Source organism: Tauraco erythrolophus, chromosome 6 (assembly GCF_009769465.1).
Source record: "Tauraco erythrolophus isolate bTauEry1 chromosome 6, bTauEry1.pri, whole genome shotgun sequence".
NCBI lineage: Eukaryota > Metazoa > Chordata > Aves > Musophagiformes > Musophagidae > Tauraco > Tauraco erythrolophus.
Genome location: NC_141470.1, coordinates 64,345,633 through 64,477,546, shown reverse-complemented (window position 1 = coordinate 64,477,546; position 131,914 = coordinate 64,345,633). Strand labels below are relative to the sequence as shown.

At 43.9% G+C, this 131,914-nt stretch overlaps 2 protein-coding genes across 2 annotated transcripts; one reads left to right on the top strand and one right to left on the bottom strand.

Moving 5' to 3' along the window:
- Nucleotides 1–48,177: 48,177 nt before the first annotated feature.
- On the top strand, nucleotides 48,178–122,825 carry JAG2 (jagged canonical Notch ligand 2). Its single transcript, XM_086613219.1, has 26 exons — nucleotides 48,178–48,516; nucleotides 48,819–49,142; nucleotides 75,388–75,442; nucleotides 81,546–81,800; nucleotides 82,822–82,882; nucleotides 99,253–99,383; nucleotides 99,757–99,876; nucleotides 102,193–102,306; nucleotides 103,131–103,244; nucleotides 103,819–103,932; nucleotides 104,496–104,542; nucleotides 104,808–104,981; nucleotides 107,314–107,464; nucleotides 107,767–107,931; nucleotides 108,527–108,640; nucleotides 110,024–110,137; nucleotides 110,523–110,636; nucleotides 111,609–111,725; nucleotides 112,702–112,729; nucleotides 113,767–113,852; nucleotides 115,405–115,518; nucleotides 115,694–115,809; nucleotides 117,470–117,715; nucleotides 118,152–118,283; nucleotides 119,294–119,450; nucleotides 122,353–122,825. Exons 1-26 carry the CDS (start codon nucleotides 48,178–48,180, stop codon nucleotides 122,823–122,825), a joined length of 3,975 nt encoding a protein of 1,324 aa, XP_086469345.1.
- On the bottom strand, nucleotides 88,279–90,197 carry LOC104374023 (inositol 1,4,5-trisphosphate receptor-interacting protein-like 1). Its single transcript, XM_009980040.2, is given in 3 exon segments — nucleotides 88,279–88,282; nucleotides 88,644–88,699; nucleotides 88,701–90,197. Coding segments are annotated over 3 exon segments (1,557 nt in total).
- Nucleotides 122,826–131,914: the final 9,089 nt, after the last annotated feature.

Sequence of the window (131,914 nt, the reverse complement as noted above, 5' to 3'; positions counted from 1 at the left end):
TCCTGAGTTGTGCACAGCTTTCGGGGAGCAGCTTTTTGGGAGCAGCTTTCTCTGTGGTGCATCACTCCTGTGCAGAGAAAACACGTTCAGAAATGCAAACGAAAACCTTTATTTTGTAAGCAAACATGTCTGTAAATCCTTCGGCTAATGTGTCATTTTGACAATAGAGCAGCTGTAAGATTATGTGCTTCTGTCTGTTCCCACTATAACACTGGTGTGATGGTGATAGAGGGATGAATGATGGGGGCTTCTACAGGAACATATGCTGTTTTGTTTGTTTTATGGGTAATACTTGATTAATTGGATCAAACTTTGTCCTCTGGAGTGGGACTGAAGAGGCCAAATTCTTTTAATTTGACTCTGAGGTGACTAATACAAGTGATTTATCTGAGGTGTTCTGAGGTCTCGATTTCCTTATCGCCCACATGGGAAGAATGGGACTTACCCCTCTGATTACGCGCCTTGAAATCAAATGATTGGACGTGCTTTATTGAGAGATTTTATCATCATTTGAGCAGTTTACATTGAAGCCCGTGCAACCTGCACAGACGTACTGAGCAACACAATTTGATTTAATAAAGTGGTCTAATTAGGATGTATATTATTTGTTCTATCAGCGTAGTTTAGATGTGGACTCTTTGTCATGGGAAACTGTTAAGAGCATGAAGGAAAGAGAATCAAGTCTGGCAATTTAATTATGCACTGGTTTATGTTTTTCACTGACTTAATGTTAATTAACATACCTGCATTATATGTGCCTCTAGGATTACTGAGGAACTGAGTGTGTTTAGAAGGTGAGTACTGCGAAAATGCAGACTTCCATATAGCAACTGGAATAAATGCAGGACAGATGCCTGATGGTATCCAATGGCTGATTTAAAACCACTGCATGTCTAAATAGGTGTCTAAAGAAATAATTTTTTTAAAAAAAAGTTTTTAGAACTGGTACTTGCTTCTGCCACTGACAGAGTGGAAAGATGCTTGGAAAGCCAGTGGAGAAAGAGCAGCCTTTGCGGGAGTCAGACACCTTTTGTGAAAGTTCAGACACATTTGTGTTGAATTGTGCTTGGTCTGTGGTGAGTCATGGGCTGAGTTATCATGAAAAGCAAATAAATTCTGTCTGTCTGATATGTTCACATTGGAAGGTGTTTTAGGGTGGGGTCTCCACTGCTCTGCATCATTGCAGTGTCCGGTACAATGTGTCCTGATTGCTGCTGAGGCCTTTAAATACTACTACAATGTGTGTAATAAATAATGTCTCTTATTCCAGGCTGTGGTTACCAAAGTATCTATTTGATTCTGTCGAAATTATTGCGCAGTAGCTTGTTGATCTTTTAGTGTCAAGCTAAATGTGTGCGTATACATGTCAAAAGTCTTTTTTGCTGTATAATGCAGTAATTTGGAAAAATAAATGGGTGTAGTGGAGGGGCGTCAAGAGTTTGAAGCTTTTCAAAGCAGCATTTATGTATTTATACCGTTTGCCCCAGAATTACAAATGGACAAAACTCCACTTCTAATGAGGCTCCGTGCGATGGTGAAAGCTTTCCTCCCGTGCTGCATCCAGGACCCGGAGTCGGTGCTTCACGAGGCGCATTCCCATTGCATTAACGACCTTGGGGAAAGCCCAGGGCTTTGACCCACCCATGTGGGTGACAAGCGTTCGAGGTGTGATTCATCAGACTAAATACACATTTCACTGATTAGTCTGTCTAGAAGTGCCTTCAAATCTCAGCACCAGCACCTGGCTTCGGTTTGGACCCGTCGGTGCGCCCCTGGAGCAGGCAGGTCAGCCAGCACTGGGTCTGTTGTGTCACTGTGCAACGTGCACATCATGAACTGTGGGCTCCTGGGCTACCAGAGAGCAACGGCACTACCCAGCGAGGGGGAGGATGAAGGCCCTGAAATCTCCGTGTGCATCGCGCAGCTTGTGCCCTGACTGCAGGTTTTTGAGCTGGACAGTTTGAAACACGCGTATTCGCCCACCCAAGGTGCTGCGGCTGTCCCTCTAACATATCGGCCCTACCCAAGGAGGGGTGTGTGTGCGTCAGGGGAGCACCAAGGGCAGTGCCAGACTTGCCAGAATCTGGCCCAAACTGCTGCTGCCAGTCCGCAGAAGGCTGATCCCCATCACTCAGGAGGGTGGAGGGCTTGGAAGTTGCAGGTGCCTGAAGCCTGCCTGCTCCACAGCACAGCCCTGGGGCTGTGCAGGGTGATACCAAGGAGCCACCACCCCCAGACAGCAGCAGGGCTTTCCCAGGTGTGGGATGAGAGTGGGAAGTCACTGGGTGGGAAGGGGGACACATGGTGCAGGACATGGAGGGGTGCGTGGGCAGGGAAGCCGCAGCCCTCGCGGGCACAGGGACAGCTGCATGGCACCGCTGTGCTCCCAGGCGACCTCGCAGATGGAAGCTACAGGTTCAGACTAACCGTTTGTTAATGCAATTGCTATTTCTTTTCCAGATAATCATGACAGAAGGCAGTTGCGTGAGCCGGGCAGTCCCTCAGCACCTCCCCACAATCCAGAAGGCCGGGCGAGAAGCTGAGCAGCATTGCCCGTACCTCCCAGTCCGTCCCTCCCCAGGGGTCCACGGGGCAGACACCTACAAAAGCCCAGGAACTGCGGTGGCTCTGGAGCCTTTACACCCCAAAGGGATGCTGTGACCAGGCCCTGCGCTCTGCCTGGCCATCCCTGCAATTTGCAGTTAGCTCAAACAGAAACAAAATGGTCGAGGAATTACTTTGGTTTCCTTCCATGATTTGGGAGTTTTCCACAGAAGCAGCAGTGATGCAATGTAGTGAAAGCTGTACATAAAGCTGTGCTGTAGCTGGTGTCCAGCTTTGCAGTACTAAATGTAAATATATCTTCATCCTTCTCCTTATTCCCTGCTAATTTTGGTGGGGATTTTTATAAGGAAGATTTGAAAATGTGGGAGAAAGGGCTTGAACTTTTTTCAAAACAGTAGATGATTCATATTTATAAAAATAAACCCAGAGCAATTCAGATGCCACTTCTCTCATCAGGAGTCATTTCAAAGATTGTAATTAGAGAAATCCAATATACATCGGCCAAGCCCAGGCAGGAAAAAAAGTGCTCCTAATGGAAGCTCGAAATCACGTCTGTGTTTTAGATGCGTCCTTCGGACGTGCCACCACACATATGTCCGTGGAGAGCAGACAGTTCAGAATAAAACAGAGTCCCCATTTGCTGTTAATGAATACTGACTCCAGCCTGCAAAACTCTTATCTGATCTTATCCAACCATCTCCATGAGATCAGCGTCTTTCTATTATTGAGTACGATTGAGTGGTCCTCATTTAAAAAACAGATCTTAGCATCTCTCTCATTTTGTGGTGTGGCTTTGGGTTATAGAGATAATCTAATGAACCTGAGATTATGACTCAGGCTTCTAATGAAGCCCGAAATTATAAAATCTTGAACGTGATGTCGCTGCCTGGCTGCTGTTGGGTTTCAGAAGAGATGTCACCAGCACCTTGCGCATACATGGACCTTGTTTATTTTTGTTGTTTATTACCTTATTTGTAAAGTATCTGCAAGCCCTGAGCTACTCCCGGGTCTCATGGTGTTGAGCACTGGAGTGGTGTGATCAAAATGCCTTCTCTAAGAGGCTGACACTTGAACAAACGAGCTCAATTACACCATGGGGTCGGTGGGGGCAGGCGCAGGGATGGGGCGCAGGGTCCCGCGGCTCTCAGGGATGCTCCGTGCGCTGCTGGGATCACCCTCCCCTGGCAGGCGGCCGCTTGCCTTTTCGCCCGCTCCCTCATTACCATCCCTCCCACCAACGATAAAAGCGGCGTTCCCCGACTTCCCGCAGGGCCACGGCCGGGGCCGGGCCGAGGGCAACCGATATAATTGCTCCTGAAATACCCGTGCCGACCGAGCAGGGCGACCCGCTGGACAAACAGGAGTTTTGCTAAATTAGGACAATTGCCGAGCACGCTCCATCCCCTCGCCGGGGCTCTATACATAGATGAAAGGCACACCCAGTTGTGAAATCTGTTGAAACGGCACACCTGGCGCTGTCTGCAAGCCTATTCACAACCGTTAGCAGGTGCAACGTGGCCTTTGTGGCCATAAAAGTCTGGCCGCCCGGCTCCCGCTGTGCCCCCCGCGCCCTTGCTGCCCGGCGCGCTGCGCAGCGGAGGCCATCCCAGATTAATACGGTTGTTTGAAGCTGTTAGGAGCCACCGCCTGAAGCACGTAGCGGCTTCAGGGGGATCAGGATAAGGCCTGTGCACACGGGATGGATTTGCAGCTTCAGCCTGGGTGGCTGCACTGGGCGGAGGTAACGGGCAGGGCAACGCTACGGCATGAGCGGGGACACGGAGCTGCTGCGCGGTCCCTGCGATCCCATGGATGCTGCCCAGCAGCCTGGCCAGCAGGTACCAGCGATGTGCAATCTAGCCCCTTTTTGGGCTCAGCCTCTCCAAAAAGGATTTTGCTTGCTCTGCTTTGCTACATCTCAAAAAGCACAGCAGTAAGGTGGAGCTCCGAAAGCCCAGATCCAGATTACGATTTAATTTAAGGAAAGATGCCATGGACTTCGCAGCAGGTTTCCAACAGCAGTTTTCATTCCCACAGGTTCACACAGCATTTTGCTTGATATGAACAAAAAAAGGGATGCTCGTACAAATCCTGCACTACCGCAAGAGTTACTCCTCGATTTGTATAATCCTTCAGAGCCAGTCTCATTCTTTAATTGGGAACATATTTTTACGAGGGCTTTAATTGCTCTCCGAGTGAATCACAAGGGAGGAGAAGTCATAACGTAGCTAAATGGCCCAGATTTGTGGCGCTCGGAGCTCTCTGGCCTGCCTCAGGACCGGCTTCAGTGCATTTCTCGTAATTGGAAATACAATCAGATCGGAATTAAACCCTGCCAGCCACACGCTGTATTGCTTTGCTGCTGAAGTACTCAATATCCTGTGCTGGCTTCAGTCTCTAATAAAACATTCAAAAGCAGCAGTGCGCTGAGAAGCCCCTTTCGGACACTTGGTTACGAGGAAAACGGGCTGGGAATGGGCAATACGGGAATGGCTGTGTAGCCACCATCGTTTGTTGGTGGCTACGCTCACGCTCCAACCTCATTAAGACACAAATCCCTGGGCTCTTCTTGTGCCCACCTGTGGTTCAGTGTTCAGGGCATGGCTGCGGTGGGTAAAGCATTCGACTGTAAGATAAACATGATTTTATCGTTTTACAAGAGCAAAATGTCGATGTGATTGGTACAAACGTGCTTGTGGCAGCCGGCAGCCATCCTCGGCTCGGCCACATCCCACCTGCCGGGGATAGACCAGGTGCTGCGTGAGCCCTGAGCAGCGCACATGTGCGTCGGGACATCCTGGGGTTGAGGCCACCCGTGCGAGAGCCCGACCTCTCCGAACGATGCCATCCGAGTGCACATTCATCGCACTGCAAATGGCCTGGTTTTAACCCTGTTCCCCTTCGGACAGGGGCTTGGAAAAAAAAAAGCAGTTAATTAATGTCCCTGAAAATAAGCCTGAGAGGACAACATCCCACCTCCTGGCTCCAGGTGCAATGAAAACACGGGTGCTGAGCCTCGCCCTACGGCATCGGGGTGTCTGGCACAGCGCCGATTCCATCCCCAGCCCTTGCCAAAGTCCTCAACGGTTGTGGACTCCGGCGGGCAGAGCCGGGTGCTCGCTGTGCCCCGTGGGTGCCACAGCCCGGCCACCACCTCCGAAGCCTCCCTAGGAGCCTTGGACAGGGGCTGTGGCTGTGGGAAGCTGTGCTCCAGCCTGCTGCTCCCTTCCAGGGCTGCAGCTGCTCCCATGAGCCTGGGGATGGGTTTTGGGGCTGGAGTCACTAACAGGGTTTCTGATGAGCCTGGCCAACGGAGGTGGTGGTGAAAAACACATGGTTCCAGCTCCTGCCCGCCACACGGGTCCCTCCGGCACGCCCGCCATGTGTTTGTGGGGATGGGATGTTCAAGTAACACTTCTGCTCGTGCAGCGATTGCTAAAATAATTGGACAAGGCACAATCACGCACTTGAGAGTGCTAGAAACAATTTAAGAAATGTTCTTGGGAGAAGCGGCGGGCGCTGTGCAAACAGCTCCCCAGGGTTTGTGGAAGGGGCCCTGGCTGCCCGTCCCCGCAGGAATGCACTCGCACCGATAACCCGCTCCGCTCCTTTCATAACCTCCTTCATTTCGTCCTTCAGGCTCCCCCCGCTCCCGCCCTGGGGTTTCGGGGTGCTCCTTTTGCAATAAAATCAGGAAAACAAAACTGGAGGTATTGCAAGTCCGTGCCACGCTATCTCTAGCTCTTCTCTATTCAATATGAAGGCGAGGGACTTTGTACAGGCTTCAACACTCCCCACAGGTCTCCCAAGAGACATAACTTGGGTTTTGCCCTTTCGCAGCTTCCCGACTTCAGCAGACTGTAAGTGGAAGCTGCCTGGCCTTACCGGGTTCGTACCGCAGCCCGAGCACTGCTGACCCCGGAGCTGGTGGTGCAGCAGGGATGCGAGGGCTTGAGTTACAGCAATCCATCAGCTGCTGATCTGCTCTGCCAGCCCCTCCGCTCTGTGCTGCTATCAATCACGCGTGGAGCCCCAGGGCGGGTTGGCAGCACGTTTTTGCTCCGGTGGGTTAGAGTTGCAGCAGCACATGGGAGCCCCAAGAGCAGGGAGGCTAAATGCAGTCCCCGGAGCTGGGACCTTCCAGAGGCAACAGGAGAGGGAGGGGGGGACATCCGCGACATGTCTCGTTGGTCTTTGAGGCTGTTGTCATTATCTGTCCCGTCTCTTCCTATCGTGGTCAGGGAAGCTGGGGGACCAGCATCAGTGAACATCAGGAACAGGCAAAGTAGCTGAGGTCATGTTCAGGATTTGTGCTTAGTCATGGAAGTGCTTCAGAAAACCCCATTTGCTGTGGTGAGCAACCTCTGCCTCCGAAACTTTTGTCTGATATTTATGCAATATCTTTAAAGAGCAGCGAGGGGGGCTTGCAACAAAAAGGGACCGGAGTTTGGCCGGTGCTGTGTGCGTATGAAAATTGCACGGCCTCACGTTGGCCCTCCGAAGCAGCCGCCACCCTTCCCATCCCCGACCGGCCGATTGTGCCAGGGTGGAGGCTGTCCCACCCATGGCAGCCCCGGTTTGCAGCAGCAGCATCATGCTGAGCAGCGTCTGGGCTGCGCGCAGCTGGAGCGATGCACGGGAGGCGGCCAAGCCAGGTACCAGCTTCGTACCCAATGTTCTCGTCTGCTGCATCTTCCCAGTCATGCTGCCAGCCTCATCTTTTCAAATGGCTTTCTTTTACCTCTAATGCCTTTGTTCATTGTTTTTTATTTTTTTTGTCTTCTATTTTTTTCTTTCATTTATTGTTCTTCCACACAACCTGATCCCAGTCTCCCAGATGAGCACAGTCAGAATAACAGCAATACATCAAAATAATAAGATCTGATTCCAGGGGCTCTCACAAAGCCAAGGCACTGAGGGAAGGTTTATCGGTCACAGCAGAGCGACAGCTCTCCCTAGCACAGAATTTAGCTCCTAGATGGACACTAATGCGTAGATTTTTTTTTTCTCACTGGCAAAAGTGATGTGTGAATGTTCTGCAGTTAATGACACGGGTCTGTTCCTAGTTCGATTAACGGGGAAGCAAAAATATTGAAGTGAAGGTCTTGCCTTCTAAAGCCTCATGACTGATCCTAATGCCCTGTCCTTTTTCTGTCAATCAAGGCTGATTGGCAAAGCTTTTTAATTCAAGTCTCTAAGCAGGATGATCGGCGTTTACTTAGCTAGTGTGGATTTCCACTTGACCAGGCTGCTCTGGAGTAAGGTATCGTCTTATAGTGCAAACCCTCTTACAAGGGATAAAGAAACTGAGACCACCTCGATCCTCCTCGTTACCTCCTCAGACCTAATGATTGTCCCAAGTGGCTCTTGGCATGGGTCGGGAGACAGGGGACCCACGGCAGCCGGGCTGACACCCAGCGAGGGCCAGGCTCGGAGGGAAGGGGTGCAGAGCACATCTGGCCGCAGTCCAGCTGCAGTGGCTGGCTCGTGGCTGCCCGGCCCCGCGTCCCCCCCTGACCCCCAGCCCTCGCCCCGGGGCCCTGCGCGTGGCCCGGGCCCGAGTCCCAGTGCTGCTGCAATATAAAACAAACCTGGCACCGGGAGCACACAGCCTGTGGCACATCTCCCATGGCTATTTTTAGCTGCTTTTCCAGAGAAACAGAGCTTATGCAGCCTGCCTCTGAGTGCAGGGGCTCCGGCTGCTGCCCACCCCCCAGGACCTCTGTCTCGAGGCTGGGGTAGTTGCTCCAGAATGTTTTAACGATGCTATTGGAGATGGCAAGCCTTGAGGCTGAGACACCAGCATCCCACAGACCCGGTCCCCAAGCTCTGCCGCTTTCTCCCAGCATTTCTTCTGCCACCTGCACCTGGGCACCCACCCAGGGCTGCCCAGCAGGGAGAGAGGAGAGGTGGAAACATGGAATGCAACTAGTTTAACGTTAAATGAAGTGACTCATTTTAACGTAGCAAAGTTGTTTCCTTGTAAAACATGTTGTTCTGTTTCTAGAAAAGATCGGAGAGGGTCTCGCAGGCCGGAGCTGAGCGCGGTGGCTCGGCTTTGCAGGACTGGCACTTGCGGGGCTGGTTTTGCCTCTCTGGCTTCATAAAGCACATCCAGAACGTGCATCTAGCAGTGTGGAATTAACACAGAGCACTTGCTCTCAACGTAAAAATGAGCAACTTTTTTTCCCCTAGGGTACTATATTTAGATCTGGTATGAGGAATAAGAATTTTGGAGGTTTGGGTTTTTTTTTCAAGAAAAGTAGAGATTCTGTGCTGAGCCTCTGACGGCAGGTAAGTCTTGGGAGGGGAGCCTGGAGCGAGGCAGGACCACTCTGCACACTTCAGGGGGCTCAGGACCCACCTCTGGCTGAGAGTTCCACAGCACAAGGAAGCCCTCAGTGCTTGGGAAGGGTCCACGAGGCTATAGGGGCAGTAGGTTGGTGTCTCATGCTACGTGCCCCACTGCTACAGACATCCCTCGGCTGCAGATATCCATCCTATACGTTGCTCAAAACAGAAGTCAAGTGTTTGCCTGCAGGACAGCGATCAAATGCAGCTTGGGGTGTTTCACAGCTCCTCTCGTTTTGCCAGCAGAGCAGCACGTGTTCTGCCATGTAACACCAGACTGAGCTACAGGGATGAGACAGGAGAGTCAACGGGAGCCATCTGTGCATACTAGGAACTAACTATTTCCCTCCCTTTAACCAGTTTCAGGCCAGCTGGGTCGTTCTGGGGCACAGGTGTGCGTGCCCACCCCTTTGTGCCACCTGGGGACGTTGGATCCCATGCAGCAGCATCCGATGCAGAGCGACTCAATGGTATTCCCGGTCATTAAGTCGAGGCAGTGCTTAGCTTGCCTGCCAGCCACTCGTGTGCAGATCACGGATGCTCTAGATCAAATTAGTTGTTTTAAAATTTCTGTAATTTTCAAAATTTGTGTACGTAAGTCCAAGAAGTAAAAAATGGTCAGCGAAGCACTAAGACTTCAGGAACTGTGTTGCAGAATGAAGGCCAGGATCCCGTTTTCCTCTCTACCCATTCCTTTGGTCCATCCATTTACACTCTGCCATGGAATCTGTGTTTGAGCACTGACTTTTTGAATGTGCTCACCTCATCTTTACCAAAGTAAAACATTTAGCTGTTGCTGTTCAGTGTACCAGTGTATTCACATATTCACAACAAAGATTATAGAATCATAGAAGGGTTTGGGTTGGAAGGGACTTCAAAGATCATCTAGTCCCAACCCCCCTGCCATGGGCAGGGCCACTTTCCACTAGATCAGGTTGCTCAAAGCCTCATCCAACCTGGCCTTGAACACTTCCAGGGATGAGGTATACACAACTTCTCTGGGCAACATGTTCCAGTGTTTCACTGCCCTCATTGTAAAAAATTTCTTCCTTATATCTAATCTAAATCTCCCCTCTTTCAGTTTAAAGCCATTACCCCTTGTCCTATCACTATACATCTTTGTCAAAAGTCCCTCTCCAGCTTTCTTGTAGGCCCCTTTAGGGATCATGCATCTCAGCTTATAAAACTGTCTTAGCTTACAATAGTTTGGCATTCACATTTAAAGAAATGTAAATGCCAAACAATAAAAATATTGGACAGGTCTTCTAAGCCTGTGTGTACACTAATATTCCTATTAGGCTACAAAACACACTATTAAGCACGGAAAAGACTATTTCAGTAATGCCCCTTATAAAACCAGCCTGAGTTTGAGTACTCAGAAAGCTGCTTATCTGGTCTTTTGTACTAAGAAGACTCAAATTCTTTTCAATTATTAAAAGGGCTGAATTATGTCTTAGTCTAAATTTTAAGTCAGAAGAGCCACAGACCTCTCTGAGACCTCTGAAGGAAATAAAGTCCTTTAAACTCAAGCTCAACTTTTCAGAAAGAGCATGTGACTTCAGGAGGGATCCCTTATTTATTTGTTTGTTTGTTTGTTTTCAGCTCAACTTATTTCCAAGTGATTTGCATGAACAGGCTTTACGGGCTTGGGCTTTCCAGTCCTCCAAGGAAAGTCCCAACCTCAAGGACTGTGTTGTCCAGGTAATGGCAGATGGACATGCAGGGAGGGACTCAGTGCCCAGCCCTTTGTGTGCATGTTGGTCCGACTCCCTCCCAAAATCATGGCACCAGCCAGCCTTTTATAAGGGACGTTGTTATCACCCAAAAACTGGGAGACCGGGAAGCTCAATCTGCTTATGTAGTACAATCTAACAGAGCACTGTAATCCCGAGAGGTTTCAGCATCGAAGGCAATCGTTTCACTTACAAGCTGCTAAAGCTTTGAAAGCGGAGTATTTCTTTGTAGAACACCAGCCCTGGGTGAAGGCCAAGGTCTTGAAGGTTGCAGAACCATAGGGAAACACAGCAGACCTACAAGGATACTGGGTGTATTTTCTATTTGGAGATTTATGCGTCTGTCCCGGCATGTGCGTTTTGTCACGCATACAGCGCGAGTGCTGGATTCGACACTCTAAATCAAGGAACAAAGGACTCAAACAGTAGAGGGGACTAAATTGAATCAAATTAATTTGTTTATCCTGCAAATCAACATCTGCTCAGACCTATTTCTTTCAACTCTGAAGTTGTCATAACTGAATATTTTGCCTTCTGCTTGGGCTAATTATAGACACACGAGCCAAAAGCTCTTCATTTTGCTCACAGCCCTCAGAGCTGAGCTCTTCATTTTGCTCACATCTGAGAGCGGGCAGGGTTAAACCAAGCTCTGGTTAAAAGGCTCTTTTTCAGGAAGGTGTTTTCACCAGCAAGATGTGTGTTGGTACCTTTCTAAGGGGATGTTTTTACACTGAATTCATTGTATAGCTTATTTTCGGCACTGACGAAAATCATCATGAAAGAAGACACCAGATCCCAAAGGATCAGGTCTGCCCAGGCTGGGCTGGAAGGCGAGTGTGCGGCAGCAGACAGCTCTGTCATTGTCACACTGCAGTTCCCAGGAGCAGATAGACTTGTGCCACAGCACAAATGAAGCACCCACCACCACGGAGGGCCCCAGGAAGGCTCGTTACTCTATAAATATCCATCAAGAAAGCATTTCCTCCACCCTAATGTGGAGGTGTGGCTCCTGCAGGGTGGAGGTGCCCAGGCTGAGGCAACCATGGGGCTGGTGGCTCCACCAAGCCCAGCACAGAGATATTTGCGGGGTCAATGGCATCAGCCTGGGGAGCCTGAGCCTGGTGCGGGCTTGTCCACACACCTTTGACTGCATCCTGTATATGGCCTTAGCAACCATGACCATTAGGTTGCATTTCTGGTCATCTCAAATTATATCCTTTTCCTGCTACCCCCACAAGAAGTCCAGGTGTCCCACACTGTGATGATAAAGGACTGTGGCTTAATTCTTTCAGTTTTCATAAATTTTCTTGGAAATATGAGGCATCCCCACTTCAAGAGCTCTCCAAAAGCAGAGGGAAACTTTCGGCTGCTTGCAGTCCTGATGGAAATGATATGACTTTATTTGCAACCTCGAGGCCAAACCAGTTTGGATGCAAGTAAATACAGCTCCATTGTTGTCAGAGAAGGTCTATGTTGATTTACATTACACAGGAAGATAGCATCACATCTCTTTGCCTTGATTGGTTTGGTACGGCTCCTGAAGCAACGTGTCCGGCTTACAAGAAACTGTCAACACCAAACTCCAGATCTGCTCTTGAGGAAAAGGAGCACTCGCAGAGTTTCCAGGAATTATGACCACAGAGGCGACCAGAAAAAGGACACAGAGGTGGAAACGTGTGGAGAAATTGCTCTTCCCTCCCTCCAGAGCCATACCTGTCTCTGAGCTGGCCTTACCACCCTACAGCTGCTGCTGCTTGTCAGCAGCCCTGGCTTGAGGCTACCCTAATAATTCTCAGTTTCAATGCATGGCCATTATTTCCTCTATAGTGTTGCAGAGTTGAGTAAAACAACAAGCTTTTCCCAACGTTTGATATTCGCAGCTGTGGGTTGCAAACTAATTAACTCCTCTATCTAAAGTCATCTTCAGCACACGGACTGGGTCTTCTTTGAGTAAGGCTCATTTAAAAATGAGCATCTCGTTAGCAGTGTTGGGCCTCATACATGTAGGGTATTTTCGGAGAGGCTTGGGGAGGAGAAGAGCTTTGGTCCTTAAGTCACAGTCTTCAGATTTGAGTGCTTTTCTCTCCATTAGATACACGCCCTGGAAAACGCAGCTGCTGAAAGCAATCCCTGTGCATGGATCTGTATTGGCGTATACGCAAGGTCAGGATGGTTAACTTGTCTCCATGGATAGGTTTTACTGCCTATGGTACCTTCCTTACCTGCTGTCTCTGGATCCTCTGTCAGAGTGGTTGCCTTAAACATCTCATGGAACTCTCCCCTGGATGTGACATATGGCACTAGAACTTATGGCAAAAGTTTAATATTGCCATTTAAATGTAAAGACAATATTAAAAACCACGTCCCCTGGAAATCAGCCCACCCATTCACACTGGGTAGCTCAGTTTCTGGTTTCCAGAATCCCTGGAGACGCTCAAGTCCCTCAGTGAAGGCAAATGCAGGAGTGGTCCAGATATTCCCTCTAAAATGTGGAATAAACAGCTGGAGTGAAGTTAGCGAAGCAGTTAGCTATTGAGGCACTGCTTAGCAAATGGGCACGAGAGACCTGGGACAAAGGGACGTGGTAACCCTCCTTGTTCCTCCGAACACTGGAAAATGTCTGCGTTTCTCTGAGTGGTACCTGGCTGGTCTGTTGGATTTTAGGTTATAACAAACAATGAAGAATGGTATGAAGTAGAGCAGGAATGTGCCTGGTGAAACGCTGGCCTGCGCAAGTCAATCCACTATTTTGGTAGGGCCAGGATTTGACTCTGCAGCTGCCCTGTGTCTATAACACCTGTGTGAGGAGTGTGCCAGCAGCTGGATGTAACTGCCGTGTCCCAAACATCTGGCAGAGAGGACCTTCTCTGCCAGTGGCACAGTCTTTCTCCAATCTGAAAGGCTTGGAAAATGAATGTAGCACTTAAGCAACACTCTCTCCCAGAGACTGAGCAGGAATTTGGAGCACTTGAATAGACCATCCCCAAAGAATCTTTTCCAGGTCTGACCCTGATCCTGGTGCATGTTGAGGCAGGACTATGTGAATTCATAATCAGTGCTGTAGACATGATTTAAGACCCTATAATATGTATCTCATCATCACATCACAGTGCTTTGAATCGAGGAGCTTAAAGTGTTGTGTTTTCATGCATATAACCTGCATCTCAGATAACTCACACCACTGTAAAAGAACTGTCCTTCACAAACAAGTACTTAGCTAGTCTGAATCCTCAGATAACTCAGGGGTCATCTCAGAGTATCAGTTATGTATGTGAAACCGTGGGTATAGGTTGGCAAGCAGCCGTCCCTTCCTTCCTCTGAGCCTCCACCATCCGTTCCTGCTCCCACCTCCTTCCCACGAGAAGATACGTCTTCTGCAGTCCCTGTCTCTGTCCCCGTGTGCAGCAGGTGTGATACGGGACAACAGGGCCAACAGCATCTCATGCTGCTCTCACCTACCCTCTGGTTCAGTGATGTTTCCACGTGTAACTCCTGGTGCTGGCACTGAGCACCGGTCACTCCACGGGCTCCAGGGGACGGCCAGCACGGTGGCAGCCCGCAGCTGCCGGGAGCTGATGTGAGGAGGGTGGAAGGATGAGGGAAAATCACAGGTTTGGTCCTAAAACTATGCTGAAAACAAAGTAGCTAATTCTGTCTCTCTCTCATATGTAGCCCTCTCAGAAGTAGCTCCATCCAGATGATGTTTCTGCATCTTGTTTTCTTATTCCCAACTCAGAGTGCAGACAGCAAAGCCTCCCCGATGCAAATTTCCACTCCAGCCCACAGAAGCTTGGCAGAGAAGCTGAGCATTTACAGGGATGCTTGCTGCAGCCAAGAGCCTAAAATTAGACTTTTAATACCACAGCCAGCACCCAAGAGGTGACCTGATTTTCAGAAGTAGGGGTGAAATTTCAAAGCCTGGTCCATGTATGGCTTGATATGCCACGGAAGTGGCTGAGTCTGCAGCAGCTTTGAATCAGCTGCTTAAACCCTGTTTTGCACCAGCGGGACAGGTCTCCAACACAGAAAGACACCACGCACGTAAAACCCAACTGCCCTCTCATTAGAGGACTCACCCACAGAGGTGCTTCATCCGTGGCAAATTTATTCGCCCACCTTGCCTCCTCCAAACTCCTCACTGGCAAAAACGTCTGATCATCCCTTCCAAGTTCTGCAGCTGAGCAACTTTGCACGTGCGTTTATTCCGCTGGTGAGATAATGGCATAATGTATTTGCAAACATCAGCTCACGGACACAGAGATTTGCCAGGCTATGGGGTTTATTTAAAAGCATAAATATATTTCATGGTTTCAACATGAACCAAAGAAATAGCTAGCTTCCCAGCCAGCAGCAGCAACGCTGCTGGATGTACACAAGGCCAGCCTGATTTGGCAAGACAGTGACACATAAAACCTTTTTTATAACAAAACCTGTGAGTGTATCAATCCCTTTGCACATGCTGCACCTTGGGGCCTGTGTTTGTTTTTGGCCAAGGTCTTCAAATGAATTATATCCTCATTGCAAGGTTTGTTAGAAAGGTCTTTGAAAGCAGATGGTATTGTGAAACACTCTTTTACTACACCTAATGCATTGCAAATAGCAGTGAAAAAACTGACAGCAGGCTGGAATGCCGAGAAAATTGCTTTGATAAACTAAAGTGTTTAAAATAAACTTTAATGTTATTGATTTTAACCCATGTCGGGAAGCTGAAGCAAGAAGCATTCTTACTAGTGTAAATGAGTTCAGCTCCAAGTTTCTGTAAAATTGAAAAACCAATAACACAGGGAGCAAGAATTAGTCTGTGAAAAGTTAAAGATGTCCAAGTCATCTCAGAAGAAATAAACACAGGCTGGGCATGCCTTAAAACTTGCTCTGGTTTTCTTTTTTTCTTTCACAGAGGAATGAATATGAGCGTTCTAGCTAGTGCTGTGTGCCTTAGGTCAAGAGGGTGTTGGATGGAGGATGCAGACAGTCAAACACACCATCCCTGGCAGAGCTGTCCACCATTACCTGCGCTGAGGCTGAGCCGGGACCCTTCCTGGCAGTGTGTTTTAGGAGACATCTCATTTCATCTCCCTTACAAAGCCACCTCCATGTCTTTGGTAGCTCCTACATTGCCACACAAAGATGGCATTCCGTGGTTCAGTCTCTAAAACTGAGCTGACACAAGAATGTTCACCATCAGACAAAGACAGTGGAGAAGGGGGGACCCTGTGGTCACATCGAATTGTCTATTAATGCTGTGAAACATGACAAAGAAAACAGCACTTGCTGGAGTAATGCCTGCAGAGAGCTGCTAAGTCTCTGGCCCCGATCTCATCCCAAGCTTAGGGTCGTGGGGCTTGTCTTTGCACCACTACAGACTGGGAGGAACAACAGTGACAATCTGCTATGGGCAGATGTCCCCAGAGCCATCAAAATGCATAGAATCATCGAATATCTCGAGTTGGAAGGCACTCATAAGGACCATCAAGGCCAACTCCTTGCTTCTCACAGGACCACCTAACACTAAACCATATGACTAAGAGCATTGTCCAGATGCTCCTTGAACTCTGACAGGCTTGGTGCCGTGACCGCTTCCCTGGGGAGCCTGTTCCAGTGACCGACCACCCTCTCAGTGAAGAACCTTTTCCTAATGTCCAATCTGAACTTTCCCTGACGCAGCTTTGTTCCACTCCCTCGTGTCCTATGGCTTGCATTTCTCCTGTCCATAGAGATGGGAGTGTTTGCAGCCCAAGGCACTGCCCTCCCACACTTCCTCCACCAGAGACATCTGCTCCAGAGAATGACAGCACACAGGGCAGCCACTCCGTGGATACGCAGCTAATGGATGTGCCACACTGGCAGGGACCAGTACACCTGGAGGGTCAAGCAGGCTGGAGGGGCAGCCAGCCCCATCCTTGGGCACAGGAATATCCCTGAGCCAGCCACCTGTGTCGTCTAGATCATCCCTCCTGGCCCAGAGGCTGGCACTGATGGAAGCTGCCAGGGCTTCTCCAGCCATTGCTGTTTCTTATCAAAGCAGCTGGTCACTTGCCTTCGGAGATGAGAGCAGAACATACCACTCTCTCCCAGGAGCTTTTCTGCTTCTCCCCCTTCTCCTGATCCTGTCCCTCCCTTCTGGCTGTGCCAGTCCCATTTCTGCTCAGGGATTGTGTCATTTCCACCCATCTTTGTTCGATTGTAGTCCAAGCAGAAGACACAACCTCCCAAGAAACTGTATCAACAGCGCAGGACAGCTGGGAAATGCTACCCCCGGCCATGTCACAGAGCTGGGCTGGGCTGGGGATCTTTGAACTGACCTTGGATGTGAGGCTTTAATGCCCCATCCTGCCCCATGTCCAAATCTTCTTGCACGGGCCCTGAACTGAGCAGAGGGTCAGATTTGTAAAGGCTGCTTGCTGGCTTCTTTTTCCTGGAAATCTCCCAGCCAGCTGCTGCTGTGGCCTCGTCTTGTTTGGCTCACGAGGTCTGATAGGATCACAGCCCGAGATAGTACAACCGCAGGCCAAAACGGTCGGTGTCATCTGCTCCTCACTTGTAGGAATGAGCCCCCAAGGACCCGACGGTGTCTGTAGGGTCCCTCGTTGGGGTCTTCCTGTCAGCAGCACCCTTCTCTGCAGAGAGGGTATTGCTGAGACATCTTCTAGGTCTCTCCTTTCAAAAAAGCACAAAATAACCCTGCATTTGTCTCCAGGCACTGATAGATCCTGTTATGTAAAGCAGCTGCTTAACCCCTGAGGGCTTTGTGCTCTCCTTCTGGCTCAGAGTCTCAGGATGTGGAAGCAAGATAAAAACAAAATCTCCTGATGAAACATCTCTGCTGGACTCAGGGACTGGGGATGCATGACGAGAGCGCGGGACCACCAGATCCAGCCCCAGCCCCATCTTGCCATGGGCAGTACAGCGGTGTCATCGCCTTTGTCACTTGATCTGTCTCTGCCACAACCCACTCCACTTTCCTTACAGCAGCTGAGGCTTCCATGCTTTGCTTTTTGCACATACCAACACAACCCCTCTGGGTATTAAATGCTACCTCAGGTGCAATTCTTAAAAAATATCTATCGATACGCACCATTTCTGAAACTCTGTTGGAACTGGAAAAGCCCCTGCTGTTGGATTGCACAGATATTAGAGGGGCCAAACCCTCCAATACACTGGTTTAGGGTAATGACTGCTCCTTGGGTGGTCATTGCAGGCAGGGTCCCATGGACCACTGTCCCCCTGTCCTGCCCTGTCCCAGCGTATGCTGGTGGCCGCAGCACTACCTGCCTTTGGAACAAAGGAGCCAATAGTGGGCCAAAAATGGCAGAGCAAGGCATAAAAAAGAGGGTGTGATTTGGCTCTGAAGATGTATTTTTAGACTTTCTATTTCGGACTACTCATCTCTAGCATAACATCTGTTGGATCACTTTATAGCTGTGATTGTTTACTGGTGACCGGCTGACACGGACACTGCTGGGATTTGGTAATAGTATTTTTTCAGTGTCTCTGTAGATATATGTTACTGGAAGGTAGTGGAGACAGGTAAAAGAGCTGTATTTAAACACCATGGAAAAGGAATACATTTTTAAATCAATCATTTTCTTGCTACTTGTAGAATCACCTCGTCTGTAAAAGACAAAAGAAGCAAGCTCTAGGCTAATGTTTGCTGTTCAGAGATTACCTTGAATTTGACCCTTCTGCTCAATTTACTCTGTAGAAGCTACTGAAATGGTCTTCTTGTCCAAATGCCACAGAGTCAATTAATCTGGGCTTCGCAGTTGCAACTCTGTCCAGGGACTCCGTGGTTTCTGCACTGTCAGTTCCTGTGAGAGCCTTATCTGCAGGGCACATCAGCCAAAGGAGAGTGAGGGGTTTTTAAACGATAAAATTGTGGTTTATTCCAACAAAAAAGGAGGGAGAGGGAGGGAGCGAGGGAGGCAGAGAGGATGGGCGATTTCCATGAGAGGAGAATCAATCCAGGCAGAATTTCCAGCAAGGCACATTTAGACACGGCACGTAATGGAGATTACATTGATTTTCCTCCATTTACTGTAAGGTAACTGCGAGTGAAACTGTAACAGGAAACTTAGAAATGCTCTTCACAGAAGCTATATTTAGGCAGACACACTGACATGATACCACTGAATAAAATAAACATGCAGGAGACAACCAGTCCTGAGAGACTTTCAGCTCCATCCGCATGACATGCAGCAAGGGGAGCGCGTTATTCCCAAGTCGTCTCTGCGACCTTTACTGCAGAAACCTATAGAAAGGCAGGAGGCTGCTGGGCAACAACTGGGTAAACTGGGGGCATCTCACATAATCGCAAGGGTTTTGCCCTTCCCTGCTAAAACAGAACTGCTAGCTGGCCAGAGCACAGCTCCTCGGGCTGCCGTTCCCTTTTAAATAACAGGATAATTTATGGCTTGTTGTCAACAGAAAGAGCAACAATTTGTTTGCCGTGCAGGCTGGAAGGGATGAGTTTTCTCAGAAGTCCGAGTCGTTTCTGGAGTTCGGGGGCAGCTGCTTCTTTAAAGCCTTTGGCATCGCCTGCTGCGTGAAATTAAGCCGTGCATCAGGTCCAGCCGCCTGGTCTTGGTGATGCCACCGTGGCGTACACAAGGGCCTGATCTTCCATGAGGCACCCAAAGGTTTATCCAGTTGCCTGTGCCGAATTCCCTGTTGCTCCTTTCCCAACGGCAAGGGACACCTTTCCCCAAAATGACACCTCCCGAGTTCCCTGGGAAAAGAGAGCAGCCCTGTGCCCTGGGGCTCTGCTGGCTCTTAGGTCCTGCTAGGGTCTTTCCAGAGCAGCCATGGACAAGTCACTTAACCCCCCTGTAAGTGGGAGCAATGATGCTTTCCCTCCTCACGGTCTGCACGTGACACACGCTATGTAAATATTTAGTATTTGAGCCAACTAATGCTTGCCGGAGCGGCACAAGTGAATATCAGATCTGCAAACATTACGTCCAGGAATGCAGCAGAGAACACTGTTTATTTTTGTGAGCTAAGTGCACACCTTCTCCCCTTGGCTGCAAAGGCTGCTCTGTGATGGGAGCGGAAAGCGCCAATGTCTGAACACTGTCCCAAATCTCAGCTTATTCCGCCTTGCACAGCATCCACGTTGAAGTTAGCCTTGCAGGCATTCAGGAGGAGATGTGAAATGACCTTCCCACTTGGCTGGAAGACCTCAAGGTGCCACCACCATTTGCTGATAGCTGGGGAAGACAGGGAGTTTCAGCGTGTAGCAGTGAAAACTCTCTGCCCAGGCTCTGAAGAAATGAGTGCTGAGGCCAAATACCCTCAGAGATGAGAAAGCAAAGTCAGAGGACGGTGTGGAGCTGGCAGGGTCTGCAAAGGAGGCACAGGGAGCTACGCCAGCTGGTCTTTGCCATGATCCATGCTTGAGGATCCCTCCTGAGCAGCTGGAAAATAAAGATAATCCACACAGGCGGAGGGTATATTTCAGCATAAGAAGGTGACCCATGTAATCTGCTCTTCATTAACAAGCAAGCCCATTGTTTCCCATCTTCTGGTTTATACTAAGTGCCAAAATGATGGATTCATTTGCAGGAATCAGTCACGTGAAATCAAGCCCTTGTTCTTGCATACCTGGGGTTAAGTAGTTTCTCTGTGCATTAAAGCAGGTTTTATCTACCTGCCCACCAGAAAATAAATTCACGACTCTCAACCCAGACTGATTGCCAGGTTGGGGAGGGGGGGAGTTGCACGAGCAACGCCTCGTTCCATTTGAGGTGCACATTTAATGTTTGGTGATATTAATCACATAAAACTGATCACTAGGACATTTCTTCTGCCAGGCAGAGGCAAAACCCCCTTGCTCCACGGTTACAGACTGCAGAACACGCTCAGTGCTCAAGGCACAAGCTAAGATAAATATGTTGCATAGCTATTTCAAACATTTGCAATGGCTTGAAATCCAACTGTTTCCAGGACGAGTTTCTGTGCGAGTTTCACTTGTTACAGACAAGGGTCCGTAAGGCATCTCCAAGGCTTTTATCCTGTGCACGTGCCATCTTTCAGATGACTACTGTGGTAAATCAGCAAGAGACATCTACTGTAAAAATCTGCTGCCTGACAATTAGGTGTGTTTGCTGGTGCCACTCATCCTCGTTATATTTAGCAACACAAGCACCAGGTGGGCCAGCGTGGGCTGACCCGCTGCAAGGGAGAGCGAGGATGATCCCGTTCCTCTGCAGCCCCATGGTGCTGCAGGGGAGGAGGAGGCTAAAGCAGAGGCCAAGGCGGACAAAGGATATATGTCATTTTTCAGTTATTTGTCTCTCTTTTTTATGGTTTGGTAGAGGCCATAGGGAGGCTGCTGGCCAAGGAGAAGAGACATCTCTGCCACCTCTCTCAGGAGAACATGTCTCCACAGCATCAGTAGCCTTGGTCTGAGTGGTACCCGCTCCTCAGGAGCCTACATCAACTGGGGCAGCCAGATATCGGTAAACAGGAGAAACAGCATGGTCCGGCGGTTGCACCCCCAGGAGATGATGTGATGGGGCGCAATGGTGGGTGAGGGAGTTGAAGCCCAGGGAAGGGTGAAACGTGCGCGAGGAGTTGTGGACACAACACAAGCCGTCGAGTGCCATCTGCTGCTATCTGGAGATCATGTTAGCTCTGCGAAGGGCACGACACTTAGGGGTCTGCCTAATATGGAAGGAAAAGCAGGAATAAGCTTAGTGGCGCTGTGTCTGCTCTCCCAGGCTAAGGACAGGCAAGGAAGGGGTCTGGAAATTGTAGAGATGCACTGGCTGGCTCAGCACAGCCCCGACGCAGCCGTGCCCCTGCGCTGGGGAGGAAAGTCTTTCCCGGTTGTGTTTTTCTTGCCACCAAACGTTACTAACGCGGTGTGAGGTCCGTGCAGTCAGGCAACTGCTGCCCTTTCTCCTCCTGCTGCGGAGCTCTCTGAGGTGACGTTTTTTGCTGCTGCAGGGACGGTTGGTTCGCACAGCCCCCGCTGACACCCTGCAGGGCCTCCAGCAGTGGAGACGGCAGAGCAAGGCCAGCAAACTGCTCACAGGAGCTCAGGAGCAGCTGTAGCTCCCAAAATAGTTGGGTTGTGCCATTTCCGTCCCAGTGGGCCGAACCAAGCACCCATGCGGAGCGATCGGGAAGCTGTTTGGGCAGTGTTCGCTGCTTGCACAACCCTGCCTTGTCTTCTCGGGATGGACAGAGCGGCTGTACCGGGATGTGACCTCTGAGCCACCAAAGGAACACCACCTCAAAGAAGGTGTGTGACACACGGTTGCCTGCTCTCCTCTTCCATAGCCCACAGCACCTCAAACCATGCCTTAACCATGGCAGGGCTTTGCCAGAAGACAGAGGAGACACCCTGCAGCCGCACCGCAGCCCAAAACCCCTTGCCCATGCCTGACTCAAGGAAAAGTAACCCCTTCCCTTGAGTTCCTCCTTGACCTCTCCCTCGATGCAAAGTGAAGTCCAGCTCTGGTGCCCGTGCCTTGTCACAGTGTGTGTGTGAGCTGTACATACAGGGCTGATGCTGCAAATTATTTCACTCTTAGGCAATGCAAGACCTGCAATTTTTGAACAAGGGCTCCGGTGATGATTTCATTACAGCATCATAAGAGTTTGGCCCTTCCTGTCGTTCCCTTAAGAAAGACTGACTCAGTTAGGAGGGCAGGTTCATTTGTCAATGGTCTAACAGCTGCAGTTAAATTCGGTTCTCATCCCGGCCATGCAGCTGACCAACTTGTTCACAGACCTCCTCTGATCACCCGGCCATGATACCATAACCTGCTCCATGTAGTACTCAGCACTGAAAATGGTGATTTATTTAGAAATATAGATGCATCGCAGAAATGATGAGACAGTTTCTGGGTGGAAAATTCTTCATTTTCTGATGTCAGACTCACCTTGTGCACTGCAAAACACTTTCTTCCTCATTGAGAGGTAAAGCAAACAGTAAAATTGCTCTTTTTTTCACCTAGATGGGTCTTTGGGTGTTGTGAGCTACTTCATGGTGTCATTTCTCTGACCCCACCAGCAGCAGGACAGGTCTGGGCAGAAACTAACCCCGCGGTCGGAGATGGAGGAGCAGTGCTGGGGCTTGGTTTGGAGGCAGGGGTGGAGAAACCGGCACGTGCCGTCTCTGCCAGCAGCACCTGCTCGTGTGTGAGTCAACCACGGAGCAGGAGGCTCTTGAGGGAACATAAGAAGGAAAGCAGATATTTAAGAAATTAGTCACAAACATAATGGCTTAATCAAGAGCCCGTTGGAGGCAAGTTGGGCTCTGTTTCATGAGAGGCTGCTCCGGCCACCTGGGCCAAGACACGAGGGCGAAGGGTTTTGTTCAAGGGAAGGCTGGCTCTCCGTGTCCCTGCATCTCTCCCCACCTCATCCCTCGCCAGTGCCAGGGAAACCCTCCCACCACATACCTGCCCACATGGCATCTCCGTGAACCAACCCAGGAAACGATCCAGCTGGAAAATAATGCAGAGAAGGAGAAAACACAAACCACATTTTCCCCACAGCCAAATCTGATCTCTGCTGCTGTCCTCACTAGGTCCTGGTGCCATTCAACAAGCATGGCCAAGAGGATGGAGCAGAAGCAAGTTGCTGTGAAGGAGGGGTGGGAAGGCTTGGTTTGGCTGATAGTCAGCATGGCTGGAGCTAATGAGCCTAGAGATGGGTCGCTGGCCTGGGCTGGTGCATCCAGGTGGAGTATCACACCACCCCGTAACTTACTGGTACCTGGGCCACCACGCTGAGCCACACAGGCATCACCTTCAGGCCTTCGAAGTCTCTGATAGAGATGACACAGTGGTGGCCTTTCCTTCCTTGCCCTGCCTGATGCTCCTTTAGCTGTTGCAGTTTATTGTAACAGCAGGTCACATACGTATTTATACTGAGAACCTGGTATGGCTACAGTACAAACCAAGGGAGCAGAGGGGTGAGATGCTGAAAAGCATTTGCATGTTTACGCTGTTCACACTTGGTGACCGATTAGGTCTTCAGCGCAAAATGGACATTGAAGGCAAGCTAAGTGCATCTCCCAAATGGGAAAATAAGGATTATTGCATGAACAAAGAGGATTCAGGCTGAATCATCTGAACTTAGGAATTCAGAGGCTGAAATTACTTTGTATTAATAGTTGTCTATTTCATTTCAAATACTGACTGGAATATGTCCTGTTAACAGATAGGAACAGGGCACACTGTTATTAGTGAATGCCGTTGAAACATTTCTGCTGAAACATTTTTGCAAGCAGAAACAGAAATTTTCACATATAAAAGCCTTTCTCTATTCCATAAAAGAAATCCAGGTTTTCCTGAGGAAAGACAATATGCTTCAATGCAGCTAAAACTTCATTTTGTCAAAAAACATCTCAGTTGGAAAAGGAGAGGAAGAGATAAGGAAAGGATTTTCCTGGTCCACTCTAGCTATTAGCCACTCTGTTGCTTGATATCTTGATTTCATGGCCTCTAATAAAAAGTTAAGCTACAGGAAGGGCAATAGTCCCTGCATGATGAAGTTATTTTTTCTGTCTCTACAAAATGCCTCAATAAATGTTTGGCACAATGCAAGAAGCTCTGATAAGAGATATTGCCAATAAATCCCAGCTGCATTAGGATGTAAACGTAAAAGAAAAGCATTACCCGGGGGAAAAAAAAAAAAAGAAAACTAACAATCTATGTTAAGAGCATTCAGGATGAAGAAAGCAGTTGATATAAACAAAGCAAAAGGTTTGAATTAGGTCCTTCTTTTGGTTAGCCCACCTACTTCAATCTGGCTCAGGAACTGAAGGCAGAATCTGGCTTTTCCAGTGTACATCTACCATTTGCATATCAGGTCTACGAAAATGTGCTATCAAACTTGGATCGTTACTTCTCATCTGGTCCCTAAAGGTGAATCCTTTGCACAAAGAAGTAAGTTTACGTGGCCACATTTTCCTTACAGTAAAACAAATGAGTGCAAGGAGGGAATAAAAGCCACCAGCAAACCCCACTCCTTCTGTTTAAAATTATAGATGTAAGCAAAGAGCCCAGGGAGCAGCCCATATTAGGCAAAGTGCACTCTTTTCTTGTAAAAAGTTTGAAGAATTGAAGGTCTGCTGTCCCACTTAAAATCGTCAGCCCACTTGTGTACTGCAAATGAAAACAAGAGAAGATGCGAGGACACCAGAGCAAAAGGAGGGGCTCTGAACTCCTCGCTGCAGGGACTGAGGGGTGGAGGGGGGGATGAAACATGCACAGAGGGAAATCACGGGGTCACCCCAGCTTCGGCTCAGTCCCCACAGCCGAGCCAGGCTTGGCATCGCTGCTGCACCCTCCCAGCAACTAAGAGGGGACCTTTTGGCCAGGCTCCCTGGGAGAAGGGATGGCCCCAGGGAGAGCCACGTCCCAGGGGCTGGTCCAGCTTGCCCACCTCCGTGCTGCAGGTCGCGGCGATGGGCCACGCTCAGCCCCAGGGCCGCTGGCACTTTGCTCAGCAGCCCAGCGAAGAGCCACCCCCACGCTCCTGAAGCACCATCAGACGCGGTGTGCGCCCACGGCGCAACAGCCTGCCTGCCAGGACAAAATCAGAGGGAGTTTTAGCTCCGAGAGCCTCACCGTACATGACAGTGCTGGGTAACCTGGCGAGGACATCGCCAGTAATCAAACCTGTTTGAAGCACGACGTAATGCTATACCTGGGTCAGGATCCCAGGTATGATTTCTGCCAGCTCTGCAGCTGAAAATGTGCTTTCTGGTATCTGGTCTCTCTCAAGCTTCAGGGATCAGATTGGTTTATGAACCTGCTTATATAAAGTGCAAACAATTTATCACTGCAGATTTTCCGTGGAGTCGCCTCACTCTTGCTCCTCTGGTTTCACAGCTACCTGCCCCAAAGAGCTCGAACCTCGACCCATGGCTTCTGGGGGCTGTGCAGTCCGTGGTGTCTCCATGGGCACCTCACTCTCCTTCTGCCCCCAAGGCACACCTCAAATCTGGCATTTTTAACTTTTGTTTTTACTTTTCCTGTAATTATTCCTGCAAGGTGGCTTCGATCGCAAACATTGCATAAAAGGCGCTGGTGCGTAACAGGAGCAGGGATGGTACACTCTATCCTTTACACACAGTTTTCTTCTTTACGTGCCATGGTTTTTGGGTTGGTTACACCATGATCAATAAGGTGGTGGGCTTTTTTTTCCAGATAGACCCCACAAACCATACAGTATGTTTAAAATTGCTGCATCAACAAATCAAAGTAAACAACCTTCTCTCCTCTGTGAGATGATGAAAAACATAAATTATGTAGTCTTTAAACAAATGGTAAAGAGTTTCCTTATTAGGCTTCAGGGTCCTGTGTGTGTATATGCCCCTTGTAAAATCCTTGTCATTCCTGGGTCTGTAGGTCTGTATAATGTTCTTCACAGATTCAATTGAGTGGTCAGCATACCATGCCTGGGCTGGAGGATTTGACATAGACACACACACATGTGCAGAAATATATACATATTTATAAACTGCAGTGAAAAAGTTAAAATCTCTGCTGATTCTTTTGCAGAAATTTTCTTGAGGGTGAAAGCTTGCCTTGCTTCTGGTAGATTTCCTCTTCTGTCTCCCTTCTGTAGCATTTTCTCCATTTCTTGTCTTGCATAGAAATGTCTCCTACATTCAATCTCTTGCTTTCCCAGGTAAGAAAGACTCAGGCTGGGGACACAACCTTGACCTTCCCAGCCACACATGCTCCTGTCCACCTCCATGACCCCTAGACGATGGACTCAGCCACATTCTCACCCCTGCCCACCACCTTCTCCTGGCTGCAGCCACCAAGGCACTTGAAAACCAGGGAAGACCTTGGAAGAAAACTGAAAAAAGACACTGGAAACACTGAAGAAAAACCTATCAGCAGCTTTGCTCAGTCTCTCCACGGCAAGCTGGGCTGTAGTAGACATCTGGGTGAGCTTCCCAGGGGCAGTGGGTGGGAAGAGTCATGAGGTGCTGTGCTCTCTGCCCCAGGCTGGCAGGGCTGCCCATGGGCAGGGGACCAGGGACGCTCATCGCAGCCCTGCAGGAAATAGCTCCTTCGAAACAGGACATCATGGTGACCATCAGCTACCTGAGAGCACCTGTGAGTACGAGAGTCACAGCACTGGCCTTCTCTACCTAAATAATTTTGCTTAAACAAATAGCATCTAGTTCACCGTACTCGTTATGGGAAATATCTTGAATAAGGCAAATACTAAGGTTATCAGAGAGATATGTCTTATCTAAGTCAAATGGCAATTTTTAGGTGGGTCATCACTGTTGACTGATTAAACATGATCCTGATGGGATGTCTGGCATGTACTTATCCACAGAAACGCCTCACTTTTTCTGGGTAGCCTTTGAGAGCAAAACCCTCTCCTGGTCTCTTGCTCAATTTCTATTTCCCGTGCGATTGCCTGTTATCTCAAAGCAAATGTACAATAAAGGAGGAGAACCAACAAGAACTTTGCAAAATGGGGTGCTGAACCACAGCTAGGCCTCCAAGGATTATAGTAACACAAATAAGAAGTGTGCGTAACCGAACGTACTCGATATCTCACCATCCTGGCAGTTCTCCATCTCCTTTCTACAGCAGCTTTTCACCCCACCATGTTTCTGTGTCTAATTTGAGATGTAACTCACACTACAGATACCAAATCTTTCAAGTTACTTGAACTGAGTCAGTGAACAACCATCCTAGGATCAAGCCCTGAAACGGCAATCTCCGCAGATGATTTTTTCCTCCTCTTATTTCTCATGACAGGTAAAGAACTGGTCATACCTTTGAAATTATAAATAGGGCTGAAAAACCAAGTACGGCACAGGTAAAACAGCAGGATTAAGGATTAACTACATCATGACCTCGATTTTCTTGCCTCATTGTAAAAACTGCTCTTTGCAGTAGCTGAGCAGTTTGCCGCCATTGAGGAGTCTACCAGCATGACTCCTTGAGAGGCCTTGAGAGGCTTTACGTCTTTTTGAAAACTGGGAAAAGGAGAAACTAGGAGATTAAGGTCAAAGTTGCCATCTTCCCACTTACTAGGAATGCTCGACTTGACATTTTTCTGAATGTGCCATGTTTTATAGCATTAAGCAGACTTTGTGGTTTGAATATAAAGACTTTGCACTGGCTGTGAGCACTCAGACATCTGGAAATCTGAAATTAAGTATTAACCCAGCCCTTGTGCCCTTACATCCCTACTGAAGCACAGCCAAGCCAATGGATGTCTCCCATCTCTCCCCTCCCCTCCCTCTCCCAGTGCACACATACACCCACACTTAGCAGATCCACCAAGGGTCACGAGAGACAAGAGGGCAAATCACACAATGATCGTTGATGTCCAGGGACTTCACCTTGGCTCTCCACTTCATGTGGAAGGCACTCAGGTACTATAAAGTGTGGTGGCAATGTAACACAGTAAAATAAATGAATGTCTCACACTGGGCACCTAGAAAATGAGGAATACACTAAAAAACTGCACGCAAGTAGTTTGTCATGTATTTTGTGCAACTCACATGATGGGTAAATCACCTCTGCCATTGCCACCAGGCAGGGTTCACCCCTCATACCCTGCTCAGCTGCCCATCCCTGGACTGTGGGAAAAAACGGGGAGCACAATGGACAGGGACATCAGGTTGTCCACCATGGCATAGGGATACTGGTTGTGTGGGAGATATCCCAGCTGCGTGACAAATAAAGCTTGGCCAGATGGCATGGGGTCTTGTCTGAAACCAGTCTCTGAGTTTAGTTAAGGAGATTGTTTTCAATTAAATGGGCATTTTCTAAGGTGATGAGTAATTTGAAGGTGATTTTTGGCTTTGATGTCTTAGCACGTACTGCAGTTGGCTTCTTTAAATCACCGCTTCTTAAAACCCCTCAGGTAAGCAATATACAGTTTCTTTTCTGCTTTCAGCACTATCAGTCTTTCATTGTGCCACATTATTTTTATCTGATTACTTCTAATTTTGCTTGTTCTTCCTGCTGAGAATCCCCTGGAGTAACAGCCCTCACATCCTCACCCTTGGCTTTGAAGCAGAAAGGTTCATGATCTGAAAAAGTGGCTAAAGACTGACTTACTGGGAGAAAAAAAAGCAGCTCATGCAAGCTAGATTTAAAAATCTTAAATACCTGCCATTTTACCTGAGTTGAGGTTTTTCTGCCTTGAGGTAATTCAACACAGTTTAACATAATATTAGGGATCTGACTCCCATTTCGTTTACCTCACTGAAAAATCAGAATAAATCCGTTCTATTCAGAGGAACTAAATCTTTTTAAAAAGGATTGGAGGTTACCAGTAGGCGTATGAAATCTAGGCAAATTTACACGATGTAGGAGTCCCCAGCTTTTCAGCCACAGCGTAGCTATTAAGTGAACGATCAGCGGTTCATTGCATCAGCGTTGGCACGCAGTACGAGGTAGCAGATGACGGGGTAGCACATTTCAAATGATCGCTGCGGATCAGATTTAGCTCACGCGTTCATTGAGGGCTGCTCACCATTATCTCCTGCGGAGATCTCTTCACGCATCGGCTTCGGTGGAAAGTGCATCGAAATGCTCTCTCCCTATAGATCGATACGTATAGAGAGAGATGGAGCAGGAGGTCGATGATCTACACACCTACGCCCAGCAGGACCAAGCTGGGCACTGCCAAAAGCAGCCCCTACGTGGACTAGAAAAGCTTCAAAGCCCCATTGCAGCTTCTCCTCCTACCCAGAGTGGAAACCTCTGCCCATTCCTGCGCTCCCAGGATAGTTTGTGCTGGGGCAGGACCAACGCATAGATGTTGTTTACATCTCTGCTTCCTCACTCCAAATGTCAGGAGGATTTAGGGGTATATTTTGCTTTCAAGCGCAGAGCTCGTGAGGTGCATCCCACGTTTCCTGCACTCGGTTTTGCCCGTGCATGCACCGGTTGTACGGATACTGCCTTATCTTTATCTCAGCTAAGCTTCTTTATCTGGACTGTGCTGTTTATTGCTCAATACATCCCCATATAGTCATTTGGTGTCTGAACACGTGTCTTGTGAAAGGAAGGAAAGAAGTGGAAAGTCACTTAGGGTAGATTTAGGGAATTGTTACAGTAACCAGAAGATTGTGCCAGACACTATACAGCCAAAGCATTGAAAAGAATTTCAAAACCTATCAAAATCCAGAGATTTTGAGCTGATTTTTCTGTTATTTCTCTACCCCCTCATTACTGGCTCAAAATAGCGCTTTTCAGTGGACAGACCCGTATCAGTACCCCTTTTCCATATGGGTAAAGGAAGACCTCAAGCACAAGCACCCAAGTCTCCAGCTGAGATAAAACCTTGCAGCTCTGTGCATCCAAAGAGCTGCTTGGCAGCGAGTTGGCAGCGGCCGGATGGAGCACTCTCCTGAACGTGCAGGGAGAAGCAGCCAGGCTCATGACCCAGCAGTCTGCTAATGGCATTTCTTATTTCTTGGCAAAAGCTGCTGGTGATCGCAATTTCCATTTCTACCCGTTCCCACCTCCCATTAGACCGACTTGTCTCTCGCAGCAAATAACAGAATAAAACATTTGTGGCGCTGGTATACGCAGTCACCTTGGCAGCCAGCAAAACCAGTAGTGCAATACAACTTATTTAGAAAGCCATTGCCATGATTTAGAGACATTCTGGTGTTTTCTCTGCTTTCTCCTCACTCCTCCAAACTGTTTTCTGACCTGTCCCAGTTTGCAGACCCGCCCTTCCCAGGAGGTGCCCTGAAGGGAAACTGTCGCCTGCTGGCAACAGGGTTGCGTTGTCTATGCTACAGACCCACATCCATGGTGGTTGGTGGTGAAGAAAGTTGTGCCAGCTCAATGGATGGATGGACGGTGAGGGCATGGGAGTACCAGGGAAGCCTATGGGTTCATGAGGACTCTACGGTGACACTGTTGTTGCTTCTGCTGCACCCGATGAGTCCCAGCTGTCCAGCCATACACCGTGTTTTCTCTACTCCCCAAAAGCTAGGTGCCAAAGATGGTTCTGCGGAGGCAGCAGCACTGCTCCTTGCTGTCCTGCTCCTGGAGGGAGGGCAGGCAGCTGCGGATCGGGCCCCCTGCAGTGAGCCACGCTGCAGAGATGGGGCTTGAAGCCCCTCAAAGGGCGGCCGTGTTTGGATATAGGAGTGTCATTCAGTCTTCAGTGAAGACAGAGCCTGTCTGCAAATCTGGATTTTGCTAGGACTCAAAAATCTCCAAGTAAAGACATCCTGTGATTCGAATAGGGCATGTCTTATTTAAACATTCATTTGGGAAAGAGTTTAGCTCTTAATCCTTCTTTCTTGAGTCAGAAGGGAAGGATCAGTCCCCTCTGTTTTCCTTCTGTTGTATAGCACCCTCTGAAACATCATTAGATCCTTAGAGATGTTTATGTATAACGGTGATGGGCACATCACAAACTCCTTAGAAAAATAAATTTGCTTTGACCATTGTAAGTTCATTGAGGATTATTTTCTTTAAAGCCCGAAGCCCTACCTCTTCGATGTGTGTTCATTTGTTTGAATAGGGCTCAGAGGCCCAACGTCCAACCTGGGCTTTGAATAGGATCCCACAAAGCATTTGCTTCGTTCAGACCCCAAACATGATGGCAAGTGCCCAACAAGTGAGTCAGTGAGGTTCTGTGAATCTGTTTATCAGACAGCAACAATCATTTGTGGAAATGTCTTTTGTAGCAACAGAAGAGTCTATTTGATGGTAGCACTGACTAATGTAAATGAGGATTAATTAATGTTTTCCTGCAGTGATGTTGGCACTGATAGTGCCTTATTCATGTAATTTAATTTCTATTGACAGGCTGCTAATGGAAACGGATAGCAATGGGTGTCTCTTCCATCAGGCACACTCTGCCACAAAAATAATTCTCCTAACTGGCAGTTGGACTCGTTCGTTGCTGGAAATGTGAGGCAGTAAGAGAGGATGAGTTAGAAATGGGAAACAAAGGGACTTACTGTCTAATTCGTAGTGGTCACCTCCCAGGTGTTTGAACCAGGGTAAATTTAGGGATTTGGGTCTGGTTTGGGCTCACTTGCCCTGGTTTGGGCTCACTTGCCCCTGAAGCCCAGTTGGAGTTCAGGCCCACATCATGGATGTGTGGCTTCACAGTGGAAGGAGCTTATTTAAAGCGGACAGGGGGATGTGCAGCTTCACAGTGGAAGGAGATTATTTAAAGTGGACAGGGGGATGTGCAGGCAGCCCCATAGCTCAGGGCTTGGGAGGGGAGAGGCTCAGCTCCTGACCTCTGCCTCCCTTGCAGCTCAGCACCACAGCCGAGGAAGCAAGGGTATAGCCAGGAGAGACCAGAGTTAACATGCACCAAGTCAGGACCACAGGGCAATCCTGCATCTACAAATGCAGAGAACTCCCCACTTGGAACAGGTGCCCAGGAAAGTTGCCAGTGTTATTCTAAAGCAGTAACCAGAAAAGACTGCTGGTGTTCAGGGATGGCTGGAGTTAAGCAAAGGACTCAGGTTGTGACCCCTTTTGAACTGAGAAAATGGGCTAGTTCTCTTCCAGTGTTCAACTCCACACTTTCTGCCACTGCTCTCCTTAATGTTTTGAAGCACAGTTGGAGAACTGCAGTTCATCAGAAACAGTGGAAGTAGGAAAGCAGAAAGAAATAATCTGGTGAAAAAACCCATATTTCCTCTGCCTAGCTTACTCATGCACAAAAGTAACATACAAATATTTTTTCCTGTTTTATGTAATAAATTCTGTACATTGCTTACTTCTTGAGCAAAGATAACGCTTTCTAAGTGCTCTTTTGTCCATGGGAACTCCCAGTGAATTTCCAAGGAACCATGATTTTATCCTGTACTGGGGAAGTCCCACACAAGGTTCATTGAAAGGTCCTCTGGTTGAGTGGGCAATTACCACCCCACCAGAACCCGACACATGACATCACCCCTCTCCTTGCAGAACTGACTGGCAGGAAACCATTTTTCAGCATCTCCGCATCTTTAAGCACCACCAAATGTCTGACACTGAAGAAATTCTAGCTGTTGAAAGTCTTTCATCTGGTCACTCCAAAATAGTCAAGGCTACATTTTGGGTCATACTCCTGCTCTTATGACAGCCAGTAGAAAAATACTTTGAAATGTAAAATGTGGCTGGTCATAATAAGTGGGAAGTCTGGAACAAGAGGAACATACCAATCTGCCATGACCAGCCTGGAAGCAATGCGCAGCAGCACCTTTCTGAGAGGCAGGAGCAGCCAAAGCAAGAGCCCCGTGGCCGGCAGATGCCCCATAACTCTGCCTGTCCCCACATGTACTGGCCTGCAGCTCTCCCTCTAATCTGATCACCCATTTACATGCTCACCATTAGCATTTGCTTAATCCTCATGCCTTCACTGAACTCCATCCCTGGCCTTTCAAAGGGAGAGCAATAACCTCTCCCCTCCGGGTATGCTGCTGCCGCCATCCCAGTTCCCTTACCAAACCCGAGGCTCTAATTTGAGGCTCCTCATTGCAGCAAGAGCAAGGAGAATCCAGCACCTCTGAAAATGAAATCTTTGCCATGTAAAATCAAGCTTCCAAAACTGAAGGATACTGAGGTTGTGAGGGGCTGTGATGTCAAGCAGACTACATTGCTACCCAATAGATCAGGTTGTGGGTCTCGGTGAGATCAGCTGTGCTCAGACCTGCACCCTGGGTGGTGACAACAAAGCTGTGGTGGCCCAGCTTGCATAAACCCTCCCAGGATCCCACCAGCTGAAACCATTGCTACTGCAAATATTTATTCCCTGTTGCCTTCTGGGGTATCTGCTTGCTGGGAGGACCCCAGCTGTGGGGATCAGGCCCCTTGGTTCCCACCATGGGCACATTTTGACGAGGAGCCAAATCCACTGGAAGTCCCCCAGGAGGGCACCCATGCCTGGCTGGGATACAGAGGCGTTCTCCATCCCTCCTCCTGCTGATGCTGAAACAAAAATAACTGAGGCTCTTATTTGCCAGGAGATGAGGAGTGGAAACAACTCCCCAGCCTTGTGCTCAGGGCACCCCTAAGGAAAGCACTCTGCATTTAAAATTAAACAGATGCTGAAAGAGTTGGAGAACAGGGACAAAAGCACACAGCTTTCCTCTCCTTGCCATTAGGCAAGGCCAGGGCTGTATGGAGACATAACGACCCTCATCAGATGAGCTCACAGGGTGAGAGAAAGCAGAGAGGTTTCCAGGTCTGAAAGCCCTTCTCTGGGTTTGAAAGAGAAGCAGCAGTTCCAGTCTAGGGATATATGAGCACAATTTCTTGAATCTAATTTTTTTAATTACTTAAAGTGAAAAGAAGGGTTAGCACCTGCACAGAAGAGAGGACTATTAGCAAAGTGATAAGGTTAGGAAAAAAAAGAGCAAGAATTACCGCCTAAGGAAGGGAGAGAGGTTAGCTCAAGGTAAGACCTGAGGAAAAGTGTTATTAAAAGCCAGTGGATTCCTTGGCTTTTTGCAGTCAGCGGAGCTATGGAGGCTGATTTCCAGGCTCACCTTTGTCACGGAGGTATTTCTCCCCTCTGCCCTCCCTTCCTACAAGCACCTGCCTGCATAAAGCCCTAAGCATCCCATCTGTGACCGGACAGCTATTGTGCTCCCCTGAAAGGTGAAGGGACTGGAGCCTGGACCTGTCCCCTCTTACAGAAGTGCTCTAATTAGGTGATGGTATGGAAAGTGACTCCAGCCCACCGCCCTTCCCCTCCCTGCCTAGGGTAGGGAGATGAGCAGCGGCCCTGGACCCTTTTAACAGGGATGCCTGGTGGCATCCTGGTGTACTGGTTATGCCGTATAGTTTCTTTCTCCTTTTTCAGTGTCCCACAGTTGTGGGCTGTGGCTGCTGCCTAGATTGAGCCCCTCATTCCCGACAACATCCTAAACCTAAGCAGGGCTCAGACAGCAGACAGGCAGGGGCAAGCAGGAATTCCCACCACAGCTTGTAGGGGATGTATGGGAGAGTAGGCAACGCATTCGGGTGCTGGACAGAAACTGCAGCTGCGTGCCACGGGATGCTCGATGCTCCCAGTTTGTGCTCTGGCCATGCCTGCACTTGCCCCTTCTCTGGGGATCCAGCTGTGCTGGGGATCCATGAGCTGGTTTTACAGGGCTGCCCTGGGGCTTTGCTGCCGGGGTGCATGCATAGGCAGGTGGCACCCAGTGCACAGCACTCATGGGACAGCACAGCTCGGAGAGATTGTGCCGAGGCTGGACACCGACCTGCTCCTGCCCAAGCAGTAGTGGGTGCCCAGCAACACTCCTTGTAGGTCATGAAAGCCATCGCCCTGACAGAGGTACTGCTAAGGAGGCTGGGCAGCTCTGGAGCGGGCACAAGAGGTTTGACCTTCGGTGTTTCCTCTTATTTTTATCACCTATATTGTTTGCTGAGCGTAGCTTACAGCAGCCCCGCACCAGGTTATGGCACATTGGAAGGTTGTGGTTGCACAGAGGCTATGGCAGATGCTGCATTGCTGGAACTGAAATGAAACAGCTGCACAGATGACGGGAGGTGTTTTGTGAAAATCACTTTTGCACTGTTATGGGATTCTGCATTTTGGGCATTGAAAAACATCTTCAAAACCACTTTCATACATGCTGAGCTTCTATCTGCAAGCTTGCTTATTTTCTGCTGGGGTACCAATAATTTCTTTTTCTTTCTTTTTCTCCTATGCATTTGCTGCTTGCTAAGCCCGTGAACTGACCTCCATGAACCCCGTCACTTAGATCGTCTGTCGAGAAGATGCGACCGGTGGGACTCACTTTCTGCTGGATCCATCAAGACCACCTAGCAGCCTCCAACGAGCACGCTTGCTGATCTTCCCACAATAATACTGCGTCACCCTACATCTTCCACGCTCCTACCCCACGCAGGCTTTCCGTATCTGTTTCATTCACAGAACACAGTAATTATCTGTTTCATACGTGAAGACACTAGCGGCAGCCCAGCGTTGTTCGGCTGGCGGTGTTTTACCGCAGGTTGCAGTGCACTCCTGCAGCCCGAGAGGTAAACAAACAGCCTATTTAATAAGTACCAAATTCTGTCAGTGCTGGTAGTTGCTATGGTGAGAATTCCCAGCGCGGCGCTGCAGCCCTTGGTCACTCCAGGCAGACAAACATGGGTGTTTCGGATCATGACACTCTGTTTACTGAGGTAAGTCTGAAACGCATCGGAGGGCAGGGGTGGAGGCTGCCGGAACGGGGAGCCTGCTAAGGAAACGACCAGAAACAAACCCTCATGGATGGGAAGATTTAGGAACAATCAGAAAACCAGCTCAAGTCGGCAGCGCCAGATTCAGCGCTGGCTCAGAGCTGTTTGCTTTCTGTTGCACGGGTATTTTTCAGGGCAACCCAGAGCGCACAGGGATCCAGAGCACAAAATCCCTCAGCACAGCAGCCAGCAAAGGCACCAACGAGCAGCTGCAGATGGAGAAATATCTGTTCTTTCAGCCCTCGGGGAAGGCTGCGCAGGAGAGATGAGAAGGCTGATAGAGCGTTTCTTGATCTGCCTTGGTGCATCCTCGCTGTGCGAGGAAGATTGCAGGCTCCGGGGCTGTCAAACCATCAACTTTCACTTGGTTTGACAACAAACTTGCTTCACATATACGGTTACATTTAAAGAAAATAAGAGGAGGAAAAAAAGAAAGCTGTTGGAGCAAGTAATGTCCACAGATGCTTCCTAGAAGTAGAACGCTATTTTGCGATCTGGCACCAACGTTTTAGCAGCCTATAAAAGGTAAAGTTGGTACTACAGCCAGCCATTTGTACTCTGCAAATAAGAGCTGTGAATATATTCTGGAAGTAATGTCAAAGAGGACCAGATGGGAAATGAGCAGCATTCATTCTAATTTAACAAAGACAGCTAACCCAGAATATGCATTAACATGTAGCATTTTTCATCTGCCTCCATTCAGAGCAGATTCTCGGTATCATTTCCAAGCAAAGGAAATTGAAGGAATACTTACTCCTTGGTGAATTACTGTTCTCTCATAATTGGAAAAGTTTGGCTTCCGAAGCTAGGTGTAATATGTTTTGCCTGGAAATGTATGCGAGGACACAATACGCCCACAAAACCCTGCGTTCGGGCGTGCAGCCAGCTCCATGTGTTTTGGTCCATGCTGGATGGATCCAGGGTTTCGGAGGCCCCGGGCACATTGCTGGGCTGCTGAGGGAGATTTCACAGGGCAGAGCAGAGAGGGGAGGCTTCGCCAGCTGCACGGTGGGTCTGACACGGGAGCTGGGGAGGTGTCTCCAGATGGGGGTCAGTTTGCACATTAAAGTAGCAGCAGGTCCGGTTCCCTGGTTCCTTGTACACACACATCACGGCTTGCGCGTGACACACGCTTCGGACTCACGCTTTGAGGGCTAAAACCAAATTTGGAGGCCACCAAATCCTAGATTTACATTTTTAAAACACAAACTCAGTTTTTGGCTCTTCCAGGACTGCATTGAGTAGGGTGAGTCTGTTTGAGAGGAGAGATACCAGGGTACAATAAACTATGGGATGTCTTCATGTGCTTATTAGAACCTCTGATCCTTTTTTTTTAAACAAAGCACCATTTCCATTACCTCTTGGTTTTTTTTCTTCAATATTTAGAAGGGATTAACTACAGAAAACAAGCCACATCCTGAACTTTATTTCCAGCTTGAATTGAATCTTTTTATTCAAAATTGCTCATTACCAGAACCTCTCTCAACTTCCAAGCTCCTTTGTGTAACGTTTCTTTTTTTGAAGTCCAGAACTGCTGCTGTTCCCCCGAACCCCTCATCCCGCCGCATTACAAAGCCAAAGCTTTATAACCTTCCGCTCAGTGGAGCTCTGCATTTAAAACATGCCATTAATTTACGATAGCAGTGCAACTTCAACACACAGTTAGCGAACAGTTATCAGCTCCACTGCAGACCACTCTTCCTTCAGCCAGGAAAAAAGCACAGACACAACCGGTGCCAGGTCCCAGAGCTTTTTCTCTGCTGCTCAGCAGAGTTTTCTCAGTTTGTTACACAGCCTCAGGGCCAAACCCTGCCCAGTGAGTGGCCCTTCCTGAGCCGAATGCAGGGAGCCCTGCTGCACAGCCTCTTTTAATAACAGCAAACGGAGCAAAAGCATGAAAACCAGTTGAGGTCAGACCAGATCACCATCAAGTTTCTGTCTGACCTTGAAAAACCTGATCAAAATGCACAGCCCTGACTGCGAGTTGACACTGTACACAAAATGCTTTTTGTACGACTGAAGCATCTGGTGTAATGGATCCCTTTGGTCCCTCAGCTTTTTCTATGCAGAATCACATTTGGAGCAGCTAGGTGTAACTCCTGGCCAGGGATCTGTGCCTGCAGGGCACAAATCCTCTTTCTGTCTCTCTCAGTATCACCTACGATACATCCAACTGGTATGCAAAGAAGCCATTTTCAGAAGCAGAATGGGATCTCCAACTTTGCAGGCGAAGGCTCTGCCCCTGATCCCAGGGACAGCTGTGCCGGCTTGGCTCCGCAGGGGACCTGGTGCGCTGGGGGCAAACCAAATCCAGCAGTGGTCCCCAGCTACCGTCTGCAGCCAGTGCCAGACCCGTCTCGGCAGACTCACCCAAATCCCCGCTCCTCCCAGCTCTGGGATTCTGCCCTGTAGGTCCCTGCGCCGCTTCCTACAGAGTCACTGCACAAACATCTATGTGCTGGGTAATTCTCCGTAAGCAAGGTACGGTGGAGCCTGCTGAAAGCGGTGGCAGCCTGCTCCACGACCTGCTTCATCGCTGCTTCGTGTGCTAAGCAGGTGCCAAAACGGCTCTCGGTGAGTGAAAGGAGGCACACGCTTTGAGGCTTGCTTGTTCAGGGCTTTGAGGGTTTATAAAGCACCATGTAAGACTGCTGCTGTGTGACTATGCTAGGGATCACCACGGCCAGGAACAAAAAGGCAGGCTGGAAAAAATCTTAACCTGCAATTACATGCAGTGTAGTGCACAAAATTCTCTATGCCTCACAACCTTTTTTTTTCCCCTATGCTTTCAGCCTCTGCAAAATGAAGGTGCAGGTTGTGCCCTATTCGTTAGGGCTGGAGAAATGACTTGCAACGGCTCCTGAAAACACTACCTTTGCTAGCTAGAGCAAAGACAGCAGCATGAATCCTTATAGGCAAGAAAGACTAATAATTTCTCTCCCTTATCCCTTCCTCTAAAATCCTCCCTCACTCCTCCTCTCCCGGAACAAACACACTTTTTAAAAGGCTTTTAAATAATCTCATGTTCCTTAACAAAATTACAGCAGCAGTTTCCTCCTTTAATAGCACTCTTCTTCTTAGTAATCTTGTTTTAGCTACAGTTTTTGATGAAGAGTGCTAGTAGATGAATCATCTGTTGTCCCTCTTGGTTATTTTGCCTGGCTCCAGGAAGAAGGAATTCTGTTTTGGAGCAAGGTCTCTTGTTCAGAAGAGGAAGCTCTCATTTATGTCTGCTTTTAACTAGGAGTGGTAAAAATTTTATTTGAATGTTTAATCAGGGCATAAACAGATGAATTGTGAATGTGACTCCGATCCAGCGCAATGGATGGCATGGTCCTGGCTCTGAGTCACTTATCTCAAATGAATTGAGCTGTCTTCTGCAAGCTAGACATCTGCTTCTGCCCAGCACCTTCTTACAGAAAGCGCTGGAAGGCACTGGCTGAAAGAAGGGTCAAAGACTGACTGAGAGCCACGCGTTAATGGAAACAGGGGGCACAAGTATTTTGTATTTGTTCAAGAGCTCTGATGTGGATGATCACTTCCCTGACAACTTCAGCTATAGATAAAGCCCAAAGAGAGAATTTTTTAGAAAGAGATCTGAGTTTATTTATGAAAATGTGAGGGGCTGGAGGTGCCAGTGAGGGAGAAGAGAGATTGCATGAACACGCACATCAGATCAAATGACACATCAAGCAGCAATTCAAATAAATGCATTAGTAAGTGGAAAAAAATCTACAGGAATGTCATAGCTATTGGTCTTTTTTTTTTTTCTTTAAAACGAGTGTCACTGTGTAAGTACATTACTGGGCCTTTGTACTAGAAGAGCTTCTCAGGCGCATCTCTGCTGCTGAGGCTGCACTGGCACAATGCTTAAACTGGGATATCACCAGTGTGTTCAGCAGTGCCACATACAAACCTGCATTTCCTTAGGTTTAATTACTTTACTTTCAAGGACATTGTGTTACAGTGGTCCCTACCCAGCAGAAGACCCTAATAAAAAGCAATCCCTCCTCCTCCAACGCTAGGTAGGTTTTCCAGGTGATCAGAAACAGTAGACAGTATCAGCTGAGGACGCTGCTGTGCGAGAGCCTAATATCAGAGAGGAATGCACGAATCCTGTTCCACTGATGGTGAGTAGGATGGTTTTGAACAAAGAAGACAAAATAATAGCTTTAAACATCTCCTAATTTTTCTTCTTTCATCTGCTATACTCTCCACCTTACTCATATTTAAGTTTAACAAGCTGTGAGCTGGTCAAGCCAACCACTTCTCTAATGTGGTGAAAGGTATGTCTTTATATGATGAGAAATATACAATTATATCTATGCATACATGTCTGATATCTCAATCCATTGCACCTTAACAATTCATCACATACACACGTCTGCTTTCCTCCCTGCTCATTGAATACGTCCCTTCCACAGATGTGGATATATTATTGCATTTTCCTGAATTCTGCCACGTCCTCTTGGCAGGACAATAGCACCTCCTGGTCAACGACAGCTCCTGCTCTGCCAAGTGGTCCAGTTGCAGGAGAGGGATGTCAGGCCTCCCTCCTCTGAGAGCAGATTATGCAAGGTGTCAGTGGATTAGTCTGAATCTAGATTGGGTTTCAATTAGATACACTTCTAACTGCATCTTGGATAATTTACCTATGAATTTTCCATGGGAATTTGAGATCTGATGTGTTGGCAGTTGGCTAGAACCACCATACCCAGAAAGGTTTTTCTTAATATTGCTCAGACCAGTTCATCTATGAAAGGAGGAAGGGAAAATTCCTTCCATTAATAAAGCATTAACTATTTTGGTCACAGGTGGCATCAGCTACTCATCACTCTTTTGCTGGAAATGAATACATGGCTGTGCAGGTGGTATCACTGGGAAGATTTCAACTTGCTTGAAATTGGATGGATGCTCCAAGAAAAAGCACTGGTGATCAGAGCTAGCATTCAACTTACAAGGCAGGAGGAGCATCTCTGTACCCTGACCTGCTGAATTAATGCAATTAGGATCCTCAAGGACTGGTTTCAAAAGTGAAAGCATCAAGGACTTGGGCAGAGGTGTTATAAACCAGGGGAAATACCATTACTTATAAGAAAATCATTGGAGGGATGCTGAAGAGGGTAATGGATTGCCTGATGAAATAATGCAAACAGCATAAGGAATAAAGAAAAAGAGATTAAAACCTTTCCACATAATCAAAAAAAGAACTGAATTTGACTCTAACCAAAGAGAAAGAACCGCTTATAACATGCAAGAGGAATGCAGCTTGGGTGAGAATGACCATGAAACAACAGAGTTCACAAGTCGTAGAAAAGGAAGGAAGGAGAACAGCAAAATAAATACAATGGACTTCCAGAAACCATATTTCAAAAACCTCATAGAACTGATAATCATGAGAAACAAGTCTCAGAGAAAAGAGAATTCAGGAAAGTTGGCAGCACCTTAAAGAAACAATGGTAAGGACATCAATTCAAACAATCCCAGCAGAGAAGGAAGAGAGGCTCTTACAAGAGACAAGCAATTTGCTTAAACCATGACCACTTCATTGACCTCTAATGCAAGAAAGAGTGCATTCAGAAAATGGCAGAGAAATTCACTTGCATGTGAATTTAAACGCATAGGCTGAAGATGTAGGAACTAAACCAGAAAAGTCAAGATGTAAAAAGAAATACGACCAACAGGATATTAAGAAAACAAAAAATACATTAGCAGGGACATGAAGGCCATGGAAGAACTACCCAATAGAGAAGGAAAGCTAGCAATGCATGATGTGAAGACAGTGGAAGTATGTGCCTTTTTTACTTCAGTTTTCAATAAAAAGACCACTCACGCAATTAGTGCCATGGATGACAGAAAGAAATCAGTCTAGAAGGAAGAAAGAATAAGTGAAGAATTAGCTAGATTAAAAGCTAACAAGTGAAGACTTAGCTGGATTAAATATTGTGTGCTTACGCTGCTTATTGAAGCAATCTCATGGCTGTTGCCAGCTCTCTGAGATCCCACAGAGAATCAGCAAGGTGTCAGAAGAGTGGAAAAAGATAAAGAAATGTTCTATAAGCATCTAGAAAATAACAAAGTGCGTAACAGCTGACATGAATTAGTTAAATCACCCACATATTTTTCCTATCACTGGGGCAGCAGGGTATGCAAGAACTAGTAGATGTGACAAACCTGTCCTTTATTAGAGATTTTAACACCTGCATCACATTCTTATAACTAGAAAACATGATCTAAAGCTCCAAGAATAAAAAGCTGCTCAGTGGAGGGCAAATCAAACTGAAGCCAATAACATCATGCTGTTGCAAGAAAGAATTTTTTTTAAAAAAAAGGAACATTAAAGCAAGCATCATGCTTGCGAGCATAGCCAGGAGTGACTTCTGCCTGGTCTGTGATGTAGTCCTCCCACTTCATACAGTGCTGCTAAGACCTCACTGGAACTCTGTATCCAGTCTGGGTCACTGCATTTTAAGAAAACTAAGGAACAATGGCAGAACTACAGTAGGACCACGAGAATGACCAAGGGTCTGAAAAATATGGTCTACAGTCATATAAGACCTGAAAAATACTTTTGGGGTTTTTTTTTTCCTTCATTGTGGAAAAGACATCAGAGGGATGCACAACTGTAGCCTTCAAATACATAAAGGGCAGCAGCAGAGAGGAAGGGAACACGCTGTGCGCCACTTCGGCTGCAAATAGGTCAAGAAGTGGTATCAAAGTGCAGCAATACAGTAGCATACATTTTCTGATGGTTAACCACTAGAACAGGTTATCACAGCTATGAAATTTATCTCTGGAGATGTTTTTAAGAAGAGGCTGGATAGCCATCTGTTATTAAGAAGCAGGCAGCATTTGTTCTTCCTTGTGGAATAGGATAAACTAGATAATCTCTGGATATCCCTTCTGACCTTATTTTCTGTGATTCACACACCAGGAAAGTCATAGGTAGAGGTTTCTTCGAGGATGACTGCAACGAACCTTAAAAGCAACAGCTGACTGTGGATAGTGGATACAGCGTGGTCCAGTCCATTTTGAGAAGATTTCTCAGATGAGTTGTTTTCTGAAAATCCACAAGGAAGATAAGCCACTAGGAAAGCCAGAACTTCACTTTTAAGGGAGAGGATTGAGTCTCAGAAGTCAGATCAGCTGAGCTGGTTTTCTCATTTTTTTCCTAAATGACCAGTTAACACCTCCACCCACCCCAAGTGTTAACATTTTAGGCAGGGCTTTGAAACATGGGAGGTGATCAGCTGGGAGGAACTCTACAAGACCTTGTTCAGTAGATCTCCTTCATTTTATTAATATTGCTGGCCCTTATTACCAAGCTATACAAACTGAGACCAACTGACTTCTCAGGCCACACTTAGCGTATGCTTTTGCTGGCAGAAGACCAGGCCCCCAAAAGCAGAAAGCATGCCAGGCAGCAAAGTTGAAACGATAGGAAACCACCTTCTTTCTGCCCTGGAGCCTGCAGAGACCAGCACCAGCTCAGAGTTGGGCAACCACTGAAACAGGAAAGAGTGGTGCCAAGATCTCAGCTTCTTGCCTGGCACAAGTTCCATCAGGCATAACTTTACTTTCCTAGTAGTAGTCAGGAAGGAAAACAAATATAAGCACTACCTTATGCCTTCTCCACTTGGTCTTCTCTTGGGCTGTACTAGTAGCTCAATCCTAACTAAGAGAAACCACTCCCAGCTCTTATAATGGAAGATATTTAAAAACAACATCCTTGCAGTTCAAGTCTGCTTTCCTTCCAGGAAGAGCACACATGTGCGTGTATACACTCGTTAAAGACATTACACGAGCCATACAAATCCAATAAGACTCTTCAAAGTAAAGGGAGAAGACACATCTTTACCCTGCCAAGTCCACAGCAAAGCTCAAAATACCTTGCTCCAGCCAAGTTACACAAAGAAGAGAGAAAGAAAAATCCTTCTCCTCTGGTTACCCTCTAGCTCTCTTCCTGAGCTGCCTTCTCCATTCATACTGTTAGCCCTGGCCCACAAGGCTTCTTGTGCAGGAAAGAGAGAAATTAATTCTTCACAGCTGGTTCTGTCCTGCAATGCCTTGCTCTCAGGACAGGCAGCTGTAGCCTTTCTGGCCAGAAAGGGAGGGTTAACTCCTACCCCGCCAAGTTTCAGATGGACAACATCCAAAATGATCTTCTTGCCTTTAACTTTCCCAAGCGGATGCGTTCTGGCCTGGGTAAATGAGATATATGTCCATATCCATATCCACACGCGTACTGACAAATGACATCCCTGTACCTCTGTCTTCTCTAAGGCAAATGGATAAACCCTGCCCCTTCCTAGCTGCTATGATCCTCCAGGGATATTTTATGCAAATGATTTAATGAGCATACTTGCAAAGGATTTGCATACAGGCATAAACTCAGCACGAGCGCGCAGCCAGAGCACAATAGCAAAAAATCCTGGCCCAGAGGGCTGGCAACGAGGAGATGCAGGATGCCGGCACTCCACCCTGCCTGAGACTGGCGGTGAGCGCGTCCCTCCCCTGCCAGAGGGACCGATGTTCTCCAGTCGCGTCCCTTGTGCTGGATGAGTAACTGCTGACCACAAGCTCAAGCCCCGGCTAAAGTCAAGCACGAGTTTCCTCAGCCCTATTTCCATCCCTCTCTCATGCGCAGCCCCCCATTCCCAATCGCTACCCTGAGCAGGGGTTGCCGGAGAAAGGAGGAGGAGGAGCAGCAGGAGGAAGCGAGGGAGCAGAGACAGGAGGATATTTATGGGGTTTTTTTTAATCTAGATCTTGACAGCCCTTGTTTTGGCTGGGAGGGAGTGAAAGAAGAGCACCTCAAAGCTTGTGCTCGGCAAAGGGAAGTTTATATTGACTTCCCCCGATGAGCAGGCAGGTGCCTGCCAGTACAGGACCATACGGATGGCCCCAAAACTCAACACAAAGGCACAGGGACCCTTCTCTGGGGAAGGTGAGGGGAGGATGACCCCACAGCAGGGAGGGAAAGGTGCTGGCCTCACTCACTGGGGAAAGGACGGCTGCCGGCGCAGGGCACAGGCAGATGCAGGACGGCCGGGAAAGACAGCGGGTTGGGTGACAGCAAGCTGGGCTGCAGGTGTGGGTGTAAGAGGAGACACGTTACACTTGGCAGCCAGGGCCTCGAGCAGGCCTTGGAGAGCACAGCTGATTGGGAATGAGTTATGGAGCCGGCCACCTTCAGCGTGCTTGCTCAGAGCTGGGGAAGCCTGGTCCTGTGAGCTGTCCTGCGGCTGGTGCACGGAGCCTGGGAAATGCTGGAGCAAGAGGGGGGCAAAACCTGCAACTGCACCCCTGGATGCAGAAGAGTTCGCTGGCCTGTTGGAAGCGTCCAAGGCACCCCAAGGACTGCACAGGACCTTTTGCTTTTCATTTTATCTAACTTTATCTCCCCCAAAACGGTAGTGGGAGGCAGCCCCTGCAGGAAGGCAGGGACGACACGGGAGGCTGGACTGTCCCTCTGCAGGGCTGGTCCCACAGGGATGGTTTGACATGGGTTGTCCAAGCTGCAAGGGATGGCTCTTCTTGGCCTCAATTAGCATTCGCCTCCAGATCTGGCCACTGGACTTTTTAAAAAACTCAAAATTTCATATGATAAAGAATATTTTTGCCACGTTTTCTGAAAACTGTCACTCTCTGTGCGTAGTTGTAACGAAACAACTTTGCAGATCTGCAGAAGAAAAGAGTGAATGTCTGTGGCACTTAACAAATAATAATAACCACAGTAAGCGAACTAGGGAGTTCAGGCTGAAAATGGGGCTGCAGCACTGAGAAGAATAAAACGAAAATTTCCCTGAGCAGGGAGAATGCCTGGAAATAGCCGCACCTCCCCTCTCTGCTCCTGTGAAGTCAGGTTGCAGTGAGAAAAGGCATTTTAAAATGGCACCAGAGTTTTTTGAGTACTGTAGAATATTTACAAAGGCAAAACCAAAGCACAAAAAGAGCAGGCAGCGTGCTCCAGGTAACAAAGAAATTCTGCGATACAGCAGGTAACCGAGCTTGGCTCTGTAAAGACTGAGCATATGCTCTAACTACTGGATCATCTTTCTTCTGTATTACCTTTGCTTAGCTTGGTGATAAAAATATACGTTTTCCTCCACAGACATATTGACCGCACAATGCTGAACGTAGATGATGAGGTTTTATGTTTGTTTATGACGATACATGCAAACAAAATACCTGTCTTGCAAAATATTTTGGCTGCCATCCACCACAAAATAATCGCAGAAAGCTAGGCTAAGAAACTCCTTCCCTTCAGCCACCAGAAAAAGTAATTAAAACTAAAGAGTACTTGCCCGTCTATTTGGGAGCCAGCAAGCAGCGCAGCTGGGCAAGGGTAGGGGCCCAGCGAAGTTCCCGATTAGCAAAACGTAGTGACTTGAAAATAACACCTCAAACCAAGGTCCTGGCCCTCCCTCAGCTCCCCCTGCTTTCCCTTTGCCACCTTCTAAAGGTGGTTACACCGGAGGTTATCTTAACCAAAAAAAAAAAAAATGCTTGAAGGCAGTTATGTTGGGAGGCACGGTTTCAAAGAGAGGACACATAAAATAATTAAAAGCAATATTCACCGCTCCACTTCAGAGAGCTCCTGTTTGAGCTTAGGAGGGATGAGAGGGAAAGTAGGAGATGCTGCCTGGAGAGCAAGTAAGGTGAGTCAGGACAGCAGAGGGGTAGGCTCAGGACAGGGGGGAGGTAGGAAACCGGAGCAGATTGTGGCGAGTGGGAGACGTGGGTGGGGAAGGAGAAGCAGGTCCGTAGGTGGGGAAGCAGGAAAGCAAGAGGAGCGGGGTGGACAAGAGGATTTTGGAGAGCAGCTAGCCAGCTGGCACACATATAGCAGCTGCTGCTGTGTCAGCCTAGGAGAGTAGCTGCAGCTGCACGCTGGCCATGAATAGCAGAGGAGCAGCGTGCCGGCTGGCTGCTGGAGGGACGGGGGGCAGCCGGGGCACTGAAAAGGCAGGGGGAGGCTCTGTGAAAGGTTTTCCGCGCAGGGGAACATGACAGGCCTTTGATTTCTGAGCTGTTTGTTCTCCAATTGTCCACTCTGGTGGATGATCAGTACTAAAGAGTTAAATGGGAGAGGGGGAAGGGAAAGAAACAGAAGGAAAACTCAGGTCCTAAATGCAGATCTGGGCTTTGATAGCTTATCTGTAGCATGCAGTTGTCTGATGTATAGCTTTCATAGTTGTCAGCAGGGATCAAAATCACAGGGTGCTTAAACTACAGGAGAAATCTCCGCTTGGTTACTCTCATACTTGCTTGAGCCACCACTGGAGGAGGACATGATCCCACCACTTGGCCATCTGCTCTGTGTACCGCACATGTCACTGAGAGCACTTTGTAAGTGATCCTGTGTGAACTCTGAAGTCACTGTGGGTGCGTGCACCCTTTGTGCTTCTACGGGAGCGTGTGTGCACGCACCCCATGTGCTCCTCCACAGCCACGGGTGCATGCGCCATGTGGGCTTCTCCACAGCTGTGGGTGCACACACCCCACGTGCTCCTTCTGGGGCTGTGGGTGCTCCCACCCTCTGTGTTCCTGCTCCTCCACAGCTGTAGGTGCATGCACCACACATGCTCCTCTGCTGCTGCGGGTGATCCCACACCATGTTCTCCTCCACGGCTACGTTTGCATGCACCGTGCTCCTCCATGGCTGTGAGCACTCCCAACCAGCACAATCCTCCATGTCTGTGAGTACACCCACTCTACAGCTGTGGGTGATCCCACCCTGTGTGCTCCTCCACAGCTGTAGGTGATCCCCCCTGTGCATTCCACAGCTGTGGGTGCTCCCACCCTGTGCACTTCTCCACAGCTGTGAGTGCATCAACTATGCATGCCCCGACATTACTGGGGTGCTCCCACTCCAAGCGCTTCTCCTTGACCGCGTGTGTTCGCAGCACACGTGCTCTTCCACACCTGTAGGCGCACACACGCGAGCGTGGATGCGTGTGCCCCGTGTGCTCCTCCACGGCCACGGGCGCACCCACCCTCCACGCCGCTCTGCAGCCGGGGGCGCACAGACCCCACGGTTGTTTCTCCAGCACCGTGGGCGCGCGCGCCTCCGTAGCGGCGCGTGCACACATCCCACCCACTCACACGCGAGTGTGCCGCTCCCACCACCCCGCGCGCGTGCACGTATCCGTATCCCTATCCTACTCCCGCTCCCCCGTCCCCCACCCCCTGGGGCGGGCAGACCCCCCGCTGCCGGCGGGGCAGGGCAGGGCGGGGGCTGCCGCCGCCGCCGCCCTTTAAGAGCCGCGGCGGGAGCGGCGGTAGCCCCACCCGCCGGCCGCGGGGCCGGGCCGTCCCCCTCATTAATATGAAGGCGGTGGTAGCGGCGGTGAATGGGTAATGAAGCTGTCACTCCGGCACCTACTTGTTGGGTGTCCGCGGAGCCGAGGCGCACAGAGGGCGAGCGGAGCCCGCGGGAGGGGAGCGGCGGCGGCGGCGGAGCGCTCCGGGCGGCCCCGCCGGCAGCCCATGCCCTGCGCCCCCCGGCGCGCTGCGGGCAGCTCCCCCGCCGCCCATGCCGCGAGCGGCCGCCGGTCCGTGGCCGGTGGGCTCGGCGGGCTCCTCTGAGGCGGCCGCTCGGAGCAGCAGGCATGAGGGGCGCCGGCCGGCGGAGCCGGGCCCCCCGCGCCGCCGCGCTCGGCCTGGCGCTGCTCCTCGCCTCCTGCGTGCAGGTAGGGGGGCGCGGGGGGCTCCGCTCCCGGCCGCGGGGCGCTGCCGGCGGCGCGTCTCTCTTCTCCCTTTTCCCCACTCCGTTTCCACCTTACGTGTATCTAATATATATGCACAAAATTATACATGCGTATATATATATATGTATATATATATATATGCTGCCGCGGCGGGGTTTAACCCGCAGCCGGCGAAAGTTGGATGGGGGGGAACCGGGCAGCGTCTCTCCGCAGCCCCGCGCTCCCTGCGCTGCCTCCGGCCGCGGTAGTAACGAGGCTGTCTCCCCTTTGATTTTTATTTTTAGGTGTCCCGGTCCACGGGCTATTTCGAGCTGCAGCTTAACTCGGTGCGGAATGTAAACGGCGAGTTGTTCAATGGGGAATGCTGCGATGGCATGAAAAGCCCCCAGAACGAGGACTGTACCCGGGACGAGTGCGACACTTACGTGAAAGTCTGTCTCAAGGAATATCAGGCCAAGATCACTCCGGTCGGACCCTGCAACTACGGATTCGGATCTACCCCCGTTCTCGGTGGAAATATTTTCTATTTGAACAGCAACAAATACTCTCACCAAGGCAGAACCCCCGAGACGGGCAGGATTGTTATTCCCTTTCAGTTTGCGTGGCCGGTAGGTTGATGATCGCGCTGTTGTTATCGCTCCCTTTTTTTTTTTGTTGTTGTTCCCCTTCCCCCTCCCCCCGCCGTCGGTTCTGCATTGCCTGCCCGCTCCCCCGTTAGAAAGCCGAGCGAGCTGCCAGCGCGCTGCCCGGGCGGGGCCGGCCGCCTCCCGGGGCTGCGGGACAAGGTTGGTGGAGGGGGGTGTGGGCGGTGTGTGCAGCCCTCGCCCCGCGGAGGGGCGCGGGGGCCGCGACAGCCTTGCAAGGGGGGTGCTGGCGGGGATGGCCCCGGGGACGCCGGTGCTGGGGAGCGGCTGCGGAATGGCCGGCGGCTGCGGACTGACCGCGTCACGGGCTCCCGCACAGGCTGCAGGTGCGGTTCGCAGCAGCTTGTAAGCGAAAACGTAAAAAAAAAACCAAAAAAAACCCCAAGCTAACCAACCAACCAAAAAAAAAAAACCCAAAACCAAAAAACGCACCCGAAAACCGAAGCCCGACGGCAGCGGCGCACCCCGGGGCCGCGGCGCCCCCGCCGCTCCTGGCATCGCGGGGCTGCCCCCGGCAGGGGGCGCTGGCGGGCGGCGCACGGCGCAGGTGGGGGCGCGGCGCGGGGCGCGTGCCGCGGCTCGCGAAGGGCGCGAGCTGCCGCCTCTCCTGGGGCGCGGGCGGGGCCGCGCGGCGACCGGCGGCGCGCGGAGGGGCGGGCGGCGGCGGTGGGCGTGAGGGCGCGGGCAGGGGCCGCGGCGGGAGCCTCCCGCGTCCCGAGCGCGGCGAGCCCCCGCACGGGGGTGAGCGAGGGGCGAAGGGAGGCTGGAGCCGCCCCGCTCTGCAGGCGGCGTGCGGAGCGGAGCCCTGCCCTGAGCCCGTCACAAACCGGGTCGGTGCGGCGGCGGAAGCTGTGTGTGCGCGAGACCCTGGTGCTGCCCCCGTTCCTCCCTGCGCTCCCCTCCCGTCAGCATCTGGGGGGTTTCTGTGACTCGCGCCTCAGTCCGTTCCGTCAGGCCCCACCTCGCCGTGTGCCGCCTGACCGAGAGGGCACATCCGCAGGGGCTGCAGGGCAGCGCGCGGCCCCGTTCCGGCAGGACGGGGGACTTCCTTCTGCTTTTCGGGAGCGCTGGGTGCGGAGAGAGGCCCGGGCTGGGGAGCGGCGGGCGGGAGGGGGGGCCGGGCCTCGTGCCCGGCTGCAGGCAGGTAGGATCCTGCAGGGAGTTTCGCAGCTGTTGCTCTCGGCCCTTCCAAGTGGGCCACGGGGTGGAAGCTGGCAAGTCGCGAGGCGCTGAGGAATGGGGATGGTGCAATGCCTTAGCTCAAGAGGGAGATGAGTATCAGAAGCCCGGCTACCTGCGGATTGCGTTTGGCACCTGGTGACTAACAGATGAAACGGCCCTCACTGACCTCTCGAGTTATGTAGCTTTTGCAGGGTCTTTGTTACCTGGAAAACTGCTGCTAGGAATGGTCAGGGACAAAACTGCTTGCTTGTGTTTTGTGCTAAAGGAAACCTGTCCGTATAACTCTCTTAACTTTCTGTGCTGTCAGGAGCCCTCTAACCTGATGCTCATGTACCTCAAATTAAGAACTGACCACTGTTTGAAGGTAGGGGTTTTACTGGAGTTAGATGGCTAAAAAAAAAATGGTACTACTGATAAATTTTTCTGTGTAGAGGCACTTACGTTCTGGTTGCTAAGTTGGGGTGTTTTGCCTTTGGTCCTGTGGCCTGTTGGATTTAGAGAGGTTCTTGTTAACAGGTATAGACAATACCATAAAAAGAGTGTGTTTAGAAAGCTGCTTTTAAGTTATAAGATCAAAGGGAAAATTAAGATTCTTCCTCCTCTTTATTGACCATATAATACAGGCTTGGTGAAATAATAAACTCTTCAGAGGAGATTTCGGTAACATTAGCACTTCGAACTTTCTATGTTATCCACATGAGGAAGTAAATGTAACTTAATGCTTTTATTTTGCCAGTTTTTAGTATTGCTACTTGAAACAAGAGGAGGGTTTGATAATCCTTACAATGTAGGTCCCTAAGCCCAGCCCTCTTTGGTTTTTCTGTGTTGGAATAAGCACATTCTTACATTGCAGCTGCCGGATATTGTTGTTCTGTGCTCATCAAGTCCTAAGAAAGGCCTGCTTGACCTACCTCTTGCAGGTAAATTACCACAGTGTCTCTAGGATACGATGCCCTGTCTGCTGTTGTTGTTTCTTCTATCGTTGCCTCTGGCATTTTAAAGGATTCGGAGTCTTTGGTCTCTCTTTCCACTGATATTTTTTTTTTTTGCAGCTGTTGCAAAGCAGCCTGTAATTTCTTTAAACAGTTCCACTGTAGTTTAGTGGGTGGCTGGTTGATTTTTGGAAGGTTTACTGAATACTCTCCCTGCCCACCCTTGTTTCTAAAATTAAGCTGTGGAGTAGTTGTACTTTTAAAAACAGTGCCTGTATTGCAGTCTATGGATGCACTTACAGGAAGAAGTCCCTCGTGTATGTTGTAGTTACGTTTTTGAGCTCTGGATGTTCAGTGTTTCAGTGGGGAACGTGGCATCTTTGTCACAACTGTACATAAGCTGTATAGACTCCGCAAGGAGAGGCTTAATTTTAATGCTAGTTTAACGCAAGTTTTTTTTTGAAGTAGGTTGAGTTCCTGGATTAGGTTTCAACTCCCTGGGGTAATCTCATAATTATTCTCAAATAATATTCTCTCCACTCCAGTTTGCAACCGAGAAACAACGATACAGACATAGTCTTTTCATACGACTCTTTTTTTCACTATGCAACAGTAATGAAATTAACGTTTCTTTATTGAATATGCTGAGAAGGACAAGACTAAAGAGAATCATAAACTGCATCCTTCACTTATGGAACAAATTTGCCTTGGTGCTGGCAGTGAGCGAGGGACTGATTTCAGTAGTTCTAGTTTGGATTTTGAAGACTATGAAAGCCAGCACTGGTATACGTGGACTTCTTACTGAACCTCATCTGAATAACTCCCTTGCTTTAAGGAGACTAATATATTAATGCATGAGTCGCTCGAGGGAGGTTTGCTTGATGTCTGTTTGATATTGCAGTGTCCTGAGCTAACAGTAGCTGTAAGGCAAGTAGTATCTTGAACAGTGTTTTTTTGCCTTGGTTTTGTTATACTGTTTTTTTATTTATTTTTAATTTTACAGAGTAAAACTTTACTGTAAAATTTGGACACGTGTCTCTTCTGTAAAGCTGCAGTACCAGAATTCAGTGACTTCCACTGTTTGATACAGTGTCAGTTATCCCGTTTATTCTGATTTCCTGTCTTTTTTTTTTTAATATTGTTGGTCTGATCTCTGATTTGCAAGAGGAGCTTGGGATATTGCCAAAAAGTTCTTAAAATTGCTACCTTGGGATACATCATCCACAGAAATCTGGCAGTGGGAGAGGCTGAGGAACAGCTAGAACAATACAGCTGTCTTCTTCACCCACCTACCTCACATTTTTTTCTTTGCCTCCTGCTGTAAAACTTGAAGCTTAATGCTTGTTTGAGATTGTTAACAAACAAATGATGCAATTAAAATTTATATGTGACTTTAAAACAAAAAAGACAGAAGAGTTCAAGTAGCTTTGAAGAGTTGAATCTGATTACTTACACAGTTTAGGTTCATTAGTCTCGTTTTTTTCTACCACAAAGCTATTTGTTCAGACACTGAAGCTTCAGAAATTCCTTGCACAGCAGTATTTATCACTAATGGATTATTGGCAGAAACTTAGGTTTGGGCTCAATAAAGGAGGGATTACTTTGAAGGCTGCTTCTGAAGATGATGTTTATAGGTGTTCTATTGGATGTGGTATGTGGAACCATTTTTCATACTCTTTTGCAAGATGGCGTGAAATGGAGTTGCGTGTGTGTGGCTTTTTCCCCTCCACCCTGTTCCTTCCCTCAGGGAATTTGCAGCTTTTCCTGCACCATAAATATTGGTATGGCACCCATTGCTTCAGTTAATTAGTCATGTAGAGGAATTGTTCTGACTGGTCATGGCTGTTGAAATTGTGTATTACAGTATGCATCACTATCTGCCCTCAGCCCCTCGTTTGAGATCCTGGTGTGATTGGCAGTCAGTGGGTATACACATGAGTACACAGTATACTCTGAGCTCTGCAGGTGAACTCAGAATTCAGGGCCTTGGGGATAAATAGCAGAAACAAGCAATTTCACTTCTCTCTTTGCTTAGTGCTTAGCCAGGGCTCTGTGCACTTGTATAAAGAAGGGGCAGTAGAGGTTTAGGCAGCCCTCACAACTTGCTCAAGTAGAGGATGCCTTCCAAATTAGCATGTGGGCAACTAATCTTTTAACTTTTGTAAGCACCGATCTTACATTTTTCCTATTTAGAGTGTGATTTTTAGCAACTCTCTTTAAACCGCTCAAGTACTATTAACTTTCAGGTAGATAAAAATGTGTGAAAGTATATAAATTTAGTATCGAGGCTCTATATGAGTTTCATACATGTGCAGTCCACATGCGAGTCCCATCCAAATGCCTGGAAGGGTTCAGTCTTGATCGAAAGCATACCCAGGAGCATGAACCATTGAATATATAAAGCTGTTGAGAGGATAACTTGGCTGCAGCAGTAAACGTTGAATTTCTTGAAAAGCAACCCCTCCCCTCCCCAGCCAAACCCAGGCAGGGGTACTTGACCTTTTACTACTTTTATTACTTAATGGTGACAATATTCTGTTTGGCACTTTCAGATGGTGCCTGCTTTGGTATAGGACTCCGCATCAAGCGGTCTCAGTCCTTCTAATTTGAAAAACTGTATCTTAGGAAGGTGGTTAGGTCCTGGAAGGCATCTAGCCTTGAAGCATGTTATCTGGGATCCTTGGTGCCTGTAGGGAGCTAGATAGCCTGACTGTAGGAAATGTTCTTGTCTGTTTTTGTTTGGCTGGTAGATCTGCAGTTGGTCTACGTTCTGTCTTAACACAGCCATCACTACTCTCTGATCAGGATCTTGAGGCTTTGTAATGAAAACATCCTGGATTAGGTTACTCCACGCTCCCTGATGAGCAAACATGCATCCTGTCAGCTTGAATGACAGGACCCATCGAGACAGATATGCTTCAATTGGACAGGTGAAAGTTAGGCCATTTTGCACTGAAAAAGGAACTTGTACACAGCTCTACCCAAGGAACAGTATGTACACTTTTCTCATGGAAGAGGTCAGAATTTCACAAATGGAGCATCCTCAAGTAATGCACAGCAAGCTTTACCTCTAAATTGTTATTCTTTGCTCCCTTTAAGGAAAAAAAAAAAAGCGCCTGCAAATACACAGTCCCAAGCAAGACTTGATGGCAGGGATAAGAAGTGAGAGCAAGACCTGATAGAAAAATGTAAAATTTGCCTGGTATAGTGGATGGGTTATAACGTACATGCATCACACCTCGTTAGCAGAGGAAGTCAGCGTGGCAAAACCAATGTAGTCGATAGCTATATATCGATGAACTACGTCAGTGCTTAATGTCTTATTTGCCAGCAGCCTAACTTTTCTTTCCCCCCAGGTGGAAGGCTCTGCTGATAGCACAAAGCTTCATTTTTAATAGTTGACCACTTTCCCTAACCATCCCATCCCTCTCAAGCTTGCTGCTTGCTTACTGACTCTGCCTGATTGGCTTCTCAGTAGACTCCAGGACTGCTGTGGTAACTGCCATGCCAAACTGGTCCGTGTTTTGACAAAACACTTGCAGTCCTTGTGCTCATAAAGCCTTCCCTTGCCTGCTGCAATTTGTGGACAAGTATACTGTGAATCAGAAAACATGGATCCGTGTTTCCTCAGTCTTGGGGAAGTAGAGCAGGGAATCATCTGCTTTCACCTGCTCAGTGCTCTATTTGCCCTTGAACTTTTTTGATCAGAAATGAAAGGTTGAGGTTAGGGGACTGGTTTATCTAAGTGATATCCCTTTAGTTTTAAGTGACACAAATGCAGAGAGTAGCTTGCAGTTTTGTTATGCTCTTTCTTAAAAGAAGATAATTGGATGATGTTTTAGAGGCTGACTTTAGTAATGCTGGGGAGTGACAACTCCAGTTGATTTCAATAGCAGCTGCAGGTGTCACCTCTAAAAAAGAATCAAGGCCTTAATGGTGAGCGCTTCAGAACCACTCTTTGAAAAAGGGATTTATTATTGGCGTGCTGTGTGTGCCAGCAACTATTTGCAGCTTGCCCAGAATAGAAAGCCTAAAGACTTAAGTTTCATGTAACTATAGAAAATCTGTCTTCTAACTTTAAGCAGAAGTGTTCTTTGCGCTCTTAATCTTTCATACATTGATGTCACTAAATCTAGAATTTCTTATGTCTTTGAAATAAATATGCCTCAGAGGACAGTATTCTGCTAAGTATTTAAGCTTTTATACTTTAAAATTCGGAGGGGTTTTTGAATGTCACAGAGATGGTCAGATAGTAAAGAACACTTCTATTTATACTCCTTGAAAGCTTCCTTAAATAAACACTTGCTTATTTATTAGAAACACTGAGGCTGAACTCAAAACTTGCAGACAAATAGCCTTACCTCTCAGACACTGAGAGTGATATGCTTACACACCTCTTGTCAACTGTCTAATCTCTATTCCAGAAGGTACTCCAGCCAGCCTATCAGTGAAATGCTACACTCCCAGCCACACGGCTGGTGTGGGCATTAAATCTTTGACTGAAAATGGAAGAGGTATTAAAGTAGTCAGGATTATTCTTACACTAGAGGATGTGAGCTGGAGAAGAGGGTGAGGTAGAAACAGAGGACGTTCAATTCACCACAGTGTGATGGAGGCTTTGTAGCTCTGCCTTTGGGCTGTTTGAAGATGTTTCAAAACGATTTTCTCAAAAAAAAAAATAGTGCCTGCATATGAAAGGTCTGCTAGAGACATGACTACTTCTAGCTTTAATCTGAAATGATCAGGTTGATCTTCAACATAGATGGTTGGGGTAAAACCATAATTGGTTGTGTTGATATCAGACTTGTGATATTTAGCCCAATTGAGCTGTGTTCCCACTGCATTGTAGACTTGCCGAGCAGTTCTGTGAAGTTGAAGTTTTCTGGGAAGTCTGTTGGTGTAGATATTGAGAAGCTTTGTGTTGTAAAAGCTGCCTTCTGTATTTGATGCTACTGCTTGTATTCCTTGTGCAAGTCCAGCTCACTTTGAGTTACTATTGGAGTTCACTGTTTGTCGGCACAAAAGCTGCAAAAAAATTAAGCTTCTCTCAAACGATAAATGATGTGAAACAACTATGTTTTATGGATGTAAAAAAAATACTAAAAATGGTTTAGCACATTTTAGTCTGTTTGTCATTAATCAGTTGCAACAAAATTTTTCTTCTATGAGGATTGTGTTTGAGATAGATGTGCAAGGTAAATTTTTTTTTTAAACATTTAAAAGCACTTTTGCTTGTTCCATCCCTGTGGGCCAGCGTCTGGTCCCTCTTTTGAGCAATGCCATCAAGACACTACATGTAGGTGAGATGAGTGGAATTCATCCTTTCTGTGTAGTCTGACTCCTTCACTTTTTTTTCCTGTAGGTGTGCAAGTGGCTCTGAAATACATGCTATGAACATACTTTAGAAAGTAAAGCAGCTATGATTGCATCATATATTAGTCATCTGCAGAAGCTTTAAATTACTGTGTGCCTGAAAGCTTCCCTCCCTCCTCTTCTGAAAACAAGGCCAATGTTTTGTCAACTCTGTGTGGGTCCTATTTGCATTGCTTGCTCTAGTTCAGAGCTGCTCAGCCTACTGAAGAGACTAAAAAGGGAGGATCACTTTCCTACTAGCACACGAATTTACTTTCCCTTGGTCCTCTCCAATTGTAGCTGCTGGTAATCCTCTGATCTGGAAGGAGCTTGGAAGCAGCAGTTTGGAAGGAGAGAAGCTGCTTCAAGGAGTGAGGAATAAGGGTATGCTGGCATTGCTTCTGGCTCCTTAATGCTTAGCCAGATGCTTACCCAAAGGGTAGCTGCTACTGTTCCTTGGCAGTAGCTCCACCATTCTCTTCCTCTTCCTCACTCTGATATACCTTAGATAGCCTTCTTGCTAGAAAGCTGCTCTGGCTTCTGGTTAGTGGATGTCTAAAATTGGTCGATCTTTGGCCAGAAGTGACCACTGGCAGTACTGTCTGCCATATCCAGTTGGTGGTTTGAGCTGTTGTATGAGCAGGAGGCGGACATGCAGCCTGACAACTACCCCTGCCACTGCCCCTAGGGCTGAGGAGTGGAGCAGTATGGATGGCTAAGGCCATCTGTGTTAGGTCATGTGGGGCACCTGCTGAACTTCCTCCTCCCATGGGGTGGTGGGACCCTCTTAGAGCTGCTGCCATCCCCCTGCTGTGCACCCAGGGAGACCTATTAGGAGGGAGAGAGTGGAAGAGAGCTGTGTGATGGCTCCTGTGTAGATCGTCTTGAGTCAGGGAGGCGTGACCATCCTTCATTTAACCATAGACTTTTGGTGCCTTTGCTTACTGTTTAAGGAAAAAATACTCTATATAAAACTTGATCTTTAAGACTGCTGTTGTAAGTGGAGACTTATCATATGTCCATTGATACTATAGGCAAGCGATGACACTAGACTGGGACTGAACAGATGAGTCTATTTTTCAATTACTCAATTACTTTGGCTTTTTTTTCTGGTCTGATAGCCAGAATTTTGCTCAAAGATACTTGATTTTAGAAATCCAATGTGTGCAACATAGTAGATGTTGCATCTACTGATGATTTCAACATCACCAAAGACTTAAATGCCATTCAGTTCTGGGAGATAAATGTTTGCTGTTTCCCTGAAAACGTCTCTACTGCTGCTTTCATATTAAGTAGTTTTCTTGCAATTATATTCAAAGAATGTTTTAATGTTGTAAAATCTTATTGTTTAAGCGTTGGGCTATAGCTTATGTTCATTTATTAAACTTTATTCTCAAGGTCATTTTTTTAGAGTTGTAGTTAGCCTTTATTTTGTATAAAAAGGGGAAATTTAAAGGTTTATTTTCTTAATTGCTGTTTCAGATACTAAATAAAATGTAAAAAGCATATTTGACATGAAGATCTTCTGATAGCAAGTGCTAAGAGGAGCTCTCAGCTGACATACGTAGTTAGCATAGATTTTTGTCCATGATTGAAATGACTGTTTGCTCCTCAGTGGCGGTTAGAATGCTGTATTGGATGGCAGGGGCAAGGCATTTCAAGGCTAAATGACAATCTTAGTCTTACTTGATTAGAGCTTGCAGAGGTTGCTAAGAAACAGCCTAATAGTCCTTGAGTAACCAATTATATGCCCCTTGGACAGATGCACAGGTGCTCATTCTCTGAAGTTTTTTTTTTTAAATCTGAGATAAGAGTGAAGTATTAGTACATAAACTGCAAGCTGTTTACATCCTGCTTCAGGCTTGAAAGTCCTGATTATTTGTATGTCTTGTTCCCAGCAGGATGTGTTCTGGTGTTTTTTGTTCTGTACATTATTATTTGATTATTAGTACACTTAAGTTGTTCTTGCAATGCTGCTTCTACTTCCAGATAGTCCACCAGGTCTTTTCTGTGCTTTCTAGTACTCTGAACATACCAGCTTAAGTAGCTTTCAGCATCTGATGTTCAAACTGTTTAAATTTTACATTTCCAGATGCTCAGTGAGTGGACAATATTAATATTGATGCAGTATACTACAGTTGGTAGAAAATGCTAGTTTCAGGTAGAGCTAGCTTTCCATACTCCTTCTGAAGCAGTTCTGTATGTTGAAATCACAGTGCAATAGCATATAAGCTGCCAGTTAACCTAAAACATGGAACAGAATTCTTTCAGTCTTTTTTTTTCCTGAATATGTGTAATTCTGTTTATAGCATTGTAAAGTTGAAATGTCTACCTTAAAACACAATCTACACTTCTAATGTTAAAGGTCCAGGATTCCAACTAGAGAACTTAAGTTATAATTGGGGAGTTTGCTTGTACTTGGGAGGCTTGACTGGAGTGTGCCTTAAGCAGTAAGTTGATAAATACATAAACAGCTCAATTATTGATCTACTCAGTCAAGACTGAAGTAGAAGTTTTTCAGGGTGTGCAATTTTTGATACCATTTACTGTTCTTCCTATTGATTAAGAACGATTTTAATAGCACTAGTCTGGTAACCTATGCTGCTGCTTAGTAGATTTTAGTGCCGGTTCATTTCTTTTACACTACGTAAAAATAATTTTTGGGGGGAGTGCTTTTGATAGTTCTAATTCTTTTTATGCTATATTATAGTTTTCTTTGTATCACAACATGGAGTTTTTACTGTAAATGGCTGTATGCATGTAATCATCAAAATCTAGAAGTCAGACCATGTTTACTTGGACTGTTAAGAGCAAGTATAACCATCTGTTGCCCCTCACTAATGACTGTTTTTTGTACACAACAATGAGCTGATAACACCTCCTGTGTTGGTTATAAACTGTTGTTTAAACCATATGTTTATATATATGTTTTGGTGTTGTATGTGGCTGTTGGAGACCTTTGTAGAACAGAGTATTGTTTCCATCATTTGTCGATGCAGACCAGTGCTTTCTTCTATGAGAAAGCAAGGAAGGGAAGGAAGTAGAGAAGCTGAAATGTTTAGGCTTGCATACACGCTTAAGATGCTGGTTGTCAAATACTTAGTGCTCCTGCAGTACCTTCTGATGTTTGTTAAGCTGCGATAATGTCAGGGTGATATGGCTTATAGTGTAGTCTCTTCACCTCTCACAGAGCAAGAGGAGATGTGAAGGGTAATGTGGTTGCTCAAACCTAGCTAGTGGCAATTCTTTAGAGGCTCATTTCCAGAATTTAAATCCCTTTTTTTCTAACACTGCATATCCTGGACTTAAACTGCAGACTGTCAGAACATAATTGTTGCAGGGCTTAGAATAACAAACTGTTGCATATCAACTGATCTTGTCAAGCTTTTCATATCTATTCCTAGATCACCACAAATTTAAGTTAAATAAAATAAGCTTTAACAGGCAGGAAAAGATAGTCTTGACTTGTGCAATTTGCTATCAGTAATATTTTGTTTGTCTCTAAGCCCTTAGGATGGATTTTTCAAGATTTGGTAGTCTGTGAAACTTCAACTTGCCAAAGAATCTGGAGAAGACAGAACAGTGGAAGAGTCAGTGGCGAATGAAGTACTAAAGAAACTGAAAAGTATTCACTAGTACACATTCTTGAGTTATAAATCCAGCTTTGCACTGGCAAAATTAGTCTCCAGGGTTTTTTTTTTTTAATGTTAGCTTGCTTTACATGGCTTCATTCTGTTCTCCATTGATCCTCATTCTTATGAGGAAAGCTATAACATTGGTACCTGCCAGACAAGTAACTAAGGGTCAACAATTAAATGAAATTGAAGACTTGCTGAGATAATCTCCCTCTTAAAGCTTCCAGATGCATGACAATAGGAGAAGGGAAAAAATAGAGAAGCACTCTTAATTCGCAGTCGATCACCTCTGGTTTACCTTAACCTGAAAGATACAATTTGATATTAAAGTTCTGATGCTGCTTTGTTATGGTGGGATTGGTCAAGTCTTGGTTGTCATATATTCAAATAGGCACCTTGGAACTGTAGGCCATGTGTACTGTTGTATGTTGTGTGTGTTTGCTGCTGTAAGCGGTTAATTTTTAATAGTAATTGAATAGAGTGTAATGGTTGGTGCTGCAAACGTGATGAAGTTTTATTGTAGCCACAAAGCACTGTTCAGAAGATCCAATCCTGCTGCTGAGATATGGTACAAGCATTTTTCAGGAACATGTTTATAAACTTAGGTTTTTTTACAACTAAACTCTGGTGCTCCCATATTCAACTAAGCTTGCGGGTCTGTGTGCAGAATCCCTTTTTAATCCTTTATTCAAGTTCCTTGTGTGTGTTGATCTACATGAAAGAGCTTGCACCATCTCTTACAGCGAAGGCCTATTTTTCTGCTCAAATTATTCCTGTAAATTCAGGGAGGACAGGAAGATATGGATATAGGTTTGGCTGTGTCTGCTGTGTCCTGGTTCAGAGAGCTAAGGAGGTTGTAAGTGAAGGTGAACAGCTATCTATGAAGTTGAAGTAAGGTGTTTTCTTCCTGTTTGTTTCTCTGCCAGCTTCTTTAGCAGGTGCAGAAACTCAGAACAGAGCTGGTGTTCGGTTTGGGGCTGAAATGAAGGACAGCTTAAGTCCATTATCGACTTTTTCTGGATAAATGACATTTCTGTTACTAGCTGTAAAGAAATCTGTAATCTGTTTGATTAAGTCTCTTGTGCAAATGTGAAGTTCAAATTGACTGAAACTGTTGTACAACTCATAGCAATAGAACCTAGACATTTGTGTTCCTTGTGGTGCAAAGGCCTGTGATGATACCTGTGCTTGGTGCCAATGCTATTGGAGAAAAGGGGTACATCTTGTTTGGAGCTGTACAAATCTTTGATCAGTTGGCTGTTGCCATCACTGTGGGCCAGCAAAGCCTTTGTCTCCTGTGTCCTCTTTTAAATGTGACTGATGCTGCTTGGTTGTGTTGAGAGTTGACTCAGTTGGATGGGACTGATAAGAGTTGAAGAGGACTTGGAAAAACAGTGCCCTAATATCTGTTTTTAGGGACAGAAGTTGAATTTGGGCCTCTCTCCTTCCTAGGGCAAGACATCTCATTTGTTTGAATTGGTTTTGTGGGCGTTTGCCTTTTCAAAAACAAAGGGAAGGACTGCAGTCTTAAAAGGATTAAAACACCACTCTCTCTTCCTGGGAAATGTGCATACATAGAACTTGGGGGCATATCTGTTTTTTTCGTGTATTTGCCTACCTTCTTAGTATGCGTGCTTCCAATGCAAACGAGAGTGCATGCAGGTGTTCTGTGTTTAGAACAATAATTAAAGTATGTTATTACATAGTTAGTTTAATTCCCTTTTGACTTCAAGTTGAGATTATAATGATGCATGGCTTGAAGTGCCCAGAGGACACTAATATCCATGCCACATGGAGCGCGAAGGGGAGGGGAAGAGGAGTATTAATTACTAGTTCATCTTTGAATTCTAAATATTAGCATAAAACAAGTCTTGTGCTAACCATTAATGGGTTTTCATGGTTGTTACATACACTTCAAAAGAGGCCGTCTAGCTACATTTTCATTAACTCAATAAGAAAGTGTACATAAAATGGGCTTAATTTATCTTGGACTTCTTCCAAAACTTTAGGAAAGGAATAGGACGTGGATACTTGGTTAATATCAAGTTTGTCTGAAATGGTTCAAAGGGGTAGCAAGGCTGAAAGCTTCAGCTTAAATCTAATAAAACGATGTTAAGATGGTACCCAACTGTCTGCATGGTGTTGTACTTGTCTCTTTCTAAAAGGTTTTTTCTCTGTTCTCTAATTTCATCAATACTTTCTTCTGTTCTTTACTCTTGGATTAACTCAGTGGATTTCTGCAAACTCCTAGTGTTAGCATCAGTTGTGGTGGAGAGTACTGTATTTTCGTAGCTGTGAAGTCGTGAAAGAATCTAAGATGTAAATAGCTTGTTTGTTTCCTTTTATGTAATGTTTAGGCAGAATGTCTATTGAAACTTAATCCTGTGACCATCTGCCTGAAGTCATGTTTTCTGTTAGGTTTCTGACTTTTCTTTTTGTCCACTAAAATCAGATACTAGCAGAGAAACATCTGCTGGGATTGCTACTCTTTCTCCTGTTTATAACTTCGATTTAATCTCAATTTCTAGTCTCAATTGAAAAATAATGCCCTATGTTCTCTCTGCATAAGATGGAAGGGAAGGCTAGTACCTGAGGTTCTAGCAGGTTTGCTGGGTCGATGCATGTGGGGTTAATTTCATTTTTCCTTCTTGCTGCTTCTGCTCTAGAACTGTTAAAAAGAGAAATGAAATCTGGAGAGGTGACACTAGGTTCTCCCCTCTGAGACATAGGTACAGTACAAACTGTGGCACTTGTTTAACTACCCTCAAACTAGTAGGAAGTTCTCTTCTTTTTGTATGGTTGTAGTACAGCATACCAGATTCTATTGTTTTGGTAGCTGTTATATTTAAAATAGTTTTGTTTTGGTAATTGGCTGGCTTTTCTACTATCTGATTTCTTCTAAGGTGTAGAAGGAAAGCTTGCGATGCTGTTCTATATCCCAATTTGCTTTCTGGAAAACCTCATTGGAACAGGCACATTAATACCTGTATCAAAGGATATTTAAAGATGGGTTAACTTTTAATCAGATTGCCTAAAGGTTTAGTGTATGTAGATGTGTTAGGTAAATTAACTAGCAGAGGGAAGCTGTGGTAGTACGAAGGACTACTAGTGCTTCTTCCCAGCGCTGGTATTCACTGGTGGCATTAGCTTTTTCGTGTCCTGAGCTCATCGTTAGCTCTGATCAGCTGTTGAAACAAAGCTGAGTGACAAGCAAGATGGTTTGGTAGGACTCTGCTTTTGGGGGATTTTACTCAGCATGCCTATCATCCGTCTTTATGGCAGACATTGTTCTTCCACAGCAGTCGTGTATGAACAGAGCTTTTCAGTGCTTGGGCATCTGTGAAAGAGATGGCAGCTGGGAGAAACTGTCTTTTTGAGGCCTGTTTTCCACATGCCTAAAGCTTTTTGTGGGGCACTAGACCTGTATCCAGTGGATCTACAGATCACCTCTAGGATGCAGGCAAAATCTGTCATACTCTTTGTGGATTGGAGTATGTGTGGTGGGGTGAGCTTCCTTTATGTAGAAGAAAAGCAGTTTTACTGAGGCATTGAATGGTATTGAGTTTCTGGAGGTCTTTTCCCATGATTTGGTAGAGACCTGAAGGAGAATATCTTCTGTGGGTACTGACCAAAATGTTTAAAGCTTTTTTCCTCTACTGGACAGTGTACAGAAGTTCAAATCAAAAAGTTTTCCTGAAATAGGTTTACCTTGATAGATAAGGCTCTGAAAGGCCTGTGATGTCTTAATTCCTGCTTTCCCACCCATGTTCCTTTTGGTCAAAATTTGTTTCCTGAGGTCACTAAGGATGCTGATCTCATCTCAAATTCTGAATCTGAGCCTGTAGTGACTGTCAGGTACATGGCTACTGAGGCAGATCCAAAGGGCTAAGCAGATATCTACTGATTCCCTTTACCTAGAGTACTCCTGATACCCATGCAGAGTATTTAGGAGCATCTGTTAGAAATCTTGGCAATCAAACTGGCTTGCTCTGAAGAGACTGGATCTTGTTTCTTTAGTCTGTCTGGGACCTTGAGTAGTCGCAAGGATTCCTTGCAATATTTGAAGACAGGTTTTATGGACAGCAGTGTTGCATTTGAGGTGTTTCAGTCAGGTTAAAGAAACTTTTGCAGTAAGTCTGCCTTTTTTATTTTTTTCCCTTCCAGCTTTAAAGTTCTAACACTACTTTCTTGTTAGCTGGTATTTCCAAACTGTCACAGATGCTCTTGCCTTCACAACTTTGGTGCTGCTCATACTAACCTAATCTTCATCCTCCTTCTTCTATTCTTCCGCTAATTCCCCCTGGAGAATATAGGTGATGTGTTGAAAACTGTTTTGCTTGTTCTTAGAGAGGCTGGTTCCTGAGTGACAGAGAAGCCCGACTTTTAATGGGGAAGCTATTTCTTGCTTGTGCTTCAGCTAGTGTGGAAGAGCATGTCTGTCTGGAACTGTGATACTTGGCTCAGTGACACAGGTAGCCAGTGTGGAATCATTTTCTTAGTGGAGTAAGAGTAACTAGGAATAGCACCAGCCTTCATCTAGGTTACATGGAAGCCAGTAGGGATTGGTTTTGAGTACTGTAAGTAGAATAGCTAAGGCTTGGAGATGAATTGCCTAATTATTTCGGTTACCTTTCTTTGGTTTTCTTATAGTTAAACCAGGATTTTTATCACAAATGGTGACAAATTCTTGTGTGAAAAATTGCTATAAAATCAGTAAGCTTAGTGTTTCACTTGACACTTGTCAATCTTCAGCAAGTTAATAAATGATAAATGCTTAGTGTATTTGTGCATTTCTCTTATCTTGCCTGGGATGACAGTATGTTCTGCTTTTTGTCACCTGACTTAATTGCTCTTAAAAGACTGTCTGGATTACATTTTCCTCAGGGGAATTCAGAAGCCTGTAGTCCTCTGAACCTTTTTTCCAAACAGTAAGATCTCCCAGTTAATAATTCTAGCTTAGCTTATCTTTTTTCTGAATAGCATTTGTTGCATCTGCTGCAACATGCAATACATGCATAACAAGCCATGTACATTACATGGTATGGTGATTTTTTGCAGTTACTTTATTTCATATGACGTTTCAGTATTGCAGAAAGGAGAATCTTCTTTAGATTTTTTCAGTTATGATTGCTTCTGTCACAGGTTTTGAAGAGGAGTTCTGATGTAGAATTACAAATCTAATTCAGGTCTGGCTTTTGTTTCTCCTAGCTTACCTTTTTGGACTTCAGCATTCCTTGGTCATGATTCTGATTACTCTGAGATAGATACTAATGGCTCGGGCAGGCATGCAAGATTCTACAGTGCAAACTTTTTTATTTTTTTTTAGTAGTGTCTTGTTTCAGTGTCAGCCATCAGAAAAAGTGGAATACTTGCTTCAGAACCCATACTGAAACCAGAGTTCAGGGAACATAAGCAAATGTTTATGGAAGTCTAAGGGCAAGAATATGGAAAATTTCTTTTCATTCTCTCAAGTTTTGTTTTCAACCTGAGAACTTCCTGAACTAGTTGTGATTGATTTCTCCTGAGTATTTGTGCCAGTCTGTCCTTGACCTGCAAAGCTCTTAAAACCATTTTGCCCTTAGGCAACCTGTGTAACATTTTGCCAAGCTTTGCATGAAGTGCCATCTTTTTTCTTTTTTTCCTGACCATGGTCCCTGTTAGCTTAATTTAATGCCCTTTAGTGCTTGTCAAGAACAAGAAAACAGATGATCTAGTCCTAACCATCCCCAGGGCCTTCTGTAGCTTTGTAGACTTCTATTGCATGTTCCAGTTATCTCTCTTCCAGGCTGAGGAGTTTTGACCAGCTCTTTTGTTCCTCTGATGGAAATCACTTGGTTCTTTGTTCCTTCTTGTTTCCTTTCCCTGGACCTTTGATTTCTAACATCCCTGTCTTAGGGGTGCTGCTATTCATCCCATCTCCTGGGAGAGGGAGAACAGGAGAACCACACTGCATCCCTCCACCTTCAGTTACAGAATCAGACAATGGCATAACACTGAATGATGTTTTCCTTGTTTTTCCCCCTGTTCTCTTAGTCTCCTAGCCAGAGCGCACTTTCCAACTGACTTCTGAATATTAAGTAGTCAAGACTTGGATGAGAGTGGAAAGCAGATCTCTATCAAAGAACTTGTGTTGAGCTTGTGAAAGGAACTTGCTTAGCTAGAAACATGCTGGCTTTGATGGATTGAAGGAGTTGCTGCTCATGGAATTGGAAAGTCACGAGACATGTTTTGTGAAGCCTTGCTTATCGATACAAATTTGCACAGAAGAACAAAGTCACAGGTGTCACTAACTCAGGATTATATGAGGCTCTCCAAAAATGTGTTTTCATTCAAGCAAGGTTGGAAGTTTAAATGACAAGATCTGAAATACTGTACTGCCATTATGACAATTGTTGCAAAGAATTCTTAAAGATACCATGGAAAGAGAAATAGTCAGTAAGATTAAACATACGTTAGTCTGAGAACTGGTTTCAAGACCTCCTAGAATGCCACTATTCTAGTCACTGGAATAAAATCGTAGTTACTGATCATTCACCTAAGATTAAATGGATTATTTTTTTTCATGAGCGTTGTACTTGCTCAGCCAGTTGGCAAGAATAAGCAGAATTAGTCTGTCACTCATGATGTGTTGATTAGTTTTGTAAACCAATACTTTTGTTGAGACTTGTGGTACACAGGAGGTACTTAGAGGTGGCATAGGCAGAAGGCATTTTTAGTAAAATACTAGTTTTGTTGAAACACTTCTAAATGTAGTAGCTGTTAGCTTGGATTTATATTAAATATCAATGTTCTCCTAACTTGCCTTTGAGATTTTTCAGCAAGAAATCACAGAAGCCTTTGTATCTGAGTAGCTAAGTTTTCACTGATGATTTTTTTGTTTTGTCTAGTTCTGGAAGTATAAAGAAAATAAATTATTTGGAAGCCAATCCTATGGTATTTGTTCAAATTTAAGTGACCACAGTTGACAGCTTGGACTTCAGAGGTGAAACTTAACCTCCCTGAGTATAGCGGAGGTGTGTATATGCTGGAATCAGAGGAGGGGGAATGGAGTAGGGTGGGGTTGAATAGCAGATAGCTATAAAAAGCAGAGGCAGGAATTACTTCTATTCCATGGGTCTAGCATTGCTGCTATGCATGTAATGGCAAAAGGCACTGCTTTAAAATAGGGACCGGCTCTTCTAGAACCTTTAGTGTCCTGTGAGCTGAGAGTAGCTAGCAGATGGGCTTTTCTTCAAATAGGTCCTGACATGACCACTGCTGGGTCAGATCTTCTGCAGTTTTTCTGAATAAGAAGCTATAATGACTTGCTTCTGGCACTGTAAAAACTGTTAGTGAGGTGCATGCTTCTTATTTGCTCAGGAGTGCTGCTGCTCTGTCTGCAGCAGCTGTCTGACAGAGGGTGCTATCAAAGGTCAGGGCCAGTTCTGAGGTATTGGGAGCAAATACTCTGTGTCTAGGATGTCACTTGTTGGAAGGTTGGATCTGCTGAGATTGGCTTTGAGTTTCTGTCCAGGGTGCTAAGCGAAGGGAAGCTTGTGGAGTCTTTCTTCCAATGGTTAAGCTTCTCATATGTAGATGGATCTCCAGAGAGCTTTCTCTTTGCTCTATATGTGGTCTGGGGTGACTGCATATTAATGTTCTCCCTTAAGGAGCTCTAGTCAGGGACATGGCATTTTGGCCTCTTGTGAGCTACCTGAAAACAGGCCATTGTTTCTACAGGTATTAGCTAAAACTAGTATGTGACTTCAGATGATTTTTGGAACTCCACAGCTAAAATGTTTGCTGGCCCATGGTATATCAAGAAACTCCTGTTGTGTTCTGCCATTGTAGCAGGATCAGAGTATCTTCAAACCTTCACTTGAAATCTTCCTATTGATATATCTTCCTATAGATTATATCATCTAGTATAGGACATATCATCTGGATATAATCCTATAGATTATGTCATCTGGTATCATGATGTAGTAGTTTGATCATCTTGGAGAGAAGCACACTATGCTGCCGTTTCACAAAGAACTAGATGTTGCCAAGTAGATGTTGTAATACCCCTTTGAGTTCCTCCTTGAAGTTGTTTTATCTTTTAGATGCATGCAGCTGGTTGTTGGTAGGATTCTTCCACCCAGTTGCTGGGTAATTTTCTTTAACTGGAGATGAGTCTCTACCTGGGTGTTAAGTATGGTATATTAACTCCAAGACTGAGTCTTATTCACCTGTTGTTTTTATTTGTGCTCCTTTTGCAATGAAATGAGTCTTAATAGTCTAGACATCTAGATTCCCCCTGCCACCCCCATATACGTACACACATACATGCCCCTCCAGTTTTGACTTTGCTTAGTTTGGAGGAGGAGTGGAACGAAGTGTTCAAACTCATGTAGGTGGAGATAACAGCCTCCTGGCTGTTAACCGTGGCAAAAAAATACCCCTCTCTCCTCCCTTGGTTTTGCAGACTTCCTAAAGATTGTCAGGTGGGGCTAATTCATAAGAGTTCCCCTCAAACAACAGTAGGGTTCCAAAGTTTGTAAACATCATCCTGCTTTTGTGACAGGGCCAAGAGGAGTATAACTGCAATAATTACACTCAAATAGGTGAGCTTCAACTTGCTCAACTGCTCTCTGCTATCTGCTGCAGATGTTTGCAGTGCTCTAACCCAGCCTTCCACAGCACTCCTAACCAAATGGGATTGTTTGGCCCTGGTTTCCAAAGGAAGGCTTTTGTTTAGGTCTCGCTGTGCCAGTGGTGTTTAACTTCTCAAATGAAAAATGAAGGTTTAGAGGATGGACACCTCTATGATTTTTGTGTGGTGGAATGGCCTTTATGTTCAGCAGATGAGTTCTTGCATGCGAGTGTGGCTGAGACATCATTCAAGTTTCAAAAAATACACTCTCCACCCCGCTCCCCTCCCCCCCAATAAGGAACATTTATTCCTTAGTAAAGGTCTCCATTATGTCTTCATAATGCCTGCTTCTAAAAGATCAACCTGCAAGCTTGTTCCATCTGTCTGCCCTTAAACCTGTGTTGAAGATAAGCCCTGGACCTTCTCAAAATCATCTTTGTTTCTTCCTTACTCCCTTTGCACTTCTGGCTTTTTCATGAGGAAGTTGTAAGAACTTGCCTAGCTGCAGAGCTCCTGGGGAAGGAAAAGGAATATGCTTGCCTTCAAGTCAGCTTTTTCCATGGCAAGCAGGCTGCTTGGGGGAGGGGGAGAGGTGCTTAACAAAAAAAAAGGGAAGGGAGCCCCCAGACCTGTGCTTGCCTGATTTGTCTAGAAGTTTCTTAGGAAAGCAAATCTGAGTTACTGTGTTGATCATGACTTAGTGGACTTGGTTGCAAGAAATACTGGTCATGACTTGCTACTAGTCTAATTTTTGTAACTTCTGGAATAAGAATAATGATGTGCTGCTGGCCTCTGGCCTGTTTTTACATGTCAAATACAAATGTTACATATCCTTGATTGAGGTTTGAAAGGAGATTGTGCTGACTGGTGATGAGACCCTGCATTTACTGTGTGACTGTGGAACAGGAAGATAATGTAGACTCTGAATTTGTTTAGGAGCCACACTTTGTTCTAATTCATAGCTGATTCCTGATTTGTTCTGAGGTTTTTCCATGTAAAAACTCCAGTCAAATTCCTTTTATTCACATGAAATTGATAATTCTTCGTCTGTTAGAATAAGAGTATTTTAATACACAGTAGCTTGTTATTGATGCAGAAAATGTCAACTATTGATTTCACCTCAACCTTAACTTTTTGCATTTTTCAGACTTTGATTTGGAGAATTTAAGTTCTATGCCTAATTGAAAGTTTTGTCAGCAGATGGATTATCTTTCTTGGGATAAAAAGTCTGACATGTCTGCTTTGCAAAAAGAGACCTTTTCTGAATGTTGATTTGCAAATATGGAGGTAGTAGTGATAGTTCATGAAAAGACAGTGCCAAACCAATACTGCAGGTCTTGTTTCCCCCTCCTCAGAAAGGAGGTATCTGAGATACTATGGGGAGTGTTTTGTTTAGTGTAAACACTGGAATAATGCTTTGAAGTTGCTTTTGTCAACACCAATCCTGAGAAAAACACAACTGAAGCAGCATCACCAGGATAAACAGGCTTAATTTGTATCTTTTCAAACTACTTGGCATATCTGTTTAGTTAACTCCTACGGAGTGGTTCTCTCAAAGCTGCACTCTTTTGCAGAAGCGTACTGATGCTCCTCTTCTGACTCGTAGCCTTTTAACATCTTCTGGGTTTTGATTTGATGAGTACAAATGCTGTCTTGTGTCAAATTCTTTCTGTAAGTTAAACTTGGACACCAAAGTCAGTAGAATCAAGTGTATTTTCAGTCCTGTATGTTCACCTCCATCCCTTCCCTTTCCAATTTATGCCATGGTCACTTCTGAAATATTTTATAAATATTTTGCTAGTAGTAGTTGAACAACAAATACTAAATCACAAAGCTCTTATTATGTGTAAGAACAGACTGGCATGTGCATGTCCTGCTGTCGTGAGGTGCTGGTTGTATCAACCTACAAGAGCTCTGTGCGAGTTAGAAAAGAAGCAGGTGTGATGCAGAGTGTGTTTGTATTATGCTTAAAATACTCATGAATTTGGGGCGTTCTAAGGATATTTGCTAGAAAAGTAGAGTTTTCTGTTAAATTTATGCAGGAACTTGGACGCAATTATATCTGTATCAATCAGCCTCTGTGGAGAACTTACCTTAAATAGCTTTCAAGCTAGTCTGTTCTTGTTAATGATATGTCGAAGAGCCAGCCCACTGCTGGATGATATGAGGGGTCTAAAGATTCACAGTACGAGTAGACCTTAGATTCTGGACAAGAGCTACATTAATGCAAGTTCTGTAGTTAGTTTCTGGAAGCACAATTTAAGACAGACCTTGTCTGGTATAAGTATGTCTGCTACAGAAGAGCTGCTTGCAGCTGGTGCTAGCTGAAGATGTGCTGAGTAGTCTAGACTTTCTGTTGAAGAGTACAGACATGACTAACGCAAGCCAATGGTAGAGCTGTTGTAAAACAACTATGTCCATTACATAAGCTAAAAGTATTCTTCAGAATTCATCTCCATTAGTGTTATTCAGCCTATAGCTTTTACTCTGGTTAACAGGCAGGGTTACAGTATGGGGGAATATATGGATCTTAAAATTTCTACTAATAAATGTTTTTGATGGTCAAGCAAATGTTTCTGGAAAGTTCTCAGTGCAGCATACCATGAACATACTCAGTAATGAGGATGCTTCTTTGCAAGTTTTCAGCTGTTTGTGTTTTTTTAGTGAAGTGCAAAATTCAAAAAAATTCAAGCAGATCTAGTGCAAGACTTGAGACTTGGAAGAGGGGAAAGCAGGAGAAGGTTTATTTGTTTTGGGTTGGTTTTTTTTCTGAAACAGTAGATTAAGGGTCCCTTTCCTGTTTTGAGGTGTAGTAATTATAACATGATGATCCATCACGCTACCATGGAGAAGAATTACTCTTTAAAGTTATTGACTAGCTGGAGGTGAGGAATTGATGACAAGTTGGGTTGGTAACCTTAACTGGCTTCTCTAGAAGTAGAATAGCCACAAAAATCAGTTTCTCTTCTGATTACATTCTTTGCCTGTTAGGGGTTTTTGAAGGGTGACTGAGTAACTGTCAGTAGAAAGCAGGAAGTTGCAAAACTGACAACTGTCCCAGCTGAAACTGACTTTCCAGTAAATGTGCATTTGTCTATCATTACTGGTTACTGCCATTTGAATAACATCTCTAATCTCCTACAAGTGTGACTACCAGCCTTCCTAAAATGTTACACCCCATATGCTTCCCCATGTGTAAATGGCCAAGTGCTAGCCTGTTAGACCGTAAGTAGACACGGGGAAACTGAGGCTATGGGATGCCAGTAAGTGAAAGGATTTAATAGTGTGGGTTTTGTATTTGTTGTGTATGTTCTTTAAGCTTTTTATAGATGGGCTTATAGTTCTTGATGGTCACCAGTGGGAGGATGTTGAAAGCAAATGCTTGAGACCAGGCCCAGGCAACCTGGGGCTTGCAGAGCCACGTCCTTGCCCTGATTGCCACGAGGAGGCAGCACGAGCTGTGTGGCCTGCAGAGGTCACTTATTTGGCCAGAAATTCAGTTGTTCCACATCTTGGAAGAAGAGCCGTGTGCCAGAGTCATAGTTGCTTGTAATGTACTGTTAAGTTTCTATAAAGTCGAGAGGAATATTTTTCAACTCTAGACTATGCCAGTTTAGGTGGTCAGATATGCCACGGGAGCTATGGGACTCCTTCTTTTAGGCATCTTAAAATTGACAGAATGCCTGTTTATCCCCATTCACTCATTCCAGCATGAGCATGGAACAGTACATTTCGTGGAGCAATCTTTACCCACAAAAAGTGCCTAGCATCCTAGGCAAAAACGTAAATCTGCTTTCAAGTGGAATGACGGGAGGGTGTAGTTGACTGATATTGTTCCTAAGAAAGCAAATCCAGCTTATTTTTTTTTTCTGCCTTAGCCTGTCTGGGCAGTCAGATGCAACAGCCAATTTGCAGTAGGAGAGACCAGAACTTACATAAGATGAGTAAGTGGATGTCTGGAAGCACTTGAGCACTATTTTGTACTTCTAATACGAATCAGTTGAATACAGGGAAACTGAATGATATGTTAGAAGATCAGTTGTTAAAAGCAGGAGAGGTGGATAACCACTTAAGATCATGCACTGATTTGCAGGATTCTGCCTAGGTTGATTTTGCTTGATTTTGGTGCAAAATAGGAGACTTGCAATTTCCAGAAGATAATGTTAGAGCAATAGTATATAATTAGTACTTACTTTCTGATACTATTCACTCTATGTTTATTTTTCAGGTAGCAGTTTAGGAGAGGGGTGACAGGCAGTGCTTTCAGAATACGATAAGATCCTATCCTGCTTCCCTAAATGCTGAGGCAGGGCAGAGCAGGGAGTTGGAAAGTGAAGCTACTGAAATGCTCCACTAACATTTGTTTTCAAAAAATTTGTGGAGTTGAGTTGTACTGTGTTGTCATACCTCAGAAGTAGAGGCCTTTACTTGCTCAGCTGGTCTCTTACCAGTTGTCCTTTACCAAAGGCAATTCAAGCTCCAGTATGCCTCTGTCCAGTGTAGACACTGCTGAGCTTCCTTTTTTCCTCCTTCCTTGAGTATAATCTATCTACCACTAAACCTTTATCTATTTCAATGATGGAAAATCATCTTCAAATCTTCTTCCCTAGTATCGTAGAATCATAGAGTAGTTTGGGTTGGAAGGGACCTCAAAGATCATATAGTTCCAACCCCCCTGCCATGGGCAGGAACACCCTCCACTACACCAGGTTGCTCAAAGCCTCATCCAGCCTGGCCTTGAACACTTCCAGGGATGGGGCATCCACAACTTCTTTGGGCAACCTGTTCCCATGCCTCACCACCCTCTGAGTGAAAAATTTCTTCCTTCTATCTAATCTAAATCTGCCCTCTTTCAGGTTAAAGCCATTGCCCCTTGTCTTACCGCTATATACCCTTGTAGAAAGTCCCTCTCCAGCCTTCTTGTAGGCCCCCTTCAGGTACTGGAAGGCTGCTATATACATCTGAAGCTGAAAGTACAGTAAGAAGAAAGATGTTTTTCAAAGGCATTGTTCGTGGTTTGTGTGTTACTGTAACCAAGCGATAGAAAAATATGCCCAGTTAAGCGCATGTCTGAATAGACTGGTACTTTGCTGTAGCTGCGAAGGACCTCAGGCAAAGAGCCCTTCTGATTCGAGTCCTGCACTGATCTTTTCTTGTTGCCGCTGTTCTAAAATGGGGAGATTTCAGTGTTATGATCAACCCTTCTTGGTGGGGAGGTAAGGGGCATACAAAGCACTTAGGAGATGTCTCGAAGTACAAATATACGTCTCTTGACATCAAGAGTAAAATAGTCCAAAGCACCCTAGGAAAGATAGCTGAGTTTTTACATAACCTTCTTCCTAAGGCAGTGCTCTTAATTTTTGGCTTAACGTCCACGTGAATTCATGGATCGTTAGCCTGTGAATGCTGTGTACATTGAGGCTTGGCTCTGCTGTATTTAATGAGCTTCAGTTTTTGGTGTGGCTTGCCTCTAAGCACAAAGATGTACACATGAGGGTTTTAGGATAGTGGTGCAATAACTCTTTCTGTTCTTGGAGGATTTTTCCTTGGTTTTAAATGTACGTGAGAATCTCCCTTGGACAAATTGGAAACTGTCAAAGCTGAAGGGTTTGATAGCTAGTGTTGCTAAACTCAAAACGGGTAAACGTGAATTGTGTGCAGAAGGTAACTTTTTCCTAAATAAGTTTAGTATTTGAATGTCAACATCTATGCTATGTGTTTGATCATAAACCCAAGAAAAATGCTTGAAGCCTTGCTTTAGGGAAATAAAGCTTTCATGTTTTTTTCCAAATAATTTTAAAGCTGTCTGAAATCATGCTTTTCCCGCTTCCTCAGGGGAAAGTATGCTACCAAGTGTGCTGCTTTTAACGATTTGTTTCTGCCATGTCTTTTGCAGGTGTTTCCCTCACATTACTTCTTTCATGAGAAAGAAGTCTAAATTCTTGATAGATGCAGAGTGGATTTTTCTGTGTTTCTTCTTTAGATATGTTTTTCTAGAAAGCAGCAAACAGATTTGTTACAGACTGATCTTTCATGTGCTTCTTAAAGGATGACTCTGATTTTCTTCCTTTTTTTGGTCTTCAGTTGCTTAAGTCTTAAATATCCTAGCAGTGTCCCAATGTTCAGAACCCCTCACTTCATTCAAACCTTTTCGGGCTGCTTCTGAAAAGAATTTCTGTGGCTAAGCAAAGCTGAGAATTAGATGCAGTGGGAGGAGAATAATAACAATAATAATTTAGTCCTTGGTGTGTGGAGGCGAATGTTTTTGTTCTGCTGTTAGCATGCTTTGCCCCACAATTTTTCAAGCTCTTATTTCATGCTTTCAAGAAGATGCCTTCAAGGGCTTTCACATGACAGCAGAGGAGTGAAATCATTAACTGCTTTCAGTTGGTTTTCTTGAAGCAGCAATACCTGTTTATTGCAAATCAGTGTTTGTGTCTGGTGTGTAACAGTAGTTTTTAGTACTATCTAACCGTTATCTTGTTTCTTTTCAGAGATCGTTCACGTTAGTACTAGAAGCATGGGATTGGGATAATGATACAAAAGCTGGTGAGTATTTGTGTAAAACTTGCAGCTTTCACTTACTCTGTGCTGTATGTACACAGATTGGGGAGGGGGAAAATTATATGCTGCTGCAATTAACCATCCCTCCAAATCAGTCTGAATGCAAGCCTGCTATCTAAGTAAAGGGCAGGTACTAATCCAAGCAGTGAATATTGGAACTGTGAAAAATTATTACTGATAGGAAAAAGAGTGGACAATAGTAAGTGAAGGTTGTAATACATGACTCAATAATTAGCTTTAAAAAACATTTAAACATTGTGGTAAGCCCTTTTTTAGAAAGGAAAATTGTCTGCACTGTAGAGTAGCACTTTAAATTCTCCTCAGTTTACCCATAACAACATTGTGCAATGCTTTTCATGATCAGGTAAACAAATAAGCATCCTTGTTCGCCTTAAAGAAACCACACTTGATGTTTTTGATGGAAATGTTCTAAATCGTGGTAGGATTCCTTCTCCATTTGTTTCTCCTTAAGTATTGAAAGTTACCTTGCATTTCTGGTCTGTAAATGCTAATGCTCGGTGTCAGAGCGGGGCTACTGATCTGAAGGAAAAGCAAGATTACTGTATAAATACTTAAAAATCATATGAAGGTGCTGTTTGCCGTATTGTTGCTGAAGTAGGACTCCAGCTTGAACCTGTTCTTTGGTTTACAAACTGTCTTAAAATAGTCGATGCTTTTGGCTACAAGTGTTGAAGTGAACTTCAAACTTTCATTGTGATTAATGATGGATTATTTAATCTTGCCTGGGATCAATACAGAGGAAGATTGTTTGGACATTAAGATAGCCAAGGCCCTGGTCCTGGAGCATCTGCTGGGCGGAGCTCTTTCTGCCAGGACTGCCAAGGTTTGTTGGGCTGGTTGGGCTCTGCGCAGCTGCAGTGGAGGAAATCTGAGAGAAACAACTCTGCAGACACCAGGGTCACTGGAGCAGATTTCCTTGCAGCGTGTGATGAGGTGGCAGGCTGTCCCTCTGCAGCTCATGGAGATTAACAGTGGAGCAGTCCTTGAAACCTGAAGCTGTGGAGGACCCCGTGCTGGAGCAAGCAGCTGCTCCCGAAGAAGACTGACTCCATGGAAAAAGCCCATGCTGGAGCAGTCTGTTGGTGGAGGACTGTATCCCATAGGAGGAACCCATGCTGGAGCAGTGCGTGAAGAACTGCAGCCCATTGGAAGGACTCATGTCAGAGAAGTTTGTGGAGAGCTGTGTCCTGTGGGAAGGGACCCCATGCTAGAGCATAGGAAGAGTTGAGGAGTCCTTCCCTTGAGGAGGAAAGAGTGGCAGAGACAATACGAGATTAAACTGACCACAAACCCCATTCCCCTGCACCGCTTGCAGGAGGAAGTAGAGAAATCAGAAGCAAAGTTGAGCCTGGGAAGAAGGGAGGGAGTGGGGGAAGGTGTTTTTAAGATTTGGTTTTATTTCACATTATCCTCTCTAATAGATTACCAATCTCATCAAAACTTTTTTTTCTGCCCAAGTCTGGTTTGCCCATGACTATAATTAGTGAGTGATCCTTGCCTGTCCTTGTGTTGACCCTTGAGCCTTTCGTGATACTTTCTCCTCTCCATCCTGCTTGGGGATAGGTGGGGCAAGGAGTGAGTGAGCAGCTCCATGGTGCTTAGTTGGCAGCTGGGACTAAACCATGAAAAGATCTGTGGAAAGCTGAACTCCCTATCACATCCTGAACATTGAACTGATCAGGTTACACGTGTCTTCTGTTGCTCCTGTAAGAAAGATTAATCAGAGTACTTGCCAGTGTCTGTTTATAAGCTGATTAATTAGTTCCAAAGTCAAGTTTTGCTTTCTTTTAATGGGAATGAGTAAGACTGAAAGTTAAATGCAAGTCTTGTGTTCTAGCCTGGACTTTGAAGTGGATATTTAAAAAAAACCCCACAACCAACCAACCACTACCACAACAACAACAAAACCCCAAAAGACCCCAAGGAAAACAACAAAAAACCCCAAAACCTGGAAAGAGAGGTTTCCAGTGAACAACTTGAAGGATTTTAGAACAGTTGTTGTTCTTCCCTCCGTCTCTATGTGCCAGCATCCTATATTCTTCCTTGTGCACGTTGAAAGCAAGGCAAGGATGCTCAGAGCAGATCTGTGAAGTACCATCTCAAGAACAAGTCTGCCAGGGCAAATGTTTCCCCAGCGTGTACCTCAGAGTACAAACTCTGAGAAGCTTTCAGACCTGGATTCCTGAACTACTGCTGTGCTTTTTTCCTCCTCAGTGCTGCAGGGTTGGGAGGGAAGCTTGTGGCAGTGTAGCGTTACCACTTGTTTGCTTTGGGAGGGTGGAGGAGGGGGAGAGGAAACTGCCTTAGATACAAAGTCACTGAAAAGGGTCTGCTCTGCTCTCTGTCATCTGTCACAGCAGTTCATGCTACTTTCCAGATAGGTCGTTTGACTTGGCAAACTCCTAGTTGCGTAGCAGAGGTCTTGGCGATGCTGAGTCCAGCACTGCCATTATGAAGCAAGCTGGCATCTTCAGATGTAAAGTAACTTTTCTTTTGACTGTATGTCTGCTGCAGGGATGCAGTGGTTGCCTTCCTCTTTCATGTTAGTCTGTAGGAGACTAATCTGTCTTTATGGCTTTTTGAAACGGTTGCTTGAAAAAAGCTGAAGAGGCTGTGCTTCCTGAGATGGGCACCTCCTGTTCCTTTGGGAATGAAGTTCATGTGCTATCGTGTGTGTGTCCTTGCAAACAGCTATCAGCACCACCTTTTGTATTGCTCTGTGACTTCCTTTTGGGAATGTCTGACCTCTGCTAAAAATCACGGTGTTGATGAGCAGTGTTCTTATTTAAGTGTAGGCGTGGCTTCTGTTTGGACAGTTACAGTTAAATACTCTTCAGATGAGACTTCTTCCAAAAATCCCATGCTTTGGAAACATATGACTAAAGAAACACCTTTTAGCCATCATCTCCTTTTATGCAAACATCTGTGCCACTATGTGCTTTTCAAGAGAGGCTTGTAGAAAACTTCTTAATAATCAAGGAAGAGAAGCCCTATTGCTTCTGGGGCGGGGGGTTGTGTGGGGAGATTCAAGTACTGTATGCTGCTTTTTTGACCAATAACCAGACAAATTCAGTTATTCAGCTCATTGCCTTTACTGAGGGCTGAAAGTAATGCTTGTGAGTTCCTAAGGGGAATTTTAATGGCAAACCTGATGCTGGGAGCAAACTTGTCTCATCAAAACGGTTAAATGTGAGAGACTGAGTATCTTCAGAAACACTTTGGCATTGCGGGGGAGGAAGGAGAAACCTCAACAAGCACGTTCCTACATGCAATTACAGATCACTTTGGAAGATGCACCTTCTACTTGGGATCAGTTTTAAAATTGAAGTGAAGCAGAATTCTTATACTTTGGTACTTAAGAATTTAATATTAGAAACTAAATGACTTGGAGCTGATTTCCTGATGCCTTTTGTGGTTCAGGGTAAATTATTTGGCTTGCTTATTTAGGCTGCTAAGTCTTACTGTTACTGATATAAGATAGAGGAAAAGCTCTTAAGACTCAGAATACATTGTTTTTCAGAGGAGTTTGTGATGATAACGTTTGTTCAAAAAGACCCCAACAACCCCTAATGGGTTATTTCCCCTGTTCTTGACCCCAGGTATTAGGAGGGCTGTTCTGCATAGGTATATTTGCAATAGCTGTAATGCTTGTTCCAGTTGTTTAACTGTGTCCGAATCTGCATTAGCCTGAAGATGCTTGATAAGATTTTAATTTTATAAGCCACTCCTTTAGTCACAGGACCTGTTCTTCAGTCCATCTGATGCACTTGGAGGAAACACTTTTATAGCAGTGGCTGTTGCAGCTGTTTTTAATGAGCCTGTGTTGCTTATAGCTGGAAAATAGGTCTATAATGCATCTTTGCTAATAGTTCAAATTCCTTGATCGTCTAATGATTCAGCATTTTTCCTTTATAGTTTTTCATCAGGGTTTTCGGAATTAGAGAAGAATAAGATTATGAAAGGATGTTGCATCTGATTACGAAGCTTTTAATGGTGACTGGTGGGGTATCACAGATACCCTGTTCAGTCAAAAATAAAATGCAGGCAGCCTTTTGTAGCTTGCTGGTTTCTTCTCTGCTACTGGCCATGTGCCGCTGGATGACAGAGGAGTTCATGTATAGGAATTTGAGAGTTAAACAACAGGGCTAGACTTCAATATGTCTTGTCTAGCCATTAAATGTTTTATGCAGACTAGTCCAGGCAAGCATGAATTGTAGCCTATACATGGCAATACCACTTTTAATATTAAAGCAGAGAGATAGTTTGAGTTCTTAATAATTGGAGAACCTTTCAATGCTTAATTAAAACAGGCTTGGCTTTTTTTTACTTCAATATTCCTTAATTTTAAGAAGAAAGATTTTTATGGTAGAGGCAAGCTTGAAAAAAGATGTTAAAATAACAAAATGCATTGCAGAGCCTCCTACTTCTGTAGCTTTCCTTTTCCTTTAATGTTGGAGTGACTGAAAATTCTTTTGAGTCCTTTTGCATGCTGAGGGGGAAGTATAGCTTTGGTAAAACATGCACAGGATGCCTCTATGCTGTCAATAAACTCCCTAGGTGAGAGAGTCACTCCTTTGGTTTTATTTTCTAAACCAATTAGGTTAATGAGTTCTAGAAAGTAAGTAGGTGAAACACATTTGCTGAAAATGATAGTTTAGTGTTGCCTGCTACCAGCTTGGCATGTTTTATATTATTAATAATCTGAAGTTTAGACTATCTCACTACCATTGCAGCTTCTTGCTGTGTGCAAGTTTTTGGTTCTTCATTTCTTATAATGTGTTTTGAAGAATCTTTATTATTTAAAAAAAATGGATGCTGAATTTATGAAACAGCTATAATATTGCTAGATCAGAAATGGGTATGAAATTCATCCATACAAGGGGAGCTTCTGTAGCTTTTTTAAATAGTGCTTGGAGTTCCAGCTGCACTTGGCAGAGTCACCTAGAAGAACTCTTGCAGTAGGATGTACCAGATTTGAATAGTGAAAATGTTTGAAAACTCTTATCACTGGGGTTACTCACTGTCTACCTTTATCTGTACTGTGCTTTGCTTATTCTTCACGTTTACTGAAGCAATTGTATAATTTCAATGCACTGACTATAGTTGTGTCTTCTCTCCTAGTACTGAAGCTTCTATACCAAGAATAAAATGGATACATGCAAAATGGATATTCATAAAAATGAAAATACTCTGTATTGGCAGTTCCGTAATCTTATATCCTAGAATCCTCTTGTCCCATGTGACAGCTAATACTTTGTGCATGTTTGGTCTCAGTTAATGGAACCTGGCAGTAGCAGTGTTGCTGCTTTCTGTGAGGGCAAGGCAGGATGCTTATAGACTGTGTTGCAATAGTGATCATAGTTATCAGTAGTTCCACTGGGGATAAGGATAAGCAGTATATAGAGTTGAGAATGGCCCCTTGACAATCCTGGGTTCGCTTGTATATTTCTTCTCAAAACATCAAATACTAGCTACAGTGTTCGATGTCATGCTTGTTAAAGTTGTCTTGCCTCTACTGTAGAGATAAAATGGAAAAAATGAATAAAATGATAAAATGGAAAAAAGATAGTTTATGTACATAACACAAGCCTACTGGAGCATTTACTATTGCTTAGTAATTTTGCAGCAAATTGACTATGTGTTTTACTTAATTTTTAAAATTAAATTTGCACCAGATAACTTTAATATTTCAGCTACTAGGTTATGCAGATTTTGCAATTTTATAAGAACAAAAAGGAGGCAAAAAGAGCCTCAGATCAAGATAAAGCTGCTGGTTGTCAGCATGTGGGTGTGGTATGTTTGGCTGCCTTGAAAAATAAGCTATTTCCTATGGATTATGTTCCAGGGTTTTTTAATATTTCCTTTGGGGCACTTTTTAAAATTGGCCTTCCTGTAATGAACTTTGCAAGGCAAAGGAAAATTCAGTTATACAGTAGATCTTTATCATCTTAACATTTTCTTTACTAGGCTTTCTCCTAACCAGTTGAATACTTTTGATTTGTATTTATATGCTCTTGGGGGCTATCGGACTTGTCACCTGTTGAATTTACCTTTTTTGTTTTTAAAGGTGAAGACTTGTTAATAGAACGAGTGGCACATGCTGGCATGATCAACCCAGAAGATCGATGGAAGACACTAAAATTTAATGGTCCTGTTGCCCATTTTGAAGTACAAATAAGAGTGAAGTGTGATGAAAATTACTACAGTGCTCTGTGCAATAAATTTTGTGGCCCTCGAGATGATTTTGTTGGTCACTACACGTGTGATCAAAATGGAAACAAAGCCTGCATGGAAGGTTGGATGGGAGAAGAATGTAAACAAGGTAGTGTTGTTTGCTTCCTACTAGATTAGCTCTAGTGTGTATATATATAGTACATATAAACCTCAGTATGTATTTGTGTAGTGTAGCATATTCATTTTAACAGACTTTGTCCTTTGAATACAAATCTTTGAAAAAACATACCCTGTGATGAGTGGAGCACAGGGCAGGAGATAGTGGTGCTTGCAGTGTTTGCTATGGCGGTTACACGGCAAATTTAGGATTCGAAATAATGAAACATCCTTTTTACTAATTGACTTTATTCAATGGTGGTATTACTTCAAAGCGAAATAATGTATTGCATCTGTTAATATAAGATTTTATTGAACAGTGATGGTATCAGTAATACTGTAGACTTCAATCACATAAAAATGCCCTCATAACACTAATTTTGCAAATGAAAGTTTTAAGTGTAATGTATGCAAAGCTGAAAGCTTTTTGATAGCTCTTAACGTGAACAGAAATTCAAGTGTAGTCATCCTTTCTAGTGTACACTCAATCAAATCTCTTTGCATTTTGCCTTCGGTCTCAGTGAGTAATTAGTGCTAAAATTACTTGACATGCTCTTCTTTCTGTTGAGGACTTCTTGTTTTTGTTTTCTGCTCCTTTACAGTAAAAAGTGTGTTAATGGAAGGAGGGGGGGGTGGGAACATTTTTAGGGCTTACTCAAGGTCATGTGTATCTTTTGAAGCTTGAGATTTCCAGCAAAACACCAGTCTAATACCAGGTTTAAAAAATAACTGTATTTGATAAACGTTTCAGTGCCAAGTCTGTTGCTGCAAATTTGGTAGCAACTATTTCAAGAAGTTAACTTATTTTTCATGAACAGTTGCAATGGAGTTGTGTATTGTGAAATAGCTAGCTGGAAGCAACAACTGTTGGAACATGGCAAAAGACAGTCCGCTTTGCACAAGCGACTAATAGGCTAAATGACAGAAGCTCAAGCTGAACAGTTCCAGAGCACGGCTGTACTAATGGATACCTGGCTGCCCAGACTGATGCTAAAACCTTTTGCTATTTACAGCTGTATGTAAACAAGGATGTAATTTGCTCCATGGGGGTTGCAGTACGCCTGGGGAGTGCAAGTAAGTCTGCATGCTTTGAGTACCATTTTTTTATAAGTACTTATGTTTCTAATACTTTCTGTGTATGTTGCTACTCTTAAAAAGTCTAATTTAAAATGGAAAAAATTCTATACAAAAACATGGATGGAAATAGATCTGTAGTAGATTTCGCTGGTGTAAGAACTGCATATATGCAGTATATATGTTTTGCAATCCTATTCTATTTTTTGTGTGTATAGGACTGAACAGATTTTGCTCCATGTAATCCGAAACTATGCCTTTATCAAATGAGAATAATGTTTTTTCTTTTTTTTCCTTCCAAAATCCTTAGGAGCTTTGGTCTCTATGTACTATTTGTTCCCCTCCAATAAAAAGGGGAACTTGCTCATTGGACTGTTACAACTAGGAAATGCTCACAGTGCTAGAATGCTATGTATGCGCATGTGTGTATATATATGTATATTCGATCACCAACATCATAGAATCATAGAATGGTTAGGATTGGAGGGGACCTTAAAGATCATCTAGTTCCAACCCCCCTGCCATGGGCAGGGAAATCCTCCGCTACACCAGGTTGCCCAAAGCCTCATCCAGCCTGGCCTTGAACACTTCCAGGGATGGGGCATCCACAACTTCTCTGGGCAACCTGTTCCAGTACCTCACCACCCTCAATGTAAAGAATTTCTTTCTTATATCTAACCTAAATCTGCCCTCTTTCAGTTTAAATCCGTTGCCCCTTGTCCTATCACTACACACCCTTGTAAAAAGTCCCTCTCCAGCTTTCCTGTAGGCCCCCTTTAGGTACTGGAAAGCTGCTATAAGATCACCCCGGAGCCTTCTCTTCTCCAAGCTGAACAGCCCCAACTCTCTCAGCCTGTCTTCATAGCAGAGGTGCTCCAGCCCTCGGATCATCTTCGTGGCCCTCCTCTGGACTCGTTCCAGTAGCTCCATGTCCTTCTTGTGTTGGGGACTCCAGAGCTGAACGCAGTATTCCAGGTGGGGTCTTACGAGAGCTGAGTAGAGGGGCAGAATCACTTCCCTTGACCTGCTGGCCACGCTCCTTTCGATACAGCCCAGGATACGGTTGGCTTTCTGGGCTGCCAGCGCACATTGCCGGCTCGTGTTGAGCTTCTCATCCACCAGCACTCCCAAGTCCTTTTCCTCAGGGCTGCTCTCAATCCATTCTCCGCCCAGCCTGTACTTGTGCATGGGATTGCCCTGACCCACGTGCAGGACCTTGCACTTGGCCTTGTTGAACTTCATAAGGTTCTCACAGGCCCATCTCTCCAGCCTGTCAAGGTCCCTCTGGATGGCATCCCTTCCCTCCAGCGTGTCCACGACACCACACAACTTGGTGTCATCTGCAAACTTGCTGAGGGTGCACTCAATCCCACTGTCCATGTCTCCAACAAAGATGTTAAATAGCGCTGGTCCCAGTACCGACCCCTGAGGAACACCACTTGTGACTGGCCTCCACTTGGACATTGAACTGTTGACCGCAACTCTGAGTGCGACTATCCAGCCAATTCCTTATCCACCGAGTGGTCCATCCATCAAAACCATGTCTTTCCAGTTTAGAGATAAGGATGTCGTGTGGGACAGTATCAAATGCTTTGGATAAGTCCAGGTAGACAATGTCAGTTGCTCTTCCCCATCAATGCTGTAACCTCATCATAGAAGGCCACCAAATTAGTCAGGCAGGATTTGCCCTTAGTGAAGCCAAGCTGTCTGTCTCCAATCACCTCCTTGTTTTCTATGTGCCTTAGCATAGTCGCCAGGAGGATCTGCTCCATGATCTTGCCGGGCACAGAGGTGAGACTGACTGGCCTGTAGTTCCCTGGGTCTTCTTTTTTCCCCTTTTTAAAGATGGGGGCTATGTTTCCCCTTTTCCAGTCATTGGGAACTTCACCAGATTGCCACTACTTCTGAAATATGATGGATAGTGGCTTAGCAATTTCATCTGCCAGCTTCCTCAGGACCCGCAGATGCACCTCATCAGGTCCCATGGACTTGTCCACCTTCAGGTTCTTTAGATGGTCTCGAACCTGATCTTCTCCTACAGTGGACGGTTCTTCATTCTCCCAGTCCCTGCCTTTGCCTTCTGTGACTTGGGCCATGCCTCTAGAGCTCTTGCCAGTGAAGATTGAGGCAAAGAAGTCGTTGAGAACCTCAGCCTTCTCCATATCCTGGGTGGCCAGGTCCCCCGTTTCCTTCCAGAGAGGGCCTACATTTTCCCTAGACCTCTTTTTATCACTGACATATCTATAGAAGCCTTTCTTGTTGCCCTTGATGTCCCTGGCCAGATTTAACTCTATCAGGGCTTTGGCTTTCCTAACCTGTTCTCTGGTTACTCGGACAATTTCTCTGTATTCTTCCCAGGCTACCTGTCCTTGCTTCCACCCCCTATAGGCTTTCTTTTTGTGCCTGAGTTGGTCCGGGAGCTCCTTATTCATCCATGCGGGCCTCCTGGTGTTCCTACCTGACTTTCTCTTTGTTGGGATGCACCGCTCCTGAGCTTGGAGGAGGTGATCCTTGAATATTAACCAGATTTCTTGTGTCCCTCTTCCCTCCAGGGCCTCATCCCATTGTACTCTAGCGAGGAGATCCTTGAAGAGGCCAAAGTCTGCTTTCCTGAAATCCAGGGTAGTGATTTCAAATATACTAAACTTAGCTTTTCCAAGAAAAAAGGTTTTTTGGTAGTAATGGAAATATCAGTAGCAACCCCAACCTAAACTTTTTACCTCAAGTGAATGTGGTTTGGTCCCTAAATCTGAGAGAACAGAGTCTGAGCTGTTCCCTTAGCTTTGTGATGAAGCCTAAGTAGTCTCTCTGCTAGCAAGGGGAGTTGATTGTTTCCTTTCAAAAGCTGAGGCATCCAATGCAGCAGGTACTATTTTTACACTGATTGCTGAAGAAATTGGACGGGTCTACTTGCAAGTTTGGGATCCTGTGTAAGTTCTTGAGTTTATTTGCGATCAGTCGTATGCATCATCTGAAGAGTTGGACTTGTGCAGTGGTTCCTTTGTAAGCTGTATTGAATCTGCTCACTTGGTGTGATGTGAAACTGAACTGGCTGCCAGAACTGCTGAGAGCTGACAAATAGCATTTGTGGCAAGCTGTCATAGTGTAAGGCAATTCTGCATCCTCCTCCTCCTAGTAACTACTGCAACCATCATGGAAGTGGCAGAAATAGGATGCAGGTTGCTTAGCTTTGCTGGGCTTAGGGCTAAGCTGGGGTTGAAGTGCCAGTTTGTGAGCTGTGGCAGCTGACATGCAAACAAGTCCTGTCCTGCTGGAGAGCGTGAAGTTTCTGACAGAGGGGGTATGGCAGATAACAAAGTCAGTCCTAAGTCATTGCACCACAGGGTGGTTTCTTACCACCCTGAAACTTCCATATCAGATTCTACTGACTTGTAGAAGATTTGGTGTGTTGTAGCTCTCAAATCTGACTGAAAACTGTAAATTCCAGTATATGAAGTGTGCAGTGTTTTAGTGCATGTGCAGTATCACTTCTGAAGAGCTATAAAACCTCCCTTAAAAGATTTTTTGGAAGACAGATGTTTAAACCATGGCTTCCTTTTTGTAAGAAAGAATATTTCTGTTTAATGTTTTTTAGGATCTTTTCATATCATAAAATGTTTTCCTTTTGATTTCAAGTATTGTGTGCCCCTACTGTTGTCAGTGATTTGTTTTTAGGGTACAAGTAGAGATTGTAGTCGAGAACTGGGCCAGTATCACTTCTGCCTGAGTAAGAAGTACTCCTTCCCTTGAAACTTCCAAGAAAATGTTTTTCCCTTAGAGAACCTACTCTAATGAATTTTGATTCTTGTAAGGGTTTCTGGCGTCCTGTAGGTATCAAAGGAGTGTCCTAGGAGCTTGTGAATGTTTGCTTTTCCAGTGCAAGGAACCTTTGAATAAAGGTGAAAAAGCAACAGACTTAACCTAGTGCAAAACAGGACCCTTTTCTTGGGGAGGTGAGAGGAGGCGGTGCAGTTTCCTTTTTAGCTTTCATTTATCTGTGATACCCGCTGTATTTGGGAAGAGAGAAGTTGGACAGAAGGAGGAGGAAGGTTTAAAGAAGGGAATAAAAAGCCTTTGAAGATGGGAGGCTGGGTGGCTATGGTACCTTTTTTAAGATGTCTACCAATAGGTAGTCTCATAAGAGCAAAACCTTTCCTTACAGCATCTAATGTTGTAAGTCTAGGCGTCCCCTTCTAACCTGTGCAGCTAAATAAAGCTCACAGATAACACCAAGTCTATTGAAGGACTCTGACCAGAAATCTCACTGTTTTGTTGGATTGATTCTCTCATCTGAAAAAAAGTACTGGGGGATGGAATATGGGATTTAATGTTTTGTATGGATTTTGTACCACTTGCCTTGTTTCTTAACACCTGCCTGCTGAAGTGATAGGTCTGCGATCAGCAGGTTGAAGGAAAACAATGGCCTTTCTATGTATGGCCAGTCTATTTCCAGTATTGCAGAAGCTACCTCTTTAAATGTGATTTGGTAGCTTGAGCTTGTTCACGCAGGTACCTTTAGTTTGTATTCTATAATAGTTATTAGGCTATGTTATAAATGTTACTTCAACCCAAATGGATAATACTTTCTGTAGAAGAATGATGCTGAACTAAAAATAAGCAAGGCTTACGGACGTGACCTTTATCTTCAGCAGTACAAAGGAAGCTGTTATTTAAAAGAAACTGCTATGTTTGGTGCTATTGAATTATAATCTAGGTTCCTTCATCCTGGTTTTTGGACAGTTGCCACTGTCATTTAACAGGTGAAAACAATGTCCTTTTTTAATTCAGAAAGAAAATGAAAATGTGAGAAAAACATGGGTGTGAGATGTATGGAAATCTACTGGTGCCAATAGCTACTTGGTTGCCAAAATCTACAGTGGCATTTATAAATAGAAAAGTTGGAAAACGGTTTCCATCTTCAACGTGTATGTACATGCAGGTAACAAGCAATGGCTCTGAGGCTTCAGCTTGACTCCTATAGCAAAGATCTACCCTCCATGCTTTGATGTTCCAAACTAATTTAGACTTGTTCTTGGATTAAATGTTATACTAAAAACAGATCTCAAAAGTAGCTAAATGACTGCAGACTGTTAATAAAGGATGTGCCTTTAGCAGTAACTGTACATAATCTGTTGGGAAGTTCATGTACTCCTTGTTTTGAAGAAGTTAGTGTGTTGTGGAGTTTGCCATTTCTTTTGTTGAGCTTTCATCAAAGAAAGGGAAAATAAACAGGGGATGACCTCAAAGATCTCAAAATGACCTGATGTGGGAAGTGATTTTTGTCATATGGCTGGGTCTAGGTGATAGGTTTTTGTCATCGTTTGGAGGCAGTTCAGAAAATGTAATTTATTGAACAGTGAGCAAAATTAACATCCTTGAGGAAAGCAAAAGCAACTTTAGCTGGATCAAAGAAAAATAGAATGGTTAGGGTTGGAAGGGGCCTTAAAGATCATCTAGTTCCAACCCCCCTGCCATGGGCACAGAAATCCTCCACTACACCAGGTTGCCCAAAGCCTCATCCAACCTGGCCTTGAACACTTCCAGGGATGGGGCATCTACAACTTTTCTGGGCAACCTGTTCCAGTGCCTCACCACCCTCAATGTAAAAAATTTCTTCCTTATATCTAGTCTAAATCTTCCCTCTTTCAGTTTAAATCCGTTGCCCCTTGTCCTATCACTACACGCCCTTGTAAAAAGTCCCTCTGCAGTTTTCCTGTTAAATAAAAAGGCAGGCTTGTCCCGTTCCTCTCCGTGTCCCGGCTTTTTCCCTCCTGTATGAGAGAGTCGTCTGCTGTTAACCGAGAGCCCCACAAACACAGCTCTGTGCTTGAAGACGTCTTTCAGTGGCCTGGAACAGTAGTCTCATGAGCCGATCTTGCAGCTCCATGAATTCACACAGTGCCTCAGCGTGGGCATCTGGATCCTGTGCCAGATGCTGGAAGATGTTGAGAGGCTCGCCTATTCTCAAGGCTAGGGGCAAGATTATCCCTTTGGGTACATTTCCATTGGCAAAGAAGAAGTGGTCAAGGCGTTTGTGCTCCAGGCAGAGGCACAGATACCGCATGATATCCCACAGCCACAGCAGCAAATCCTTTGTGCACCAGCCTGACACAGGTAAATCGGTCAGGAAGTGCATCATAACAGTTTTCAAGGCAGAGGTGAAAAAGGTGTTGCCCTCCATGATGCAAGCACAGACTTGCAGGCATTTGAGGTAGCAGCTGTTGGCCAGGGCAGACTCAGCCACATACCTGAAGAACTCCACCTCTGCCACAGCGTAGCTCTCTGACCACATCGTGCTTGAGGTGAAGATGTCTGCTGTACTCTGGCTGCTCAGGAAGATGTCCGAACAACCTTCCTGCACCCCAAACATCATCTCAATGTTGAGTCTTTCTGTGTTGTTTTTTGTCACCTCGATCCTGACGGAGCGGTTGGAGGGCAGCAACGTTAGACGGTATTGAGAGGAGAGAGTCGAAACCGCCCAGGCTGCTTTCACCAATTGATGGAACCAGCGGGCAGTTTTGTGCACATCTAGGTAGGAGCCAGTGCAGAGGGTGTGTAGGAGGCTGGGCTCCTGATTTCTCCTCAGCTCCTCCTTGGGGTGGTGGAGGAAGCAAAGCGTGTTCTCTGCCAGCTGCTCATCTGTGCAGGTGCACACTTGCTCCACACGAACGTAGAAGATCCTTGCTGGCCCCGTTCCCTCATGGCTCAGCTCCAGATGGAAGGCATGCCCACGGGGGGGCTTCAGCGGCACAAGCAGGTGGTAGGTGATGTCTTTCTCACAGGGATTCCAGCCTTCGAAGGCGCTGCCCACCCCGATAGCTGGTTGCAGCTCTGGGAAGAAACTATTTGACAAGAGGTCTCTGAAGAAAAAGATGAAGGCATCTACCAGGTCCTTCACTGCTTGGCACTCTTTGTCCAGGTTCTGAACTGGCCACTGTATGTGCTCCTCTAAAAGCCTTCCCGGGTGATTTGCATCATCACCATCGTTGTCATCTTCCTCCTCTTCTACCTGATCTGTGTCAATGCTGTAGCTCTCCTCTTCACTGCTGTGTCTTGCCTCATGCCTCCTTTTTCGGAGCCACCAGCAGAGCCCAAAGAACAGGATCAGGACTCCAGTAACAGCCCAGAACTGCCACTGCTGCAAGGCAGCAAAGAGCAGGGCTCCCCAGGCAAAGCCATTCTGCCCCTGGCTCCTCTGCTTCATCTCCTCCAGCAGCTGAGCCATCTGCGTGGTCTTATGCAGCTCGTCACCAACCAGAAGTACTTTAAGGGTGATGCAGCACACAACCCAGGCGAGAAGTTTGGTGGCGAACATGGTCGCAGGAAGGAGAGAATGGAGTCAGTGGGGCTTGGAGGGAGCTGGTGGCGTGGGGAGCGTAGACAGGAGCCGCAGGGAGCTGGGAGCAGGTAGGAGAAGAGTGAGGCCAGTGCCCAGCCTCTGCGGTGGCGACACTGTGCCCTGCCCCAGGCGCTCCTGCGAGTTGCCAGACCCTCGGTGTGGGGTGAGAACCCACCCCCAGGGACCGCCGTGTTTCTGCACCGGCCCTCGTCCAGCCTGACCTCTCCAGCGTGCGCACTCACTGCTGTGCTGGATGGTCTGGGGCCATGCGGCCTGCTGGTGCCCCTGGTCATTGCTCCCATGGGGACTTGTCCCGGTGATGTCACAGAGGCCAGAGCATGTCACAGTCACGCCTGCCCCCACCCCAGCTCAGTGACTCACGGCTGCCCCAGGCAGCCACAGCCCCAACACCCGCAGGCTGCAGACCTGCCCGGCAGGATAGGGCTCGCAGGGCTCCCTTTATGAAGCAGACAGAAGCCCCCGCAAACCCTCACCAAACAGAATATCGGTGGTGTGACCTGTGGATGCTTTGCTCCTTGAGATCCCATCCCTGAGATGGAATTGGCTCCCTTGGTGCCGACCTTTGAGCTTGTGGTCGAGGGTGTGCTTTTGGTGCCTTCGTGAAACCAATGACTGGCTGGTGGTGTATATCATAGAAACATTGAATCGTAGATCGAATCATAGCATGGTTTGTGTTGGAAGGGACCTCAAAGATCATCTGGTTCTAACTCCCCTGTCATGGGCAGGGAAACCCTCCGCTACACCAGGCTGCTCAACGCCTCATCCAGCCTGGCCTTAAACACCTCCAGGGATGGGGCATCAACAACTTCTCTGGGCAACCTGTTCCAGTGCCTCACCACCTTCAGAATGAAGAAGTCCTATCACTGCATGCCCTTGTTAAAAGTTCCTCTTCAGCTTTCTTGTAGGCCTCCTTCAGGTACTGGAAGGCTGCTCTAAGATCACCTCAGAGCTTTCTCTTTTCCAGGCTGAACAGCCCCAACTCTCTCAGCCTGTCTTCATAGCAGAGGTGTTCCAGCCCTCGGATCATCTTCGTGGCCCTCCTCTGGGCCTGCTCCAGCAGTTCCATGTCCTTCTTCTGTTGGAGACTCCAGAGCTGAAATGCTTTGGACAAGTCCAGGTAGATGATGTCAGTTGCTTTTCCCTTATCCACTAATGCTGTAATGCCATCATAGAAAGCCACCAAATTAGTCGGACAGGATTTGCCCTTAGTGAAGCCATGTTGGCTGTCACCAATCACCCCCTTATTTTCCATGTGCTTTAGCATAGTCGCCAGGAGGATCTGCTCCATGATCTTGCCAGGCACAGAGGTGAGACTGACCTTGTAGTTCCCTGGGTCGTCTTTTTTTCCCTTTTTAAAGATGGGGGCTGTGTTTCCCCTTTTCCAGTCAGTAGGAAGGATTGTCACGGAAGCAATGCTGCCAAGTCATGATGATTGGTGCTTTTTGTATATCTTTGTATTATTCAAAGTACTTTGTTCAAAGCTAGAGAAGAAAGAAGTTTCATCTAGTGGCGTATAACTGGCTTAGGTTCAATCACCTTATGAATTTATTGAAGTTGATATAGAGAAACCACAAGTGGCGGTCTCCTTCCTTGATTAAAACTACTGGCTTGAGTATATTTGGTACCGCTTGTAAACTGTCAGTAGGCTCAAGTTTAATCTTTCACTTTCTTGTGATCCAAAGTGGTATGGGTTTGGCAGAAGTCCAGATGTGCCTGGTATCTGGGCTACATTGGCATATTCCTGCCAGGATGATGGCGTCTTCAGAAGGAAGTCTTTATACTTTCCTATTGCCTTTGAAAGTTTGAATTTCTCTTCTAAAGCAAAACAAAAGGGGTCAAATCCCTAACACTGTTCAGCTTCTGGAGCTATGGTAGGACCTAGGTTATGTCCTAGGTTTCCTGGGAAATGCAAGTCTTGCTTCACACAACTGTGATGCAAAAATTTCTTTAGAATCTATAGACTATTGAAATGAATTGGAAATGTAATTGTTAACACTACTTTAATGTGAACTCATGCAATGAGAACAAAGCAAGCATACAGGCTTTTAAAACTTTCTTAGTAAATTAATTGTTTAATCTGTGTGCTTTGAACTGTCTTATCTAGAATTACTTTTGAACTACACGTGACAAAATTTTGGTTCTACAATGTTCGTGTCTTTGTTTTTATTTAATCACTTACCTTATGCGTCTCCTGATGAAACAGATTTCTCAAACTTCTTGCCCAGTGCCATACCTTTTTGTAGTCCTTGTATTCCACTTCAGGCCTGCTTGCAAGGCTGATTTCTTGTGTGCAGCAGTGCCTGCTGGTGCTGTATACCTCTCCCAAATGGTTTTGCTCCCTTAATCTGTCACTATAAGGACCAGAACTTGCTCAACTATTATTCAGTGCTGTCTTTACAGAGATGCAGGAAGAAAAGACTGAGTTGCAGAACAAGCTACAACTAGCTGTGTGTTGGGGATACAATAGTGTTCTAGAGATCCGTTTTTAAGTGTTAAAGGCTTGCATAGTCTTCCGATCCTTTTCAGTAGGAGGGCTAGCAGTATCCCTAATTTCTCACTTGTGTTTTCATGACAGTTGGGTGGATAATAGGGTTAACATGAATATTTGGGAACTCTGCCTAAACTTTTTTTTTTTTTTAAAAAAAGGCAGCTTGTTTCTTGTAAACTCATTCTTGGGCACAAGGAGATCTGGTGAGGCATCACAAAGCGGGTTGTTACTGAAAGACTAGTAGAGGACTGAAAAAAGAAGGAAATACAACACCTGCTTCTGAAAACGTAGAGAAGGTTGGAGAACTTCCATACTAGCTAGATCAGATAGAAATCTCCAAAGAACACTGAAACAGGTATACAGTTTCTAAACACCTAGAAAAAGCTCACAGATGAGTTACTGGCTAACCAGAACTTGCCAAGAGCAGATCTAAATTGTATGGCTTCCTTCTACAGTTGTTTCAGAATAAAATTATGAGACATCTCATAACCTCTCAAATTAGGAGAAATCTCATAAGCTGCTCTGAACAGTAGACTAAAAAGTCTTATTTAAGCAGTGTGCTAGGTTCTGTGGCATCTGACCACTTCAGTTTCTGCCACTTGGGCTAATGATGATCCCTAAAGAGCATAGGGCTGTTGTTTGACCCTGCAGAATGCACTTGGTAGCAGTACCTGAACATAATCTCCTGTCTCCTCTTTGATGCAAGGTATTGTATCATAGCTTTGAGTTTCAAAAAACTTGCAAAATTATTACAATTGCTTTGTGTCTCATCATGTAAGTTCTCTTGCCCGTTATCATAACCAGTATGCTTTTATTACGTTTTTTTATGTCCTAGTGGTAAGCCTTCTGTGATTGTTGGCAAGTTTTTCGCAAGTAGACATAGTAAGTTAGACAAAAAAGAATCCCATGTTTTGTTTCTTTATTGGTCAAGGAACTGACACACACTCTGCACTCACTTCCTTGGATGGTTAGTGGGTAAAAGGGCACAGAATAATATATCCTGAAGGTGGATGCTGCTTCCAGGAGAATGTGAGTGGGTATACAGCAAGTGAAAACATGTAGTGTTTTAACCTGTGTCTACAGTAGTATGTCGTGCAGACAAATCAAACACAGTAAATCAAACACAGTAAATCAAAGCAGTGTTGAGCACTTGATATCCATACTAAAAATGCTTCATTATTTTTAATTTTAGACTAGCTCTAGTCTGTTCTTGTGGACTGAATGCCTGTTTGCAGCTGGAACACATTAGGTGTGCTCCTGGCATACATTTTCTTACATTACCTTAGTTTAACCTACAAAGAATCCAATTCCTTTGTTCCAAAACAGCTCTGTGATGTGAACCAACACACCATCAACAGGAATGATCAGGCAGCTCACTCAAAAAGCGTGCTCCTGATGTGAACTAATACAAAGATGTGCATAGACACACCCTTAGAGTGACTTACTGCAGGTTAACTGAGCAGCCTTCCCCCATATGCTCTGGGTAAACAGTTTTGAAGCATCTGCTCTATCAGCTTCTTTGCAAAACTCTGAATAAAGTACTGGAGTGAGAATGTTAACTTCCATGGTTTCCTTTATTAGAAGAGAAAAACCTTTGTAGGGAAAGATTTGTATCTTTTGATCTAATAAGAATGCTGGGGGTGAGAGGAAAAGATAACAAGCTTTCAGATAATTAAATTATTTGAGTTCATTAATGAGCGTCTTTTCCTTCCCTATTCACAAAACCATCATGCCTATTTCAAAAGTAGGAAAGTGGAGAAAGTGCTTCTGTGACAAATTTTAGTGAGTACCGTACTAGCTATAACATTGAATCTGGATGCTCAGAATCGTCAGAACTCCTAAGAGCTAGACTGTATTGCTGCCTGCTACGCAACAATTAGTCTCTTAAAAGCTTAAACAGACTCGTATAGTTATTTTAAGTAAATAATATAAAGCTATTGTTCTGGCCTATGCAACACCATCCTGTTCACGTCATTAGAAAATTTAGTGGTTTTCCAGTTAAGAGGGTTATTTCTCCCCCACCCCTGAATGATGCATTTTGCTTCTGCTCTTAATGTCACTGTTTTGCTTCATTTTCCTGTGTTGAGTGTTTTGGCCACAGCTTCCAGTTGAAATGTGAGTGGGAGAAGCTCCCTTCAAAAAGCCTGCCTAAACAATGACGTGTTAATATGGCACAATGATCTTGCGTGTCCTACAAAAGCTGAAGTCAAGATACCAGTAAAATATAACCTGTGGTAATTAAAGGCTTATTTCATATTGCCTATATACTCCCTAGGATTTTTTCAGTTTATTTTTAGGCCCTGTACTTCGACCTAGACTTGAGAAGTAGTTTGGTTTTGAGTTCCTTTACATTGATGGTTTAGGTGTATTTGTGCACTAATTGCTGACAAAGCTCTGTAGCCAGGTGTACAGCAGAGTTTATTTAGGGATCTTCTCATTCTCGTGTATCGTGAGCTTTTTTTGTAAGGTAAACCAGAGTAGGTTATTGATTCAGTGAGACCTGTGATACAAAATTTCTCAGGTGAACTTTCTACACAGTTCAGGACTCTCAAATAACCACAAGTGATTCAACCAGGAGAATAAACAATATGTGGAGATATTACAAAACAGCTGAATTAATATTGACCATTGAGAGCACCTAAACTTTTTGGTATGTAACAGGGATCTTCCTTCTGGATAAGGAGGAGTTAATCATGCAAGGTGCTGAGGGACTGTAAGGATCTGGGTACATCTCTTTGCCTTTCCGCATCACTTCTGTAACTGCTATTGTAGGATTTATTTTAAAATCTTGGAGTTTGGAAAGTCCCACCTTCCGCCCAAAGGAGGTCTAGTTAGACCAGATTGCTCAGGGCCTCCTCACAAATAATGTATCTGTTTATGTACAGCAACATGAGATTTTTTCAACACCTTGTGCCATCTGATTCAGAAATGCTCAGTTTAAACCTAGCTTTCACTAAATAATTATAACACAGAAATCCTCTGAGGAAAGTAAAGACCAGTATCAGCTTTTCCTTAATTATAACTGCTTGAGAAGAACATAGGGAAAGCATAGATCTGTAGAAAAATCTTTATTTTATTGAACTTGAAAAGTTCAGCTTTTTTTAATTGCCCCAGGAAAAGCAAAACCTCCAAATCTTATATTTTTCTCCTTTCTCCATGCTCCCCCCCACCCCGAGTACATAGGTATCTTTGAACTGTGAGTAATGACGGGTGCTTCTGTAAAACTCCTTGATACTAAATTTACTACTTTAAACACATTGAGATTTACTGTAGAAGGTCTTTCTTCCTTGTCCTGGAATTTAGCTCTTTGAAGCCCCACTTGCTTATTGTAACCAAGTATATGCCATGAGTTGAATTATTGTGGCTTTATCTACTTGTCAATGGCAACAGTATTTTTCCTGCACAGTTGCAGTTTCTCTAATCTCACGACTGAAATGTTGTCTAGAAACTTTGCTAATGTTAACTCCTGCCACCTCCCCTTCCTCCAGCCTTGTATATAAATTCTCATTTTTTATTGCCATGAGATTCTCATCTAATGAAAATGGAAGCTATGAAGCATATCTGTAGAATTATCAGGATCTTTTCTGCAAGTTCTTGATTTCAAGATAACTATCAATTTTTCTTCTATTTGTATTGCACTCTCTCCATGTTAATCCTGACCTGAAAGGATGCTTTGGTCTGGGAGCAGATGCCTGTACTTCAACCTTTCATCAGGAAATTACTAAACTGTAACAATCTATTTATGGTAGCTTCTTTTGTACCGCTAATAACCCAGCAAGGGTTAAGATTAAGCCATCTCTGATTTTGTTTTGCATGCATTTGGTTGTAAAGATGAGCTAGAGCCGATGAAGTCAGCAAAGGGGAAGGACAAAGGAAGCAGAATCTTGATTCCAATAAGAATTTTCTTTGTCTGTTGAACAATAGGAATGCTTATGAATTCTCTAAATTTGGCTTTTAAATTTATTCATATGTGAAAAAAATTGGATTGCAGAAACTTCCAACAAATTATTCTCAATTGTGGGGGCGGAGAAGAAGTAACTTTAGTCCATCTTTAACTGCACTAGCAGTTTCTTTTTGGTTTTTACAGGAGTGGTTGTTACTTGAAAAGGAATTCTGTGGGTTGTTTTTATAGATGATGTTGCTTTTGTATCTGCCTTTTGGGCTTCTCGTAGTGCATCATTAACCTTTTTTCATCTTTGTGTTGTGGCTTGGTATTTTTTCTCATAATTGACAACATGCCCATTTCTGAATCAATTTCGCTTTATTGATCACATCTTGCTCTAGGGGTGAGCTGAGATCCCTGTAAATGTTATCTTTTGAGAAGGAAGTGAAATTAAAGCTGCTCTAGCACCTGCTAATGTAGGATGCAACCAGACTTCCTGTTCAAGAGGAAATCCTAATTTGCTCTTCCTTGTAAACTGAAGGCTGATCAGCTTACCACATAGTAACCTTTTGACTTGTAAACACTGTGTTCCTTTGGATTGCTTCTAGCCTGTAGAAATTATTTCCCTCGGGATGGATAGTAGCTTTAACAGTAAACTTTGACTGTGCTGACTATCATGGAAGAGCAGCAACCCTTTTCTGCTGAACTAATTTAAATGCAGTCAAGCATACCTTCAAACTTGAGTAGGTGCTTAAGATGCCTTCAAATTCTGAGAAGGTGGCTGTATTTTTCTTTGCACTCTTAATCACCAGTGCAGTGTTCAACAAAGAAACTTATTAACCATTGGGTATGGAAAACAAATTGAGTTATTGTGATTATTTGCTTTTCGATGCAGACTTTCAGCCCTTGAAATGCTTGTTATATGTGGGTGGGGAGTTGGCTCTGGCTAGGATAGTCGTGGTGAATCACTAGCTGTAGTGCCAGATTTGGCATGGATGCAGATTTGGGTTGGGGCCAGTAAAGTGAGTTACAGTGCTTTTTTTTTATTGTTTATTACCAGCCCCTGAAAAGATTTTTCTGTCCTTGAGGAGGAAGGAAGAGATCAAATTTAGCAGGCGCGGTATTTGTTTCCTCTTATTGCTAATACAGCAAAAGAAAGCTGCTTCTGAAATACACGTGTGTTCTCCAGGCTTCTGACAGCCGTGCTTAGATGAGTGGTTGGAGACCTCTGGACTAGGTAGGCAGCTGAGCCTCTCCTTAGGGATCCTGCAACTGTGAGGTTTTGAATGAGGAACAGATACTAGGACTAAGAACTCAAAGTAGTTCTAGAACTTTATATCAAAAAATCATCTTGCAGAGATCTGCACCTGGATTCCTGTTGCCTCTGTAAATAGTAGAAACTGCCAGCAAAACCTGTTCTATTCCTGTGGGGATTGATACATCTTAGTGAAATGGTGGAAGTGGATTGATTGGCAAAGAACCAAGACTCCTTGTTTACACTTCTTTTCCTTGTCTTCTCTCACCACATCCCAAAGAATTAAGGATTTATTTTCTGTTCTTTTATTGTATTCAAAGCATGTTGATAATAGAATGGTGGTGCTAAATGTAAAAAAAGTACAGTTTCCTTTCTAATACTTTTTTCCCCCCTAGGCACTAGGGCTCCGCTGGCATGCATGTGCCCAGCTCCCATTCAGTGTGTTTTTTTATGCATCTCTTTGTTGCTAGTAGGGCGCTTGAATTGTTTATAAGAAATACTCTTAAAATAATGGGCAGAACTTTTTTGTTGGCCCAAAAGAGCAAGCTTACTATTTCTTTTTTGATCAAAATGTGTGTGAAATCTGTTTAGAAAAAGGAGATAGGCTAATGCCTTTTTTTTTTTTAAAGTTCAGACTTTAACATTTTTCCTGTAGCATAAACAGTCACTTTTGTTTGCAGAATTCTGTTACAGATAACATAGATACTGGTCTCTGAAGAAATCTTGTGATGAAGTTTCAACTCTTTTTAAAATAAATGAATTATTACTGGCTTTTGTTTCTGTTCTCTTTCTTTTTCCAAAGAGCACCCTTTCCATAATGTCACTAGAGAACACTGAGGATATAGTAGAATAAGTTTGTAAAAAGGGTTTTCTTAAGTCCTGAGCAAATTGACAGGACAGCTGCATCTTTGGCTGCCCTGGTCTTTCAAGACTGTAACACTCCAAAACAAACTAGCTAATATCTCAAAAACTGTCTTCCTAGAGAGAAAAAAAGCTATGGTGCTTGATTCAGTAAGCCAACAGTCTCCTTTTGAAAAGTAATTTCAAATTTTTCATACCAATCACAATTTTTATCTTAGTGTGAGATGATTACGAAAAGATGGGACTTCTTGTGAAAGAACAACTAGTTTATGTACAGTTCTCATAACACACAATGCTTGGAGTTGTTTGTTGCCATGGCGTGTAATACGGTTGAGCAAGATGAGTTCCAGTCAACAGGACTAGTGTGCCCCTTCTAAACAGGAGAAATAAAGTTTTGTTATCTGTTGCACATTGAACAGTTGACCTTGTTCTTGAGAATGGTAAGTGTAGTGTTCTAAATACCTGTATTGCTGACAATAAGGCATCATGTTGCTAACTTTTAACATGTGAACTTACGTCTTAGGTGTCATTATGGTTGGCAAGGACAGTTCTGTGATGAGTGTGTCCGCTACCCAGGCTGTGCTCATGGGAGCTGTAATGAACCATGGCAGTGTAATTGTGAAACCAACTGGGGTGGCCTGCTCTGTAACAAAGGTACTTAACCTTAATGTACAGGAAAAATAAGTAAAGTTGCATGATTAACTGATAACTCATTAACCATTTTTTTCCTGCTAGTGTGCAACTACCTGAGTATTTCCGTGCTTAATTCTTTTATGGTGCCTAAACATAATGAGTATAAGAAGTTTAAGACAAGGCTTGGAATGATCCTGACTTTTCTAACTCGCACAGTTGTCGTGCTTATCCTTCCCTTTTCTGTGGATAGTAATGAGATGACAGGCTAGCTAATAGAATATGGGGATGATGTGGGTGAATGATGTTCAAGCTAGAAAAGGCATCTGTATGTCTGACTAGGCATTAAAATGGTGAGATTTGTGTTCTCTGTTAATTGACACTTTTCTCTGTCCAGATCTGAATTACTGTGGAAATCACCATCCCTGCCTGAATGGTGGAACCTGTATGAACACTGAACCAGACGAATATCGCTGTGCTTGCCCAGATGGCTACTCTGGAAAGAACTGCGAAATTGGTACTTCTGGATATTGCATATATCTTCAGAAATCTGAAACTGCTTTAGGCGTGGCTGTTGGCCAGGTGGCATTTTTATATGCTCACTGTTGCATTTTTCATGTAGAGCGGAGGGGCTGTTTTCTCCTTTCCAAAGCTAGCTTGGTTTCTGAGAGGGGAAGTGAGAAGTGATGGCACGCAACTTATCCTTTCAACTTGATTGTTACTCTGTGTGACAGTGGGGATATGCCAGCTCAGTCTCTCTTGTCTAGTGCTTTAGGCTGGCTATTCAAAAAACCACTGAAGACAACAGAAATGCTGCAACGGCTTCCCTTGGATTTAGATAAGACTAAGAATATTTCTTCCCTTTGGCTTCTTCACTTCCTTAATCCAAGCATGCAATTGGGCTATAGTCTCATGAAAATGGGTTACAGGTACACCTTTCCCTGTTACCTTTCTCCCTGCTACCTATTTTATTGTCTTCTGACTTGCTTGCAAATGTGCGTCTTCTACAAGCTGGTGACTAAGGAAGGTAGTAATGATGGACGCTTCAGTTTCAACTGTGCTGTGGGGTTTTGGCCCAAATTTTAGCTGCCTGAATACGTTGAGTATCTCTTTGACTGAAACTTGCTTTTTAAAATCATCTTTTAATACGGAACTCCCTAATACACTTGGATTAATGATGCAGATGTTAACTACTAAGGAAATGTGCTCAAGCCCTCCTACAGTCACCTTGAGCAGTCTAAATGAAAAGTTAAGTGTATTCCCTGCTCCCATTGGCAAAATGGAGGAAAGTATTTAAACCGTATTTCTGATGAAGTATACCTTCTTGACTAGAGTTTAGCAGATCTGTGTCTATTGAACATGAAAAACTGCTTCCTATCTCAGCCACACTACAAAGATAGCGTATTGCTTTTTTCATGTATATCTCTATATGTGTCACAAAGACCAAAATTTTCATGTACTGGAGACCATTTTGGTATTTTGAGACTTTTCCTGGCTATTCTGTCTCTGGAGGTAAAGGGGCAAGTGTGCAATTCCTGGTGTGTTTTTTTTTTTTGTATTTTGCTTTAAAGGTTTGATGTTTGGAGAAAAATTAAAACTTTTGGTTCAACTTTTTCACCCGTAGTATTCAGTTTGGTTTGTTAAATCCTTTTTTTTTTCTGTTAAATGTGATATTTCCAGTCTTCTCACTTGGAATGTTGCTATTCCTTGATAGAGTTATAAGTGTAGATGGAAAGAACCCTTTTTTTTTTTCCTTTAACTTACCTGTTTGGCCTTAAGTTCACTGGACTATTATCAGCAGAAGGTTTTCACATTTATCATGATGTAGATCTTCTTTGAACTTCTGTAATTGCTGTGTGGTATTAATGATACCATCAAAACTTGAATTTTCTTTCAGCTGGTAGTATGTGATGCAAAGTTCTGACTAAAATGGATGAAATCTTGTTTTAGCTCTGCCTAAAAGTTGTAGAGAAGCACCTTGGCTCTCCAGATGAGGAGGCAGTGATAAAGGGAGCTATATATTTAATGAGTTTTACACTGATTATTAGCAGTAGATTGGTGTATGAGCTGCTTTAGATACTAATAGCTGACATCCTAGACAATGTAAATTCAGTTTGCAAACTAGATAACAACCCTGAAAGAAAGATTCCAAAATACAAATGCTAGCAACAGAAAGTCTTACCTAGCAAGGGGATTGTTTTATTTCCTAAAGCTTCCTTGGCTTCTAAAAGGGAAAATATCAAAACTGATGGCGTTTAATTTGCCCCTCCTCAATTTGATTGTCAGCTTAGTGCAGCTTCTGCAAGGTACAGCCCTACATGGAGTGACAACAAGCAGTACTGCCTGTAATTGTGAGTAGCTCTGTACTTTGCTGTTTCCAAGGCACAGTATTAGAAAGAAGTTAAACAGACCTTTGTTACTTATACTACTACTGTTCAGACTTCTGCACACAGCATCTGTTTCATCTCACTGAAGGGAAGAAAAAAGTGCTGGAGCACTCCAGAGGTGGCAGTGCGTGGCTGGAAGCAGGAGGTTAATGGGAAGCTTCTGTAGCTCTTGGGATAGTGAGATATGAGTGACTTGTCTGCCTTCAGGCTTTCTAATCAGTACATATGAAGGATGATGCACCTTCAGTAAAATCTTGCTTCAGTGTCCTACTGGGAATTTTATTCTCTGCAGCTGGGAGAGGGAGGCTACAGACTTCTGCACAGGCACCTCTACTGCTTGTGCTCTTGGTCGCTTTAGTCGGAATGCAATTTCTAACCATATAATTTCTCTTCAGTTGATATTGGAAGAGTATTTAGCAAGAATCTCTTTCCCTCTTTCTTCCCAGCGGAGCATGCTTGCGTATCTAATCCCTGTGCTAATGGTGGAATTTGTCATGAAATTTCATCAGGCTTCAAGTGTCATTGCCCATCGGGGTGGAGTGGACCAACATGTGCTATTGGTGAGTATGCATGTACTGATGAGTGACCTGTTGGGTTGGAAGGGTCGTTGCAGCTTATTTGGTAAGTCTTGCTCTGTGGGTGTGAGATTTGGTGGTAGTCTTTCACCTTACCTGTCTTTTAACAGGTATGCATTAGGAGCCCCTGAAAAGATTAATGATACTGTGCAGCCAGCAGTATCTATTTGATGCAGTTGAAATCTAGTTTATCAAAAGCATAGCCGGACCATATACAAATATATGCCCAAAGCTTGCAGGACAACTTCCGACTGTTTTAGCTGATCTAAAGGAAAATACAGAATAGGTTCGTTTTAAGAGATATAAATGTGAACATGAAAGGTTCTCCCCTGCTTGAGGTAGTAGAAGAGTAGATTCTTCACTTAAGTGCTTAAGTGACTAGTTTGAAAGACAGAGAAGTGGTTGAAATGCATTATGGACCTATGTAACTCGTTTTCATGTTACCTATGATTTGGAATACAGGATTTTTATCCATTTTTCAACAGTCACTGTCCTCAAAAAAAAGATAAAAATCCTGGCTAAACTTGTGTCATGATCTAGGAACAAGACTTTCAGTGAATGTTTTAGTCATTGACAGATTAACTGAATCATCTTACTGTTTGCAGATAGAAAATTTCAGAGTTCCTCTCTCCCCTATCTCAAAGATGTGAGAAAGGCCTAAATAAAAATTGGGTTAGGAACGTTAGTCTGTTCCTAAGCTTATTTGTTCGTACGTTTTCCCCCTTCATCTCAAAATAACTTTAAAAAAACTGCCACAGGTTAAGCCAAATTTTAAACCATGTAATGGAAGGTACACTTTGACTTTCCAGATATTGACGAATGTGCATCTAACCCTTGTGCTCAAGGAGGGACCTGTATTGATGGTGTTAATGCATTTGAGTGTATATGTCCACAACAGTGGATTGGAACAACATGTCAGCTTGGTAAGTAATTACCTTCTAAAGTTTTGAAGACCACGGGAGATTATTCCTAAATAACAAATAACTCTGTGTAAGCATGTTTCCGATATGGTTTTTATTGAAGAAAACATTGAAGATGTGTGTTGCTACTAGTATCCTAGCTCTTCTTTAGTAGATACTGAAGCCAGAAGTTTCAGGTGAACCTGTAACTATTTGAGCCCCAACTTAAGCTTACTTATAATAGTTCCTCTAGAACGCCCGATAAATTTTCTGTTTCAAAACAGCACTGGTGATGGTAGCTCCTTCTTCGTGGTGGCAGAACAGTGACTATAAGCTTATGGAGGCAAGGAAGGGATTTGCCCTAACTAACATATTACCTTTTTGAGTTTTGGCAAAGGGAAAAGTAAGATAACATGCATGTGCTACTGTAGATAAGTGTGCATTAAAAACCCGTGGTATGTAAATGGTTTTAGTGCCCTACCAGTGTATTAATATGAGCTTCTGATGCTTGAATTGCATGGAAACTTCGCTTGGTGCTGTGGTAATCTGTTTCTGGGTTTGTTCTTTATTCTTTTCTTTCTTTTATCTTCTTTCACAGATGCTAATGAGTGTGAGGGGAAACCCTGTGTTAATGCTTACTCTTGCAAAAATCTCATTGGTGGATATTACTGTGACTGCATTCCAGGATGGACAGGAGTAAATTGTCATATCAGTTAGTATTTCTTTTAGTATATATGTTGACCATAGGATGCTTTATTCCTTAAAAAAAGGTTTTACAATGAATGATTGTATACTTACTTGTACCAAAGAAAAAACCCCTATTGTCAGGATTTTCCTAACTTCCAGCAATGTAAATTAAAAATTCTATTTGAAAATTTATTTAGAGATGTAATTAGTATTAAAATGAGCTTAGATATACACTTACATAACTCTAATAAATCTCTCCCTGCTCACTGATCTCTCATCTCTGATTCTAAATATCATGTACTGATTCAATTTAAAAATACTGTTTAGCTAAAATGTTATATGTGAAATTAGCTGATAGCATTTGATTTAATTTCTATTACACTGTAATAGAAATATGTAATATGTAATTTTCTGTTACATATTCTTGAAAATAAGAATATCTTAAGACATCAGGCGTCCTTGCTTTCTATTGAAACAGCTAGAAAAATCCTTTCTGAAAATAATTTGTTCTGCATTTTTATGCTAGACCTGTAGTTTACAGCTTAGTCTACCAACATAAGTTCTAATGCCTGTGTATTTTATCCGTAGATATTAATGACTGTCATGGACAATGTCAACACGGAGGGACTTGTAAGGTAACTTTTGTTCATTACATGCTGTGTTGAAAATATGTCATGTTCTGGCTAAGTTGTGATTTCTCTAGTTTGCAGTTACAAGTTGGTTAAATATCAAAAGTGTAGTGTTGTACTTGCACGCTCTTGCACCATTTCCAAAGTAATTTTATGTGGTGCTACTGCTGTTCACAAATCCAGAATACAGAAATAACTTGAGCTCTTGTGTGCAAGTTTTATCAATAAACAAACCTTTCTACTTTTGCTCTTTCTCCCTGTCTCTGTGAAGGATGAAGTGAATGGTTACCGTTGCTTATGCCCTCGTGGTTTCACAGGAAAAAACTGTGAGACGGAAACAAACGAGTGTGAAAGCAATCCATGCCAAAATGGAGGCCGTTGCAAGGACCTGGTGAATGGATTCAGTTGCCTGTGTTCACAGGGCTTCTCGGGGGTCTTCTGTGAGGTGAGAGCAGTGGTGACATTACTGCCATACTTTTCATGGACTGAATTCTTGAAAGAAACATATCTCCAATTTTAAATGGGAGTAACCCAAGGCTAAAGCATTACTGGCTAGAGTAGCTGTTACTTGATGCTCTGAATAAGCAAATTTGTTGTGCAGTGCTGTCATAGTAGCTGTAACGCTTGATTTGCAGCCTGATAAACTACAAGTTGTTGCACGTAGGTGTTGGCTCTCCTTAATGTTTTAAGGCTGCAAGTATTCCTTAAGCTCCAAACGTTTTCCTTTGCAATTTTCAGGACCTGTGTCTTTTTGTTATGCTAGAATGTTTTAGGTCTTCGTCCTATTAACTCTGAAGTACGTAATTGAACTACTTTCAAGTAATCCTACTCCTGTTGATAGGAGTGTCTGCATAAATAAAGGCAGGCAGATACGCAATTATTGGCTTTCGGAACTTTGAGATCATTTTAAGAACATGTAGTTCTAGTGCTTAAATAAGAGCTTAGATCTGAAATACTGAAGTGCTAGTGATAATTCATAAAGTACTTCGTGATAATGAAGATCTGCCTCTTCCCAGGGAGGACATTAGACTTATCAATGTACAATTATATTGCCCTAAGTATGTACTTTGATTTTCCCTGACAGCCAAATACGTGTAAGCGTTACAGTTAGCAGGGCAGCATCAACTGGAGACATTTGATTAAAATTTGGTTGGATTTGCTCCAGGACTTTTTGTAGCGGACATAGGAGTGATTTCTCTTAAATGCTGAAGTAATTTTATTCTGTTATTTGCATTATTAAAGAAACAATGTTGCCTTATTCAAAATTAAAAAGGGTGGCGGATACCGACCAGTTTACTAAAACTGGTGCAGTACTTAATAGTTCATGTACCATTTCTACATAAGGATCATAGCTTGAGTGCTCTACTCTTGGCTGATTCATACCATACTAGATAATTAAAATTTTAGCAAATATGTTTGAAGAATAGGGGGGAGTTGGCGGCTTGCCTTGTGTGTTGCTGGAAATATCTGCCATTGGTTCCAGATGCTAAAGTACCAGCTACTGAACTTGCATTGGGAAGGGGAAATTTACACTAATGGAAGGAAACAAATGGAGACGTCTGATAGAGGAGATATGAGAATCTTTCAGACCTTGGCTATTTTTTGTAGTTTGCTTTGAATGTTCCATATGAGAGCATGAAATAGGTTGCTGAAAATCTCTCTATTGCAGCTGGAATTGTATGTGCTCCTCTGAATTAAATGCTTAACACCATTTGTATTCTTTCTGTTTTGGTTAGCTTTGAATTTTTCTCCTTTTAGCTACAGAACCACTAAAAAGAGTGACCAAATCCACTATTGTGCTTCATTTTATGTCTGTAAGGTTGAGAAAGCTATCTTTCTCACAGGAGATGTGAAGAGGGAAAATTTCATGTGAGGGGAGGAAAGGAATCCTTAAGAATAACAATTTGGAGGAAAGATACTGTGATATAACAATATTCCTTTTGGGGTCGCTTTGTGGACTTTGAGGCCAATTTAGGGCATCACCAATCAGTGATCTTGTGTGTCAGCCTAAGATGTAGAAGAAGCAGAATTGCTTTGCTACAGCAGTTTGTGTTAAGGGTTATATTATGAAAGCTAGATTTAAATTTTGCTTTTTGAATTGGGTGGTAAGAAGTGTTCAGAATACAACTAGTATTTCTGTGTGTAAATTGGCATGGTGACAGTGTTTGTGAGAAGGCCCTGAGCAGCTTGGTCTAACTAGACCTACTTTGAGCAGGAGGTGGGAGTAGCTGACCTCTAGAGGTCCCTTCCAAGCTAATACAATAAATTCTCTGTGTTAATTGAGATGGGAAGAGAAGTTGCTCTAGAGACTAGGATTTTTTTATTTTGATTTTTTTAGTTTCTGTGTATTTTAAGTGTCTTGCAGACACTAAGGTGCCAAGTGCACTGGTACTTAACTTGCATTATGGCACTTAGTATGTGGATGTGAAGGAGAGAAGTGACTTGTAATGATCCCGAATAGTCACAGTAAGATGTCTCTTAATGGCTTGTTCTTTGCTAACTAAGTTATCGCAAATGTGCTTATTCAAATGCAAATATGCTCCTGCAAAGGAGTATCTTTGTAGCAGTATCGGAAATGCTTTGTGTCAGGATTGACTAAAGTAAGCTGAAGTTTCTCTCTGTGTTGCAGGATGGAATGCAATATATATGATTCATAAACCTTCTAAAAACTTGAGGTTCCTTGTAAATCAGCTTCATCTGTGTCCTTAGCAACACAGATAATGCTGCTTACTCCTGGGAAATGAAGCAGCTGCTGCTAACTACGGTCTCTCTTACAGATGGATATTGATTTCTGTGAACCTAACCCTTGCCAGAATGGGGCTAAGTGCTATGATCTGGGAGGAGATTATTACTGTGCCTGCCCTGATGACTATGATGGAAAGAATTGCTCTCATCTCAAGGACCACTGCAAGAACAATTCATGTAAAGGTACCTGCTGTTGTCCAGAAACTTGTTTTAATGTATTTGTAGTACATTAAAAAGGAAAAGTAGTATTTTTGGAAATAGCATAATGCAGAAACATTTTTATTGTATTCATTTGGACTTTTTGAAGTAGTGAGGCAGTGAAAAGAAATGCTTGTAACAGCCCTTATTTATGAAGTGGTAGAGGGTAACGTATTGTTGACATAACTTTTAAATTGTGATTAGTCTTAATTTTTGGATTATTTTTTAAAATCTGAAAGCTCATTGGTTATGCAGATTTAGTCTGATGATACACTTCTTGTTCTTAGTAATAGACAGCTGTACAATAGAAGTCTTCACTAATGCTACCCAAGAAGGAATCCGTTTCATTTCATCTAATGTTTGTGGGCCTCATGGACGGTGTATTAGTCAGCCAGGAGGGAATTTTACTTGTGCCTGTGACAGAGGTTTCACTGGAACATACTGTCACGAAAGTAAGTAGGAGTTTCTTCTAAATGATTTTGTTGCTCTAAGACTTCCATAGAGTTTTTGTTATGAACTGTTACAACATAAATGCTAAGATTTTAATTAAGTCATGTAGAGCATTGTTTCAGGTGTACGGCTTGAAATGCAGTTTCTTCTGGTAACGGTTTCCTTTGTAGTGGTTCACAATTCCTCTGGGAAAGAAAAGTGGTTTTAGTCTAACTACGATGTCAATGTGTCTGTACCCGCTATCTTTATGTACAGTCCAACAGGAAGCTGTGGAATTCTCCACCGTGGGGATGATGTTGGAGGAGGGACAGACATATTGACAGCACAGCTTAGGAGCATGTGTATTCCTGTTCCAGGTATTTTTTTGAACACCTGGATATTTTTGCCAGGTAAACTTAGTGGCCTGGTTTGACTTGCCACATGAGAGAGAATACATCTAGAAACCCTATCAGACTTGAAAACAGATATCTGAACTGTTCTTCTGTATATACAAATGGAGTATAACTTTGCTGCTTTTCCTAGAGACACAAGAGTAGATTACTCCTCTAGGTAGGTGAAGACAGCCTTCGAGCAATAATTGTTGACTTTTTGTCATAGATATCAATGATTGTCTTGGGAAACCTTGCAAGAATGGTGGGACATGCATCGATGAAGTTGATTCATTTAGATGTTTCTGCTCAAGTGGCTGGGAAGGAGAATTGTGTGACACAAGTGAGTACTGCTAATCATTGCAGGGTCAAACGTTACAGCTTAGCTGTAACAGGGATGATTGGTACATGGCTAATAATAATAATGGAGTAGTTTCTGTTCTATAATGACAGTCTACCCAGTGTTGTTTGCAAAAGTGTTTTCAAGAAGACTTTTTGGGTAGCAGCTGTGAAAGGCTCAGTTTCTTTAATAGGAGCATAATCTGATTCTTTGGTATAGTACAGGATATATCTCAGGAGGACAGAACTTCTTTTTCTCTTGAGAAGAGGCAAAAGTAAATATACTCTGTTAGGGGGTCTACTCATTATATTGCTTTTATACATAAAACATACACAAACATATACATAAAAGTTTGTCCCTTAACTCAATCTACTCACATGCAGTGGTTTCCAAACTTGAAAAGCCTTTTAGCTTTAAGCCAGTGTAAGCTATAATATGCTTCCACCTTACTGAAGGAACTTACAAATTTATAATATCTCTTCCTTTGGTAAGAAGAGAACTGCTGAAGGCTGAATTTTTACTGAATGAGTATCATGAGCCATTGTTTTGTATTCTGAGTTCAGTGGGAGCAGGCCTTTACTCTTGCTGCCCTGGCTTGGGATGTATTGGGCCTTAGTTGACAAAGAAGTGTACTAGGCCAGTTCATGGTTAAGTTACTTCAGAGGAAACTGTAGTTGGTTCTTTCTCCACTCTGAATGAAATCCCTTCTAAAATGTGACGGCAAGGACTTGCTGAGACTTATTACAGGACATGCACCACTTGAGATGTGAAATAAAGACTGAGAAGCTTTTGGCAGCTATCACTGTCAAAAGAGCTTTTCCAGTGGTCTAGATGAACTTTGATGTGAAGTAATTATGTTCTACCTATTAAAACGTTTGTCTCAAGCGAGAAGAATTTTCTCTAAAATTCATGTATGTATATGTTTGTGTGTATACACACGTATGTATGTGTGTATATATATATATGGTTAAGCCATCGAATGGGTTTAACTTTCTGTATTTTGAGACACAAAGCAGGAGAAGGGAGCCTTAACTATCTCATGTGGGTGTCCTGGGTTAGGACTCCTTTTCAGGACATTGTGGTCCCTACTATAAGTTTTCTCTGAAGTTCAGAGTACACCTGTTTGCTGGAAGAATGAAACTACTTTGGTGTTCTGCTTAGAGGCCATATTGAGTGATACTTTTAAGCTGTCAGAAAATCTTTCATAACTCATGTTGTTCTGTATTAAATCAGTGTTTTCCTTGCTCATATAAAGATAACACTCCTAATTGTTAAGGGGTTGTCTTCCTAAATAGTATACAATTTATTTCCTTTATAAAGCAGTATTTTATACTTTCTCATGGCCTTGGCTAGGCTAGATCATCTAATTTGAATAACTCTTTCTAGATTTCAATGACTGTTCTCCTAACCCATGTCACAATGGTGGCCGATGCATTGATTTGGTAAATGACTTCTATTGTGAGTGTAAGAATGACTGGAAAGGCAAAACTTGCCATTCACGTAAGTTTTCTTTACTTTGATCTTTAGTTTACCCAAAGATTTGTTTTCTTTCTTCTCATGAGACTAGAGTTCCTGAAATTTAAAATAAAACAATTGCAGTGAAATAATAGGCGTATTCTCATTACTTCTTCCAGCTTCCCAGCAACAAAACGAAACATTTAAAAAATTTATTCCGTCATGTAGTGAAGTAATGTTGTAAGAGAGACCCTTAGATTCCACTCTTTTGGTTGGTTACTGTGATACAGCAAGTGGAACTATGTGTTTCTAGTACTGCTGCATTTAAATATGAAGTCTCTTTAAAAGTAATTTTGTGGCTAAAACACACCTGGTCTTAAAAATTCAGGAAGACCAATGGACATTAAAACTGGTTTATTGTGCTGTATAGGTGAATACCAATGCGATGCGAATACTTGTAGCAATGGTGGAACATGCTATGATGATGGAGATACATTCCGCTGTTCATGTCCGCCAGAATGGATAGGAAGTACTTGCAACACTGGTAAGCTTTTTAAATCGTCTGCAGAGGAAGCCAGGAGAAATAGAGAAGTGTTTAAATAATACTTAACTGTTTAGTAAATAAGCACCCTGTTCTTCTAGCTGGCTAGTTCAAAGCTGTTCCAGTTGGCTGGTGACTGAAGTTTACAGTAATTTCTTCCACTCACCTGACGTGATACTTATTTTTAGGAAGCTGTTCTCTGCACGCTGCTTACATGGTCTTTTACATAGCTTCTCCTAAGCAGGTTTGGAACACTTAGATTTGTGTCTTGACTTACTAGTCTTTAGTTAGACTCTATTTATAGTCTTTACAGACCTTGCGTAAAGGTTTCTTGCGAACTTAGTCCCCCACTTTGCTTGAAGGTTCATAATGTGAATAAGTTTGTGATCAAGAGGCATATAAGCAGAAATGATCAGGAAAAGTGAAATGAAGTGGTTCTTCCTGGGAGATTTGCAGGATTACTGCCGGCTGTAGGGAGCTGCTCTTGATCTTTTTGGGGATTGACTGTAGTCTCCATGGTACATTTTTCTGGATATGGGACTTCCATTAAGATCAAGAAGTTGGATGAAGGTAATTTAGTATAGGTTTTTTTACTTTGTAGATATGATTGCAGCGTTTAATCAGAATCCGAACTTTAAATACTAGTGTTTTATTATGAAGTACACCTCATGACCTCAGTGACTCACTGCCAAAGTAGGAATTTAACAGTATTTGAAGGATGCTTACACAGATGGTGAAAAAATAGATAATCTTTTTTTATGAAACTTCATGGTTCAACCAAACAGTTGAATTGGGGTGAAGGTGAAGGTAGGTGAGAGATTGTTGTGCGATGTGACTATTTTTGAGTCTTTTGACCTTCTTGTAAGTCTTGCACTGTTTACTTAAATGCTATTCAGGATTGTGATATAGACATACCCAGATGATAGATACACTTTGTTTTCTGTGCTTAAATAGAGACCTTTTCTGTTTTCAAAGCGAAAAACAGCAGCTGTATTCCAAACCCTTGCATGAATGGTGGAACATGCGTTGGCAGTGGAGATTCCTTTTCTTGCATCTGCAAAGAAGGATGGGAAGGACGTACATGCACACAGAGTAAGGCTTTTCTCCGTTCTTCCCCTGCATTCCCCCGAGATATTAGGAGTGTCTGGCACTGAGCTGTTAACTGAAACAAAGCCAGTTTATAGAGTTCGTGTGCCAAAATATCTGAGTCATTCAGGGTGGGAGGTAGGTAAAGAAGATGATGCTCGAGTAATGAATGAAGAACTTTGTCATCCTGCTTTTTGCATCTCTAGTCTCTGCCAAAATAAGACTTTCAGCCTTCTATAGAAATGCAATTTCTGGGAACATGTGCAGAGCGGGGAAAAAAAAATCCTCCCAGAAATATTAATTCTAATAAAGGCAGACAGTAGTGTATATCCCATCATTTTTTCTGAGGCTAGCAGTTAACTACTTTGACATACCAGTACAGTGAATTGCTTAGGTGGAGTAAAACTTGCAACTTGTTTTTCCCCATGACATAATATAGAGGAAAAAAGATAAATCTAAATTTGAACTGTTTATACTCCAAATCTACTGTGAAACTACTGTTGTATTGATGTGTGCCCTAATAATCTGCTTTAAAGCTGACAGTGCTAGTATAAATGCTATCAAATAATTCGGAGCAGTTTATAATGGGAGAGATTTGTTTAAGAAATCTGGCTGGTTACACCTATGCATATGAAGTGCCAAAGTTGTAGTAATCCTTTAGAAAGCTTTTAGAGCCTGGTTGAATTATCCACTACCCTGCTTTATTTCTGTTATGTTGCCGTCATGATGCGTATCGATCTCTGCTGTCGATGTATCAAAACACACCGCAGTTGTTAAATTTTGCATTTGTCAGTCTATTCATAAAATTTCAGATATTTCATTGGTCTGTTAGGTCCGATTGAACTTTCTTTGCAAATGCAGAAGAAAACAATTCTGTATTTTTCTTTGCTTTCCTTATCAAATATAGTGTCTCTTGAATTGTAATATTATACATTAGAAAATAAATACGCCACTAGTTACTAGTCTGTATTCTTCTTCATAGATACCAATGACTGCAACCCTCATCCATGGTGAGTATGCAAACTCCAGATCTGTACCTATTGTGAAAATAAAAGTCAGCATAGTGATGTGGATTTCCATTCCATGTTAGAACTATTTCTACCCTAAAATAATTAAAGCCAGCTTCTGTAAAAATCTTAAAACAATTTTTTGCTATGTCTTAACTACTTATTGACAACAGTAAAGACTGCAAAACAATCCTGAGCTGATTCATATAGGAACAGATAAAAGTATTCTAGTGTAGTCTTTGTGCCAGAACTGACTAGAAAATTACTGTGATATGAAATGAATCAGATTTGATAACATTTCAAGCATCTACAATTGAGTTTTAGAATAAAAAATGAGAAATCAAAACCAGTTAATTCACAATAAATAATTTAGGTGTTACAAAAATGTCCTTTTAGATCAAACACTTCAACTGAATGTGTTTTAAAAACAAAATTAATTTTTTGGAAGATACAATGGGAGTGTTTTAAATAGAGCTTGATACTTATGGTTGAAGGGGGAAAATACTGATATGTGGATGAAGCAAAGTCTGCCTTATCTTTCTCTGTTGTCCATTGTGATGCAATAACCTGTACTTCATGTATTTAAAAAAAAAAAACAACTTTGCAAAAGTGTGTATTCACTTTCCACTGCTGTTTTGTCTACTTGAGTTCTGTACACTTCCACACACAGGCATGCACTGTTGTAGGATGTTGCTGTTTTAACAGGTGACCTACTAAGCAATATTGTTTACCTAATGTTATGCATTCTCTGTTGATGGGAATAAATTGTCCCCCTAAACAGCAGCAGAAGGTTTAATTGACAAAGTTTTAATTAGAGACCAATGAAACAATGTAGATGGCTTATGAAGTAGACTGGGATTATGAATTAGCAGGGACTTTTTAATTCTGCATTGTTGAATAATGAAAAAGTTCTGTGAATAGGGACAATAGAAATTTGCATTTGAACATACCACATGAAACGTATGGTTTTTGCTTGTCTTTAGACTAGTGAATCTACCCTGAGAACGCTTGGTGTAATGATAGGTTTATTATTTTTACAGTTACAATGGAGGCATCTGTGTTGATGGTGTGAATTGGTTTCGATGTGAATGTGCGCCTGGGTTTGCTGGTCCTGACTGCAGAATTAGTAAGTACTTGCATGGGTGAAGACCTGAAAGGCTGTACTGTTCTGATGCACAAATCAAAGAACACCCTGTGACTACTTTTGCATGAGGTTAACTGAATTTTAAATAATGAAGTATAAACTACCTGTCAGTCAGCCAGGTACTGATACCTTGTAAATAATAGCAACTTATGTCCCTTTCTTCATTTCATTAAATGGAACTGAAATGAGTGGCGTTAAGTTATACTCAAAGACTTGGTTGCTGGATGTCGTCAGGTGTTTCTGAAGGTTCTGGGCTGCTGACTTCACAGAAGCTTATTAAGTTTTACATATTTTTCTTGATAAGTAACCTGTTGTTAAAGATGACATATCACTAAGTGTTCCATTTCACATGAGAAACTGAAATCCACTGAGACATCGTAAACAAAAACATCAAGAATGTAGTGCTGGCACATGAATAACATAAAGTATAAGTCTTTCAAAGCTATAAAACAAACCTGTTACACTGCAATTATCCTGAAGGATAGCAAATGAAAAGAAGGGGGAACAAAAGACCCTAAAATCACATTGAAGTGTTCTGGAAGAGTCTCTCTCTTTTTTTTTTTTTTCTTTTATGGAATGTTACCATTTTGACTTGCATGTGATAGATACCTTATTTTTACTTCTGCCTCTTCAGAAGATCAGACTTTGAGTCTTCTGTAGTCTCAAAGCTGTTGATCCTTCCATTCCATCAATATGGTGCTCATTCTGGCGGATAGTAAATGAGCCAACACCTCTAGTTAGAGGGTGACTGTAGCACTTTTGGTGGCATCAGCTTAGTGATCTCTGGGTATAGAACCAGGGATGGCAGATGAAATCATGTATCTAGATCCAGACATGCAGGGAGGGATAATGAGTTCTCATTTTCCAGACAAGAAATGCAGAGAAGACTATTTGTAGTCAGACAAATACTGTACATTTGTAATGGAACTGCAGAGTCATCTCGTCTTGTTTAGACTAATATAGACAAAAGGAGTACCTCTGACAAAAATGCCTAAATTACTCTACTTACTACTTCAAGATTATTAAGAAAAGTAATGCCAAATATCTGTTACAAACAAAACTATTACTCTTGTTCCTTATGGTGAATTGTGTTGCAGTAAGTCACTTTTTTCCAAGCACTGTTATGCCAATTCATTGTTCAGCCCTTGCACTGTGATAACTTCCTAAAAGCATGTGCTTTTCTAGGAAGCTTAAATGTCTGAGATTAGTGCCAGAACAGGATGTGGAACTTCAGTTCTATAGCTGAATGTGGAGAAGACATTAGCACCTTCAGCTGTCCAACACCTCTACTCTGTAAGATGAGTCATCATATGACTGCTTCTTTGATCACCAGAACTTCAGTTATGGTGCAATTATGAGAAATCTGTTAGAGGTCACTGCTGAAATGGTAGAACTATCCAAGTAGGAGATTAATTCTGAAGCCAAACTGTCCTTTGCTTGTTAAGAAAGAAGTATTGTCAGATTATATCTCAGTAAATGTCTAATTACAATGTTCGATGTCCTTGCCATTGAGTTTTATCTATTTTCTATCTAGATATTGATGAATGCCAGTCTTCCCCTTGTGGATATGGTGCCACTTGTATAGATGAAATAAATGGATACCGATGCACTTGTCCCCCTGGAAGAATTGGTCCTAGGTGCCAAGAAGGTATTCTTATATCTGCTGTCAAACTTTACCCAAAAACCAATAGGGTATAATGCAGCCAGTATAGAGTTTTGCACAGTAGTCTGTAACAAATAGCTAGTATTTTTTTGATTTAAACTTATATAGCTTCAGTAACTCAAAGAGGTGAAGTGTCTGAATGTGCTTTTTTTTTTCTTAGTGATTGGAATTGGAAAACCTTGCTGGCTTAGAGGAATTACCTTTCCCCATGGCAGCAGGTGGGATCAAGAATGCAACAACTGCCACTGTTTGGATGGCCATATTGACTGCACCAAGGTAGGTGTTTTGACCTATTTTCTTAAATCCTTATGGCAGAAACAAACTTAGGTTATTTATGCACAAGTTAATTTTTGTTTGGTTGGTTTTTTTTTTCCATCTAGACTCTTGCATAGGTGTCCCCTAAACTGCCTTTGTTTAAAAAAAAAAAGAAAAAAGTGTCTAATGACTTCCTGTAAAAATACCTATGGGATTTTCTTTATAATCACAAGATATTATCCTGCTCCCTACCTGCTAGAATAAGCTCTCTAGGAGCAGACAGGCACTTTTTGCGGAAAAACAAATACAAACTGGAATAGAATCATGATCCTTGAAAGGACAAATAAATCACGCTGCCAAAGCTTTGCAATCAGTTTTAGAGCTCCTAATTTTGTCAAACATTAGTTCCAAGGTAAAGAACGTGTAGGAAGAAAAGTTTCTTCAGTGGGTAATAATTGCCTTTATGTATTATCCTTCAGTAGGTTTATGAATTGGCAAGTTGCAACCTTTGTATTTTTGCTATGGGCTATATCCTAGTGATTGTGACTTTAGAAAAATTTATTTAGAAAAAATACAACTAGCCTAAATGCAGATTGAATGTGTTAGTATATGTGCTCCAAGCCTTTCAGCCCTCCTGAGATAGCATTTCTCAGTGGATTTGTGGTACCTGTGCAGCTTTACACCCCAGCTGGAGAGAGATGAGATCAGTGCAGCTTACAAGTTATAGGGCTAGGTGGGCTACAGATGAGCACTAATAGCACTTGCAACATTGCCTCACGTAAGTCTCCCACGTTTCACTGGAAGCACCAGTTTAAAAACCTCTGGATCTTACTAACCTATCCAGCCTTAATCTTACTTTGTTTAGCTAGGCAGGCACTTTAGGCAAAGAAACAACTAAATCTTGTACTTAGTCTTCAGAATACTCTTTTAGACCCTTTATGATGTTGTGATTTCAAGTTTGAGATGTCTTCAGAAGGTAACAGTACATGAAGGTAACTAGAATCTTAGAAATGGTGGTGCAGTAAATGCAGCTTATCCGTATATTGTGTCTGGTTCTTGCATGCATAATGGAACACATATGCTTTGTTGCTGACAATTGTGCTTTAAGAAATCCCTAAGTTCCTAAACTAATAGCTGTATAGAATCTTAAAGGTTACATGATGAAATGGAGCTGTGTTTGGAAGCTTGCTGCACCTCGGTAACTTGGGGGTGTCAGCACACTGTTTTCTTTTGGGAGAGTGGTTGAAATGACAGTGCGTATCACCAGCATGCATCAGCTCTTAAGATCTTCAACATTCTGTGGCAAGGATCTCGGTATAGATATTGAAGAGAAATTAATCCTTTCAGAGGTGTTTCTAGATTATAGAACCTTGAATGACTAGTTTAAAATAAATGCTTGTATTTCTGTATCACTCAGTTATGTGGGACAAATCTGTAAGCTGCCTCTAAGGAGATATGTCCAGTCACTGATGTCTTGGGTAATCTTTGCATTGTTTTTTACTTTTATCTGTGCAAAATGCCCTCATTTTGCTACTAGGACCACAGCAGTATCAAAATACGTATTTTATATTTTTTTGTGCAGTCAGTAGTAGATTGTTACCATCTTATGTGAATTGCTTATTTTGATTTGATGCATAAGAGCTATTAACTGTAACAGTACTTTGTTCTTTCTAATTGCTAGGTGTGGTGTGGGAAAAAACCTTGTTTGTTACACAAACACTGGGATAATTCAAATAACCAGTGTCCCATGGGTCAAGAATGCCAGGAGAAGTACATGAAATGTTTTCAGCCGCCGTGCATGGACTGGGGAGAATGCAGTGCCTCTGAACCTCTGCCTGCCAATATCAAGTGTCTGCCTAATTCTGGATACTTGGACAATGACTGTGCTAGAATTACTTTAATTTTTAACGGAGACAAAGTCCCCCAGGTGAGAACAGAATTATAAATGGAGTATGGCAATATATGTAGGGATATATTCCGTGTGAAAGCACAGAAGAGTAATGTTTCTAATATGACTCCTTGCTGTCATAAACTTGCAAAATTTATTATTAAACTCCTCTATTACTATTAATTGTGCTTTGTCTGAAAGGCGAGTCAAGATCAGCATTAGTACTGAATATTTTATTTTCTTTTTTAAATCTTGAAGAACTACTTTCTTACATTCCAAGATGGGCTCAGACTATACTAGGATAGTCATGCAAGTTCAATTTCTCCTCTTCATTCCAAAACTCTTTTCTTTGCTTTTCTGCCCTTTCTTGCTGCCTTCGTCAGGTCTCTCTAACTGCAAAAACTCTGAAGATGTTATTTTTATGTACTATTTTTTACTTGAACTAAAGTCATACAATCTCCCTTGCTTCTAACAGGGTACTACAACTGAAAATATCTGTTCTGAAATCCGGTATTTACCAGCTACTAGGACTGTTTCCAGGGACAGAGCTCTGATAATATTATGTGATCTGTCTTACTCCACAGAGAATGCAGTGGAAGTTGCTATTGTAAGTAGGAGACTTGTATTAATATATAGAGAGGAAAATGTTTTCTTATTAGTTTATGCTGGGGAAGAGGTTGTTTAAGCTTGTTTCACTTCAATGTAGGTACGACAATCTGTGGCTTAGTCTCACTGCAAAGCAGTTTTGTCATCTCGCAGTTTCCTGTAATGCTAGATAGCTGAAATTGAAGATTTCATGAATGACAGAAGGTTACCACAACTTCTGATAAATTACTTTAGAGACTAGTTCAACACAAGTTAGTGAACTGGTGCCTACCTGTTCTGTCAGAAATCTTGGGCTATTGACCTTCTCAGTAAGTGGTTACGGTTGCAGGTGGCTGAATGGATCTTGTGAAGAAGTTTGCGCTGTGTGTTTAGAGTATGGCTGCTTCAGGGTGTTCATTAGATACGTGAATACTCAGTGGAAAGTGGAAGAAGGTACAAGTTGAGTAGATGTAACTTGCCCTAGTAAGTGAAAGACTTGCTTTAGAGGCATTTGCAGCCAAATCACTCAATGCTTGCATCTTGCTTAGTTTCCAAGAAGGAGTTAATTTTCATAGTAAAGCATTTATCCAGGCAGAAGTTGGGCTGTCTGTCTCTACCACTGCTGTAAAGAACGTGCTGAGCCATGATGCAGGAAGCAAAGTGTATGGTATAAATAGAGCAGACTGTTACTAGTCCAAGCCTCTATCTAGATGGTCCACATGTCATGAAGCACTCTAAACTATGACTAGGTTTAGCTCAGCAGTGTAAGTATCATGGAAGTCAGCTGCCTTCTGTTTGAGGTCTGCTAGATCAGCAAGTAGATGTGTTGCCCACCAAGTCTGACGCTACATCTGCGGTTTGGGTAGAGCCAGCTGTGCTAGTGCTGCAGTAAACTTCTAGGGTACTGTTTGTAACTTCTGTCAGGTAAATTCAGCCTAGTGAACTCAGTTAAGATATGGCTGGATTAAAAAGTAGATTTCCATGGTTAGGTGACGGCAATAACTTTTTGTTTTTCCCCTTCACTCCCTTTAGTCTTTTGTCCCGCATCGAGATGAACAAGATAACAGTCTCATCCAGAATGCTGCTAATACAATAGTAAATGCAATCACCAAGCGGCAAAACAGCACTGTTATGTTGGCAGTCACTGAGGTCAAAGTAGAGACCATCGTTGTTGGGAATTCATCCTCAGGTACGGTTCGCAATGCATACATCCTGTGTGTGTAAGCATTTTCTGTTCCCCTACTGTCAGTCTTATCTTTCTTTACATGTTGGGGGACATTATAGATGGAGTTGTTTCTTTAACTGTTGTTACTAACTGAACAGAAAGTGGCTTTAAAGATCAAGATTCTGTGTTTGTGTTCCAGTTTAAACTTAAGCTCAACTCTAGTGTAATATCCCCACGTGCCCTTGCCACCGTTTTGGCTCTGACTTCCAACCTTTCACAAGACCAAGAGTTCTTGTGCTGTTCAAATCCTTTCTGATTCTCCTTCATTGACTTTAACTCATCAGCCCTTGATGCTGCTGCACTATAGAAACTGAGGCTGTGGGGTGATGAAAATATGGGGAGGGGGAAGACACATAGTGTGATACTAAGTCTCTTCTGAAGTGCTTATGTATTACTTACTGTAAGAGTTAAAGATCTCTAGTATCTTCCAATACTTGGGCGTGCTAATGTAGAACTTTGCCCTCTTTTTCAGCATATGTTTCACACTAATGCACAGCTGGCTTAAAATGCCGTGCTCATTCCTCTTAATGAGGATATGGTGTAATTGGAGAGACCTTTTTCTTTGAATATTGGTTCTCCAAGAGCTATGCCAAAATAAGCAGTTGAAGGTTTTGCATGCCTGTGTTCCTGCATGGGGGAGGCAGGAGACAGTTTTGTAGAACACCCTTGGTAGGCTTCGGTTCAACTTAGCCCCAGAGTGGAAATCTCGCAATGGTAGGAGACTTTCTCAACGTTTTCCTAGACCTCCCCAGCATAATCTTCTAGAAGATCTTCCACCCATGGTCCAAACAATTAGTAAATTGCCTGGTTCCACTTCCCTTTCATTTCCCTTCTAGGGGAATGCCTTTCATCTCTTGAAGCCTTGGCAAATGTACTATTTCCTCAGCTTCCCTGAAGGCCTGTGACAGCTTTGTTCTTGTCTTGAACAGAAATTGCATAGATGATAAAGAATCAAGCTGAGATTCTGACGTACCTCAGCCTCTCTTTCTTGTGATTGTGTGTTAAATGCTAGGGCAAAAGGGATGGGGATTACTTTGTCTTCCACTTCAGTAAGATTCAAAGATTCTCCTAAGAAAGTGAAGAGACTTTGACTTTTCTTGCAGCTAGCGCTAGAGAATGGTTTCCAGACTCCTCACTTTTATGTGGATGCTCAGTGTTGACCACCGTCCCCTGGTTTTTTAAGTGGAGTTATTATGAAGTAAACTGTAACCTGAGCCCTCACGTTCTTTGATTTGGTTTGCTTTATTGTTACCCCTTAATTTCGTGAGGTAGATGGAAACCTATCATCACAAAATGTGATGTGAAGCCTTATGTCTGTGTTGAGAACATAACTTCTGTGGGATGCTCAAGTGTCTAGGTGGAGGTGATAATTTAGATGCTTTAATTTCCTCTAGCTTTAAGAAAAAATATTCTGAATTTGGAATCTATATACATAAAGTTCTTTCTATAAGAACTTTTTATTAAGTCAGCTTGGATCTACAGTCATATGACAAAATAATAAATATGATAGCAGTGAAAATGCAAGCTTTGTATTCTAATCTTGGAGAAGCTGGTATGAAGAGCGTCTTTTTCCTTGAAGTATTTCCCCACACATGCATTCATGATTTAGTATTAATTGCTTAGGAACAATGAGAGAATAGCAGTTACTCCTGAGAGTACAATCCTTCCCCAAACTACTAAAATACAATATTTATATCACTTGAGGCCAGCCATGTTCACAGTTTATTTATTCCCCTTTTGCTAGAATGAAATATTTCAAAATGTGTCATATTCCATGTGAGTATGTTCAGAAGGAGCTTTAATGTTAGAATGAATGAGACTGTGGTGTTGAACCAGTTGGTTGTTTTTGTACAGCCATTTGCAGGTTATTCTGTGAGGGAGGGAATTTATGCTTGCATCGGAGGTTAGAGTGGCAGGTTGACAGCATTTGTCTGCAGAGCTTTTGAACAATCCTGCTGTCTCCACACAAAGCAAAGCACCTCATGTCTTGTTGCCTCTTACTGTGTGTGAATTCTTGCTGATCAAGAAGAGTAGAAAAATGACGTTACTCTATCCTAGCAGTAAAGCCCCTGAGGATGGGGGCGGGGGAAAAGTCCAGACACACATAAGTTTTCAGGAATAGTTTCCTAGAGAAATAATCTGGGTCTGTGTGGCTGGGAGAGTGCTAATGGAGTCTGTGACTGGAAATGTGGAGAAAAGCAATTGCCTCAACTCCTTTTGTTTATTCATTGAGCAGCGAAGACTCTTAACTCGTGACAATGTTCTGGTGTTTCACTCTGAAGTAAAACTGGAACATCGTGAAGAGTGCATGAACTGATTTCCTTACATAGCAATAAACTGAATGGGTTTTGAGATAGTTGATACTCAAGTGTCTGTGGACTTGAGGGTAAAAGACTCTTCTTTCTGATAGTAAATACAGGACATATTGCTGATGCGAATGCCAGTACTTGTAGAGCAACTCAGAGGCATAACACTCTTTATAGCCTGCCTCCTACAAGGATAGAGGTTTTTTTCTTTATAGAGTCATTACTGAGGTTTTCTGAGCCGACGTAGCTTAGGTGCTCGAGAAGGATGCTGCTTATATAACCAGTTTGTCTGTTGGAGGGGCAGAAACCATCTCAAATGTAGCATTTCCTCCCTCATCATTAAGCAGGGAGAACTCTAAGTTAGTTTTAGTAAAGAGCATTTCTGATGGACAGACAGTTATCAGCGTGCTGTAATGACATCTTATCTCCTTTCTCTTAAAAATCTTTCTGGGGCTAACCTGTGGTTATGTGTGTTTACTTCCCTTGCAGATGTCCAGTGTTATATATCTAGTTCTGTTAACTCAAGACCGTTTTGTTTTGTTTTTTCATTTGCCCTCTAGATTATTTGGTTCCAATTCTTTGTGTGGTATTTAGCATTGTATGGCTGACTTGCATAATCATCTGCGTGTGGTGGACTCGGAAGAGAAGAAAAGAGAGAGAAAGAAGTCGTCCTCCCAGAGAAGAGGGTGCCAATAACCAGTGGGCGCCTTTAAATCCCATAAGAAATCCTATAGACAGATCTTATAGTAACAAAGACATTCGTTATGAATGCAAAAACTTCATATCTCCTCAAAAAAGAACTTGTGATGCAGTAGAGGAGTATGTAGAGTATGAGGAAGAGGAAGATGAAGAGGAGGAAAGAGATGAGGAAATGGACAAATTCCTCTCTCACAAACTTGCAAAGCCTTTGCCGACAAAGGCGTCCGATACATCAGAGAGCAGTCCAGTAAAGAAATCCCATCAAATAGGCAAAATGGACAACAGATCTGTAAAAAATGTGAATGCATCAAACTTTGAAGGCAGTAGAGACTAACCTGTATTTGGAATGTAGGCAGACTGTGCCTGCGCTTACTGGGGCGGGGAAAAATTGGCATCTCCACTTTGCATCAAGGACTAAAAATATCTGGAGTCAAATGTTCATAGTTTCTTTATTTTGCGTAAAAAAAATAAATAAATAAAAATAATAAATAAAATTTATTTTGTTTCTTTAGCCTTGTATAAATTATTCAATGACTGTCAGATGAAAAAAAAATGAGTAATCTTTGATAGTTGCTATTTTTGTAAAGTTTACTTATAATACACTCGCTGTGTGGCAGAGGAGAGGTTGTATTTTCAATATGTGTAAAGTTTATTACAAAAGACTGTACACTGTTTACAGAATGTATTTCTTTTTATTACTTGCTCTAATTTAATGGTGGCTTTAAAACCTCCTGGTTGAGGAAATTGTGTGAACTTTAAACTGCTTTCTTAACTTTGAATCTCTATTAATGGCAGCTCACTGCACTTGTTACGTTAGTAGCTTCTGTGAGATTTTTTTTTTTTCTAAATTTGCCTTACACACTTTGTAATAGGAACAAAAAAAAATAGAGATCTTTCAACTGTGGTTTAAAAGTGGCCTTTTTATTTCTGTTTAATTACTTTAGAATTGCAGTATTTGAAGCATGTGACAAGTGCCTTGAGATTAAACTTTTTCTATAGCAACTGTCAAAGACTGCCATATCAAGATAGTAAAATTGTGAGAACTCTAGGTTCCCCAACTGACACAGTTTATTTTCTAATAGTGAAAGTGCTTTTTTGTAAATATGTACATATTAAATGAATCACTCTGTATATTTGATTTAATAACTTAAATATTTTGGTCTTTTTTTACATGTCATTCCTTTTAATTTATGTTGCAGAAAAGGAGGTTTTATGGCAATTTGTAAGACTTTTTTTTGGTATTATGTCCAGATTAGAAAATGATGTTAATACAATCAATGTTAGGCATCTGTTGGTCATTTGTATTTACATAGGAACATAACCACTTCCGTGTAAATAGATCCAGAAATGTTTGTTTATCCCCATGTTCAGCCCATCTCAAGAACACTAACGAGTGCATCTACTGTACAGTACCAACATAGCGAGGCATTGTTTTTTTCTTTTGTGAATATGTTAATTACATGTGGTATTACCTTTTTTGCGTTTAAATACAGGCCTAATGAAGGGAACAATATTTTCCTCAATCTCGTTTCTGTTGTGCTTTATTCATCTTTCGCTCTAAAGAAAAAAAGGAAGGCTGGCAAGCTCAGAAGAAGGGAGGACCTCAGTAGAAATGGTTATTTGTAGTGGAAGGCTTATGCATTGGGGTTTTTTTGTTGTTTTGTTTTAAAGGCTTTATTATTGCTATTAACTGGGCAAACTATAAGTTTATTTTAATCACTGAAGAAGCATAACACTACATACACCTAGATACCCTACCAGTGAGAGGAGCGGATGTTTGAGAGTCTAAACTCTGGCCCACGAACAATGTAAACATGAATGTTTTGAAACCAGTTATTTTATACAGGAACACGGAGTTTGCTTTGCAGGATCTTCTGTTTTAGTACATTTTTGTTTGACATGTTCTTAAAAAAAAAAACCTTTCGGAAAAGAAACTATTTATTAAAGCATTTTATAATGATGTTTGTTGTAACTTTTTTACTTGTGCTAAATATTCAAAACTTATTTTGATAACCTGGTTAGGAGTTAGTTTAGAAAAGGGTACTATCCTTCTCATGTTCCCCAGTATAATCCTGAGTATTTAAACCAAAAACACTTTTTTTTTTCTGCTACTCTTGTAACTTTTTGTACTGTAATGCTGCTGTCTTCCATAATCTAATAAAATGATTCCCTCATTGTGTGTAAGATACTTCAGATTGTGTTTGCTTTCTCAGTTTGCTTGGCGTTCTGATGTGATGAGACTGAACGAAGGAGGATGGAAAGTCCTGATGTCATACATGGTCCTTTCTGTAACCGGAGCTCACAGCCTGCATCCGAGTGCCGGTGCAGCATTGTCCTCTGCCCAGTACTGCGCTGCTCACGGTTGGTGTCAGGGCTGGTGTCCCACAGGTGATCTGAAGATGTAGACACCTTCAGTGTCACCTGAACCTGGACTCTCCCTGCGTGAGGCTGTTCCTACCTGACCGTTACTGCGTGTGAGGCAACCTGTTTTGACATGGCTTCTCCTCCCAAGCAGAGGCTTGTCTCAGCAGCATCGTTTTGCTTCTTTGGGTGATAAGAGAGCTGTTGGAGGTATTCTTGCCAAATTGAGTTGGCTTTTTAAGTAATACTGTTCTCCTCTATTCTGCAGCCGTTCAGACCTTTAACCCATCATGCTCCAGTGTCGGTTTAGTAGGTCTATGCCTGGTTCTTACGGTGACTCGAATGGCTTTTGTATAGAGCATTTTCTGTAGTTACGTAAGATAATATGGAAGATAAAAGTTGAATTTTCCTAGTATCTATCAACCTCCAAAGCAGAATTCTAGATCCTAGCAGAGTTTTTATTCCAGTCATTGTTATTTTTCTTGGAGTATTGACTTGTTTTTGTGGTGATAAGTGAGAGCTATTTCTAAGTCAGTTCTCAAAATCAAATTCTATTGTTATCTTTGACTTCTCAAATATCTGTCTCCTGCCCTTGAAGAAAGGCTGATGGGGGAGAGGAAATCCAAAACTGAGATAAGGGGAACCAGTGCTTTGTCAATGATGGCTTTCTAAAATCAACTCTGTGGTGCCTTGAGAAAACTTAGTGGCTGCAATTAGCTCCTCAGAAATAGTGAGAACGATGCTATAACTGTTAGGACAGTGCTGTGTCCGACAAATGTCTTTTTGCAAGATGTACTATTCTCAGAGACTGCAGTATGTGTGAGTACCTGCTGCAGAGAGCAGTTTCTGATACTCGCAATGTGCTTAAAATAGCTGCAAGGCTGCTCCTCGTTGGAGGTTTTTCATGGATGCAAACAAGTGTAGTGGGTGTTGCTGCTGTAGGCAAAAGGAGAAATAAAAGAGGTTTTATATACTGTGTAGAAGGCGGCCATGGCCATTCTGTCATGCAGCAGTGAGCTGGCTCGCTGGTCCTGGAGGTGCTGGTTCTGCTTCTTCATGTTACCAAAGTAGTATGTGAAGGAACGGGGTTGCAACAGTGGTCATCACCTGCTGTTCTGAGCAAAGGGTCAGAGTGTTCCCTGATGGCTGATACAGTGTCCAAGACTTGTTCCCCTGTGGATTCCCAAAACTGCCGTGGACAGTGTTCGACTTGGTATTGCTGTTTGCCTGCTAAAACCAAAAATTATTTTATGGCACCTTTGTGTGATGACTAAGGGTGAATTATGTAGACTGAGATACGTAAAACAAGATGAATAAAAGAAGAGGATGAACAAAAAGTAAATTTTGACTTGCAAGGTTTAACCTTGATCTGTTTTGTACAGGTTTTATTTTGGTGCTGCTCTTAAATGGGTTGCACGTCTTCTCTACTTGCTCCACATCACCTTATTCAGTAGTTTTGTTTCTGACTTATTTTTACATGAAATGTTGAACTCTGACATCTCAACTTGCTGATGCATGTGTGCTAAGCATTATGTTACTTCCAGAATCACATCTGTTACAAGAACTGTGTAACAAGGAGAACTAGTAAATGGCTCTTCCTTGAGGTTTTTCTAAGCAGTGAGCAATTCCAGGTTAATTTTTCTTCTCTGATGCTCTTTTCAAGATCTGTTGCTAGCCTGAAATGCTTGCTGAACTCAATACTTTTGGCCATTTGCTGTTGTCTAGTTTGTTCTCCAGCAGACCATGTAATCATTCTTCTGGAGGTCAAACCATTTTTGGATGGAAAATTAGTTCATAGAGCAAAATAACTCACTGCTGCCCCGTGCTTTTTCAAGAACAACCTAAAAATGGAAAGGCATCTTACTCACTGCCTTGAAAGCTGCAGAGGACACTGTTGCAATGCTAGTTGCGAGGTAATTTGGACAATAAAGGATTGGAGTAATATGGAATTAACTTGCACAGGAATGTGGGTTGGTTCAATTCAGTCATGTGTGATGTCTCTATCTCATTGTTCTTGAGTGGTGATGGGCTGGCATTGTCCTTTGGGTGCAACAGAGAAAGGATGAGCCTGAAGAAGAGTTGAAGTAGCTTGTGAACCTTCCTATGCAGTTAGCATCCCTTCAAGAGATGGGTGGCAGTCTAGCTGTGACCTCTGAGGGGCTTATTGTGAGTGAGGAAGGTAGAGGTTGGCTTTGCTTTTTGTCCTTTCTCAACAGTAAAGTAGGTGCTTGAGTCACTCCTAGTAGGAATCTTGCTCTTGCTTTGGAAAAATAATGTGAATCTTGTCCTAATTTCATCACAGATGGTGGAATAAAGAACAGGCTTGTAAACCAGTAAAGGAATAAAAAGTCCCCTTGGGAATGAAATATGACTAAATCCTTCCCATGTTCATCCTTTTTACAGCATCCGTTCTCATGCACACAATGTTTCTGTATGGATATGTGGAACTTTGTCCTTTTGCTCTGTATAAAAGTGATCTTTTTTTCAGCATGACAGGGACTTAGACAAGTGCAAAAATCTCTCTTCAAACTCTTGATTGTAAACATCTGCTTACAGTCAAATGTTTATAAATGAATGTCATGGGTAATATTCTTAAATAAGATGTCTTTTTTTTTTCCTGCAAGCATCCACTGAGTTTCATGGTTTGTCGGGTCACCTTTTCCCTTGCAAAAGCCAGTAAAATCCGGGTGCTTTATATGAATCTCCTTTTTACACTGTATGTACTACTTCTGCAGTAAGAAGAAACAGGCATTATACAGGGTGGTGGCTGTATTCGTAGCACCAAGTCAGTCTTCCAGATGAGCTGGACAGGGACTCAGCTCTCCGGCCTCAAAGTTAACAATCCAGGTTATTTGCAGAAAATCAGTGTGATTTGCACAAGTCATAGCATTGTTCAGTCTTTTGGAAATTATGTCTTGATGACTCGTGCAGCCAATAACAAGTCCCATAGCTCATACCAGTAACCTGTTCCTGCAACTCTGCGGATGGAGCACACCCTTCTCAAAGGGTACTTTGCAACACCTTTATGAAAGGAGTATGTGAAACAACTAGCTTCAGTGAAAAATGACCAGGTCTTTAGAAGCTCAGTGGAGGAACTTTTAGTTCATCTCTTTCCTCGGCCACAAAGCTGCTTCAGATTTTTCTAAATGGACAAAAACAATAATGGAAACCTTAAACAGGTGGTGTTTAGGAAGCTTTATGCTTTTGTTCATATTAATGATACTCCATCCATTATTACTCTTTATGAACAGAGACACACAAAGAATGTGTGCTTTTCTGAAAACCAAACTAAGATTTCTTTTTTTTTTTTTTTCAGTGGTGGATAAGGCAGAAGGATCACTTTGCCAGTCTAAATGTGAGAATCCTGTAAGGATGCAAGATGGTGATAGGGAGTCACACTGTTTTCTGGCATATGGGTTTACAAGAGAGACGCGCTTTCAAATGTTCTGTGAAAAAAACACACAAAACCAAACAAATGCAAATCCTTCAGCCCTGTTTGGTAGGGAAAGACTAGTTAACTTGTAGATCTTTCTCAGCTGCTATCCTATCTTTTCTCCCACCCATCTGAAGGAGGCTTGGGTTGGAGGGGACTTACCCCTGCGGCAGATGTGCCGTGCTGATAGGCTACATATGAAAGAAGGTTGAGCAGGGAGCTGTGGAGCAGGTTTGAAAACTGCTGTGGCAGCGGCGTACGTAAGGCCCTTTGAAGGCTTGGCCATCTGCCTGGAGGTGTAACTCTGGGCATAACCCCACCTATTAATTAACAAAGTCCTACTTGTGGGTGGGAATTGATTCAGCCAACAGCTGTACTGGTGCAGATCAAAGGCCCATCTAGTCCAGTATCCTGTGTCCTGCAGAGGCCAGTGGAAGATGCTTAGAGAAAATGCAAGAAAGCAGCAAATTACAGTATAAGCCCTTCTCCTACTCATCCAGCTTCTGTCAGTCAGGGGTTTAGGGGCTTCCTGAGCCAAATGTGTTTGATAGGCACCTCTTCTCCACAACATCATTTAATGCCTTTTATGCTTTAGGCCTCCACAACATCCTCTGGCAATGAGTGCCACAACTGCACCATGAATTGGGTGGAAAAATGCTTCCTTCTGTTTGTTGTGAACCAGTTCCTTGATAAGGTGATGTGAATACAGTAAACAGTTGTTCCTTCTCCACCATCTCCACAACATTTGAGATTTACAGTGCAGACACCCCTCTTCTTACATCTTGGGATTCAGAGTCGCAGACTCTTTCCTCTCCACTTGCAGAGATGCTATTCCACATATCCAGCTGTTTTCCTGTATGAGCTCTGTGCCCTTCCAAATTATTCTCTGCCACTTTTGAGTCAGAATGACCGAACTGAACAGCATCTGATGCATGGACACCCCACGCAGACCAGCACTGTTCTCCACTTCGTTCAAATCCTTTCTTGACCATCCCTGGTGGGATGGTTACTTTTTGGCCCCTGCTGGTTTCAAGACTGATAAGGAAATGGAGATGGTTGTTTCATGCCTTGGCTCTGCATGTGCCAAGTGAGGGTGCAAAGCTGTCTGAATTCCACTGCTCTGAGAGCCAGGATCCCTGGAGAAGCTCACTCTACCCATGACTGTCTGCAAGAAGCAGCCCTGGGAAGTGAGGTGAGGAGGTCCATGCTGGGCCTTAGCATTGTGATCCCAATAGTTTGGGGGAGAGGGGAGGGAGGTGAGTAGAATATGCCAATGCTCAGGACTCGTGCACATCAGGCTAGTAGAAGTACTGACCCTACAGCCTCCCCAGAAAGCTGAAAAGGATGTGGACATCAGTCAGCCTGGAGGAGGACTGTGTTTTGGGGAATGCTACATCAGTAAGATCCAGAGATGAGAGTCAGGTAGGTACCACATCGCATTGATTCGTGCCTCCTCAATTGCTGCTGAAGAGCTGTGTGACAAGTCACAGCTGGCACAGTCCTCCTCAAAAGTGGTGTGTCCACAGCCCTGCGCTCTCCAAGGTGAGGCCAAAATCACCGTGTACCTGCTGCACCGCCAGCACTTGCCATTTTCTGTTGGAGAGGCAAAAGGGAGAAGGAAGAGGAGAAGGGTTGGGTGGCTGGTGGCTGTTGTCCTGTGCCCAGCCCTGGGCAGACATGCAGCATCTCAACCCAAGAGGATAGCAGCCTGGGTGGCTTCTCCATACTGTTATCTGGCAGAGAGCAGCAGCTCCTTTTCATCACTAGGCTGCTTGTTACTATAAGCTTGCTCATGTCTAAGCACTGCTGCAGGCAGCTTGTAGGTGTAGGAGCAGAGGGGATACCCTGGCAGGGCTTTTCTAGGTCCTGGTACCTGCCAGTGCTGGAAGAAGCAGCAACATAAACAACTCCATTCAGAAATGGCTCAAAATTAGAGTTTAGTGTGTTTGGGAGCTGTAGTTTTACATAAAGTCGTGTTACATTATTTAAAAATAGTGTATGATGATTGTTGGGGACGGGGGTTGTCCTTCCTTTTGTACCCTTGTTAGGTGCAGTCCCAGGACTTGACCTCTCTGTGGATTAGAAATTCAGGGACAGTTTGTATCTCTGTCTCCTTTTGCCAAGTGGCTTATCTAGTTCTTCCCTCTTTGGTGGTCCCTTCGCTGCTGTATGTCTACATGAGTGGCAAAATCCTCCATGCGTTACTTACAAGGAGGTGTAAAGGGGCTTGAGAAAAGGCCGTTCAGTGCTGAAACTCCAAGTCAGCCCGTGCTCTGGCCAAGGCGACATCCCTGACCTGGCCTGCCTTCCGTGGGACTGAAACTCCGCTGAGCTCCCCTGGGCAAGGCTGGCCCCTCCACAGGGCACCGAATGTTCAGCTGCTGCAACATTTTCTAATCTCCACTTCCCAAAAGCAGATGGAAATGGTAAGTGCAGCAGCTTCTCAACAGGAGGCAAAACAAGGCTTTGCTGGAGCTGAACGTTTGGGCAAGTTAAAAGGTGAGTGTGGATCAGCAGGCTCTCCTCTCTATTTCTCTCTCCTCTCTCTTTTTCTTAAAAAAAGGACAGGAAAAAAAAAAAAGGTAGCAGATTGCTCTGCTCTCTCATAACAGCCTTCAGCATGCGCTGGGAAACGCAAGGGTGCTGCTTCGGCTCCCTGGAGCCCAGGGGGCTGCTGTGGGATGCCTGGGTGAAAACCTCAGCCTGGCAAGGGTCCCTGATGCGGTGGCATGGGGACAACCCTTGCGTGCAGCCCCAGAGCACTACGGGGGCAGCTGGTCGGCAGGGAGGTGTTCTGACAGCCCGCTGACATCGCTTTCAGTAGAGATAAACCAGCGAGGTTATCTCAAGTGCAGCAATATCCTCTAAAAAAGTGAGGAGGAGAACCTACTTTGCACTGTGTCACCATGGATAAAAACCTGTTAATGAGCAGCGATGGTGGGAGCGGAGACCCAGCACCTTCTACCGGCATCACGCAGCAGCAGCCTGGGTGCGCGGGACCCGCAGCAAAACGCAGCGGAGGGACTGCATGGCCAACATTTTCCAGCCCGGGTGTTTAAGTTTTGCTCTATATTTAGTGCCCTAAATGAGTGCTTTGATTTGCAGTGTTTCCAAGCACCTGCTGCTTCCATTGACTCTGGTGGTCTATATGGGCCCCAGCAACCCTCAGGGTTAAGCTGCTCTATCTGCATGCCTAAATTTGGGTACTTGGGTTGGGAGCTGCGGGTGCTATATTCTGCTTGGGTTTGTGTTTCTCCTGCTGTGGGGTACGGTGCTAAACTGGGGTTTGTGGGCAAAGTGTTTTCAAAACAAGGGCGGCTTTGATTTGCCAGTTTCTGGTTCAGGTCATCTGAGCGATTAATCATGTATTGCAGCAGAGAGTGATCAAAACTTCTGGAAATAAAAATCCAAACGAAGGCAGGCTACTCTTTCCTAGCGGCAGGTGCCCGATGGGCGGGCAGCTTGGCCGCTGCAGTCCGTCTCTCTCGAAACGGGGGTGTTTCCCGCAGCCTGTCCCCTGCAGACCTGGTGGAAATGCTGAGCTCTAACAGCGATGGCAACCACCCCACTGTTGGAAGCTCCAGCTGGCTGCGACAGCTCTGCCGGGCACCGCTGCCGGCACAGCCAGC

Excerpts from the sequence above, each read along its gene's own strand:
- JAG2 (XM_086613219.1), top strand. The coding sequence starts at position 48,178 with ATGGGTAATGAAGCTGTCACTCCGGCACCTACTTGTTGGGTGTCCGCG. Across the intron at positions 104,982-107,313 it reads TCTCGGGGGTCTTCTGTGAG|ATGGATATTGATTTCTGTGA; the intron begins GTGAGAGCAGTG and ends TCTCTCTTACAG. Across the intron at positions 111,726-112,701 it reads AGGACGTACATGCACACAGA|ATACCAATGACTGCAACCCT; the intron begins GTAAGGCTTTTC and ends TCTTCTTCATAG.